Here is a 121,198-nt window from a genome sequence, read left to right on the forward strand (position 1 = left end):
ACTCAGAAACAAAAAATAATGAGAAAACATGGCTCCAGAAAGGTAAGTGGACCCTGAAGTCAACATTTATCCTGGGGTTCCTACTGTTCCCTTAAAGGACAAGAGCAGAGAGGTCAGCACACCATCCCTGGAGACCAAATCCAGCTCCCTGTGTTTTGTTGGACCTTGAGCTATGGATGGTTGCTGTTGTTTAAAGGACTGAACTGTTTTTACATTTTAAAAGTTGTTTTGATAAAAAAAAAAAAAAAAGGAAGAATTTGTGACAAGGACCATAGATGGCCCACACAGACTAAAGACTACTATCTGGCCCTTTACAAAAAGTTTGCCAACCCTGTGCTAAACCAAAACCACACATTTTGACAGCAGTTTAAATAAGATAGCAATTTATTGTCCCTCCCCTAAAGTCCCAAAAGGCAATACAATGCTGATATTGTGCTTCCCAATGTCATGAACAGAAGGTCTCTCTTCTAGTTGTTTTACCTGCATGGTGTCATCTCATGACCTAAAATGATGGCACTTAGGCATTCCAAATAGGAGGACAGAGGAAGGACAAAGAAGAGGAAAGGATACCTAGTAGCTGTTCCAAAAGGGGTTTATTGGGAGCTGCCACACAACACTACAGCTTCCAACCCATCAACTGAAACTTAGGCCCGTGGCCACCCCTAGCTACAGGAAATGAGTGGGAAATGTAGTCTTCACCTGGGCAACCATCAGAAATTTTGCAGTCCATGGGGTTGCAAAGACATGATTTAGTGACAAACAACAACAGGAAAGAATGGAAGAATGAATATTGAGGGAAAGCCTCAATACACTGCCACAAATACATCACAGGAAAGATGTGGGAGTGAAATAAGTAAGGTGCATAAGATCATTCAGCACTGGGCTTGACACAAGGAGATGCATATAAATCTTGGCTCCCTCCCCTTCACCAAATAAAAAGAAACTGCCAGTTTACCTCAATTTCTTGAGATATTGGCACCCATTCAAAGTATAGTTATGGTAGGGATGATCCACTGATCCCACCTCCTGGTATTTACACCATTAAATAATCTCTTCTCCTGAGTGCAAGGTGGACCAAGTGGCTCACTTCTAATGAAGAGAATATAGAATATCACTTTTGAGATAAGGTTATAAAAGATGACGATTTCCGTTCACTGGCATCTTGCTAGTTCATCTCATTTGCTCATTCTGGTGAAGCCAGATGCCGTGTTGTGAGCAGTGCTATGGAAAGGGCCATATGGCAAGAACAGCCTGTGAGGAACTGAATCAGGCAAAGAACCACGCCTGGAGCCAGAAGCAGACTCTTCCCCGGCAGAGCCTTGACAGAACCGTAGCCCAGGCTAACAAGGTTAATGGCAGATTATGAGCGATCCTGAAGCAGAGGACCCAGCTAAAGTGCATCTCGATCCCTACTCCATAGGAGGTAGTAAGTCTTTTCTAAGTTGCCAAGCACCAGGATAATTTGTTGAGAAGCAATAGATAATAATAAAACAGTGAAAAGTTATCAAGTTAGAGTGAATGTAAATATGCTTATTATCTGAGAGTTAGCAAAATCAGAGAACCCAACTCAGTTTTTGAATTTGTGAATCACTTTGCTGTTGTGCATATGCAGGAGCATTTGCCCACTGCTGCATAGGATTAGAGCTAAGGAGGTTGGCTGTACCTGACAGGAGGTGCTCAGAATTGCTGGGTGAATAGAAAGAAGGAAGGAAGGAGGGATGGATAAAGGGAGAGAGTGAAAGATGGAGGAAGGCAGAAAGGGAGAAAGGGTGGAGGTATAGAGAAAGAGACAAAAGGAAAGAGAAAAAAAGGAAAAGAAGGGATGACATTAACTTACTTTGGCTCTCACTGTATTGTCCCCCTTTCTCAGCAGGTCGGTCTGTCTACATTACTTCAGTAAAGGTATCTGGCCAAACATTGGAGATTCCATGCAAGGGATATCTGGCTGTGTTTTTCCAAAAGCTTTATCAATTCAAAGAATTTACAGGAAGTGAAAGAGTAAGAGACAGTGATTCATAGTATAGACAGAGTATCATAGAGAAGAAAGAGGATGGGGATGGGGAGAGAGAGAACAGTGAGATCTGAAAAGTCAAGAATATAGGGAATTTGGCTTCTGCATCCAAGCAGCACCCACCAGACGGTAATAAGGTCTTAGAGAAGAATGATTGCAGACCAAGTTCAGGCAGGCTTGAACAGACACCCATGCCCCCAACCTCGGCAGGGACATCTCAAAGGAAAAAGGCTGTAACAGCAGAGACGTTGGTGTCCGAGACTACCACGTCTATTCAGCAGCATGCTGTAGGTTCTTGCCAGTGCTATAAGAAAAGGAAATTTTAAAAATCTAGATTGAAAAGGAAGAAGTAACACTGTCTTTATTCAGAGACATGATAGTCTATACAGAAAATCTGAAGGGCTCTAAAAAAAAGCTACTAGAATAATTTAGTTAGCAAAGTTGCAGGATATAAGATCAATACAAAAATCAATTATATTTCTATGTACTAGCAACAAAGAATCCAAAGTTGAAATTTAAAAGAAATACAATTTGCAACATCATCAAAAAATGTGAAATACAAAAACTTAAATTTGACAAAAGATATGAAGCCTATACAATGAAAACTATAGAACACTCCTGAGATTAAACAAAGTAAAAAAAGTTAAAGTCTAAATGACTAGATAGATACACCATGTTCATGAGTCAGAAGACTCAATGTTGCTAAAAATGTCAATTCTCCCCAAACAGATCTATAGTTTCAATGCAATCCCAATCAAAATCTAAATCCCAGAAGATATTTTAGATATTGACAAGATGGTTCCAAAATTTATATAGAATGCAAATAGAATATGCTAACACAACTTTGAAAACAATGAAGCTTGAGGTCTTACACTACCTGACTTCTAGATTTATTATAAAGCTAAAATAACCCAGATTTTGTGGTATTGACATCAGAATAGTGAAAGAGATCAACAGAGTGAAACAGTTTAAATATACACACAAACACAACTGATTTTTGACAGAAGTTCAAAGTCAAGTCAGTGAAAAAAGGCTACTCTTTTCAATAAATAGTGATGGAACAATTGGATATTTATATGTAAAACAGCAAATTTTGACCCCTACCTCACACTGTACATAACTACTAACTCAAATTGAATGATAAAATAAAATTTAAAACCTAAAATAAAACTTATAGAATAAAAACATAAGAGAAAAAATTTTGTGACCCTCAGACAAAGATTATTTAGATATAATATCAAAAGCATCGACTATACAATGACAAACTGATAAATTGAACTTCATCAAAGTTTAGAACTTCTGGTATTCAATAGAGAATGAAACAAGACACAGACAATGAGAAAATCTTTGCAAAGCATGTATCTTATAAAGGACATGTACTCAGACTCTAAGTTCAGTTGCTCAGTCGTGTCCAACTTTTTGCGACCCCATGGACTGCAGCATGCCAGGCCTCCCTGTCCATCACCAACTCCTGGAGTTTACTCAAACTCATGTCCATTGAGTCAGTGATGCCATCCAACCATCTCATCCTCTGTCTTCCCCTTCTCCTCCTGCCTTTAATCTTTCCCAGCATCAGGGACTTTTCAAATGAGTCAGTTCTTCGCATCAGGTGACCAAAGTATTAGAGTTTCAGCTTCAGCATCAGTCCTTCCAATGGATATTCAGGACTGATTTCCTTTAGGATGGACTGGTTGGATCTCCTTGCAGTCCAAGAGACTCTCAAGAGTCTTCTCCAACACCACAGTCTATGTAAAGAACTCTCAAAACTTAACACTAAGAAAACAAACAGCCTAATAAAAAATGGGCAAAGGATGTGGCTGGACACTTGAGTGAAGTGGCAAATAAATACATAAAAAGATGTTCAACATTATCAGTCCTAAGGGAAATGCAAATTAACACCATAAGAACTGTCCCTATACATTTACTAGAGTAACCAAAGCTTAAAGAGATAGACCTACCAAACATTGGCAAGAATGTGGAAGAACAAGAACTCTTACACACTACTGTTTGGAAGGTAAAATGATACAGTCACTCTGGAAAACTCCACCTTAGAAAGTTAAATGTACACGCATTATACGATCCAGCCCAAGACAAATCTAAGAATTTTGTTGTTCGGTCACTAAGTCGTGTCTGACTCTGTGACCCCATGGACTGCAGTACACCAGGCTTCTCTGTCTTTCACAGTCTCTCAGAGTTTGCTCAAATTCATATCAAATGAGTCAGTGATGCTCTGTAACCATCTCATCCTGTGTGGTCCCCTTCTCCTTTTGCCTTCAATCTTTCCCAGCATCAGGGTCTTTTCCAATGAGTTGTGACCAAAGTATTAGCTTATACATGACTGTTCCTACCAGCTTTATCTATAATAAACAAAAATACACCCACATAATGGAATACTACTCTTTAAGAAAAGGGAATGAAGCATGATACTCTGCAGCATAGATGAATTCTAAAATAACTATGCTGGGTGAAAGAAAATAAACATCAAATAACTCATACTGTATGACTACATTTTCTAAAATTCTAGAAAACACAAGCTAATCTATACTGAGAAAAAAACGGTGCTTGCCTGAGCTTGAGGCTGAGAAGGGCAGAGTGATAGTTAAGGATCCTAAGGAAATATTTCTGATGAGTATGTTTACTATTATGAATATGGTAATGTTTTCACAGGTGTATAAATGTGTCAAAACATCAAATTGTATAATTTAAATATGTACTGTGTGTTATAGATCAAATATAACTCAATTAAGCTTCGTCTAAAAAAGTTAAATACATACCTATTCTATTATCTAGCCATTCTTTTACTAAGTCTGCTGCTGCTGCCAAGTTGCTTCAGTCGTGTCCGACTCTGTGCGACCCCATAGACGGCAGCCCACCAGGCTCCCCCGTCCCTGAGATTCTCCAGGCAAGAACACTGGAGTGGGTTGCCATTTCCTTCTCCAATGCATGAAAGTGAAAAGTGAAAGTGAAGTCGCTCAGTCGTGTCTGACCCTTAGCGACCCCATGGACTGCAGCCTACCAGGCTCCTCCGCCCATGGGATTTTCCAGGCAAGAGGACTGGAGTGGGGTGCCATTTCCTTTACTAAGTCTAGATCTAATCAAAAGTATCAGTTCAGTTCAGTCGCTCAGTCAAAAGTATAGATGCATGAAAAGACCAGGGCTTCCCAGATGGCGCTAGTGGCAAAGGAACCTGCCTGCCAACACAGGAGACTTAAGAGATGTGGGTTCAATCCCTGGATCAGGAAGATTCCCTGGAGGAGGGCATGGTAGCCCACTCCAGTATTCTTGCCTAGAGAATCCCATGGACAGAAGAGCCTGGCAGGCTATAGTCAATAGGGTTTCACAGAGTCAGACATAATTGAAGCAACTGAGCATGCACATACAAAGACCTGTACATGAACATTCATAGAAGCTTTATTTGCAACAACAACTGGAAAAAGTTTAAAAGTCCATCAGCAGATGAACGTTGCTCAGCAATAAATAGAAGGAACAACTGATACACACCACAACATGACTGAAGCTCAAAGTAAGTATGCTAAGTGAAAGAACTCAGACAAAAGAAATTCATTGATATAAAATTCTAGAGTAAGCACACTCTTCTATAGTGAGAGAAAGCATGTCAGTGTTTGCCTGGGGTGGGGGGTGGGGAGAGAAGGAAGGATGGATTACCGGGCAGCAGTCAGAAACTTTGGAGTGTGATTATGTTCATCATACAGACAGCAATGACAACTTAGTGAGTGTGTATATATATATATATATATATATGTCATGCGTGCGTCCTCAGTCACTCAGTCATGTCTGACTCTTTGTGACCCTATGAACTGTAGCCCACCACTATTCTCTGTCGATGGGATTCTTCAGGTGATAATACTGGAATAAGTTGCCAAGTTGTATAGTTTTATTCTATATAGCTTATTATATGTCAATAAGACCTCAATATTTAAAAATGAGTCTGGAATAATAAAAGCATCAGGGTAATTCGAGAAATCAAGGGATGAGAATGAGAACAAGAAAGTATTGACCAAAGGAAAAAGAAAGAAAAAAAGTACTGGCTCAGCTAAATTGCTGTGGAAGCCAGGGACTCTGTCTCCTCTGGACCCCTGTTTCTGGTTGTGCGATGTGAAAATGGTTAGACTTCATTCTCTTTAACACTTATTCCACTTTTAACAGACTATGCTACAATTTCTGATCACTGACAGAAGAGTTCTTCAAATTAGACTTTAAAGAGACTGTCAGCGAGCTTCCTTTTAAAAACTTCAAAATCCTTATCAACTAAAGAGATAGGCTTGCTTCACTCTCCACACCCCTGGCTGCCAGGGAAGGGACCACAGCCTTCCCAAATTGTGCAGAATATCCCAACAAGTGCCCTAAGCCAGCGGTTCCCAACCTTTTTGGCACCAGGGACTGGTTTCGTGGAAGACAATTTTTCCATGGACCAGGGGATGGCAGGAAGATGGTGTCAGGATGATTCAAGCATATTCCATTTATTGTGCACTTTATTTCTGTTATTATTACATCAGCTCCACCTCAGATCATCAGGCACTAGATCTCAGAGGCTGGGGATCCCTGACCTAAGCAGTAAAATGTTCTCAATGGGAGCCTGATTTACTCTTATCTTGGTAACTCCTATAGGCCTAAAATTCTGCTGACCCTGTCCCAGAAAGAACCTTCTGCTATCCTAAAGAGAACACAACCAGGGAAACCTAAATTTGAGAGATAATTACCCTCTCTGATCTGGTTTTTCCAAAGGTGGTGGGCAGAGTGTGATCAATATTAGTGTATATCGTCTGTCTGGTAGTTATGAAAATTTAAACTCCTGTGTAGTTGTGTACGGTTACATTATAACTTATTAATACTCAGAGTGAACTCTGTTGGCATGTTTTTTTCTGATAAGAGTCAGGATAAATCATGACCCTTGGCTTGTCTTACTGATTTCCTGTTAGAGGTTGTGGACTTTATTGTTAGCCTAATGTCTCTCTGCTAAGTGCTTTGGGAAACATGTTCCAATGTCCAAACACAGTCCTAACCCCCCAACTAAGTTCATAAGATAAAACATTCATGAGATAAAACTGCCCGTCTAGTGTTGTGGTGAAAGTCAAAATATTCTGAAGCTTGTGGTTGAACAGAACTTAGGAGAGAGCTTCAGATAATGAGCCCTTTCAGCTGCTTTTGTATAATGGAAATTTCCTAAAGGTGCATAATCTTGATGGAATCTAGGGTACCTGGCTAAACATCAGGGACCAACCAGGGAAGCAAATGGCCTGATTTACCACCAATTCAACCTATGTCCTCAGTCAAACCATGTCTGGGTGGTCAGTCTCCTCCTCTGTACAATGAGATCAGGTGCTCTACACCCCATTGCCTTGAGGAACCAGGTGGGTAATCCACATGAACAAAAGGCCCAAATAGGGCTCTACAGATTAGAAGAGGACACCCTCTGCCTGAGTGCATTTATGTTCCATTAAAACTTAACAAAATAAAACACATGCAAAGCAAATTTTAGTTTTCAAACTCCAACTCAAACTCTGATCCAAAGATCACTAAGGTCCACTTGAGCTCTAAAAGCCCAAGACTGTCCAGAGCCAGAGTGCACTGGACAAGGTAGGTGCAATAGCTTAGATCAAGTGTGACATCCAGTGGCCTCTTTGGCTAATGACACTTAGAGCCTTTCAATAGCTTGGGGAATTCTGATCTTTCAGGCACTCAATTTTGCTGAAAAGATTCCAGTGGAAGAAAGGGAACTGGAACTAACAAGTATTCTCCCCTGGGTTGTAGGCACTGTGAGAACTTTCCCCATTTAGCCTACCCACACTCCACAGTGAAAACAGTATTCTCATCCACCAAAATGGAAAAGGAAACAGAAGGAGGCATAGAGATGAGCTAACTTGTCCAAGTAACTTGTCAAGCTTGCATGGAAGAAATCGTAAATACAGGGCTGGGATGGGACATGGGGTGGGAGGGAAGCTCAAGAGAGAGGGGACACATGTATACTTATGGCTGATTCACATTGTTGATGGCAGAAACCAACATGACATTGTAAAGCAATTACCCACTAATTTAAATAAATACGCAGGGGGGAAAAGGAAAAAAGAAATTGCAAATACTGTCTGACTGCTGAATCCATGCTGCATCCATCATTCGGGGACTGTAGAGTACATGTCGTCAAATTTCTATTTTTAATGTAGAAATTAGTCTGAGAAAGGTTAAGTGATGCCAAACAGTTAATAGCAACTAGGGAAAAGGCTGAGGCTGAAACTCAAGTCTTACAGAAGACCCACCAATTAATATTTCCATTATAAACTAAACAGAAACATCTTTTACCTCCACCAGGGCCCCTGAAATACAAAGACCCTTTGCTTTATATCAGAGAAAAGCTCCCACTCTGACCACTGGAAGGTTAGAAATGAACTTTTGCTTCATACCAAGCATTGGCAGTAGAAAGGAGAGAAAGGAACTAATAATAATTTAAAAAAAAAACTTGAATATGATGGTAGCACCATGACTACAGGGGCAAGAAGTCTGACACACTCTTAAGTTCCAAAGGTCTCACTCTGTACAACCTGGCATAATAATTAATGTCCATAATGATGACCCCTGAGTCATTAAAGCAATTAAATTATTCTTAGAGTTCTATGTTTAATCAAGTAAGGAAATATGTAATCCAACTGAGAAAGATTTAACATCCAAAATAATGAGAGTGAACATTTTCTCCACAGTTAAATAGCTTATCTCAAAGACTGGCTTTAGTTTGCCACATTCTAAACCCTTGAGAGCAGTCTGCAGGAGTAGTCAGATGACATCCATCGTCTGGCCAGAAATTCTTCTGCCATTAGTCTTTGGTTTAGGCTACAAATATGGGGGCACCATTCCCATATAAGGAACTATTTTTTAATGCCCCTTGCCTATTTTTCCCAGATAAAATCTAGTCTCTTTCAATTCAGTCTCAGAGTCACATTCAAGAAGCAATTTATAAGGAATTTTACTCTTTATATTTCCCAAGTGACTTTGAAGGGCATGCAAGCACAAAGTCTGCAGCAAACTTGGTAAAAGTGATCACCTGTCCTCTCTATTTTTTTCACATTGTGTCTTCTCTGGAACCTGGCCCTTCAAAATCCCCAGGAAAAGCTTTCTCTGATTCTTTACCAGCTTTACATGTCTTGTCTTATGCCTGGAATTTCTTCCCCCATAACCATCTCCCTTCTAGTCTTCTTTATCGGTTTAGTCACTTGTAATGAGTTAACTCCTACTTTAGGGTTTGACTCAAATACAGTAAAATTTCCCCTTTGCAGAACTCCCTGCACCTCTCCGTGAGAGGGAATTCCTTATTCTACTGCATCACAGCTTCAATTTCAGTTCATGCTTGTTCATCCTTTCAATTAGGCCTGAAGTTTCAGTTGTTCCTATGCTCTATCTTCCTGTTAGAATCTGAGTTCCTTGAGAAAAGATTCTATATCTTGCTGCTTTGCATATAGTAACCAAAAAATAAATACTAATGAATTTTTGAATACTTATAAGTTGCTGATTAAACAGAACATTTCAGAGAAACTCAGAGAAATCTCAAGTATTTTACTTGCAACATTTTTCACTGAAGACCTTGGTAAAATAAGTGTGTTTCTTTTTCTGACTTATAGCATCACTGAACTCCTAATAAAGAATGTCCTTTCTTAGAAAACAAACTTATGGTTGCTGGGGGGGGAAGGGATAGTTAGCGAGTTTGGGATGGTCATGTACATTCTGATGTATTCAAAATGGATAACCAACAAGGACCTATTGCATAACACATGGAACTCTGCTCAATGTGATATGGCAGCCTGGATTGGAGAGGGGCTTGAGGAGATTAGATACATATATATGTATGGCTGAGTCTCTTCACAAGTTCACATGAAACTATCACAACATTATTAATCAGCTATACAACAGTACAAAGTAAAAAGTTAAAAAAAAAAAAACAAGAAAGAAGCTCTTTAAGGATTTCTGGGTTCTTATTCATTCAACAGATATTTACTGAGTGCCTACAATGTGCCAGGTAGTTCTAAATGCTAAAGATTCCATGGTAAACAAAAATTCTCTTTCTTTTCCTCTCTTCCTTTCTTTCTCTTTCTCCCTCTCTCCCTTTCTCTTTCTTTTGGTAATTATACAAGTTTAGAATGTATGAAGTTGGGTTTGAAGTTTATAAACTTAATATTTATACCATATACCAGCTTTTATTCTGTGAAATGCAGATGAAAGGATATGTTTAATGAAGTTTTCTGGAAAGCTAGCTTCCAGTTGGCCAAGACTTTGCCATGTGTGTTATCAAATGGAACAGAGCTAGCACTTCTGAAGCATCTCTTTTACTTAGATCATTTACTAAATGAGTTTACTTAAACTATTTCATTTACATATTACAACACTCTGTGTTGTTGTTAAGTAGCTAAGTCATGTCCTACTCTCTATGACCCCATGGACTGTAGCACGCCAGGCTTCCCTGTCCTTCACCATCCCTCAGAGTTTGCACACACTCACACCCATTGAGTTGGGGATGTCATCCAACCATCTCATCCTCTGTTGTCCCCTTCTCCTCCTGCCCTTCAATTTTTCCCAGCATCAGGGTCTTTTCCAATGAGTTGGTTCTTCACATCAGGTAGCCAGAGAGTTAGAGCTTCAGCATCAGTCCTTCCAGTGAATACTCAGGGTTGATTTCCTTTAGGATTGACTGGTTTGATCTCCTTGCTGTCCAAGGGACTCTCAAGAGTCTTCTCCAGCTCTATGAGGTACTTGCTATTTCCATTTTGTAGATAATTAAACTGATCTTAGTGGAACTTAAGAAAACTGTTCAGACACACCTGATAGGTTCCACAGGCAATCCAGACCATGATCAGTATAAAACTATTTCTTTCCTGAAAACTGCTGCCTCTCAAATTCAAAATTTCCAATAGGAAAATCTTTGGAAGTAAAATTTATTTCTGTTAAACAAGGAGGCCACTGGACTGAGGTGGCTCTAATGCTATGATGGCCTACATAAGGAAACCTAACTCTAAGCCTGTAAATGTCTAGATATGAAATAGAAATCGATAGATAACTGATCATAGCCAAGTTGTAGTCGATCAAATAATTTGCTTTGGCACTTTCTATGTATGTCTTTCTCTTGGTTCCTGTGGACAGAGAGCCTACTTCCAATCTGGTGCTACCCAATTCCAATTGATTTTTGCTCAAATAAACTCTGAAAATTCTTAATATGCTTCAATCTCTCTTTTAACATCTCTAATTTAAGTCAAGAAAAATCTGGTCATCTAGGAGAATGAAAATAATCCCACATGAATTCAGTAATTTTGCTCAGAGTCCTGTCCTCATGTGTTCCTTTCTCCAGAGAAATGTATATCTAGGGACTCCCCTAGTGGACCAGTGGTTAGGGCTTGTGGGTTCAACCCCTGGTTTCCTGCAAGCCCTACAGCATGGCCAAAAAGGAAAAAATAATGTCTATCTAAGATTTCCTCTGATGGGAAGAAATGCCCCACCGAGGCCGCTTTACTTTATAGTTTAATTGGAGGATTGCACTGTGTTGAGACAGCTATGAAAAGAGTATTCCTAGCATAAAACTTGGTTCTTTCCAGGGATTTTATTATTCATCTATTAGAGTAACAATTTCACAAGTGCTGCTCCATGTTGGCTTTGGATGTAAGACTGCTCTTATTCATTTTCGGTTAAATTTAACTAGGGAGTCTTGCTCCACCTCTCCAAAAGTGATAGCAGGTTGCTGTTGTAGTTAGTCACTAAGTCGTATCTGACTCTTTTGCGACCCCATGGACTACAGCCGTTCAAGCTCCTCTGTCCATGGGATTTCCCAGCAAGAATACTGGAATGGGTTGCCATTTCCTTCTCCAGGGGATCTTCCTGACCCGGGGATTGAACACAAGTCTCCTGCATTAGCAGGCAGATTCTTTACTGCTGAGCCACTAGGAAGCCCAAGAGCAGGTTGACTAGCTAATACTGTAGAGCCAAAATGGTGCTCAAGGAATCACTGTAGGTATCACCAACAAACACAGAAAGCACGTATTGCTTGTATTGCTAAATCACATTACATACATATATACACAGGGTCCTAAACTCTTATCAGAGTCAATTTGCATACTCATTGTAAGCCACAGTATCCCCAGCACTGTTTCCAAGTTACTATTTGCAAAAGGGCTTTGGAAGAAACATAAGAAGAAGAATGTGATATTGCTATAAAGTCTTCTGAGATGCTTCAACTGCAGTCAGACAAAATCTCCTGACATTCTCTACATATGATTCTGGATTTGTCCCTGCTGCCATGTTTTCCCTGAAGTCTCCTGAGAATCACTTCACTATATCTTTTTGTCTTTTTCATGGCTTTTCCTCTAATTGGGCTTTTCACATTAAATTCAGAGTAGTGTCCTTATCTAACTTCACCTGGAGACTACAGTTTCTGAGTATTTCAGTCATCTTACTAATATTTCATCTTCATGCCTGACCACTGACTATACTCAATAAACATTTGAGGAATGGGATTTCCCTGGTGGCCCACTGCCTAAGACTCTGAACTTCCAATGCATGGGGCCTGGGTTCAATCCCTGGTCAGGGAACTAGATCTTGCATGCTGCAACGAAGAGTTCACATGCTGCAACTAAAGACTGAAGACCTGGAACAGCCAAGTAAAGAAGGAATGAAATAAAATGTATGTGAACTACTTTGGTGTTGCACAGTCTGAGGATACAGGAACAGCTTTAAACTTCAAATTCCTAGGAAAACTACTTGAGATGTTGATGTGCACAAATGAGATTTTTCTCTACCATATAAACACAACAGGAGGAAAGAGTCTAGCTAAGAACCCGAAAAGGACCCTGTGTGGTAGCCACACAGTTCAGGTTTATGAGGATTTCAGAGGACTCAGCCCTGAGCTGCACAAACCCTAAAATAGTACTACAAGAGTCAGAAACATTCTATACTGTGCCTAGGATACTTTTAGTATTTGTAAAATAATTAAAGAAGAATAGAGTGGACACCCTACAATATTCATAAGAGCAATAAGTAGACTCAAAGAGAATAGATTCCAGAGTCACCAATCCTATTTTGTCTACTATCATTGATTATTGCATGTGAAAAATCTGTCTTCTATGCATTTCACATGTATTAACCCTTTAAGCCTCACAGCTTGCCTGTGAGGTTTACTATATAAACCTCATAATTTTAGATGTGATCACTAGGGCTTAGAGAAATGAATAACCAAGGAGCAAATAAATGGCACAAACTTCAAACCCTGAGCACTGTCATGGCCATGGAAGGCCACAACTCAGACCTTCTTTAAGAAAACAGGAAGCGTGGTTGGATCTACCAGGTCATTCATGACAAGGTTACACATACCCCAGGCTGCTCCCAGACAAAGAGCAGAGCAGAGATATTAGAACTGGGCCATCATCGCCCAGCTCAGGACTCCTCTATCAATCAGACTTTGCTCAGAGATTCCCTATCAGCCTAACCAAGACTTTCCCAGGACTGCATTGTGGTCTGGGGAGTTTCCTATGCCATCATTCCTTCCCCCCTCTCTCCTCTTACAAACGCCAGGTCTGAACCACAGCCTGCAGGTTCTCTAACCTGCTTCTGTGCCCTTCCCTAAATGGATATATTCCCCAATAAATCTCTTGGATGTCTAATCTCATCTTGGTATCTGCTTCCTGGATGACCCAGGTGATACCAGAAGTGGTCCAAGAAAATAGGCAGTGTTACACAGTGTCGGGACTGGCTCAGTCACTACCCGAATGTCAGGGATGACTCCATGCTGAAGGGATTGCAGAACACAGACAGTCCCTGGCACAGGGCGCAGTCCAGCTGCTGAAGATTTCACCGGCTGATCCGGAAAACGCTCTGTGGGAAGGAAGTGCTCTTGGCCGTCCAATGACTCAGGTATTTGAAAGTTATCGGGGAACAATTCCTACAAAGACAAGAGAATTAGTCTCTGGAGTTGGTTGCCAAGTTGTTCTAGTGCGCCACAGAGGAGTAATGTGAAACAGGTGTGGTGGTTGCTGGCTGGCTGAGAGAAGCAGAGGGCCTCTTCGGTAGCTTATTTCTTGCAGGGGAAAAGCAAACACAGCTGAAGAGCGTGTTTAGAAGTTAATAGTGTTGCAGAACTCCAAAGATATTTCAGTAAGAAACAAAACATCATTGGTGGTTCTAGCACCTGTTCTCATCTTTTATACGAGTCCACATAGTACTCTCAGAAGTATTGGAGGGTGTCCACTCTATTCCTCTTTATTTCATTAATACTGATTGTCTACCGTATATAACTTGTATATGCACAGTATATAACTTGTCTGACTCTTACAGTGCTGCCCTTGGATTTATAGTTACTCACATTTCAAGACTCAGCCAAAATATGTCAGTTAAGGTAAAGCCAGGGCTCTGATTGGGAAAACACAGGACCCTAGAAATGTGGGATGGAGACATCTGGGTGGATTCCCTCAAGGATTTCATGCCATAGACCCCCCAAGAGTTTCCAGAGGTCCCATCCACAATAAGAACTAGTACTTCTCCTGTGTGAGAAGATACTACCAAAGTTTCTCCTTCCTACTCCATTAGGTAACTCCCAAAATGATGATCCCATCTCCTCTCCTAACTGCCAGGATGATAGATAGTGTTAAATCCAGCATAATTCAGCTTGGACCATGCTGGGCTCAATAAGAGAGAAAAGAAATTATATCCCCAGAAAGGATAGTAAGAATCACATAGTAGGTACAAGCAGGTCCTCCAGAGACCCTGGGGTTAGATTGTGAGCATGCTTGACCCAGGGGCAAAACTGTGAGGCTGGATAGGAAGGAATTAACTGAGGACTTCCTGACGGTCCAGTGGCTAACACTTCATGTTCCCAAGGCAGGGGGCCCCAGGGTTCATCCCTGGTCAAGGAACTAGATCCCACATGCTACAAAGAGTTTGCAAGCCACAACTAAGACCCAGCACAGCGAAATACATATTTTTTAAAAAAGAAAAAACTGATTCAAAAGCATTTTTGAAACATAAGATGTAACATTTTGGAAAAAATCCCTAGAGAAGGGCCAAACTCAGGATATCAGTTTGGTCTCCTAGCGCTTCTATAATTTAATAGCTTAAAACAAACTCAAATTTAGTATCTTACCAGTATAATCAGATGTTCAAAATGGATCTCACCAGCTAAAATCAAGGTGTTGGCAAGACTGTATTCCTTCCGGAAACCAAGGGGAAACGTGTTTCCTTATCTTCTCCAGCTTCTAGAAGCTGCCAGCATTCTTTGGCTCAAGGCCTTTCCTCCATCTTAAAAATCAGTGGTAAAGCATCTTCAAATCTCTCTCTCTCTGACCATCCTGCCTCCATCTTTCACTAATAAGAACTGCAAATGAAGAATCAGCTCTGGGCTTATTACTGGGCTCTTGTAAAAGCAAAATACCTGGCAGCTGCTTCTCATATACTCCAAACTAACACAACCCCTCTGTTAGATTAAATCTTGTGTTACAGCTCCCCTCCTCCAAGGACAAAGAGTTGTTCTGCAGGGAGCTAGGCCAGAAGCCAAGCTGAGGACCCCCACACCCTGAGACATTCCTTAACCCCTCCCTTGCAGCTGCTCTCATCTCTCCAGGAAGAAGATGAACAGCAACCCCCCTAACAGACTGAACTCCTTCCCATCAAGTGCAGGTTGTAATGTTTAAATGATTTCCCCAGAACCAAGAGTAGTTTTGCAGATGAGCTGAGCCGCGAGGGTCAATTTTCTCTCACTTCAGGCACCTGGATTTCTCAGGCAACTAGACCTGGCAGGTTTGACCTTGAATCTCTGGAGTTTTAAACACATTGCCCTTTTGTTGCTTGTTTTCTGGTTGTTTTTATAGTTCCTGGTTGTTCCTTTCTTCTTCTCTTACTCCTTTCCCTTATGATTTGATGACTATCTTTAGTGTTATGTTTGGCTTCCTTTCTCTTTTTCATTTGTGTATCTATTATGGGTTTTTGGTTTGTGGTTACCATGAGGTCCATATGTAGCAACCTACATATAACTATTTTAAACTGATCTAATTCATCATATGCACTCTAGCTACCCTGCATTTTAACTCCTCCCTCCACCACATTTTCTATTACATATTTTACATACTTTTGTTTGGTATATCCCTTACCTACTTATTATAGATACAGATGATTTTGCTACTTGTGTCTTTCTAACTTCCTCCTATCTTCATAAGTGGCTGATCCACTATCTTCAGTGTATGTTTGCTTTACCAGTGAGATTTTTCCTTTCGTAATTTTCATATTTCTAGCTGTGGCCTTTTCTTTTCCACTTAGAGAAGTCATGTTAGCATTTCTGGTAAAGCTTGTTTAGTGGTTCTGAACCCTTTTAGCTTTTGCTTGTCTGAACTCTTTATCTTGTCTCTGAATGATAGTCTTGCTAAGTATTCTTGATTATAGGTTTTTCTCATTTCATCACTTTGAATATATTATGCCACTCCCTTTTGGCCTGCAATATTTCTGCTGAAAAGTCAGCCAGAGTCTGGCGGACTTAAGTCCATGGGGTCGCAAAGAGTCACACATGACTTATGGGACTGCCCTTGTGTATAAGTAGTTGCTTTCCTCTTGCTGCTTTTAAGATTCTCTGTTTATCTCTAACTTTTGCCATTTTATACAGAGTGAAGTAAGTCAGAAAGAGAGAGACAAATACTGAATATTATCACATATATATAGAATTTAGAAAGATGGTACTGACAATCTTACATGTAAGGCAGCAAAGGAGACACAGATGTAAAGAACAGACTTTTGGACTCAGTGGGAGAAAGTGAGGGTGGGATGATTTGAAAGAATAGCATTGAAACATGTACATTACCATATATATATATAATAGATGACCAGTGCAAATTCGATGCATAAAGCAGGGCATCCAAAGCTGGTGCTCTGGGACAACCTAGAGAGACAGTGTGAGGAGGGAGGTTGGAGGTTTCAGGGTGTGGGGGGACACAAGTACACCATGGCCGATTTATGTTGATGTATGGCAAAAACCATCACAATACTATAAAGTAATTATGCTCCAATTAAAATAAATTAATGAATTTTTAAAATTATAATGTGTCTTGATGTGGACTTCTTTGGCTTCATCTTGTTTGGGACTGTCTGTATTTCCTGGAACTGGATGTCTATTTCTTTCCCCAGATTAGGGAAATTTTCTGCTATTATTTCTTCAAATAAGAATACCACTTACTCTCTTCTCTTTCTGGGATTCCTAAAACGCCGATGTCAGTACACTTGATGTTGTCCAAGAGGTCTCAGACTATACTAATTTTTAAAAATTCTTTTTTCTTTTCAGCTTGAATGATTTCCCCAACTCTGTCTTCCAGTTCACTGATTCATGCCTCTTTTTCATCTAATCTATTGTTGATTCCTTCTACTGTGTTTTTTATTTCAGTCATTATATTCTTCTGCTCTGTTTAGTGTTAGTCACCCGATCATGTGTGACTCTTTGCGACCCCATGGACTTGAGCCCGCCAGACTCTTCTGTGCTTGGAATTCTCCAGGCAAGAACACTGGAGTGGGTACCCCTTCCCTTCTCCAGGGGATCAGCCCAACTCAGAGGCTGAAACTGGGTCTCCCACATTGCAGGTAGATTCTTTACCATCTGAGGCACCAGGGGACCCTCTACTTTGCTTGGTTCTTTATAACATCTCCTTGTTGACATTCTCAATGTTCATCCATTTTTCTACTGCGTCAGTGAGCATCTTTGTGATCGTAACCTTTAACTCTTTATTGGATAGAATATCTCTACTTTTTAATTCTTTGAGATTATATCTCATTCCTTTATCAGAAATATATTTCTCTATGCCCTCATTTTGCCCAATTCTGTGTCTCTGTGCTTGGTAGTAGGTTGGTTATATCTCCCAATTTTGGACAAGTGGCCTCATATAGATGTCCTATGTGACTCAATGGCTTTGTCCCCTACGGTCACCAGAGCTGTGTGCTGTAGGTGTGCCCTCTATGTGGGCTGCATGTGTCTTTCTGTTGTAGTGGGCTGACTATTCTGGGTGTGCTAGGTGAGGATGGCCTCCAGTCTGGTTGGTTGTAAGGCTGAGGCTTCTGTAGCGGCTGCAGGACTGCTGGAGATAAAGGTGGCTTTCCTGCATGGTTGGCTGTATGACCCGGGCATGGGGGGGACATGGAGCTGATGTCAGTCTTCTGGAAGGTAGGACTGGACTTCTAGGGTTAATAGTCTAAAGAGAGAATTCTAAAATACTGCTTGCCAGAATCAGTGTTATTATGGTAGAATGAGCTCTCAAATAGGCCTGCCACTAGCATCTCCATCCCCAGGGGCAGTCTCTGTTGCCTCCTGGATCAGCAAGTGGGTCTGATCCAGGTTTCTTTCCATCTACTACCTCTCTATCTGAACTTCAAGAGTGTGAGATTTTGCTTTTACCCTCTAAGAATAGAGTCTATTTCCCATAACTCTCTGGCTCTCCCAAACATAAGCCCTGATAGCTTTCAAATCCGGACATTCTGGGAACTTGTCTTCCCAATGCAGGACTCCCAAGGTGTGGAGTCTGGTGGGACTTGGACCCCTCATTCCTCGAGGAGGACTTCTACAATTGTCATACTCCTCCTGTTTGTGGAGCAACAACCCTGGGGAGTGTGTCCTGACTATACTGTGTCTCCATCCCTCCTACCTGTCTCATTGTGATTCCATTCTCTGTGTCTAGTTGTGGAAAAATCTTTTCTGCTAGTCTTCAGGTCATTCTCATAGATGGTTGCTTGGCAAGTAGTTATAATTTTGGTGCACCCATGGGAGGAGACGAGTTCAGGGTCTTCCTATTTCACCATCTTGGCTGCCTCTCTCCAGATCAAACTGTTGAAATTCACTTTCCTTTTAATCTACCATTTGAAGAGATGAGAGAATCCAAAACATTTTCTATATCATGGGTCAGACATGCAAGTTTCCTTCACCATATTAATAAACCTTGTCAATTGTTTGCCCACATTGTTGTCTTTGCTGGATTTTATAGACTTATAACAACTTGGAGTGGGAGAATGCAGATTTTCAGGATCTCATTTGGTACTGAATTCAGCCTCGAGTACTAGGTACATTCACTTCCTTTCAAGAACACCTGAGGAAACCGAGACTCTGAGAATCACACAGAAAGCAAGAGATTCAGCCGGTTTTAAACAGCCCATCTTTTCCTGTCCTCTGTCCTAAAGGCCTGCTCTCATCCAACTTTCCTACAGAAAGTCCCCAAAATAGTATCCCTAAAAATAGCTTCTTGACAAGTGACCTTCTGAAGTTACCTGTTCTTTAATAGCTGTTCTTTACTAGTAATGTACAAAAGCTATGATCTCTTCAGGGAAGTGACTTTGAAAACTGAATCTCAGAGCATTAGACTATAAATTCTGCTTTCATGGCTAACAAAACCAGTGCCTGGTACAGACCTGGAAAGAGACTAGAGGCAAAACATCTTATGCAAATTAAGAGTTCCCTAGGGACACTGTTTCTCTCCAGGTATTCTCCAAAACAAGGGCAGCTGTGGAAGTAGACGGTGAAGGCTCTGAGGAGTAACACGCGAAGACCAGCTAGCTCAGCAGGCCATGATTTCTTACCTCCTAGAGAAGAGAATCAGCTGCTTCTACAAAAGCAGACTTTGAAAGTGTCTCTACCCGCAGGGAAAGGCCAACTGAAAGCAGGGCTCTTGTGACTCCCATCCCCTTGTCAAGCAGAAGATTCTGTCCTCAGCTATTCGGCACCTGAAAGGCCTTGTTGAGAGATCCCGTGATACAGTTAGAAACAGCAGCTTCTGAGGAAGCAGGCAGGCCTGGGTTTTAAGTCTAACACTGCCACTTTCTAATCATATGCTCCACAAAAGTTGTTTCAACCATTTCAACAATTCAGAATCAAATGACTATAATGAAGCATAAATCAGTTAACATATGTGAAGCACTCAACACTGTGTCTGGCATACGAAAGACCAATATTTGAAATCGTTGCCATCTAGTTATTAAGGCATGTCAGATTCTTTTGTGACCCTGTGGACTGTAGCCTCCCAGGCTCCTCTGTCCATGAGATTTCCCAGGCAAGAATACTGGAGTGGGTTGCCGTTTTCCTTCTCCAGGGGATCTTCCCAACCTGGGATTGAACCCAAGTCTCCTGCATTGGCAGGAGGATTCTTTACCACTGAGCCACTAGTGAAGCCTCAAATTTGAAATGCTTCAACGAACTTTAGGAAGCACTGAATTAGACAAATTAAATAAATTTTTGGCCTTCAGAGTGTCTGAAAACCTCTATAATTATAATGTACTTTGTGAATCTGTGAGATGGGGACTGAGCATACATTAGTTCCCAAATTTACTGGATCATGAAGCTGTTTTCATGACACTAGTTTAAACAATTCTGCCAATACTAATTTGGAGCAAAACCTAATAGACTCAAAGAGACCTTACTGTGAACTACAAGGACATCAGAAATGTACTTTGGGGTTTTGAGTTTTTAATCTTTGACTCTATGATTTAAAAAACTAATTTAAAAAAGGAAACAGGTGATTCAACATGTGTCAACAACATACTCATGATTGTTTACATGGACTTAAAAATGCTGTGAGTTTTTCAAAAGTGTTCTCATATCAAATTATTATAATGAAATTGCAGCTAAATTATGAGATTAAAATATATGGTCTTAAATGAAAAGCAGATTTCCTTTCTTTGTCATCTGCAATGCTTTTTTGTTGTTCAGTTGCCCAGTCATGTCTGACTCTTTGCAACCCCATGGACTGCAGCAGGCCAGGTCTCCCTGTCCCTCACCATCTCCTTAAGTTTGCCCAACTTCATGTCAATTGCACCGGCGATGCCATCCAGCCATCCCATCCTTTGACTGTAAAATGCTTTTACAGTCTTTGTATTATTTCCTACCTGATTCAGTAGATGGCACTGTAGATTTAACACAGAGAAAAATCCCACAGAGTAAATGTAGATTCACCCTTCCTCTCTCTAGGAGAGGCTATTATCTATCAGCGGTGTATTTTGCTGGAGGGAAATGTTGAAGTTGGATAAGAAATGTTCTTCTTCCCCTTCTGGAAACTACACACACATACACACACACACACACACACACACACACACACACACACACATCTTCTCCCTGAAAAGGTTCATTTATAGAATTCTGTAGATTAGGAAGAGCAAAGACCATTATTTGATCACTAATCTAGACCCTGGGGCTTCCTAGGTGCCACTAGTAGTATTCTTGCCTGGAGAATCCCATGGACACAGGAGTCTGGCGGGCGACAGTCCATGGTGTCACAAAGAGTCACACATGACTGAACACAGGCACACACAATCTAGTCCCCACACACGTTAGACAGTGCAAATCATTGAGATCACAATTTCCCACTGGACCCATACACCACCTCTCAATTCTCCTCCGTACACTTCTCCAAGTAGCTACTATCAGTCTAAAAGAGCACTAAAGATGAAATCTACTTATAATACCAGCCATAGAGTTCAGAGACTTCAAGGACCAAATGCTTGGTGAGACACAAAGAAACCTATCCAAAACTCACCAGCTGGTTTATAACAGGACCAGGACAGGGATCCAGGCCTTTTGACTCTCACTGAAGAGTTTTCATCCCACCCAGTCTTCATCTCCTCCTGCTAAGAGCCAGGCTATTTAAGTACAGTCCTGAGAACCAAGTCCAGATAATTTAAGTGCTAGGGGTGTTTCTGTTCTCACATGAACCAATTACCCACATGGAGAGAACGAGGCGGACAAAAATAGGCAGAAGTTAAGCCCAAAAACTGTCTGTGGGGGCCTAGTATTATTTGTGCAACCAGCCTGGCAGGCCAATTTTATCTTGATCCAACAAAATCCTGTTCTCTGCCCTCTAGTCGCTCCTTCCCCAGAGTTCACCACCTCCATATACCAAGGCTTTTAATCCCTTGGCACTTAAGGTGATCAGGTATTAATTTTGAGCCAAATGGCAGGTCCCTTCATTAATACTGCTTTTCAGGAACTTCCTACAGTTTTCAACTTCTAATTGTGTTGCTCTGAAAGTACATCAGGAAAAGCTGAGTGTGAAGCCCTTAAACGACATCCTGATACTTTTCTTCTCAAAATATGGTATCAGAATGAACATTTCCAGGAGGTCTGGGGGCATTTCTAGATGAAACGCAGCCTGAATTTTAAGTATTATACATCCAAAAGAGGTGCTGTCGTCCTCTGTTTCATTCCTGATTTCCATTTAGCAACGGCAACTTAGAGGAGTGCTATTCTGCAGCCACGCAGATTGGAAATCTCAATCATTTTCAACTCCCACTTTTTTTCACCCCATTCTTTTTTTTTTAAGATTTATCTATTTATTTTTGGCTGTGCTGGATTTTTGTTGCTGCCACACGAGCTTTCTCTAGTTACAGAAACCAGGGGCTACTCTCTAGTTGCGGTGTGCAGGCTTCTCACTGCGGTGGCTTCCCTTGCTACTGAGCACAGACAGGCTCCAGGCATGCGCGCTTCAGTAGTTGAGGCTTGAGAGCTCTAGAGCACTGGCTCAGTAGTTGTGGCACGTGGGCTTAGCTGATCCGTGGCATGTGGTATCTTCCAGGAGCAGGGACTGAACCTGTGTCCTCTGTCTAGGCAGGCGAATTCTTAGCCACTGGACCACCAGGGAAGCCCCCTCGCCCCATTCTCATCAATTATGTTCATTCCTGTCTGTTCTGCATCTGTGGTGTTTTCAAAATTATCAATGCAGTATTTTAAGCATATAGAAAAAAATAAAAAGAATAACATAATGGACACCCATGTATCCACCTTTAAGCTCTATCAAATACTTGTGTTTTGCTATTATTCCTTAATGTTTTTTAAGAAAGAAAAGTACCATTTAGTGTTCAAGACCTTGTAAATTCATTCCTGACTTCATTTCCCTCCCTTTTACCAGCTGTTCTAGTCAACAAAAATTTTTCAAGCACTACTAAATGCCAGGCACTGGTCTAGGAGTCAAAGTACATCAGTAAATGAAACAACACCCTCCGCTTTCATGGAACTTACACAAAGAAGTATCATTCCAATTTTTTTCTCATATCTTTTCTCATTTATCATGTTGTATATATCCAAAAATAGTATATACTGTTCTTTTGTACATTTTAGAACTATCTAAATGGTATTCTACTAACATGTAGTACATACGATCTGCAGCTTACCATGTTTTTCCTCATATTTTGATAAATTACCTTGAGACAGGCCACCCTAGTTCACACATGTTAACTTTTTTATAGCATCTCCTTGTATGGAATACCATAGTTTAGTAATCCATTTATTCTATTGAAAGATGGGTTATTTTGCAATTTTTCAAAATTAAAAACTATACTGTAATCAATAGCCTTTCTCCACAGTATCATATTCACGTGGCTTTTTTCCTAATCTCCACACTTGGTACAATGCCTTGTTCCTAGGAGCTCAGCCAATATGTGCTCTCTTGAATTCTCCAGAGTTTTCTAGGGTCTATCAGAAATTCATTAGTGGACTCCTCTAGCTTCTAGGTGGAGTTCCAGATCTCCTAGATAGCTTCAGAAAAGAACTGACATACTCCAAGGATAAAATTAAAATTGTGCCCCATTACTAAAAGATGGGATTGTACTGAAAGAAGTGTAAATAAGGTGAATTGCAAGATAATACTTGTTACCATTGACACAGACTCTCTTGAGTCCATCACTCCTTTATTCTTCTTACAATGTAGTAATAACACCTTTAACAGTGCATCTCAATCCTGGCTGCCCATTCAAAGCACCTGGGAGATTTTAAGATTTATTTATTTAATTTGTTTATTTGGTTGCACTGGGTCTTCATACAGGATCTTTAGTTGTGACATGTGGGATCTAGTTCTCTGACCAGAGATCAAACCCAGGCCCCCCTCCATTGGGAGCACAGAGTCTTAGCCAATGGACCACCAGGAAAAAGTCCCCTATTCAGGATATTTTAAAGCCCACTGACTTTGGGACTCTTGTCCCAGCAATAAAAGGGAAATGTCAGCAGTAGGTTCAAGGCATCAGTATATTTTGAAAGTATTCCTTGGGTATTTCTGATGTACAGAAAAGGTGGAGAACCTCAAAGCAAGGGTGAGAACCGCAGGGCTGAGAACCACTGAGGGCAGTGGTGAGCCTCAAACTGTGGGCCAAGGTGCACTGCTGTGCTGAACTCTCTGCCAATGTGTTCAGAGTGCACAGCTGTTTGGGCTCCAGCTAAAGATACATATTGTTCTTACACTCTAACTGATCATCCTGAGCAGTCTGCTATTATCTACGTAGAAATATTTACCGCCCTGACTGTGTGCTTCAGTTCAGTTCAGTTCAGTCCCTCAGTCGCATCCAACTCTGCGACCCCATGGACTGCAGCATGCCAGGCTTCCCTGTCCATCACCAACTCCCAGAGCTTCCTCAAACTCATGTCCATCGAGTCAGTGATGCCATCCAACCATCTCATCCTCTGCCATCCCCTTCTCCTCCTGCCTTCAATCTTTCCCAGCATCAGGGTCATTTCCAAGAATTCGGTTCTTTGCATCAGATGGCCAAAGTATTGGAGCTTCAGCATCAGTCCTTCCAATGAATATTCAGGACTGATTGCTTTAGGATTGACTGGTTTGATCTCCTCCCAGTCCAAGGGACTCTCAAGAGTCTTCTCCAACACCACAGTTCAAAATCATCAATCCTTCGGTGCTCAGCTTTCTTTATAGCCCAACTCTCACATCCATACATGACTACTGGAGAAACCATAGTCTTGACTAGATGGACCTTTTTTGACAAAGTAATGTCTGTGATTTTTAATATGCTATCTAGGTTGGTCATAACTTTTCTTCCAAGGAGTAAGCGTCTTTTTATTTCATGGCTGCAGTCACCATCTGCAGTGAATACCCTTGTATTTGGAAAGAACTTTAATTTCAAAGTTACATCAAGGCCTAACCAAAAGACTGACCATCCTCTTCTATAGCAGATTAAGGAGATATATAATTTCTGCCTGGGGAGAAAGGCACCAAAAATAGGACAGAAATTGTAGTACTCTTCTCTTCTAAAACTTGTGTCTATCTCTTGGCACATAAAAGATGCATTCACTCTTTCATTTTCTCATTCATTTCAGAAAAGTTATTAATCAGGCCATGTTCTAGGTACTGAGACCACAACAGTAAACAAGACAAACAATTCCATAGGTCAATTTCATAAGGTGACAATTGCTGGGAAGGAAATAATACAGACATGAGAGGGGGAGGGAGCTATGTTAGATAGGGTGATCAAGGAGGGTGCCTCTGATAAGGGGAAATTCAATTACATGATAAGAGTGGACGAAAGTGAAAGTCGCTCAGTTGTGTAGAACTCTTTGCGACTCCATGGACTATACAGTCCCTGGAATTCTCTAGGCAAGAATACTGGAGTGGGTAGCTGTTCCCTTCTCCAGGGGATCTTCCCAACCCAGGGAATGAATCCTGGTCTCCCACATTGCAGGTGGATTCTTTACCAGCTGAGCTACCAGGGAAGCCAAGATAAGAGAGAGAAGTACAAATATGAGAAAGAGCACATGAAAAACACATTGGAAAACCAAAGGGAAATTTTTAAATATCATGAGAGACTGTTTTTTACAATGCTATCAAATAAATATAACTTAGATAAAATTGATAATTGCCTAGGAAATTAGTTGAAAGTTTAAATTGACCAATCTCTACAGAAGTAATAATGTCAAAGAGCTTCCCATAAATTTTTAAAAATAAAATAAAGCCACCAGGCCTATGTCTCCACAAGAGCATTATATAAAACATTAAACTATTATGTAATCCTTGAAACATTTTAAATGGTCTAAAGTACAAAAAGGGAAAAACAGCTTCAGATTTTCAAAATCTTTATATAAATTCAGTATAACATTGTTACTAAAAACCAGGAAAATACTGAAAACATACACACAAAAGAGATCAATTTCATCTATAAATATTGTTGCAGAAATCGTAAATATTTTGAGGATATAATTCTATAATATATTAAAAAGTACATCATTACAAAATTATTTTTATTTCAGGAATGCAAAAGTGCTCAATATTAGAAGCTCTATGAATATGGAATATATTAATAGAGTTAAACAGAAAAATCATATAATCACTCCATAGATGCAAGAAAGATACTTGACCAAAAAAATTAAAAAAGAATGCCAAGGCTAAGGCCAGATTGGTTCATTAAAACCCCTAAAGACCAGGGTTTCAGTGAGCTCTGCAAGGTCTTATCTAAGGGACACAAATTGTGAGTGCCCTGGAAGATGAGGGGCATTGTTCTACCATAAGGACCACTGAGAAAGTCATATCAGGAATTTACATCTACTTATGACTCTGAGGATAATTATCTAGAGCATGCACAGAATGGGCTAGTGTCAGTTGATGGCCCCTGCAAGAAACGTGACCATACAAAATGGATGCCAAGGAAGCAATATACTGAAATTTAAACTTTTGACAAATATCTAGAGGTCCAAGTCCTTATATCCAAGTGCATTAAAGATTTAGTAGTTAATAAAAACAGAATCTCAAATCAGTGAAGAATAGATAGACGAGTTAGTATTAGGACAGTTGGATAGTCATTTGAAAAGACAGAATGGTGTATGATCTATATACCAAGGTAAATTCAAATGGATTAGACTTCTAAATGTAAATAATGAAGCCAGGTAAGCACTAGAAGATCACATGGTAAATTCCTTTAAGGCTTAGAAGCAGAGAAAATTTTCTTTACTCAAAATCCAGGTACAAAAAAATAATAAGTAATATACAGCTAGTAAAACTTTAAGTTAACATGGAAAAAAACTACTATAAACAAAGTCAAAGACAAGGAACAAACTGGGGGGAAAAAAAACTAATCAAATTGCTGGATAAGGGCCAATATACCAAATATGTAAAGACTGTCTAAAACTTAAGAAAAATATTCCTGATTCCAAACTATACAAAGTTACAGTAATCAAACAGTATAGTATTGGCATAAAAACAGACACATAGATCAATGGAACAGAACACAGAGCCTAAAAATAAAACAATGCATACATTTACAACAAAGGAGCCAAAAATATCTAAGGGGGAAAGGACAGTCTCTTCAATAAATGGCCGTGGGAAAACTGGACATGCAAAAGAATGAAACTGGCCCAGTATTGTACACTATAAAATAAAACTAGATTTAAAACGGATTAAGTACTTGAGCACCAGACCTGAAACTTTAAAAGCCTAGAAGAAAACATATGCAGTAAAGTCCACACGTGTGGTAAGGACATAAAGGGAACCCATATGTACTTTTGGTGGGAATGTTGAGATGGGGCCACTATGGAAAACAGTACAGAGTATCTTTGAAAATTAAAAATAAAACTACCCTGCAATCCAGCAAAATTTACTTCTGTGTATTTATCCAAAGAAAATGAAAACTTTAACTTGGAAATATATCTGTACCCTCATGTTTATTGAAGCATTATTTACAACAGCCAAGATATGGAAGCAACCTAAGTGTCCATCAGTGGATAAATAAAATGTGATATACATATACATGGGAATTCCCAGGTTGCTGAGCAGTAAAGAATCCACTTGCCAATGCAGGAGATGTGGGTTCGATCTCTGGTTCAATCAAATCCCCTGGAGGAGGAAATGGCAACCCACTCTAGTATTTTTGCCTGGACAATCCATGGAGGAGCCCAGCAGACTATAGTCCATGGGGTCACAAATAGCTAGAATTGACTGAGTATGCATGCACGCACGCATGCAAACATATGTATATACACATACCATTGGATATTCAAGACTTGCTAGAACAGGTCTTAAAAGTTTTAATTATAAGAAAAAAGTTGTATAACTATGTATGAAAACAGATGTTAACTAGACTTACTGTGGGGATCATTTTACAGTATTTCATAATAATACAAGTATCAAATCAACACACTGTACACCTGAAATTAATACAACTTATATATAATATTTATGTCAATAAAACAGTTAAAATTTTAATTAATAAAACAAAACCTAAGAAAAATAGACACACAACTAACTACAATGAAAAAATAGATGAATAATAAATGGGAAAATGTAAAGAAAATGTGATCTCAGTCTTAATAAGAGAAATCCAAAATAATAACATTGAAATACCACCATTTACCCAATTGGTTAGCAAGAATTAGAAAACATGAGAGTAGATACCATTAGCATGGCTCTAGGAAGACAGACATTCTCACTCAAATTGAAGAAAATGTGAAATGATAAAAACCCTGTGAAGAAAAATTTAGCAATTAATAATTGCATATATATTCACTTTTTATCTAGCAATCTCATAGCAAGGAATCTATCTCAAAGATATACTGGCAAAAATATACTTGATTTGTAATAACATAAGACTGGAAACAATCCAAATGTTTAAAACAGAGGACTGATTAATACATTATAACATATGCACAAACTATGGTATTGGAAAGCTATAAAAATAATAATATTGATATAGTGAAATGGAATGATCTCTTGGTATATTTTAAGTGAAATAAGGAAGATGCAAAGGAGAATGTATAACATGCTGCCTTACAAATAGGAAAGGAACACTCTCAAGCTCTATTATAAGGCCACTGTTACTTTGATTCCAAAGCAAAAAGGACACTACAAGAAAATTACAGGCCAATAACTCTGATGAATATAGATTTAAATACTCTCAACAAAATATTAGCAAACTGAGTTCAAAAGCACATTAAAAGGGTCATACCACATGATCAAGTGGGATTAACTCCTGGGGTACAAGTATGCTTTAACATCTGCAACATAACGGGATAAACTTCAGGGGGACACATTTTCTTAAGTGAAATAAGCCAGACTGAGAAAAAATACTGAACAGTCTCACTTATATTCCCTTCATGGGTATTGTCATGTATGGATGAGAGAGTTGGACCATAAAGAAGGATGAGGGCCAAAGAATTGATGATTTTGAACTGTGGTGCTGGAGAAGACTCTTGAGAGTCCCTCGGACTGCAAGGAGATCCAACCAGTCAATTCTAAAGGAAATCAACCCTGAGCATTCACTGGAAAGACTAATGCTGAAGCTCAAATACTCTGGCCACCTGATGCAAAGAGTTGACTCACTGGAAAAGACCCTGATGCTAGTAAAGACTGAGGGCAGGAGGAGAAGTGGGTGACAGAGGATGAGATGGCTGGATGCCATCACTGACTCAATGGACATGAGTTTGAGCAAACTCTGTGAAGACAGTGAAGGACAGGGAAGCCTGGCATGTTTCAGTCCATAGGGGTGCAAAGAGTTAGATACGACTTAGCAACTGAGCGACAAAAACATATCACTTATATGTGGAATCTGAAAAAAGAAATTGAGCACCTAGGAACAGAGAGTAGAATGGTGAATTCTGATAAGATGAATAAAGTCTGAGGATCTAATACGTAACATGGTAACTGTCAATAGCATTGTATTGCAGAGCTGAAATTTGCTGAGAGCATAGTGGGCTTCCCAGGTGGCACAGTAGTAAAGAATCTGCCTGCCAATGCAGGAAATGCAAGTTCAATCCCTAGGTCAGGAAGATCCCTTGGAGAAGGAAATGGCAACCTACTCCAGGATTCTTGCCTGGTAAATCCCATGAACAGAGGAGCCTAGTGGGCTACAGTCCATGGGGTCTGGAAGAGTCAGACACAACTTAGCAACTAAACAACAATAAACAGAGTAAAAGTTACATGTTCTCAGCAAAAAAGAAAAAGACAAATAAAAGGTAACTATTTGAGGTGATGGGTGTGTTAATTAACTCAGTGGTGAGAATTCTTTCACAATACATGCATATATAAAAGTACCTTATACACTTTTAATATATAAAATTTTGTTGGTTATACCCCAGTAAAGGTAAAAAATAAAATTACTACTTTGTAATTCCTAAAGAAATAATGGATCTAATTAACATATCTATGGCTGTGAAAATCAAAGACCAAAGGTTGACAGGGACCTTTATGATGGATGGATCAGGTTGACAACTGAATGTCATGTCAATCCTAAAATAAGTGGGACAATCAGATATTATGTATATCCTGCTGCTGCTAAGTCACATAAATTGTGTCCGACTCTGTGCAACTCCATAGATGGCAGCCCACCAGGCTCCCGTATCTGGGATTCTCCAGGCAAGAACACTGGAGTGGGTTGCCATTTCCTTCTTCAGCGCATGAAAGTAAAAAGTGAAAATGAAGTCGCTCAGTCATGTCCGACTCTTAGCGACCCCATGGACTGCAGCCCACCAGGCTCCTCCGTCCATGGGATTTCCCAGGCAAGAGTACTGGAGTGGGTTGCCATTGTCTTCTCCAATGTATATCCTATTTTATGAAATAAAAACTAAACAGTCCTAACAACAAAGCATTCTTGCCAAAAGAAAACAAAAATATTAACTTGAATCTAACCAACATTAAAGATTTATTTGTAAGAAACAGCAAGGATAGATAACATTTTTTAAAAGTTAAAACACACCATGAAAAAGCAAAAGGTCAGAATGTGGGAAATTATATTAGATAAACACCATGGTTTCTTTATTAAGTAAATAGCATGCAGAGGGGGTACCATGAGGAGAAATGTTACATATTAAGAGCAACGTAAGAGATAAATAAACCAAATGCTATATACTGAACTTATTTGGACCTTTTAATAAAGAAACTTCTGTAAAAGGGCATTTTTTAAACAATTAGGGAAATTTGACCATGGACTAAATAGTAGGTGAAATTAGGGGATTACTTTGTTAGATATAAGAGTGACCTTGCAGTTAAGTAATAGAATAACACTTTTATCTGTTAAAAAATATATATAATAAAGTATTTAAAAGGGAAACACTGCAGCTTCCCCCCACTCCCACCCCACAAAATGTGAAGGGAGAGATGAAATGAGATAGGCCAAATGTTTATAATTTCTGAAGCTGGATGATGGAATGTAGGACGTATTATTATACTATTCTCTCTACATGTTTACATGTTTCAAATTCTCCATAAGAAATTTTTTTTAAGATCAAGAAGTTCAATGACCATCTAACCTTGGAATCATGGTGGAGGCATAGGAAAGATGATCTCTCTGGAAAGAGATTTTTGGACTTCACTGTGTGGCTTCATGCCCCCACCAGAAGCAAACATCACATTTCCCACAGGACCCCAATAAATTTATTCTAAAAATGGGCACTGAGATGCTATTTGGTTAATCCAGAGAAAATAAAAGGCCCTCCAAAAATAGAAAGATTTCTATTCAATAGTCTTGAAAGCATTCTTATTCATAAAAACATTTCTTGAAATAGAAACTATTCAATTATTTAAACATGCACTGAATCACCCATTGAGAGGGGGAAAAGAAACTCACTACTTTTTGCAATCACTTTCTACAACATGAATACAAACATATTCTGCCTTAATTTAAAATTGGCATGAATTCTTGAAGTATATCATGACTCTCTTTTAGCTTTGCCTCCATGTAAATACAAATATGGACCCTACAGTGACCTGTCCCCTATTTGCTGTATAATAAATTGGGAAGGAAAAAAACCAACTCAGTTCAGTAAGAACCGAGAATAAACATGCATTATTGTGTGTGTCCTCATTCTGTCATCTCCTAAATAAATATAGTAGATATTCATAGTCTTACTCACAACCCATAAAAGATCAATTTCCAAATTACAGAATGTTTCTTCTCCATAAAATTTTAGTTAAAGCTGCATCATAGCTGACTCACTTGGCTTTTTATTATATGTAAATTAGTTTCAAAAAACTAATAGTCTGTGATAGTGATGGATGATGCTCACTGGCAGTCAGTGATATAATAGATGAGACCTGTTGCCAAAAAGTGACCATATTATCCAGGAGAGTAAAGGACATGTTTCCCAGTTCCTCCAAACTGGGAGCCTCACAAAAGTCTCTTTCGGCAAGGTACCTTAGGGGTGGGAACTAATCCACTGGCCAGTGAATTTGTTTTCTAGAATCGTTGTAACTAAATACCACCACTGGTAGGTTTGAACAACAGATATTTATTGCCTCGTGGTTCTGGGGGCTGCAAGTCACCAGGGTTGGTTTGTTCCAAAGACTGTGAGAGAAGATGTGTCTGTGCTTATTTCCTTGATTCTGATGGTTTACTGGCAATCTTTGGCATTCCTTGGCTTACAGACCCAGCACTATGGTCTCCACCTTCTTGTTCACATGGCCGTCTCCTGTGTACATCTCTTTATATGGCACTCTTTGTATAAAGGTACCAGTCATTTTGGATTAGGGACATACTCTACTCCAGTATGACCTTGCCTTACCTAATTACCATCCGCAATGATCCTTTTTCCAAATTCTGAGGTACTGGGGTTGAGGACTCAGCATACCTTTTCGGGGAACACAATTCAATCCATAACAGGCAAAGAGTCCAAAAACAGAAGGAGGTCACCATACTGTTTTCTTTAGGTCAGCTAGTAAAGATCTGCTTTCTGATTTTATACAAATATATTGGTATTTTTTCTATCTACAGCAGGAGAAAGGGTCTAAATTACAGTCCTCATGGGGATTATAAATGGTATAGCAGTTAGAATACTGCTCTCAACTATTCTAACAACAAAATGTAACAGTTGAAAATAAGGTGGAAATTTATTTTCTCTTCACTAAACCATCTGAGAATAAGCAGTCAAGGAATGATTTGATTATCACATACTATCATGGACTCAGGCAAATAGTGGGGTGGTAAGTTGTCTATTCTCTGAATAGTGTTGAGCCAATACCCCAAGCTTCTAGTTTGCTTATTATCTTAAAATACAGCCAGAAATTTGAAAAAAGAAAAACAGAGACTGGGAATTATGCATGCCAATGTACTTTGAAATTCATGTGGGTGGATCAGTTTTTTCAGCACTTGTAAGTACTAATAAGATATAGGATACAGCTCTGGAACTCCAGCCAAAGGGAGAGAGTGGTCTTTACTGGCTACACTTAACAACTCAGCAGGTATGAAAAAGCAAAAGGAACTCAAGATTTGAAAACATGAGATGTACAGAAGCAAAGGAGTCTCTAAAATTCAATTCCAAGAACAGTCCACGAAGACAGATGGATGGTATCTAATACCAATGCAGACAGAACCAAAATCAGTTTCCTTGGGTATAAAATATGTCTTCTACCAGTATAGCAAAGGGGAAATACATTCAGGCATATTTATAAGTGACAAGTTTCATGGAGAAAAAATGCTAATACAAATTTAAGACCAAATTGCTTTTATGAGGGCAAAGTTCAATGCTGCATTTCTGACCACTCCTCCCTTGCAATCTAACTACAGCCTTGATAAACTACATGATATTCCCTCTACCTGGAATAGTCTACTCTTACACACATGCAATTATGTGCATCACACACGCACACACCCCTTTACCTTCCTCCTAGCTAATACTCTTTAGGTCTTAGCTTAGATGTCACTTCTTTCATGAAACCTACTGCAATATCACTTTCCAACCTGATTTACATATAATCTACCACCATTTGTTCCATCTCTTAAAAAGAAAAAATGGCTCAAGTGTCTACACCTCTCATTAGAAAATAATGTCCCAAGTGCAATTATTAATTTATTAAACATTCTGTTGAATACTGACAATTTACATAATACTGATTGAAAATATAGATGGATCATTCAGTACTTTTTAAAGAAGTCATAGCATCCTTAACACACCAGAGTAGACAGAGTACAACAAATAAAACACAGACACTTTGACATCAGAAACAAAATCTTCAAAAGAATTCTCCCACACATTCAATCATCCTTTATACATTCTCCACCAATTTTCATTTTCTCCATGTGCTTTGGCTCCAATGAGCCACTCCCAGCAACAGCCCCAGACACCGACTGGATCTGATCAGCATCAATGTGCTGTTTTTCACGTTCAAGTGAATAACTATAATATCTATGATGTAGGGATCTTGTTTTGTTTTTACTTACAAACTGCAGAAATGGAACTTCAGTTGGAAGAGATGGCAGCTAGTGAGAAAACAGGTTTCTGGCGGTTACATGTGGCCAAGAGCACTGGTGTCAGAGGATGGGGTGCAGAAGGATCAGTAGGCTGCTGATGGAATAGAATAGAATGGCTGCTTTGGTGCAGCTGCAAGTAAACAGCAAGAAATTCCAGGCCGGTTGAGGAAAGTTTCAATGGGAGGCATGGAGGTGGTGGGAAATAATTAAAAAGCTCTTCTGAGTCATAAGAAATACTTTTAAAAACATTATCATCAGCTGTAACATAATTTGTCTTTCTGAGGTCAGCTACTTTCAGAAGCATCTGCTCTTTTAGGTCTCTGAATTTTTATCCTAAATAGTGTGGTGTCATTAGGAAAAACGATCACTACCCATTGAAATCATAATTAGTTAATTCTCCACAATTAACTTGCACATTAACAGCCCCTAGAACAGCAGTCCCCAACCTTTTTGGCACCAGGGACTGGTTTTGTGGAAGATAATTTTTCCATTGACCAGGAAGAGGGGATGCTTTCGGGATGACTCAAGTGCATTGCATCTCTTGTGCACTTTATCTCTATTATTATTATATCAGCTCTACCTCAGATCATCAGGCATTAGATTCTGGAGGCTGCAGACCCCTGCTCTAGAGCACTGATTCATCGAAAAATATTCCAGGTTCACTCTAATACAAAAATAGCATGTTTAAGTCTTACATATATAGATGTAAATATTACTATTGATATCATTATTATTTTCAAACTTGAAAGTTATTTTTTAAAGAAAAGTTGATTTTTCCAAAAAATGCTAAAGCATTTATACCCATACTAAAGCATGACTCAGCTTTGAGAAATTTATTTTGCAACCTGGGAGCTCCTAGCTAACTTGGATACTTTTAAATGCAATTACTACTTTCAGGCAACCAATGTCAGATTGTCATAGCTTATTCTCTGGGACATTAGACTGGATATTTCACAATATCCAAAAATAGCTTTCAAAACCGGTTTCTCCAAATTGCCTGGAGCCTCAGTTTACCCCCTAATTAGAATACTCAGCAAAGGTGATACACAAGATGTGACTTGAAGATTATTGATTTTTCAATGCCTCCCCAGAATTTACACATTGAATTGAATATTTTCTCCTTTGAAATAGTGACCTTTTGACACTTATACATTCATTCTGAATATGATCTAATTGTCAGAGCCACACTAGAACAGTGCTGGGTATGAGAATATGCCTTCATAAATATTCTAAGATTGGACAGGTCCATGAGTGAGTAAGTGAGTGAGTGAGTGAATATTGACAGATAAATGAATTCAGAGCCTCTTCTTTAAGGACTTCTTTTCAAGCCCATATCACTTTCATTTTAGTATCTACACTAACAGCACAACTTTGTGGGTTTGCAGTGAATTTGATTAGTGAAAACAATCCAGAATCACTGAGAACAAGTCATGGGAATATGAGACTCAGTTCAATGGGATAAGGGCACTTAGGGAAACAGAGGCAAGACAAAAATATTACAAGTCTGACTTTCCCACAATTGGGCTCTAAAGGCAATTCCAGAAATGATTTGAACATCCAAAACAACTCTGGATCGGCCATATCAAGGCCAGGGTGACTGCTTGGAAAGGCTACCCCTCAGTATAGGAAAAACTGGCATGCTAACTTTCTCTAACTGGGCTTATACATTTATGGTCAATGTGTATATAATACTTTTTAAATGACTGAAGGGAAGGCCCGAGCTTTATGCTAATCTTAAATCCATAAAACTTCATTTTCCCATCTATAAAATGAAGGATCCAACTAGATAACCTCTTTCAGCTTTTTAAGTGCTAACATTTCATAATTTCTATAAATAAGTACTTTAAACATTGTTCACACATCTTCAACCACTCTAACATCTCAGAGGTTTCATATTGCGGGGAACTGTCTCTTAAAATAGCCACAGGGCCCCAAGGGAAATTATGCTTTAGACAGCAACCATAAGGTAAAAGTAAGCTACAATAGCAAGGTAAACAGGATACACATCTCTCTCTCTCTCTCTCTCTCTCTCTCTCTCACACACACACACACACACACACACACACACACACCTGTCCCATTAGCTGTAAACTATCTGTCCCCAAAGGACAATTATTGAAGACATCATAATAGATTACATTCACATGAAATCAGTCATATAAATCATACAGAGTACAACTTCTCTTTAAATGTTTTATCAACTTTTCACCAAGTAGTTATGACTTCAAAAACAGAAGGAGAGCTTTCAAATGAAAGTAGGACAGCGGGCTTGAGTGAGTCCTGCTTCCGACTGTGTCCAAAGTATTTTATTCTGTAGGTTCCAGGCTGGGCAGTATCTGGAATGTGCCACTGTATCGTTGCATTGCTAAGACCCAGTAATCCTTTGTGCCAATAGAAACTGTTGGTAGGAAACAAATAACCCAATTTTACTCTTAAAAATGTGCGATTAAAAAGTGATCAATTAGTCAATAAATGAATATTAAAAGAGTACTGACAATAAGCAAGGGCACTCTACTAGATATTGAGAATATAGCAATGAACAAAACAGGGATAAATACTTCCTAGTAGCAGATCTTCAAGAAACAGTCATTTGCAGAAATATCTTTACTTGTTCTACCTACCTACCTAAATTCTATCCATCCTCGGATAGCCTTACCTGATATTCAGAACAAAGGATGTCCCCTGCTTTAGAACTGCTATAGCATCCCTTCAGCCATTGCCATCCTCTACTTCAACTTGACACTTTTTGCATCTAGACTCGTTTGTTCAAAATATGCATTTCATGAGCTTATATGCCAGACTCTGTGCTAGAGGTACTGAGAACACTGTAGCGAATGGGACAGACATGATCCAAAGTTTCACAGAGCTTATGGTCAAACTAGGACAAGCATGGTAAAAAAAAAAAAGCAATAGAAAAAGTAAATCAACAAATAATTTTAAAAGGGAAAAGTGAGGGGCTTCCCTTGTGGTCAAGTGGTTAAGAATCCACCTGCGAAGGCAAGAGATATAATTTCCATCCCTGGTCAGGGAAGATCCCACATGCCACAGAGCAACGAAGCCCGAGCACCACAACTTCTGAGCCCAGATGCCCTAGAGCCTGTGCTGTCCACAACAAGAGAAGCCACAGCAAGGAGAAGCCCATGCACCGCAATGAAGAGTAGATCTTGCTTGCTGCAACTAGAGAAAGCCTGAGGGCAGCAATTGAAGACCCAATGCAGCCAAAAAGAATAAATAATTTAAAAGCAAAATTAAAAAGATAAGTGAAATGAAGAAAGAGAGGTATCTCTAAGGAGATGTCCTTTACACTGAACGCACATATGTCTAGTAGAAGAACATTCTAGAAAGAAGGAACAGAGAATGCAAAGTGTTTGAAGCAGAAGCAACTTGGTGCAGCCAAGAGACAGAATGCATGTGAGCAGGATCAGGGCAGAATGGTTGAGATGATAGAATCAGATGGAATCAGATCATGTTGCTCCTTGTAGATCATGGCAGGGAGGTAAGCTATTAAATACAGAGAGGCACAATGGGCAAACTGACTGATACCCTTGGTTATGTAGAGGATAAACCCTTTGGGCAGAAAAGGTGTGCTCAGCATCCTATGGTTCCTCAGTGACAGGTCCCGAGTTCTCTATAAATAGCTGATGATACTGCTGCTTGCAAACAAGGCTGAATACTACATTTCCTTGGTGTTAACTACTATTCTGACTTCAGGCTTTTGAAACTAAATTATCCTTTTTTGTTACCTGTATAACCATATTTTAACAATAAATATGCATGTATTACTTGTTTAAATACTACCTAGAGTCTTAAAGATCAGAGAAAACATTATGCCCATAATTTTGAGAGGCTATCAAATAGGCCACAATAAGGTCAAATCTCTATTTTCAGTTAACCATGGAAACCAAACTAACATTCAAATAATCACTTAGTTCGAGGTCATTTGAATTAGACCAAATGACCAAAAATTTTGCTCATATCCATACTACTGTTCCAAGGTGTGAAATTTATATACATAGGAATGGAAACATTTCCAAACATACTTTCAAATCTTCATATTATCTATCCACCTCAGGTATTTGATAACAAAAAGCACAGAGAAAAGTTCCTCTGAGGAAACTCTATAAGCATATTCCTTTCCTACTTGGGTCAGCAAGAGTTAAACACTCAAGCTTATTGTATTTTAGTAATTCAAATGAAGAACCATTGACTACATACAAACATGCAACACGTGGTAAGTATAGAGTCATTATTATCTCAGGAGAAATATCAAGCTCCACAGAGCAATTTCATACATCTTCACCCGCAGGCCTTGCAACCACTTTGCAGGAAGACTAATTAGCTTTTAAGGGTTATGTCTATGACCATGGAAAAAACCAAAACCAACAGATATTTGTAAGCATAGAGTCATAACCTTATTAGCACCTAATCTTACAGATGCACACAGCACATTGTTTCGTAGAAAAATAGGATCAAGATGAAATCTAATAAATCAACTAAATAAAGCCAGAAGGCTTTTTGGGAGTTTGATATTATTAATATCATGCACTGAGCCAGTCTTCCCATTTGTCTTCTCTGCATTACTAACCAACTCTTTTCAGGGCTTGAAAGACAAAATATTCAACAGACATGCTCACCGGGTCTCCCAGGAGGCATCATTATGCATTATCTGCCATGTTGCTGATGTGGCCTCATATTTCTCCACAGTGAGGAAGGTCTGATGGGTCTGAAATGCAATTAATATAACTGATCAGGCACTGCACAGTCACAGAAGAAATCTAACTGTAGAAACCCCATAATCCCCTGTTGACCACTGCTAACCTCCCAAGACCTGATGAGTATGTGTATTAGAATTTCATACAAATCCTCAGGTGTTCCTCTTAACAATCTATGCAATGTCTTCAGAATGTTAACTCATCCAGTCTATTAAAAACCATGACTTCTCTTTAGAAAATTGAATGAAGAACAATTTTAGAGCTGACAGTAAATTTTGGAAATTAGAGCAAAGAAGAGACTAAATAAAACAAGATTTAGAAAAGGCAGCAAACCATTTCTGACACGTTCATTGATCTGCATTCTAAGACTTTCTCTAGTCACCCCCAGATTTAGGAGGGAAAAGTGGGAAAATTTCCTCATTTTTACATCTCCAGATAAATGAGTTATTAGCATATACCTGTTTGAGTGAAAGAATTGAAAAGCATATGTAAATCTTCTTACTCCTGGGGAGCTAAAAGCAATCCTTACATTTTGTCATAATGGATGTCTAGACACCACATCATAAGCAGATTATGTTTTCCCAATGGAAAATAAAATTTTCCACATTGGTCATAGTAATTTGTTTTAGACCACGAATTCAGCTTCAAATAAAGCACATATGTAAATAATATAATAATAAAACATACAAAGGCCATGAATCTCCAATTTTCCTAAAAATCTTTAGATCATGGCCTTTAAGGTCAGGTTGTTGTTATTGTTTAGTTGATAAGTCGTGGCTGGCTCTTTTGTGACTCCATGTAGCCCGCCAGGTTCCTCTGTCCATGGGATTTCCCAGGCAAGAATCCTGGAGTGAGTTTCCATTTCCTTCTCCAGGGGATTTTCCCAACCCAGGGATCAAAGTTATATCTCCTGCTTGACAGATGGATTGTTTACCACTGAGCCACCTGGGAAGCCAGGACTTGTGTCTAATTCACCTTTATCCATTACAACCTTGTCATTTACAGGTGTTCAAATAAACCTTGGCTGAATCAATCACTTATTTATAGCTGGACCATGGGATTCTTTAAAATTCTTCTTTAATTACTCAACTTTAATTACTCGCTCAGTTGTGTCTAACTCTTTGCAACCCCACCGACTAGCCCGCCAGATTCTTCTATCCATGGGATTCTCTAGGCAAGAATTCTGGAATGGGTTGCCGTTTTCTTCTCCAGGAATTGAATCTGGGTCTTTGCATTGAAGGCAGATTCTTTACCATCTGAGCTACTAAGGAAGCACTGATTACTCAACTATGGATAATATTCAATTTAAAAAAAAGTTTCCATAACCACAGTGACTTGAAAAGAGAATTGTTCATGGCCATTTAGGGCAGAGTGACACTGGGAATGCCTTCAATGGAGAAGGAAACAGGAAGGGCCCCAGTGTATAGGTCTCGAGTGCAGATCAAAGAACAAAGCTAGGATTCCAAATGTGCAAACTCTGTGACCATCCTCTCCTCGCCTCCCAACCTTAATCTCTTCTAGATCCACAATTAGTTCATGCAAGTTACTTAATTTCTCTCAGTCTCACTTTATCCATCTGTAAAACAAAGATAATAAAATGTATCTCATTGAGTAGTAGGGAGGATTAAATAGATTCATGTGATGATGTATGTAAAGCCTTTAGCCTAGTACCTGCACATGGTAAGCATTCAACACATAGTGGTAAGGATGTGATGATCACTAATACTAAAGGGTACCAGAAATTGTTTTATGCCAAGTCCCAAAACAGCCTTAGGAATTAATTCTGTTCTCACAGTTCTTTAAGTAGTTTAGTCCCCTGCTTCACCAGGCAATGATGAGGATAGTATTTCTCCACCCTAAGGATATCAGGTGATAGCTAATCCTGCAGTCTTGCTACAACACTTTAATATCTTTAGAAAATAATGTTATAAAAAAAAAGAAAAGAATGTTGTAAACATGTAAATATTCTGGCATGACTTGACTACCTAGAGAAATTATTTCAAACAGGTGCATGTTGATTATCCAAGCAATAGAAAAATCTTTCCAAATACTATATCTGACAATGTCACATTGTCACAACTTTTATCAAAGGAATCATCATATTTTAATAAACAGAAATGGGAAGGCTCACTTGAAAGAAAGGCATTTTGGATTATAGGCAGCAATGGGCTCTGGGAGGAATGACTCTTTCATAGAGTGAATGCATTCTCTGCCACAGGAAAAAATCTCACCTTGAAATCACTTTCATGGACTCATTTTCTTTTTCCTCTATATATTTCTTTATTGTTTGAAACCTTACAGATAGATCATATCTAATTATTGCTTGTATAGTTATAAGAACATTCCAAGGGGGTTTCAGAGGAGTAAAATTACTTCATTTTATCCATATATATTATATACTTTATCATATACATAAATACAGATATATGACAAAAAATATGAAATAATAGGTAAGAAATTGGTAACAGTGATTGCCTCTAAAAATGTTCATGAAAAGAGAGATGCTTTCATAGTTTATTTTAAGAACTTCTGTACTATCTGTTTTTACCGAGAATCTGTATTTGTCATTTTTCAAGATTAATAAATAAACACTCTATTAGTGCCAGTAGCAAAGAGTAGGGAAATGGCCAGTGCAAGGAAAAGGAAAGCATGTGGGCCGGGGCTCCAGTGATTAGAATGTCCGCTCAGGGATCCATGATCATTCCACAGAATTGGAAGCAGGACCAGAGTCAGGAGTGCAGAAGAGGAGAGGAGCCAAAGAGGGTCAACAGGAACCAAAGATGCACTTCACACTGGCCCTTGGATTATTTTACCAAATTCAGTAGAGTTTTAAAATTGGAATTCGTAAATGGGAATTGTATTCAAATCTACATCATCTCAAGAGACAGCGTAGTTCTCTATGCATTGTGCTATCTGTGGTCCTAAGTAGAGTCAATTAAATATTTCCTGGGGGCTATTTTTTTAGACCCAACTCTACATTAACTGTTCCCCCTGAAAATTTTCACACCTATAAAATATGATGAAAAGCAAGCTAGAACATTCTATCTTTATTTTTTAATCTTCAGAGGGATACGCAAGTGAAAGGCTAAAGAAGTGGACTTAAATTCGTAAAAAGAATCATTAATGCTTACCCGGTTTTCTGCTGAATTCTTCGGGTTAGCACCTACAAAGGTAACTTCAACAACTTCTCCCTGAAAATAAAAACTCATTTCATGAGTTCTAATAATAGTATTTTTCCATGCTCATATTTGGGCCATTATTTATGAAACATTCCTAGGAGTCTGGGTACCTGTAGAGTTTATATTGTATTTAATTGAATCTTCTAAGAATATTAGAGAAAATACCCTTGTAACAATGGGAACAGAAATTTGGACCCAGTAAATTACTTCAGAATTTTAGATCAATGAATTTGCTTTTGATAGATTCAGATATAGATGAAGATATAGAGCTATACATCTACAAATTCAAATAACTTAGATGAAATGAAATGGAAAAATCCCTCAAGATATAGAAATTACTAAAGATTACTCAAGAAGTAGATGCCCTTAATAGTAAAAACTTACCAAACTATACTCTTTAAAGATGTAGTTTACTGTATCTCATTTATAAATCAAAAAAATATTTTTAAATAACAAACTAACAAATAAGTCTTCACATGACTTACCATGGTATACAAGACCTTTTACAGGTAAGTTCCCACCTGCTGCTCCACCTTAAGCCCTCTATAGTCCATATACCTACAGGTGGTATGTCTTGGGGCTTCCTTTCTGGCTCAGCCGGTAAAGAACCTACCTGCAATGCAGGAGATCCAGGTCTCTTGATGGGCACTATAAAGTCCTACCTATCCTCCAAGACCTAGCCCATATAAAAACATGTTTTAAGAAAAATATTCCATGGGTTCATAATCAATGATGACCATCTAAGCAGAGATGTGCAGTTCACTCATTTACTGTTAACACCCCTGAATAACTACCATCAATTTATTTTTTCTAATTTTCTTCATTTTCACCAGTGAGATTATCAAATTAGCCAGCCTCACCAATGGCTAGCAAAATGTTTCAACAGCAGTTAGAATTTTCTGCAAAAGTCACTCTATTCTTTTTATAGAGCAATCATCCCTGCAAACCATACCATGGTTCACTTAAAAAATAAAATTTGCACATGATTAGCCAAATTTTACTAATCTTTACATGTTCTTGTCCTTGATTTTTTTCCTACCATCACAATTCCTGTTCACTCACACTCATCTTAACAATGAGAGACAACCCCACTACAGATATAACGTACCAATCCAAATGGTAGTGGTATAGAACAGACATTTCTCACATGACAGCATAAGGAAGTCAGTATGTCCTTTCCCTAAAAAGCAACTATGTATATTGACAAAACTATCAAAAATAACCACTTTTAAATTTTATTTATTTATTTTTTAAATATAGTCAGTTTACAATGTTATGTTTGTTTCTGGTGTACAGTGATTCAATTATATATTTTTTTCATATTCCTTTCATTTTAGGATATTATAGGTTATTAAAAGATATTGAATATAGTTCCCTGTGCTATACAGTGGAACTTTATTGTTTATTTTCTACATAGTAGTTAGTATCTGCTAATCACAAGTTCCTAATTTATTCCCCCATCCCTTTCCCTTTTGGTAACCAAAAGTTTATTTTCTATGGCTATGAGTCTGTTTCTGTTTTGTAAGTAAGTTTGCTTGTATCATATTTTAGATTCCATGTATAAGTGATACCATATTTGTCTTTCTTTGTCTGACACATTTCACTCAGTATGATAATCTCTAGGTACATCCATGCTGCTACAAATGGCATTATTTCACTCTTTTTCATGGCTGAGTAGTTTTTATTGTATATTATATACACCACATCTTCTTTATCCATTCATTTGTTGAAGGACATTTAGGTTGCTTCCATGCCTTAGCCACTGTAAATAGTGCTGCTATGAACATTGGGGTGCATATATCTTTTAAAATCAGAGTTTCCTCTGGATATACTCCCAAAGTGGGACTGCTGGATCACATGTAACTCTAAAAACAACCATTTTGGCACTTCAAATAACTGCAAACTGAGAAATGTTTGTTCATTAAAACAACTAAACTTAGGGTAAGCACAGTACAAATTTTTGGTTTTCTTACCAGGGTTGTGCTTATCCTCTGTGGCACTATAGTTCAACCAGAGTGGAGAAGGCTGTAAAATCTCTACTAAAGTGTCTTTCTGGATGAAAATAAGATGACTGGTGGCTGGGGGCTTCTGCATAACCTCAGAATGGGAGTCAGTTGTCAGGGGAACAAACCATGTGATTAGAGAGTTAGAACTTTCAATTCCAACTCCCTGATCTCCAGGGAGGGAAAAGAGCTAGTGGGCGAGTTAACCACACATGGCCAATTTAGTCAATCATGCCCAGGTAAGGGAGCCTCCACAAAAGTCCCTGAAGCATGGGATTCAGACAGTTTCCAGGTTGGTGAACCCGCGGAGGTTCTGGAAGGTGGAATGCCTGGAGAAGCTCTGCATTCCTTGCCCCATACCGTGCTCTACGCGTCTCTTCCATGGGTTGTTCCTGAGTTGTAACCTTTTATAATCAGCTGGTGATCTAGTAAGTAGACTATTTTCCAAAGTTCTGTGAGCTGTTCTAGCAAGTTATTAAACCTGAGGAGGAGAATCTCCAATTTATAGCCAGAGAATCTTCAATTTATAACCAGGCTGTTAGTAGCACAGGTGACAACTTGGATTTACCATTGGTGTCTGAAATATGTGTGTATGGGGGGAAGTGGAAAGGCAGGGTGCTATCTTGTGGGACTGAGCCTTTGTGAAACAAAAAAAAACAGTGAAAGTGTTAGTAGCTCAGACGGGTCCAACTCTTTGCAGCCCCTCTGTCCATGGGATTCTCCAGGCAAGAATACTGGAGTGGGGTAGCCATTCCCTTCTCCAGGGGCTCTTCCCAACCCAGGGATTGAACCTGGGTCTCCTGCAGTGCAGGCAGATTCTTTACTATCTGAGCCACGAGGCAAGCCCACTGAGCCCTTAACTCCAAGTAAATAACATCAGAATTGGTTTGTAAGGCATCAAATTGGTGTCCACAGGGAATAGGAGAACCTTCACACAATTACTATGGGGGGAACCTCCACACAATTGCTGTCAGAAGTATCGAGAGTGGAAGGTTAAGACCAGAAACAGGTTCTTTTCCAAGTCCCTAATATCAGGAAAATAGCTAAAAATATACATAGTAAAAAAAAACCAACAGAGGAATTTATAAAAGGACACTACACATAAAAATAACCTAAGCATCCACTTTAAGAAATGAGAAGTGCAAAATAAAATCAAAGCAGGCAGAAGGAAGGAAATTAAACACTAGAGCAAAAATCAATGAAATAGAAAAACAACAGATAAAATCAATGAAGTTAAAAGATGGCTCTTTGAAAACACAAGTCAGCAAAACCAGGAAGAAAGAGGGGACATCATTATTGACCTTACAAGAATTTAAAAAATTATAAGGGAATGTTATGAATGAGTTTATCCCAACACATTAACAAGTATATGATATGGGAAAATTCTTAATGACAAATTAAACTGCTAGAAAGATATACAACTGACTTAAGAAAAAATATAACATCTAAATATGCCTAAATCAAGTAAAGAAATTGAATTACTGATTTAAAATTTTGCCATAAAGAGAAACCCAAATTTAAATGACTTTGCTGGTAAATCTGATCCAATATTTAAAGAAGAAATAATATTAATCTTTTGCATACATTTTCAGATAATATGAGAGGAAACACTTCCTACTCCTTCTTTGATACCAGTATTACCCTGATAGCAAGAGCAAAGACAACACATGAAAGGAAGACTACAAACGCCCCTCATAGACATGAGTACAAAATTCTTTAGAAAGATATTAGCAAACCAAATTTGTGAAGAGTTAGTCATGAAGTGTTAGTCATTCAGTTGTTCCCAACTCTTCGTGATCCCATGGACCGTAACCCACCAGGCCCCTCTGTCCATGGGATTTTCCAGGCAAAGATAACTGGAGTGGGTTGCCATTTCCTTCTCCAGGGGATCTTCCCAACCCAGGGATCAAACCTGGGTCTCCTGCATTGCAGGCAAATTCTTTACCAACTGACCTACAAGGGAAGCCCACATGTTGTTAAACCAAATTTAACAACATGTAAAAAGTATTGTATACCATGACTAAAGGGTATTTATTGAATATCTGAAAATCAATTAATAAAATATACCCTATTAATAGATAAAAAAAACAAAAGCCACATGATCATCTCAGTAGACACAGAAAAGCATTTGGAAGAAAGTCAACACCATTTCTTCATAAAAACTCTCAACAAACTAGACATAGAAGGGAATTTTTTAACCTAATAAAGGGTATCTACAGAAATTCTAATGAAAGCATTATAGTTAATAACTGAATACTTTTCCTCCTAAAATTAGGAACAAGATAAAGATGTCCATTCTTACAACTTCCTTTCAACATTGCTTTGGAGACTCTAGCCAATGCAATAAGGGAAAAAAATAGAAGGTATCCAGAAAAGAAATTCAAAAAGAAGTAAACCTGCTTTTATTCACAGATGACATACTATACATAGGCATTTCTAAGGAATCCACACCAAAAAAAACATCTATTGAAACTAATAAATGGTTTAGCAAAGTTACAAGACACAAGATCTATATAAAGTACTAGTGGTAGAAAATCTGCTTCATTTCTATGTGTTTTCCTACCCTTGACTTAAGAAACCACTTTTCTATGCTGCAATGAACGATTCCATGCCTATCTCTTTAAAAGAAAAAAAGAATAATTTGAATTTTAGAAATTCAATTTTTCCAAAATTGCCATCCAAAAAATAAATACTTCCCCATTCTCATTCTTATCTGAAGAGATAAGAACAATTTTCAAAATCATTGCTAACAACTGGTCCGTGGCATGACTCAAGGCAGGCGGTGACTTTTAAACAACATCTTCCCCCCACCCCCCGCCCCATCTTCAAATATAGGCTTCAGAAGGATCCCAAGATCCCTTTGCAAGCCTTACCACTCTGTATGTAGCGTTCGCTGGCAGCAGGATATCCCCAAAATTTGTGCCTGAAGGCACTCTATCCACAATATTTGGAATTAACGGAGACATCAGTTCTTCAAAAAATGGAGGCTCTGGACCACTGCTCAGATTGGCTACAGTACCCTAGAACAGAGAGCATTTGCTTAAGGGGTGTACAATATAGAGGGGGACCTTTTCCCCTGACCACACCCCCCTCAAAATGTCTTCATTGGAACACACACACACACACACATTCATTTTCACTCTTTCTCTCTCTTCCCAAGAGCTAACAACTGTAACAAAATATGAGGGGAACTTTGCTGAAATAGGAGCCTAGATGTCCATAATTTTAACTTTTGTGACAGAAGAACATTTCGGTCACAGGAAACACTTCCACTCCACTCGTCAGTATAATCTGAGTATAAGCTAGGAATCATGCTACATGAGTTTACACTCTGGGACAACCATTCTTTACATGTATGACTCTGAATATGAACACGTGGTCAGCCTCTGTGACATGACATTGTAATCATTCTTTAAAATGTTTAAAAAGTGTTAAGTCTCTCTTATCCAAAGTCACTACCAAGTATTTTCCTAAATCCTTCTCTGTGCTAATTAATGAATATAACAAATATAGTTTTAATTTAAAAGTTAAGACCAGCCTATAATATACCCAGTTTAGTCTATGTTTTCCATAAAATGTGTCACCTTTAATAGTGTCATCAAAATTATAATCTCAAATTTTAAATAGGCCTTCATATGTATTTAATATACTTTAATCCTTGCTCTATATACTTAATCTTTACACCAGCCATATAATCTACTCATTATCATTCCCACTTTGCAAATGGGAAAATAGGTTTGCATATACTCGGTGGTATTTTTGCCCAAGATCACATAGATATTCTTAGACACATAACCATAAAATTCTGAAACAAATTTCTGTGAAGTGAATCACACTTCCTAAATATCACTATAAAATGTGATGCCTCTATTTCTATGGGAAGCACTATAAACCTGTAATTGCATGAAAGTTAAACAGTGGTTATCTCTAGAGATGGCTTGTAGGTTTATACATATCTTTATAATCTGAATATTCTACAAATAGGTACAGGTTTTATGATAAAAACTAAAAATAATTGAAAATAAAGTATCAGATCTAAAATTGAAAGGCATATTGTGATGCAATAATAATCAGTTAATTAAGATAATGGGTTGGCTAACAAGTTTATTCAGGTTTTTCCACAAGACGTTACAAAAAACCTGAATGAACTTTTTGGCCAACCCCATATATCTTAAAGTAGATTCCTTCTACTGAGATTTCAAATACACAGTCAATAGCTAATTAGGTGGAGGCATATGAAATTTCCAATATTTCACTGTTTTGACCTACAGAAATAGCAGTTTTGTTTCAATTTGATATATCCAAGCTCTTTCTTTGAAAGGGCTTTATTGTCTTGGCTATGCCATCCCTGCCTCATAGCCTTTTGGGTCTTATGTGGTATTATACAAGGATCATTTATTATTTTAAAGTCGTCATCCTGCATATTGACTAATGTTCTGCCACCAGAATGCACCTTTGTATATAAACTATATACCAAGGTAAGATTTACACGAGTGTTGTTTCTTTAAATAAACTCATTTAGGTGTACATATTTTAGGTATACATATTTTAGGCAGATACAATGTATATGTACATTTGAAGACAACTCTTATACTTTATCAAATTTAACACTCTATTGATTATAATAACTATTATTATTTTTGAACCACCAAGAAAGTAAAAACATGCTCATGTATAATTGTAAGATTCCTTTGATTGGAAGATACATCCCAATTTCAGAGATGTTCTAATACAGAAAATGGACATGTCAGAATGAATAAACCACTCAATTCATGAAGCAAATGGAGAGAAACTGACCAGGATAGGGAGCACTGGTTCAACTTCCAGTTATAGTAAGCTTGATCACTTCTCATCTCTGAACCTATTTGCTCATCTGAAAAATGGGGGAAAATGATACCTCTGTACTTCACATGATGACTGCATGAATAATATGAGATAATATATATGAAAAAAGTGGTCACTACCAAAAGATGACTAACTGACTCAATTAATTTTATCAGTTTCAATTTTTAGAGATACCTCACAACTATAATATTTTTAAATATAAAGATTTTTAAAGGAACTGAATACTCAAAGTGAAGGTATTTTTTGCTTCCTTCTTCATCTCCCCACTCCTGAGACATACAAACATACAATTTTTGATTACCGTAGCAATGGCCTTAGCAAGGACTCTGAAAAGCTGGATGTAGGCAGACAGAGTATGTGGTCCATAAATTGTGGATGCTGCCTCATACCGCTGAGCCTGCAGGAGAGGTAGGGCAGAGCTGTTCACCATTCTGCAGAGTTCGATCCATTTGCAGGTGTTGCATTTTAGTGACAGGTGATGACTGGACATCTTGCATAATCCAAACTGACATTATTCAAAACTAATTATGATAAAGGAGGGTGAGCATTTCCATTTACCAGCTGAAGTAAATGGTTCCCATCAACTATTTGTTAAAGGCAATGAATTCTCTTGGCTCATGCCATTTGGACAGTCAATCCATTTTATTTGAAAGAGGGATTTATTTGAAAGAAATCATCCTGAATAAATTGGATGGTTATAGGACTATCTGGAAAAGGACATTTAACCCATCCTTCTTGTTGTTGTTTAGTTGCTAAGTCATGTCTGACTCTTCCGCGGCCCCATGGATTGTATGTAGCCTGCCAGGCTCCTCTGTCCCTGGGATTTCCCAGGCAAGAATACAGGAGTGGGTTTCCATTTCCTTCTCAAGGGGATCTTCCTGACCCAGGGACTGAACCCACATCTCCTGCATCAGCAGACAGATTGTTTACCACTGAGCCACCTGGGAAGCCCATTTAACCATCACAGAAATACAAAATAAAACCAAATACATCTCCTTTCACCTGCGGTCCAAAGATTTGGTTATTCACAGAAACCTTCAATTCATCAAATCTAACATGGAACTTATCCCTCCAAATATATCCGCTTTCCTTGCAACATTCTTCATCTCAGTGAAGCCTATGCCAGGATCGTCTGGCAGTCATCCTGTAAGTCTCCAAGTCATCATTCCTTAAAATCCTCTTGAATTCTTTCATTTTCCTCTTTCTTTACTGCTTTTACCTTGGTCAAACCCTTACTTCTCACCCAGATCATAACTATAGCTTCTTCTTCAGTTCGTTATCTGCCTCCACACTTGCCCTTCCAATTCATTTTCTACACTGCCATCCTAGTGAGCTTTCTAAATCAGAGCATTCCTTCCTTTGAATTTGGCTACAGTGCCCTAAAATCCTCCTTATTGAGTCAGAGCTCTGTGACACCACCACCATTGACTAACCCCTGCCTCCCACTTTAGCCCATCTCATTACCCTCCTCATGTTTATCCCAGTGTATTCAGCTAAGTGCAGCCCCTTAAATATACTAAGCCTGCCCCTCTGGACCTTTGCATATGTAATCCCTCAATATGGAACACCTTCCATTAGCTTTCATTATATTTGCTTAATCAGTCCTTACTCATTCTCAAGAACTTGGACAAACACTGTATCTTCATGAAAATTTGCCCATCCCCAATGTCAAACATCCAGTTTAAATTGATGCTCTTTCTCTTCGTTTTCATAACACCCTGTGCATCTCTTTCACAGAAATGGAGTCATCTGCTTTCCTCTATGTCTTTTATGTCTTTTACTGACCCATAAATTCTAGTGGGCTTGGAGGCAGGAGCAGATTCATAACCACTGTCATGCCCAGATAGTGGCTAATACAATATCTGTCACAAAACACATCTGCTGAATGAATGAGTGAATAAATCAATTAATTAATTAATACTAATTTTTGCATGTCCCTAATCAGGAGACAAGCTAGTAGGGGTTTCCAACTATTTGTTCCATGGTCTGCTTTGGCAGCCTGTTGAGGCCTATAGACCCCTCTAAGAGTAATGTTTCTAAACACATAAAATAAAATACATGGGTAGACAAAGAAAACCTATTAAATGAAATCAAATAATAAACTAGCTTTGTGACAGAGCAATGTTTGTGTTTCTGTGTGATGCCCTTGAATAACAAGATCTTGTAGGAGATCTAATAACTACTGTGATTTTAAAATAGCAATGAGAATAAAAGACTTTCCTGGTAGCTCAGCTGGTAAAGAATCTACTGCAATGCAGGAGACCTGGGTTTGATCCTTGGGTTGGGAAGATCCCCTGGAGAAGGGAATGACTACCCACTCCAGTATTCTCCAGTCCATGGAGAATTCCATGGACTGTATAGTCCATGGTGTTGCAGAGTCAGACACAACTGAGTGACTTTCACTTTCAATGAGAATAAAAGATATTTCCATATATGCAGTTACTATGTGTGATATAAAAATATTCATGGTTCCTATTGGTGACAAAAGTCATAGTACTGATATTACTGTCACTTGTTGCCTACATTCACAATTGAAAGAAGTGCTAAATAACATATGAGCGTGCTCAGTCGTATCTGACTCTTTGCAACACCATGGACTATATAACCCATCAGGCTCCTTGGTCCATGGAATTTTCCAGGCAAGAATACTGGAGTGGGTTGCCATTTCCTACTCCAATGCTAAATTACGGTACAGATAAAGGCAAAAATGGAATTATTCTCATCTAACTTATTATTCTTCATCTAAGTTTATCGCAATTAAGAACCTTTATTCAACAGGAATTCCTCAAAGGCATGGACCTTCAGTAAAGTCAAAAGAGGCCAGCAGGGCAGACTCCACTGCTGGAATTACTGAGCATTTGTCAAGAGGCAGCCTGTGTGCCACGCTATGAATTGCCAAGTTATACCTCAGATGTATTAGAAACGAGTAAGTATGGACTTCTATCCTGTTTTCATGTTTTTAGCTACTGGTGTTTAAAAGTACTTAGGCTACTTTTTGTACTATTTGTAACAAACAAAATAAAAACATCACCAGTCAGCAGCCTCCCTAATTTTTTGAGGCTCTGTTTCTTAATTTGGATCATGCTATAACAATACCCTACTTCAGTCAGGGTTAATTGAGAGGATTACATAAAATCACATTTGCAAGGTGCTTAGCCAGTGCTTTCACTAGATAGTAGTTGCCAATGGGCATTTTCTCAGGTTCTACAGAAGCTTAAGGCACCAAAAGCATTATGGATCGAGGTAGAAATGTTGTATGCCATAACCTAGGCTCATTACCAGTGCCCTTGACCAGGTAATTTGTTTCAGGGAAAGTGGAAGTCAATGAGACTAGAATTCTCAATTGAACTTAGAAGTGGTCAACCTAGAACTCCCAAATATGACCTCTGGCTTGTCCTTTTCTTACCTGCTCTAAAACAAAATCATCTCTCAAAAAACATGATTAAGGAAGTCCAGAAAGAAAATCTGCATTTGATGCAATCGTCTTGACCAGGATATAATTCATTTAAATGATGAGAACTTTTACTTTACCTGGTATTCTTCATATGTGGTAATGTAGTGTGTGTATACATTACATAGACCTGAAATAACAACAGTCATGTTCAGCATCCCATAAGCTTCAAATTCCTAGGGCAAAAGGGAGAGTGCAATAAAATTACTCTTCATCTTAAAGTGTATTATAATTTTTGTTATATTTAACATACAATTATCAATATGAATTTTTATTATAACATATCTATCTTAATATCTTTCCCAATGATCAAAATTGCCCAGGAATACAGGAGAATCAGAGAGTCCTCGGTGAAAAGTTAAAAGGCTTAATACTGCACTCCAGTCGGGCAAGTCAATGGACCTATGAACATCCTAATAATTGTATTTGCTGATGCAGAACCTTATTACTAAAAATATAGATTTTTTTTATCAATTTCCTAAAAAGTCTAAAGGGAGCATTATTAGCTAGCCATAGTAGCTATTTCCAGCTCCAAATAATTATGGATTATGTTAATTAATTAATGCTGATTATGTCATTTTAGAACCATTGACAATACTTTCTGAAATAAAGAAAATCACAAATATAGATTAAACACATAATTTTCAACATGTGTTAGATTTTTTATATAGGACTTTAAGATATTAATGTACTTGGGGTCATTTACTACTGAATCCATAAAACTCATCAATTTTAAATTAGTAGTACATAAATACTAATAAAATATTTTAATCCTACTATATTTCCTTTATATTTTTAAGTTTATTCTTATGCCATCAATATTTCATATTCACCTCCAGCCTTTACTTTCAAGAAGTGTAAAACTCTTATCATCTTAGCAAAGATTAATTTAAAAGGTATCAGATCATAAGGATAGGGAATTCTTCTCTTTTCCAAATAAAAATGCATAGGTATATTATTTCATTTGTACTTACTTCTTGAACTGCCTGCCGAAGTCTTCGTCCAGACATGGTCCTGAATCAAGAAAACAGAATTATCTAAGTGGCTTCCTATTCAGAATGTATGCAAGGTACACAGACTTGGAATGAAAGCCAAAAAGTTAGCCTGGCTACACAGCAGTAAAGTGTATAGAAACAACACACACAATAGTAAAGTGTGTAGAAACAACACAAGTTCTAGTTGAGCTTTTTTCCACACTGCCCTATCTTCAAAATAAATCCTAAACCAAAACCAGACAAGCTGAAGGAGGAAAACAGAAGTGAATATCACTGGCAGAAGATCACAATTGTCTTCCATTCACTGAGTCAACAGTTGGTTACATTCTATGTTAATAAGAGCTGAGGCAAGTAGAGAGTACTATTCCTGCCTACAGAGAACTTATGTTTCATTCATTTATTTAGCTCAGATGGTCAAGAAACCACCTGCAATGCAGGAGACCTGGGTTCAATCCCTGCATCAGGAAAATCCCCTGGAGATGGGAATGGATACCCACTCCATTATTCTTACCTAGAGAATTCCATGGCCAGAAGAGCCTGGGGGATTACAGTACATGGGGACACAACTGAGCTACTAACTTTATACCAGATCCACTTCAAATTGCTGAGGCCTCAACAATATGGAGCTTACATTCTTGGAAGAGAAGATGGTCAATAGAAAATAAAAAAGTGAGATGACAATAAGTGCAATGGAGAATATAAGGTAGGATAAGGATGAAAGAGGATGGTGGCAGTCATTGTGGTGATGGTGGTAGTGATATAATGGTGCTGGTAGCAGTGGTGGGTGAAAACAATGTTATGTACTGTAAGCAGGACTGGCATCTCTGCTAGAGTTTTCAGCAGAGCAATGAAGGAATGAAAGAGTTGGCCATGGAGATATATGGAAGGTAAGTGTTGCAGGTAGAAGGAGCTGTTTAAGTTCAAAAGCTCTAAAACAGGAGCATGCTTGGTAGTCTGAGAATCACAGTGGAACCAAGGTGGCTGCAGCAGGTGTGATTGAGGCAAATCAATTTTGTATGGAGTGGTACAAAATCAGATCAGACAGTTTGCTGAAGAGAGCATCGCAGAGGGCCTTGCTCGATATTATAAGGGTGTGAGGGTTTATCTGGAGAGTTGGGAAGCTATTGAAAGGTTATGATAAGTGACATGATTTAACTTATGCTTTATAGGGATAACTCTGGCTATAACATTGAGAAAAGACTATAGAGGAGTAGGGAGAGGCAAGAAAGTGAGAAGGTTATTGCAGTAATCCAGGGGAGAGCAATGGTGACTTAGACAAGTGGGGAGGAGGTGGGGGGCGCAGAATGATGGGAAGTGTTGAAGAGAACATGCAGAATTTGCTGAGGGATTTAAAGCAGGGAAAATTGAAAAAGAATTCAGGGATGACTGAGATTTAGGCCCCGAGCAATGGAAAGATACAAAATTGCTACTTACTAAGATAGGAAATATGGCATAAAGAGCAAATTTAAAACATGTTTCCAGGCTTCTAATACCTAAACTGATTGTTTCATGTTCCTGTATTTTAATATTATTTAAAGTCTTTCTGCTGACATAATAAGTCACTGCATAATTTTAATCTGGAATGATAACTTCTTAAATTTTTATGTTTACTTCAAGATACCCACTAGTGAGAGGCATAAAGAGGTTTATTCTTCAGAGGCCCCACCAAAAGAGGGTTAGGAATATTTGTCACTGTTGCCATACATAGCACAGTAGGATAGAAAAGAGTCAGTACAGGGTTATCTGTATGATAAGAAGTGATTCCAACAGAAACACATCTACAACTACCATAAAAATCTCACAAAATAAAAAAGAGGAACTTACGTGAACTCCCCAGGGATGGCAGTGATAGCCAAGAACCCAAGAGTAACAATCTGAACATCAACAATATCTGGGTGCCAGGGATGAGGTTTTAACAGCTGAGAACAAAAAGCATGAAAACTGTGTTAAGAATATTAGTCTCTTTGCTCAAGAGACCAATGCTGCTCACAGAATTTCCTTTGTTATTGGATATTAAATGTTTCCAGTTGTTTGGGGTGTCTTAATCCTACACAGTCACAGATTTTTTTCCAAGTCATGCAGTATTAAATATTCTGTCTAGTATTAATATGTGAATTTCAAATACCAGTGCCCCATTAACTAGGAATTATTTTCTCATCAATGAAGTTTTTGGTGGCTTTATCTTTATGGTATCACAATGTGTAATAGATAACCAAGGTTCTCCTATATTACCATGGTGACTATCCCTATACAAGACAAATAAGGAATTACCATCATTTAGAATAACTTAATTATTTCTTTTTTTGCTCTAACTAGCACTTTAAATCTTCAGTTACCAAGTCTTGCCTTACTTTTCTTCTCCAAGAGAGTGTATCCGTTACCATGTTCAGATTAGCATAGAATCTTTCCTTCTATTCCTTCATTTCCTCTCCTTCTTGAAGAATTTCTAAGTAAATGTTAGCAAAAAACTGTATTTAAAAATTGTTCCTACATCAAAAATTCATGGTATTACAAACACTGGCATGAATATGAAAATCCATGTTCCAAAGGGTACTTAAAGAATATTGCTTTAGTTAATAATGTTGCCTGAGTTGTGAAAAATAACCTGAGATGTCTTTCTCTGTGAGGAATTCTGTGCTCATAAATCTTAATCTTATTCTTCCTTTTCCTCTGTTCTAATTGTTTCAGTTATTTACTATGGATGTAAACACCTAAGTCAGTATATTTAAATAATCATACCCCTTACCTCTTTAGAGTTAAACTTATGGCATCCATATTTTTAATATTAAAAATTTGATTTGGGAACATTTGTATAATACACAGATCTACTATTCAACATGGACCTATTCATATCTGACAATTCATAAATTTAAAAATAACAATATACTAATTTCACCATGATAATCCAAATGCATTACCTCTCCAGTATGAAGAAGGACTGGCTTTGGTTTATGGCATTCTTTGATTTCTTCAGATGGCTTGCCCAGAACCTGGTCCCGAAGAGTGTCCCAAAATGAATCCCCTTCCATCATCCCTATTAAGAATGTTATGATTAGTATGATTGCAACGCTCTGAAAAATGCCATCATTTTGACAAATGTTGTACAGCAATGCTTTTAGAACTTTGAGAGGTTTTATTAAGATTGCTGTTCAATGATTTCAAACAGTTTGCATAGTAGAAGAGGTAAAATTTCCTGTACATATTAAAATAGGAGCCATTATTTAATTAGACCCTCAGTGTGGTTGATAGAGTAAAAGAATGTCTATGTTCTACATCTTTCAGGTTTTCTTTTTACTGCTCTTCCTCAACCATGTTGCCAATTTCAAAAATATGATATAATTAAATGCAGGTCAATGAGTTGAATTATCTTTCTCCTATTTTGAAAGCTATAAAAGATATCTCCAGTTTGAAGTACCAGTTGTTTAACTTGTGGTCTCTAAAGACCCTCTCTTTATCTCCACTTAATTATGTGTATACACACACACGAGCCATTAAAAACCACCAAGCCTAACACCCATAATCTAGGAAAAAGCTATGTTAACTACAAAACCTAAGAACATAGAATATATAATCAGGAAAATATAATTACTATGAACATATTTGGACCTACTTACAGAGCACACATGGGACTCTCAAAGAACTCTTCTAGCTCAATAACAAAAAGACAAATAGACCAATTTAAAAATAAGAAAAATATATAAAGATATTTCTTCAACGAAGACACAATAATGGCCAAAAAACAAAAGATGCTCAATATCCCAGGAAAATGCAAATCAAAACCATAATGAGATACCACTCCACACCCCAGGAGTAGCTAGAATCAAAAAAAGGAAGATAAAAACAAGTGTTGGTGAGGATGTGAAAAAATTAGAATCTTCAGAGAGAAACTGATGAGAACATAAAATTGTACAATGATTTGAAAATACTCTGGTAGTTCCTCAAATGATTAAACATAGAATTTTACCATGTGATCCAGCAATTCCACTTTCAGGCATGTACCAAAGAAATGAACTCATATGCTCACACAAAAGCCTGGACATGAATATTTATAACAGCATTATTCCTAACAGCCCAAAACAGAACTACTCAAATGTCCATCAGCTGAGAAATGCATAAATAAAATCTGACAAAACCATACAGTGAAATATTATTCAGTCACAATATGACATAAACGAACTTATCTACAAAATAGACTCACAGATATAGAGAACAGACGTGACTGCCAAGGGAGAGGGCTGGATTGGGAGCTTGGGATTAGCAGATGCAACTATTATATAGAGAATGGATAAAAAACAAGATTCTACTGTATAACATAGGAAACTATATTGAATATCCTATAATAAATCACAAGGGAAAAGAAAATGGAAAAGAATGTGTATATATATATACACACACACATTATATATATACAGATTTGTGTATAACAATCACTTTGCTGTCCAGCAGAAATTAACACTACACTGAAATCAACTCTACCTCAATAAAACAATTTTTAAAAAGAAAAAAAGCCATGAAATTATTTTAGAATCCATGTTACAACATGGATGAACCTTGAAAACATGATGCTAAGTGAAAGAAGCCAACACAAAAAGCCACATATTTTTATGATTCCATTTATACGAAACATCCAGAAGAGGTAAATATAGAGAGAGAGTTTAGTGGTTTCTTAGGTCTGGAAGAGATGGGGACTGGGCTGTGATAGCTAAAATGTACAGGGTTTCTCTTTGAGGTGATGACAATGTTCTAAAATTGATAGCAGTGATGGTTGCATGTATCTATGAATACATTAAAAACCATTGAATTTTATGTTCTGTGAATTTTGTCTCAATAAAGCTATCAAAAATTATTTTAGAACATTAGACCAAGCTAGATGAAATACTGCCAGGAAAGATGATGCCAACTGTATCATGTTACAACTGTATTTATTTTTCAACTAATGGTTCCAAAATATACATGAAATAAGCCAAAATATTGCCTGTTGTTGCTACTCTTCAATTTGTTTAACTTTGTGTATTTTCCAATGCATGTTATCACAGTGATAATCAGGATAAAGTATAAAATCTATAATAATCAGTTATAAATTCATGGAAATACACACAGGAAGAAGACCCAGGATCACAATCTGTATGCTCCTAAAATCTTCTGTTCTGAGGAATTTGGGCTCCAATAAAGAATTCCAGGAAAGAGACACTAATAACCAGATGGAAAGGCCAATTCATATTGTGGGTGTTAAAATGACACTCCTACTCTGTACCACTCCAAATCCATTCCTGCCCAATTTAAAACTATTCCTCCACAGGTTGAAATGCAGAGAGAATCTCTTCTATCTGAATCAGTGGAAAGCTAAATTATGAAAGATACCGACAGCTGAGAAATCATGTACAAATCTGGAAAGTGTACCTATCCCTAAATTTTAAAAATTAAAATAGTAAATGCATTGGCTACGTGAAACCCTGTTAAGGAACAGAATCCTGAAGTTCAGAATCTAGAACCATAAACCTGATCAGACTGCACCTCACCCTGAGTAAAATTGAGGGTTCCAAATCCGTCAATTGTGCCAGCTGCAAAGCTGTAGCCCAAGGCTGGTTTACATGTTTTTGCCTAAAGGAAAAAAAATGAAAACAAACAAAAGAAACAGAAGTTGAACTTCAACGATAAGATCAGCCCAGAGATTTGTCCTTGTGGCACATAATCAGTGTGACTCCGTGACACTTACTGTGTGTGTTGAATTGAGCCAGACGGTGACATCCGTCATATTCACCCACTGATGAGCTGAAGCCAGTGGCCCAGTAACCTCCTGGGAGGCGGACTCATACAGTTCCTAGAAAACCCACACAGCCTTACCATGAAAAGCAAATGAGCTAAAATGAAAACTATACTTTTACCCAACAAATGCCAATTTGGAAAAGCATCTTTTGGTCAAGTTTTGTGGTGCTGGCTGATCAGCCAGAGCATTTTCAACTCTCCACCAAACCCACAGTGACTTCCCAGAAACCTGAAGGCCCTGAGACTGTGGACCTAGGTTTATTGCCTACAAATACAGAATTCCAGCAATGCAGGCTATGGCACAAGATGCTCCAACCTCACTGGAAAGATGGGAAATTTTAAGGTTAGGAGTGAAAGCTTTAGTTGCTCAGTCGTGTCCAACTTTGCAACCCCATGGACTGTAATATAGCCCGCCAGGCTCCTCTGTCCATGGGATTCTCCAGGCAAGAATACTGGAAAGTGAAGTCTTAAGCACTGAAACACCAAGGAGGTCCCTGGCAATGTTTGTTTTTATTCATCTCTATCCTACAGTAGAGGAGGCAGACCCTGCTTCAGCACCAGTGTCCTTACCTAACATCTAACTCATTTTCATTCTATTGCCATCCCAGTTTCCACTGCCATGTGGGAACTCAAGAGATAAGTCAGAAACACCAGCTGCAGCCCACCTCCCCTGATTTCCTTGTGGTTGCTGTTGTTGAGTCTCTTAAGTCCTGTAGGACTGCCTCCCTGATTAAGAGGAAAGTTGTGCCTTGCTGAGAATGTGGGACCGATCTCTCTGTCTCTAGGCTCAGAATGGTAACAAAATTTCTGATGCCAAATTGTGTCACAGGTGTACACCCTAAATAGAATCTGTTAATTTAGAACAATCCGCTGATGATACCACAGTAATTAAAAAGAAACTGCAGCAATTAGGCTGGCTGGTGTCTTCTGTTTTTAAAGGTGCTTTTGTTCTTTCTTAATTGCTCCTGAAACAGTTTAGAACCCTTGAGACACAATATTTACATAACACACACACACACACACACACACACACACACTCTGATGGGCATGCTCATTAAAGGTATGGGTAAGCTATAAAAAGAAAGAGATTTAACTATCTTTGTTAGAGATGGTTGCGCTCAAAGCTATCCTTTTGTCTTTTCCACTGGAAACATCTTCATCGGAGCTGATACAAAATCTGTGAGCAAACTAGAAGGTAAAATTTAGGAGAGGAAGGAGGGTAGAGTAACTGGCAGTAAGCTCTCTGGAAACCAGATTCTCTCTTCATCAAAAGATCTTTTAAAAAAGAAAGAAAACATAAGATGGATGATCTTTGCCATATCAAAAAAGACCAGGGACTAATCTGAATGCAAACTGCAAGAACTGGGAATTGTGCCACTCAGCTTTACCTTGTCCCCAAAGAAAAATAGGAAATGGTCAGGGGACTTGGCAGGCAAAGGCCCCAGAGACTTCTGAGAATTTGGGTCATATCTGATACTACGTTATTTGAAAACTACAATCTATCATCTAACTGCCTGAAGCAAGCACTCTGGCTGAAAGAATGTTTTCCTGATTACTTGCTTTTAAATGTACTTACTCCCTGTAGGAAGTCAGTCACAAGCAGTCAGAGAGAGGCTCCTGTGCGGTATATGAAACAACCTTCCTGATTGATAAACAGCATTCATACCTTTAGACTCGGGGCAGCTTGAGCTCTTGCTGTCTTCCTTACAAAGACCAACTTCCTAATGAAAAATGTCAGTGGATTTTAAAGTATAGTTTTGAAAGAAGATAAAAGCAGCAGGGCCCGCAGCTTACCTTTGCTTTATCATATATTATCCGTCCTATGATTTGTGTACTTTCAAACATATCCTGCCCAGGGCCCACAGCAACACACATGCTAGGCTGGAACAAAATGACGCAAGGTATGTTCTTAGTGAAATTAGTGATTCTTTCAAAGGAAGGAAAATGATAAGCAAATCTGAGCAAACAGACTTTCTTTTTGGCTGTGTGGCCTGTTGGACCTTTGTTCCCCAACCAGTCAGGGACTGAACCCAAGTTCCCTGCATAGGAAACAGAGTTTTAACCACTGGACCACTAGGGAAGTCCCAGCAAAGAGAATTTTTTTAAGGCCACATTCCAGCCTCTCTTTCCAGATGTTCTCCCAATTTACAGATTATGAAAAACAAAATCATTCTGGAATTGGAGCCATGAACATTGCTAGAATTTATCTATTTTAACATAAGACATAAAATTGATGCATAATATTCTATTGCAAATACATATCATAATTTATTTAACCATTTCATGTATGAATTTTGGAATTTACCAAATAATCATCTACTCTAATGTGAATTAATAATGTGTAAAAATTTTGCAAATGAAGGGTAACAAAGACTTTTTTTCATTGTATTATAATTGATTAAAAATGTTGTATTAGTTTCTGGTGTAGGAAGACTTTCTTTTTTCTTTTTAAAAAATTGGAGTATCATTGCTTTATAATAGGAAGACTTTCTATATAAAAATATAAAAATGTAAAGTATAAGAGAAAAGTATAATTGTTAAAAATATATTTCTCATTGGGTGGATGGACTTGACTGGGATAAAATAAATAGCCTAAACACGGTGTTTAATAAAAGCAATATCACAGGTGAAATATTCTATAAACACAAAGAATAAGAACCAGAAGCTAGCACCTGCTGCTCATGTCAAAGGTGAAAAATCTAAATGCAGATGAGGGGAAGCAGTTAAATAAACAATGGCACAGCCTCACTTGTTGAGTGTAAAGCTTACTACACAGAACTATCTAGAGGGATAAAGAGATTTTTTTATAGACAAATTAGGTAGAAAACCCAAATCCTGGACACAAAAAAACAAAACCTCAACAAATAAGTTATAAATTGTTGTTCATGGATGCACACATGTAGGAAGAGGTGTGATAGTGGTAATTTTGGGGAAAAGGAGCAGGTGGAGGGGAGGAAGGTAAGCAGGGACTTTCACTTTTTACTGCTCTTTAAGATTTCCATGTGGTTTGAATTTTTGTGGTGGTATTGGTGTAGTTGCTAAGTCATGTCTGACTCTTGCAACTCATGGACTGTAGCCTGCCAGGCTCCTCTGTTCATGGGATTCTCTAGGCAAGAATACTGGAGTGGGTTGCCATTTCCTTCTCCAGGAGATCTTCCTGACCCAGAAATTGAAACTGGGTCTCCTGCACTGCAGGCAGATTCTTTACCAACTGAGCTACAAGGGAAGCCTCAAGTTTTTACAGCAACACTTTTTTTGTTGTTTTGTAATTTATAAGAAAAAGAATTTTGATGTTACATTTTTAGAAAAACCCTAAAGATGTGATAATCAGAGAGAAATGTCTCAGGCAGGCAGTTTTTGTACTAAATTGTGACTTCAGAAATGCCAAGGCAAAATGTATCAAGCTGTCCAAGTTTAGGAAAGGATATTTTCTGTGACATTTACTAAATTGTCTTACCATTCAAAAAATATAAGCATCAAATGGAAAACTATAATTTTACCCAATCAAAATTTAGTGGGTGCTCTTGAGAAGAGCAAATGCTAGCAGTAAGTAGGCCAGAGTATACTTGAGGAGAACATAATTGTAAATTAACAGTGAGTACTTAAACATAAAACGTCCATGAGATGCAAAAAACAAAGATTTAATGTCATCATTACCTACCCCACCAATGGGACAAGAGCTATTGGCGTTTTCACAAGACTCTCCCGTGTTGGTGCAATGTGGGCCAAGAACATTGGGGGAAACATCTCCGAGATTTGATGAAGCAAAAGCTGCTACATACGGTCCCTGCCAAAAGAAACATCCAATTGCCTTGTATGCGTTCTTATTTACTACAACGAGTTCCATTAAAAAGGCAGACATTCAACCCACTCTGGTGAACTATTCAAAATCATTTGCATAGGATAAAAGGAGGATATTTCTCAGGTACAATATTCTGAGAAAGATTTTTGTTTCTGTAAAGACTCACATTCCAGTCAACATATAAATTATTACTCATAATATTCCAATTATCAATGAAACTATTTTAAGTAAGAGTTACCAATTTGTGTCTCAAACAGCAACATTTTGACAAGAAATACAATGTGCAACAAGTTATAAAATGCTGACCCATAATCTCATGTTTGGTGTTGTACCTGGAACTCAGAGAGCCATTTTTCCTTTAAAAATAAATAGCCTATTGGCTTAAAAAGTAAACAGTCAATCTGGATATTTCTGTTGTACAACTGAACCTAAATATAGCATCCACCATCCAGACTTGCCCTCCACATATCTTTTCTCTATCTCTTCAACCAGAAATAACTATGCAAAATCTTTTTTCAGTAGGGCAAGACCTTAATCTCAACCTAACTGGTCTACCATTTTACCTTAAGTGTCTTAAATTTACCTAAGGAAAGAGATAATCAAGCATAGGAGACTATGTGTCATTTCTTAGACTAAAAAAAATAATGGGAAATTCCTTCCTTGTTCCTAAAACACAGGCTAAAATGAAAAAACAAATAGAAGATTGTCAATTAAGGAGCTAAAAAGTCAAGCCAAATGTTCACAGGGCTAATACTGTTGTTAACAGAACACTTAGTCTAGTCTAGGACCTGGGGTTCTCATCTCGTCATATATCCTGCTGCATTTCAGGTTTGGATGCTGTGGTCAAGCAGAGCAGGGTCCTTCCTCACCACTTACCTATCAGCAGTCCATAATCTACACAGAGCTGATGAGCTTCCTAAAGTACACGGACTAGATTCCGGGACCCCCCAGCTCTGATCCCATCACTCACTGCATTTCAAATACCAGTCTAATGGATTAGGGTTGTCTCTGACTTAGGCCATGTTGCAGGAAAGTAGAACAAAGTCTTTCAAAGGAAATTAAGAGGGAAGGCTGGACCAGAGAAAAGAACTCATTCCCGGTCCTCATTTGGATTCCTACAACATTAACAAGGTGCTTAAAAAAAATAATAATAATAATTTTATATCTCTGGAAACAAAAGTAAACATCAACAGTTTCTCATATCTCCAAGTTGATCAAAAACTATTATATGTTGCAAAAATCTTTAATTTGTTTTTCCTAATCCAACTAACTGAAACTTTATGAAGTCATCAATATAAGTATTTGACACAAAGTCAATAATCATTTAAATTTTTTCTTTCCTGATAATAGAGGGTGGAGAATTCTTCCTATCCAAGCACATCAGTATGTGATATCCATGATGACATTTTCCTCTGAAGATCTGAATCAGCTATTCTGAACACTGCATGAATGATGATACTCAGTGATTAAGATGAAGCTTTCAGTGACATAAATTCTCACCTCTCCAGGTAGATAACCTTTGTTCTTCTCTTGTTCAAAAAGGTAAGATGCATAGCCTACGTTGTCACTATTTACAAGATGATTGGTGTTTTTCATGCTGACTGGGTGGATGGCAAACCAGCTATAAAAGAACAAGAAGACCTAAGTTAGTGATGAGAACCAAATAAATGGAGTCACAAATGATATCTGGGAGCTTAAGTTTCCACTAGCAGGGAAAAAAAATTGCTTTTGACAATAGGCATTCTTTCATTGCTAACGAACTTAAATTACAAATAATATACTCAAGAAGTCTGATCACTTAAATTAACAATACCAAATTATTGTTACAAATATTCCATTACTGTCATCTTCATTGTAAGCTTTTAACTAGAGCCAATACTGGTTAGTTAACAGACAATATACCTACAGAATTGTATCAACATAGACTTTGTCCTTCAAGCAGGTAATACATAATAATTATTTGAATCAATCCAATCCAATTCAATGGACATTTACCGAGAGCCTGCAGTGTACCAAGCACTGAATCAATCACAGTTTACTTTAGAATCTTGCAGAGGACAAAGATGTAAACAAATGGCCTTGATACAGTGTGACAAATGCTATAAATAAGGAGTCATAAAGTGTTTGGGGACCACAGATGACTAGCAATTAATTCTTAAAGGCATTCCAGGGAGAAAGAACAGCAGAATAAATGCACAGGGGTATGCAAGAGGATGCTATGCCTAATTCAATATACCCTTATGCATGGTAATACCTTGTTTAATTGTAAAGCTATAGAGTTTACAAGTTAATTTCACATCTGTTACCTCATTTTAACTTCACAGCAACCGTGAGAGTTAGGCTTTTATTACCTGCATGGTACAAGGTATCTCAAAGAAGCAATCGGGTGCCCCACTTGTCACAGAGGACCAAGGCTAAAGTTTGGGTCTTGTGACACCTTGTCCAGTGGCTTTCAGAGGATCAAACCTCCACACAGGTGAAAAAGGTGTTTACAGGATAGAAGGCTATAAAGCAGACTATCAGGAATACCCAAGAAAAGAGAGATTCCAATTCATAAATTTTCAAGCTAATTTAGGATTTTTAAAAAATCTTTTTTCTTCACAAAAAGCTTTTTTATTTTTTTTTCCCCCTTGGGCTCCAAAATCACTGCAGATGGTGACTGCAGCCCTGGAATTATTATTTTTTTCCATTTATTTTTATTAGTTGGAGGCTAATTACTTTATAATATTGTTAGTGGGTTTTGCCATACATTGACATGATTCATGACAAAAAGCTTTTTTAATATTTTTACCCAAGTAATATGGTGCACAAAACTGAGCATTCAATAGCTCATTCAATATACATGTAGTTAACTCTGGCTCCGTGCCAGACACTGGGGACATAGAGATGAATGAAGCATCACCTCACCCTTGAAAAATGCTTCACCCTTGAAAAATGTGACATCTGAGCTGGGTCTTAAAAGATGAGTAGGAACTTGGCAGGGGAATGACTAGAGAAAAGTCATCTGCAGCAAAGGTATGGAGATAGGAAGGAAATGATGCAGTGTGTTCAGAGACTGGATAGTCAGGTGACCAGGGTAGAAAGGATGAGGGGAAGGAGAGAGGCCAGTTGCTCTTTTCATTCAATCAAGATGAATGCATTAGTAGTGTGTGGTTGGCATTATGTTAAACCTCAACACTAGAGTCAAGTATGTTCTCTGCCATCAAGGAACCATAATAATATCTGGGGAGAAAGCAAAAGCAAAAATTTTTGGTCTACTAATTACACTGTAAACTTGAATTATTTATTTTCATTTACTTTAGGCCTTAGAAAATGGATTGAACTTTTCTCTACCAAACTGAAAAAAATTGTAATCAGAAAAGTTATTTGCATTTCAGAATAGGAAGATGCTGTATCTTTCCTCCTCTGCCCTTTAAAATATATGCTATAAAAATATCAGGCTTGTTAAAGCAAACAAAGTACTTTGGTAAGAGATGAATATTTAAAAAGATATGCAGAAAAGTGGTCATTTTAATTTTAAAAAACACTGTTTATTTTATCTGGTCAAAAAATATTCATCTACATAAAGTTCAAAAGAGAGGAAGAAAGGTTTAGGTAGTTTCAAAAGAAGTGGGAATACAGCCATAAAAAAGATGTCGATGTCCTTGATAATAAACATTTCAAAACAATGACTTTAAAATAATGTCACAGCTAGAGCAAGACTCTACTTGATTCATCATGATGCAATCCCGGTACTGAGGAAAGTCGGAAGATTTGAGATCTAATCATTGTTAGTAGCAAAGTTAGTTTCAGATTTCTAAAAAACTTCTGAAAAATAAATTTCAATCATGCTCAATGGGAAAGAATCTGCCTGCCATTGCAGGAGACTGAGGAGACAGGGGTTTGATCCTTGTGTCAGGAAGATCTCCTGGAGAAGGAACTGGCAACCCACTCCAGTATTCTTGCCTGGAAAATCCCATGCAGCCTGGCAGGCTACAGTCCATAGTGTCGCAAAGAATCATACACAACTGAACACACTCACATATACACAGTGAATCAACAAACTGCAGGTTAAAACAGAATAATTATTCTCTCCTCCTGTGTAACTGAGGTATTTCTAGTGTCTCTTTCAATTCAGACATTGTGTATTTCCTGTTGTGAAACAGAAAAGCCAAATGCAGAATTGAGCTATTTAAACATTCTGAAAAAGTAATAACCCATCCCAGGTTCTGTTCTCTCAGATCTGAGCTGCCCATGGAAGCCAAGGCTTCACATGGAAGCCAAGGTCTGAACAAAGGTGACTGGCAAAGGGGTAAGTAAAGGCTGAAATCCGGCTCCCACTCAGCTCCCCAAGGGAAGCACACCTCCATCAGCCCAGAGAAGGCAGCATCTTTATGTGCTTTGCAGCAAGTCCTACATGCCAGGAATGGCCATCTCCAACCTAAATGTCCACCAAAGAGGAGAACGAGAATATTGTACCTCCATTCAAAGGCAGTGTTCATGAAAATGTGTAACAACATGGGAGATCTTTGGACAAATACAATATAGGACACTGTTCAGATCAGTCGCTCAGTCGTGTCTGACTCTTTGCCACCCCATAAACTGCAGCACGCCAGGCCTCCCTGTCCATCACCAACTGTCGGAGTCTACCCAAACCCATGTCCATTGAGTCAGTGATGCCATCCAACCATCTCATCCTCTGTCATCCCCTTCTCCTCCCGCTCTCAATGTTTCCCAGCATTAGGGTCTTTTCCAATGAATCAATCCTTTGCATCAGGAGGCCAAAGTATTGGAGTTTCAGCTTCAGCATCAGTCCTTCCAATGAACACCCAGGACTGATCTCCTTTAGGATGGACTGGTTGGATCTCCTTGAAGTCCAAGGGACTCTCAAGAGTCTTCTCCAACACCACAGTTTAAAAGCATCAATTATTTGGTGCTCAGCTTTCTTTATAGTCCAACTCTTACATCCATACATGACTACTGAAAAAACCATAGCCTTGATTAGATGGACCTTTGTTGGCAAAGTAATGTCTCTGCTTTTTAATATGCTGTCTAGGTTGGTCATAACTTTCCTTCCAAGGAGTAAGCATCTTTTAATTTCATGGCTGCAATCACCATCTACAGTGATCTTGGAGCCCCAAAAAATAAAGTCAGCCACTGTTTCCACTGTTTCCTCATCTATTTGCCATGAAGTGATGGGACCGGATGCCATGATCTTAGTTTTCTGAATGTTGAGCTTTAAGCCAACTTTTTCACTCTCCTCTTTCGCTTTCATCAAGAGGCTCTTTAGTTCTTCTTCACTTTATGCCATAATGGTGGTATCATCTGGACTCAAAAGTGTTGCCCCAAAAATTCAAGCCCAGCAGACCTCAGAATGGGATCTTATTTGGAAACAGAATTTTTAGAGATATAAACAAGGTAAAATCATACCATCTTTGGTTGGGTCTTAAGTCCAATGACTGGTGCCCTCATAACAAGACAGAGAGATACCCAGATATGGGGATGTAGGAAATGTGAAGATGGAGGCACAAACTGGAGTGATATATCTACAAGCCAAGGATAGGATTGCTAGCAGTCACCAGAAGCTAAGAGAAAGGCATGGAACTGATTCTTCCTCAGAGCCTCCAGAAATAACCAACCTTACTGTTAGATAGGAAGTCAGGCATGAGCAACCAGGAGTGTCCCAGACAAAAAGGATGCAGGTTGATCTCTAAACCCCATCCCAGACGCATCCAGGAGGGCTCATAGATATACTACAAAAATGACCACAGAGACTTTTCCAACTCCTGCACAGGTGCCCTCTGCACACGTGGATACAGACTAACCTCAAGGACTTCCTCAAGTAACCTTAGACATCTGGGAGTCTATTAAGGATTCATAAATATTCTACATATGTCTATGTCTGATTATAACAGACTGAATCACGGGAAGACATGTGCAACAAAGCCTGGTGTTATATAAGTTGCAACTGTCAATCAGCCTTGAGTATATGCTCATTTGCATTTCCTTTCCTTATTGGTGGTAGATACAAGCCCTATTTTGCATAGGGCACCACCAAAAGGAGGAAGAGATGGGAAGTATAAAAAGGGGAAGTCAAGAGGGATTGTTACAATTCCTATGTCTTGGGAGTGTCTGTTTAATAAAAGATCTGTCTGCCTGAGCTGTAATTTGTCTGTTGTTTTAAACTCTTTAGTCCGCTGTTCCAAATCTTTGTAGCAATGAGATAAGAACTGAGGGAGAGAAATAAACTAACCTGACACTGCCAAGACCCTGACTTCAGACTTCTGGCACTTCTTGATCTGTGACAGAACAAATTTCTGCTGTTTTAAACCTGCAGGTCTCTAGTGATTTGTTATGAAAACCCTAAGAAACTAACACAGAAACCATACATTTTAGTGGCTTAGAGCTCTGGCGTTGGACTTAAGTTATTATACCTAACCTATTTGAACTCAATGTCTATATCTGTAACATGATAGGTAGTATCTACCACATGGCATTTGACAATTAAGAGAACAAATATATCTGAAGTGTTTAGCACATAGACTGGTCTATGCTAAGAATGGAATAAATCACCACTGTGATGATGCTATGCTGATTTTGATACTGCTGCTGCTTCAGTAATGATGATGATTGAAAGGAAAAAACTATACAAAGCTATGTTTACATATATGTATAGTTAATAAGATAAAACAATATTAAAATATATGATGCATGTGCATGTATGTATTCAACACATGTATATCACCCCATATAATATAAGCTTTAAATAATTAAATGAAGAAACCCTTCCCTCTTATGCAAGGACTTGAGGGCTTACAAAATACCAGTGTGCCCTCTATTTCCCGATTCCACTGGCAGGGTGGAGCATGTGAATCTGGATAGTAACATATGTGCAGAAGGACCACTCAAATTTGATGACGTTTTGCATGAATGGCAAATATGTACATTAAAATCTGTCATGTGTTAAGCCACTGTAATTTCAAAGTCTATTGCATCACCTGGCATTAGTTAATGCATCTCTAAACACACACCTACTCAACACACGTCTTTTTCATCTGTCTTATGTTCCTCTTTGCCCCACCCCATTACAGACAGTTGGGAAAAGGAAAGGAAAGAATGTTTCATTGTGCTATATTGGAAGGGCTATTAGGCCCAGAATTTTATGCAAAGGACAGCTTGAATCTGAAACAAGCAGATGCAATGGCTACAGACCAGATTGCTCAAATTAAAGAAAGACAATGAGCCATAGCCAGAGAACAGCTTCTGAAGTTATAGGTACACTCGGCGGCCAGTATCTTGGAGAACTGACCATCTCTACTCCAGAGAAGAGATGTCCATTCTCACCTACTCATTTTGTTTTCTTTAAAAGTCCTGGATGGGGAAAAATAAACTCTCAATAATGTTAATGGAGAGATATTTGGTTTGGGTGGATTCCATTAAGTTCATTAAGTTACTGCAATCAAAATTCTTGCAACCTAAATAGCATGATTAAACAAGCAACAGTAGTAAAGTAAGAAGTGGCCGATAAGAGTCTTTATTTTAATTCAGCCGAACTACCCAGGAATTGAAGAAATTGAAAGGAAGACAAAAATGATTCAGCTTTTTTGGGTCTATCACTTAACATGTGTAAAGCCTGAAAATACTAAGATTAGCAAGAGCACTGGAAACAACACTCCGTGCATGCTTGGGTAGAAGCACTGTAAACCAACAAAAGCATCATGTGGAAATTCATGAGACAATCCTTAATAATAAATGTTCCCTTTTGACTCAGCAACCCCACTGTTAGGAAATCACTGGCAAATATATACAAGATTGTTGTTTTGTTTTAGTCACTAAGTTATGACTGACTCTTTGCAACCCCATGGACTGCAGCCTGCCAGGCCCCTCTGTCCATGGGATTTCCCAGGCAAGAATACTGAGTGGTCTCTTCACAAATGCTTGTAAAAGTGTATGACAGAAAAACTATAAACTAAAATGTCAAATGATTGGTGACTCACTGGATATATTACCATACATATGGTAGAACACCATGGACAATAGCCTGCCAGGCTCCTCTGTCCATGGGCTTTCCAAGTCAAGAATACTAGAGTGAGTTGCCATTTCCTTCTCCAGGGAATCTTCCCGACCTAGGGATCGAACCCATGTCTCCTGTATTATAATGAAATACTATACAACAATTTAAAAATGGTGATTTAAAAAATACAAAGTAGCACTGAAATAAATTCATAAAGAATTTCTAAATGAAAGTTATCAAATTCTATATACAATAATCTCTTTAAAAGTAAAATCTCTTTTTTTTTTGAAGGGTTTTATTTTTTTTTTTATAGGCTAATTACTTTACATCATTACAGTAGTTTTTGTCATACATTGAAATGAATCAGCCATGGATTTACATGTATTCCCCATCCCAGTCCCCCCTCCCACCTCCCTCTCCACCCGATCCCTCTGGGTCTTCCCAGTGCACAAAGCAGAGGGGCATAGGATACGAATCTATTCAGATAAATAAATCCTGGTATACTAAAAAAAAAAAAAAAAAGTAAAATCTCTCTTTAAAAATAAAAAGATATAAACATGATTAGGAAAAAAACAGGAAAGAATATATAACAAAACATTAGAAATTATTGAGTCCTAGAACTTCCCTCATAGCTCAGGTGGTGAAGAATCCACCTGCAGTGCAGGAGACCCAGGTTCGATCCCTGGGTTGGGAAGATCCCCTGGAGAAGGAAATGGTGACCCACTCCAGTATTCTTGCCTGGAAATCCCACGGACAGAGGAGCCGGGTGGGCTACAACCCATGGGGTCACAAGGGTTGGACGTGACAGTGACTAAATCACCACCAATGAGTCCTAGGATTACCAGAGGATTTTAAATTTTGTTTTATTTTGATTCATTATTGAAACTTTTAGGAAATATATGAAGAAAAGGAAGATTTTAAAATACAGCACCAAGCTTGATTGCTAATGTAAATTATGACTCTGGGTGACAACAATGTGTAGGTATAGGTTCACTGATGGTAACAAATGTACCAGTCTGGTGATGGGAGTTGGTAATGAGGGAGGCTGTGCATGTGTTTCCAGGCAGGTATACATGGGAAATCTCTGTACTTTCTGTTCAGTTTTGCTGTGAACCTAAAAGTGCTCTAAAAAATAGTCTACAGGAAAAAAAAAAAAAAAAAACTATCACAGCCCTGGCACAGTGTCACTTCTCTCATCTTTTATTGACCAAAGTGGTCCCGGGGCTGGCCAAGTTTCAAGGGCTGGAAAAACTTCCATTTTTGATGGGAACTGGCAAGGTCACTTTGTATAGAATATGTAAGACAAGAGCTGTTGTTCCACTGCCTTTGGAAACTATAATATTCTGCTTAAATATGTTTTTTTTAATCTCTATCAATCCTAAAAAGAGAATAAAAAGCATTGAAAAGTAAGATAAATAGCACAAACTGAAGAGCACAATAATCACAACTCACAAAAAATAAACACACTCATTAAAAGATGAAGATTGTTAAAAAACATATAAAGCTGTATGATATTCATAACAGACACCTTTAAATGTACAAACCAAAAAAAATGAAAGAAAATGACAGAGAAATATACATGGCAAATTCTAACCTACAGAGAGCTGAGTTAGTTATAGGAACATGAAAATACACAGATTTTGAGACAAAGAATTGATTGCTGATCATGATTGATGCAAAGAAATAGAGGAAAACAATAGAAAGAGAAAGTCTAGAGATCTCTTCAAGAAAACTGGAGATACCAAGGGAACATTTCATGCAAAGATGGGCACAATAAAGGACAGAAATGGTAAGGAGCTAACAGAAGCAGAAGATATTAAGAAGAGGTGGCAAGAATACACAGAAGAACTACACAAAAAAGATCTTTACGACCCAGATAATCATGATGGTGTAATCACAACCTAGGGCCAGACATCCTGAAATGTGAAGTCAAGTGGGCCTTAGGAAGCATCACTATGAACAAAGCTAGTGGAGGTGATGGAATTCCAGATGAGGTATTTCAAATGCTAAAAGATGATGCTGCGAAAGTGCTACACTGAATATGTCAGCAAATTTGGAAAACTCAGCAGTGGCCACAGGACTGGAAAAGGTCAGTTTTCTTCCCAATCCCAAAGAAAGGCAATGCAAAAGAATGCTCAAACTACCTCACAATTGCCCTCATCCCAAATGCTAGCAAAGTAATGTTCAAAATTCTCCAAGCCAGACTTCAACAGTACATGAACCGTGAACTTCCTGACATTCAAGCTGCATTTAGAAAAGGCAGAGGAAATTGCTAACATCTGTTGGATCATCGAAAAAGCAAGAGAGTTCCAGAAAATCTTCTACTTCTGCTTTATTGACTACACCAAAGCCTTTGACTGTGTGGATCACAACAAACTGTGGGAAATTCTTCAAGATATGGGTATACCAGAACACCTGACCTGCCTCCTGAGAAATCTGTAGGCAGGTCAAGCAGCACCAGTTAGAACTGGACATGGAACAACAGACTGGTTCAAAATTGGGAAAGGAGTCCGCCAAGGCTGTGTATTGTCACCCTGCTTACTTAACTTATATGCAGAGTGAAGTGAAATGAAGTGAAAGTCACTCAGTTGTGTTTGACTCTTTGCAATCCCGTGGACTATAGAGTTCACAGAATTCTCCAGACCAGAATACTAGAGTGGGTAGCCTTTCCCTTCTCCACAGAACTCTCCCAACTCAGGAATCGGACCCAGGTCTCCCGCACTGCAGAGAGCCACAAGGGAAACCCTATGTGCAGAGTTTATCATGTGAAATGCTGGGCTGGGTGAAGAACAAGCTGAGATCAAGATTGCCAGGAGAAATATCAATAACTTCAGATATGCAGATGACACCACCCTTATGGCAAAAAGTGAAGAGGAACTAAAGAGCCTCTTGATGAAAGTGAAAGAGGAGAGTGAAAAGTTGGTTTAAAACTCAACATTCAGAAAACTAAGATCACAGCATCTGGTCACATCACTTCAATCACTTCATGGAAAATAGATGGGGAAACAGTGACAGACTTTATTTTTTGGGGCTCCAAAATCACTGCAGATGGTGACTGTAGCCATGAAATTAAAAGATGCTTACTCCTTGGGAGAAAAGCTATGACCAACCTAGACTGCATATTAAAAAGCAGAGACATCACTTTGCCAACAAAGATCCGGCTAGTCAAAGCTATGGTTTTTCCAGTAGTAGCGTATGGATGTAAGAGTTGGACTATAAAGAAAGCTGAGTGCCAAAGAATCGATGCTTTTGAACTGTGCTGTTGGAGAAGACTCTTGAAAGTCCCTTGGACTGCAAGGAGATCCAACCAGTCCATCCTAAAGGAGATCAGTCCTGAATATTCATTGGAAGGACTGATGCTGAAGCTGAAACTCCAATACTTTGGCCACCTGATGTGAAGAACTGTCTCATTGGAAAAGACCCTGATGCTGGGAAAGACTGAAGGCAGGAGGCGAAGGGGACGACAGAGGATGAGATGGTTGGATGGCATCACCAACTCAATGGACATGAGTTTGAGTAAACTCCAGCAGTTGGTAATGGATAGGGAGGCCTGGCATGCTGCGATCCATGGGGTCACAAAGAGTCGGACACGACTGAGCGACTGAACTTAGACAAAAATTATTAGATATAAAGAGCATCACTACAAAAAACAAAAGATGCTGAGATACATGTAAATAACATCGTTAACATTTTTCACAGTATTTTAAAGTTTCTAATACCCATAGGATATGAGACTAAGAAGGCATTATGTTCACAGTATGACCTTTTAATGGTGCATATTTCTTATAATACATTCTACATAAGGAAATAGGCAGAAGAAAAGGTACCTGAATATTAACCATGGTTGACTTTGGGAAGTAAGTCCAATGTCTTCTGCCAGTTATGACAACTGGCTTTTATAGCTCCGGTTTCTAAACTTGGGACCTTTACATTAACAAGCATGATTAATCTGTTATCAGTCAACTATCATCACCTTTGTCATCAGAAAGCTCTTAGTAAGCACCTTCACTTTACATGGGGATGGACTAGACACAGAAGACTCACTACACAACCAAGGCCTATACTTACTTCACTGGAAAGAAACAGTACAAATAAGCTGATAGGAAAGTTGGAGCAGGGAAGAGTATCAGGCTTCACAACAACATAGAAGAGGAAAGAGAAATTCAGGATGCAGAAACAGAGAGAGTGAGGCTTCATGAACCAGGGTGAAAGCTAATGCAGAATGTATTTATAAAGACATGATGCAATGAGATGGAGAAAAGATAAGAGGTCAAGAAAGGCTGATGAAGGGCAGTCACTGAGATACTGAGATTTCCACATTTGGTCTTGGTGTGAGGTTAAGCACAGTGAAAAGAGAATGCAGCGGGGAGGATGGCAAATCATAGAGAATAAATAATTCTCAAGTAATACAGAAAGTCATAGGCAGAGATCATAGAGAAGATTTACACACACACACACACACACACACACACACACACCCCTCCCAAAATGAGCTCTATAAGTATCATTCAAATGAATCAATTTCATAAATTGGGTTTTTCTAAGTGTGTGCAAAAACTCTTCAAATAGGTTGAGCAAATTACTGTCCCTTGCTATCTTTTTAAAATGTTCCTTGAAAGGCTAACCCCCTTCTGTAATAATAAAAGGATTTGCAATGCATAAAACAGAAGGCAATAGAGAAATCATTCAAAACCCTGCTCAGACCTTTCTTATAGCTCATGTCATACTGACTCCTAGAGGGCTAACAAGATGAGAAAAAAAGGAGGGTCCATGCCACTCCTGCATACTTGAGGAAGGAAACTTGGCAAATGCAATGAGCTAGGAGAAGGGAAAAGCAGTGAGCCAGAGGCTGTCCTGCTGCCCTACCCTCAAGGAAAAGAGTCAGTGCTCCCAACCACCACCCCCAGAGCCACCTGCCCTTTCTCAACTGTATAGGAAGGGACTGTCCACCACCCAGAGCAGCCATTCAGGTGAAGTGCCCGACCCTATGACTTTCTGTTTGGTGCAGACATTTGAAACATGTTTTCTTTAGCTTTTTATTTTACATTGGAGTACAGCTGATGAACAACACTGTCATAGTTTAGGTGGACAGCAAAGGGACTCGGCCATGTATGTAACATGTGTCATGCATCCATTCTCCCCCACACTCCCCTCCCATCCAGGCTACCACGTAATTCTGAGCAGAGTTCCACGTGCTGTCCTTGTTGGTATTCCATGTCCTTATTGGTCATCCACAGTGTGTACATGTCCATCCCAAACTCCCTAACTATCCCTTCTCCCTATCCTTCCCCACTGGTAACCATAAGTTTGTTCTCTAAGTCTGTAAGTCTGTTGAAACCTGTCTTGTTTTCTCCCTTCATCATTCAGGGTCTCCCAGGATTCATCATCATCTCTACTGGTTGACTCCTTTGAGATGCCTTCGAGAACCTCCCAAAGTGAATTTCTGACTTCCACGCAGCTTATATTTTAATTCAAAACATCATTTACTGTGTCTGCATGCAGTAGTAGTAGTGCTAAATCACTCAGTCATGTCAGACTTAGAGACCCGATGGACTGTAGCCCACCAGCCTCCTCTGTCCATGGAATTCTCCAGACAAGAATCCTGGAGTGGGTTGCCATTCCCTTCACTAGGGGATCCCTACCCAGGAATCGAACCTGGGTCTCTTGCATTGCAGGCAGATTCTTCACCACTGCAGCACCAAACAGTAGTACTAGGCAAAAAGAAATATTTTCCTTATAGATTGATCCACCGAGGCAAGGGTTGGCCTTACAATTGCAGGGGACTTAATGCTTTATGAAATAATGTCATGCACATGATTCTTTCATGCTTCAAGTCACTACCCTTCCTAACCCTTCAAGAGCCCCCAATTCCCAACCCCAGCTTTAAACACTGCAGTGATTTTCTATTTTTTTGTATAAAGACCCAAATCTTTATCATGGTGTCTAACCTCTACCTCTAACTTTTAATTCGCAGCACCCTACCTCACTGTCCTCTGTACTTCAGCTACACAGAGCTTCTATCAACTCCTCAAACAGGTTACATGATTTTTGCACATATTTTTCTGTGTTAAAAGCTCTTTTCCACCCCCACATTTTGCCAGTTAATTATCACCCTGCCTTGGTTTTCAGTTCCACTGTCTTATCCTTGGGGACAACTGACATCTGCATGTATCTGTCATGTCTGACTCTTTGCAACCCTTTGGACTATAACCTGCCAGGCTCCTCTGTCCATTGGGGTTTTTCAGGCAAGAACACTGGAGTGGGTTGCCATTTCCTCTTCCAGGGGATCTTCCTGACTCAGGGATAGAACCCATGTCTCCTGTATCTCCTGCATTGCAGCTGGATTCTTCACCAACTGAATTATCAGGGAAGCCTTTCCCAACTTCCCTGATCAGGTCAATTCCCTTTACAACTCTGCATACCTTCCTTTTTTAGCACTTAATGCAGTTATACATTGGCTTGTATGACTGTTTGGTTACCTTTGTCTCCACCAACAGACTATAAGTTCTTTAAGGAGCAATACCTAGGACATCGATTTTTTTCTCATCAGTGTATTCTATGGTACTAGTTCAGTTCATGACACATGTATTCTACAATATTTAGTAAAAAAATGAATTCATAACAATCTGTATGTGGAGGGATGTAATCATATTGTACATCTACACTTGAGAAATGTGAAAGTGGAGGCTCAGATTTTAAAGGATTTGCTCAAGAAGCACAGACACAAGTATTTGACTTCTTACATTAGGACCTTTAACTAGAAAGGAATCATTTCAAGGACTGGAAAACACTGCCTGGCATATAGTAGGTGACTGGTTCAGACTTGTTAAGTGAAGAAATGAAAATAAAAATGAAAGTAGCAAAGAATAAATGATGAACTTCAACATGGTTTTCATTAAAGAGAATAGTCTTGGCCATGACACTGGACAGGTGGCATCACTTTTGTAAGCTGAAATTTAAACTTGGTGACTTTATACTCTGTAAATCTGAGATGCTGTGCTTCCAAACTCCTCATACCTTGGGATTCTATCTCACAGCAGGTACCTACATATGGTGGCTGAGTTACTTAGCGGCCCAGATTTGACTTTATGTTTTGGACCATTTTTAATGTATTCAGAGAGCAATTATCCCTATGCAACAAGAGGCAATTGCAGGGGCAATTACATCAAGGATAACATATGGCAGCAACAGAAACAATAGAAAGTTATTGCAGGCTGTTAAGCACAGCAGATGGAAAAGCATCATTATAACCTTGACAGTTGACCCTGGGACTTCCAGATATATTATATAGTTATATGCAAGGAAGCAAGAAACATCTGGCCCCCAAAATATCATTGAGAATTCTCTTGGCATTGTTCAATGACTCAGAAACTAGTAAAAGGGAATCATGAATGGTCTCAGTCATTCAGCCAAGAATTAGGTAGAAACTATAAGGGAAAAGGCATCTTCTTTTTCTAACAGATTTGGAGATTTTTCATCTAACTAGCCATACATACATGTTCTCCCTGACTGTCTCCTAACCAAATTCCCCACGAAGGTACTCAAAAATCAAGAGGTAGCTTACCCTTCCAGATTCATCTCTCACCCACTTCCTGACCTAAGCTCATACTCTGGCCTCATAATGCAGTTTTCTCCTGGCCCCCTGAGAAATCTCATGGCTCCTTCAAATACAGTTCAAATGTCATTTCCTCCTTGAAGCCTTCCACTAAGCTCCCAGGTAGAGCTCAGTCCCAGGTGATAGCACTGACAACCATCTGATTTACATTATGATTACTTGTCTGTCTGTTTCTGTCTCATTCTCCAGCCCTAACCATCCCACTAGCCTGTAAGACTCTTGAAGATAGGGTCTATGTTTGATTCATAAAAATATACCTCAAGAACATAATTGCATGTCTGACATTTACAAAGACTACTGTGTTAAATGCTGGGTGGCAACTAATCAATAGATGAATTAACTGTACTCAAAGAATGAATTCTATTACATCAGCCCATAATAATAATGTTTATCAGGGAATTTTTAGTAACCTCACTTTAACTACAAAGAACTAACTCCAATGCTAAGAAGTTCAAGCATACCAATATGCCAATAATGGAACTTTCAGAAGAGGTACTGTATTATTTACTTCTTACTTTTCAGCTAAAATTATTAAATTCTTTCTATGCCGGGCACAGAACTAGAGTTTTGCATGCACTATCTGATTTAATCTTCAAATAATCCTAAGAGGTATTACTATTCTCATTTTCAAACAGGATAGTTGACATATAAGCAGATAAGTTACTTTCCCCAGGACACAGGGTTAGTAAGAGTCAGGGTTTGGGCTTGAATTCAAATCTGAAAACCTGTACCTAAGACTGAAATGTGAACTCCTTGCCATCATGCGTTCTCCATGCAGTTAGAACCAACTCTAGTATCTGAACTGACTAATCATAATCTTTCACGTTTTTCTTCACCTCTTATTATTTTTAAGTTACTTAATTTTACTCACACAGAAACTTTCACAGATATTTCACTTTCATAGCTATTTTATAATCCTCTCTGATAGATCTCTACTTCCTTTATGAAATTATTATCAGTATTTAAGGACTCATTTTATCCCTCAATTTTAGAGTAAGAAAACAGACACAGAGAAGTTAAGAAACTTGACCAAAGTCACACAGCTACTAAGAATGAGAGTCCAGAGTGAACCCAAGCCATTTGACTCTCACACCCATGTGCTATCATCCACTTCCTTAGGGCATTCGTGCATCAATCTGGAAGTCCACTGGACAAAGTGTCTGGGACTGTTACCCACCCAGGCAACACCTTAGTCAGTTTCGTTACAGCAATCAAAATCACATAGGAATACAAATGTCTTACTTTCAAATAAAACAAAATCCATGTGTTTTCTTACATATAAAATGGGGCCTAAAATATCTGCCAAGCAGTAATTTTACCTCATCTGCTTCCATTAGATGGTCTCTGTTCTGCTTTCATCACTAACTGGCATTGTACTGCATTAGACTTAACTTATTCCTTTTAGATAAACATAGGTCAATAATCTCAAACTCATAGTCACCTGCCTGGTTGGTCAGACTGTTTTCTCATTTCCAAGAGATCATTGTCCTCTATCTAATACATGATATCTTGACAAAGTGATAATCACCTCCACATGAGATCTTGATACAGTAATAACCACCAGCATTTACTGAGTCCATCCTATGTCAGACACTGTGTTAAACTCCTTCACTCAGATCCCTCATTCACATAATCCTTTTATTAGACCCGGGATGCTGAGAACCATACCCAAGGGCCCATGGCTGGATCCCAGCTCCAACTCAAACACTCAGCTTATTCTTAGCCTCTCCTGCCACTATTCTGATCTCTTTTTTCCCTCTCTGTAATATAAAGAAATGTATCCAAACAGAATTTAAAAAAAGAAAAAAATAAACAGAGTACCTGATAAGACCCAGCTCTTCTCCATTCAAATCCACCATTTTCAAGAGCACCATTTCCTTGTCTGTATTTGAAGAATACCTAGTCAGCAAAATAAACAAACTTAGTGAGTTCTAGGCTAGAGCCTGGCCCTTGTGTATGACAAAGCAGAAGTTGACACAAAAAACAAAATGACTCTCAGTAAGCAAGGTTCCCTGATACTTGTAATCCTACAAACTGCATCCAGGGTCTTATTTCTTAGCTTAAAGAAATGTTTGCAACTGTGACCAAAGTTAGGGGCACAGGTCAGATAACGAGATGAAATGTATGTTTTTATATAATATCTGCAATATTATATAACATATATTATTTCTTATGGAAAGGATTAGTCTTTGAAATTTCTACTTGTATCAAGTCTTAATGAAATCTCTTAAAAATAGCAGGTAATGTGCAAACTCAAAAGCATGCCTGACCTACAACTTAAAGGGTTCTTTTATGTCCTTTGGAGGGAAATCAGAGTATATTTTCTAAAACTCAACTCCTTTGAAATCTATCAGAAAAAAAGTAAACAAATAAAAATGTCAGGTTGAAGTGAGATATTATTTTATTTTGCCATAGTAGCCAAGTACTTCTCTTCTGTCATAAACCCAGTTTATCACATTAAAAAAAATTTTAAATAATGACCTTTCTTAAGTTGTCCCATTCAATTATGTCAGTTTTATGGCTTGCTCTTCATGCCAATTTCTTTATTCTTTTACCTTATCTATCTTGCTACATTCCCCTGGACTAAAATGATTTCTTCTGAATAATGTAATAAAAAGAGCTATTCATTAATTGAACAAACATATGTTATGCATATTTTTGCATTTTACAGATGAGAAGCTGAGAGCCAATAAATTAAGATTTAAGTAAATCAATAAAGGTCACACAACTACAAAGAGATAAAGCTAAGACAAGACCACAGTTGCACCTGATTTGAAAGCCTAGAATCCTTCAAACATTCACATCCAATTCCCACAGCCAGCAAAGTAGGAAGATGTGTACACAGGTTTTTCTGTGCTTCTACAGTCTCATTTTATTTCTGATTGTTTTAGATTATAGACAGCTTTTAAATTATTTCAGCCTTAACACTCCTTCAGGCTCTCGCCATATCCATCAACTAACAACCCTGTCCTTAGATTTTGTTGATAGTTCCTAAGGGAAAGCACATGCATTTCATTCCGATAACTGGCCCCCTCACCTTGCTCTCTCTGACTGTGGATTCCGAAGGTAAGAAGTAGGACTTCGGTTGATCTGTGCACCATCCACAGTCCCTTTATTGATAAAGATTTTGCCTGGTTTCATATTTGTGTGTGCTATCTCAATGCTCTATGGGTTAAAAAAAAAAGGTTGTAAAGTTAGAAATCCTAGTGGGCATAAGAACTTAGTTGATATAAATAGAAGAGCACTGTGGACAATTTCTTTTGTCTCCAACTTAGCCCTTCTATGGGATGAAAGCTGGAGAGCCACAGAGCTGGTGTCATTCTGAGCTGGTATCCGAGATCCTATAGGGACTCTTTGTATCATAAGAGACCTCTCCTAAGGTGCTGTAAGCAATGCTAAACAACAGTTGCCTTGAAATTCCCTTGCCTACCTTCACAATGCCAGTGACCATGTACTCAAAAGTTCGATTGCTAAATCCTTCACTGGCAACTACAAATGTTGTGTACTGGAAATATCCTGCTGGACCCGAGTGTGTGTGCGTGCCACTCAGAATGACGTTGTCTCTTCTGTACAGGGAGCCGTATTTATTCTGCAGCCTGCTCAGGACCTTGAAGAAAAAAAGAACAAGCAGAACTAAGAAGAGGAATAACACAGGTGCTTAGCCTGAGAAAAAGCTCTGATGAGGCTAATCCCTATGCTGGACATCCCTGTTAAGTGACCTTTCACTCTATGCTTGAGTTTATCATCTCAGTAACAATGACATCAACCATAATTGCAATTGCTAACATTTTATAAATTCTTCCCACGTGCAAGCACAATGCTAGGTATTACATCATGCCATTTAAAAATCTTTATAACACCACCAAGAGGTAGGTATTTTTAATCTTATCTTTTAGCTAAGAACATTGATGTGTCCAGAAGTAAAATAAGTTTCCCAGTGATATAACAAACAGCAGAGTCAGAGTCTAGATCCAAGTCTACCTATAGACCTAGTACTCTCACCAGTTCATTGTCCAGACACTGTTCTAAGCACTAGGGATATACGAGGTCCCTACCCTGAAAAAGTTGTTATTCTAGTTAGAGAAAGAAAAATATGTAATATTACATTACAGAGTGATAGATGCTAAGAAAAAATATTGTTAGGTAAGGGAAAAGAACATGATAGGCATTAGTGAGGAACGATCTTTCCACAGATGTTGCCTTTCATCAGAGGCTTAACCAAAGAGAGCAAGATGGTCATGCAATACCGGAGTTGAGTGGGGCCAGCACCCTGGGAGCAGTGAACAGGCAGGGGAAAAACCTTTTCACTGTCTCATTTCCCAAAATGAAGAACTCAGTATTCCCAGACACAGACACTTACACTTCTTGGTCTGGGGAAGACCGCCCGCTATGACCTGAGAACACCCCAGCATCCCTGTGGGTAGGCTCATGGGGAAAGGAATCATCTTGTCATCACTAACTTGCTGGCCATTGGTGAGCAACCGTGGAAGGTGATCCCTCATCCTCAGACCAGCTTCAAACACTTGCAGTCACAGCCAATATCTTGAGTTAACCTCATGATACAAAAGTAATGATATGTGGCTGTGGTTCTAACACAAGTCAGACTCACCCAACACAGCCACTCACCAAATCCTGAGCAATAACACATAATTATTGTTACTTTAAGCCACTGAGTTTTCTGATGACTTGCTGCATGCAGTAGATACCTAATTCAAAGAGTCAGTAAATGTTCATTGAATTAGTCAATGAACATCCGAAGAAATAATAAATAATTAATGTCTTTGGAGGATATACACACATCAAGAAAACAACAGAAAATTAGTGATGTTGCCGAGTACCTATTTCTCTCTCTCTCTCTCTCTCTTTTTTTTTTTTTTTTTTGGCTAAAGTGTCTCTTTTTATTGAAGTATAATTGACTTTGAAATACTGCATTAGTGCTGAATACCTATTTCTAGTTTTGCTCTAATCATCTGCAATATAAAGTTTGACATCACTGTGGCTTGTGAAACATGTTTTGGCCTTTTTGTTAAAAATTATTAAAATGTTCCAGCAAAAGTGTCAATCCCAAAGCAACCTTCCTCAGTGTAAGATACTATAACCTAATACCAGGGACAATAGTGAAAACTCATTTATGTCAGAGCAGGCAAATACTGCTTATCTCATGCATTTAGTCCTGTTTGTGGGTGGCTGCTATCAGAAGTAGTGTGCTGAGAAGGATTCTGAATCCAAATCTGGGCTTAGCAAAAAGGAGTACTTTGGGGTGGGGGTGGCATGTCATAGGGCATGTAGGATCTTAGTTCACTGACCAGGGATCAAACCCAAGCCCCCTGCAATGGAAGCACAGAATCTTAACCACTGGATCACCAGGGAAGACCCAAAAGAGTGCCTTTTTTGATTAGCAGTGCTGTCCATTTTGAGTATGGCATAGGCAGTAGTATGCTGATAAACAGTTTCTCTGAAAGAAAAAAGAAAACCCTTATTTGTATCATCTGCCAATTTCCATGATGTAAATACTCTCACCATAGTGAATTTCAAACTACCAAAAGTTTAACCTCCAGTTCACAAAGTTTCTAAATATTTGACAATCAATCAATCCTCACTAGGTGGTACAAGCGAGTTCCAGCACACCACGGGTGCATAAAGAAGCAGCAGCAACTGGTGTGTTACCTACTGCACCTACATAAACACATCCATTTAACTTCTTCTATTTTAGGTAAAGAGCTCCACCACCCTCATTCTAGTCATGTGGTCATTGAATCAGGAAGAGATATCACAAACCATCTGGCCTCCTTAACTTCTCCATGTCCCAAATACTGATTGCTAGATTTACCACATCCATGTAAGCAATACCAGGAAAATGTGGAAAGGAAATAGAAAGGAATTAGACCAACACTGGGCTTCCCTGGTGGCTCAGTGGTAAAGAATCTGCACTGTGTGCCAATGCAGGAGACACAGCTTTAAGCCCTGATCTGGAGATTCCCTGGAGAAGGAAATGGCAAACCACTCCAGTATGCTTGCCAGGAGAACCCCATGGACAGTCCATGGGGTGGCAAAGAGTAGGACACAACTTAGTGACTTAACAGCAACAATAAAGACCAACATTACAAGCCCACATTCTTCATCCCAGTAAGGTTCCACATTCTTTCTGTTTGATGCTAATTTCAGCCCAACTCTTCCTCACTCTTACATATTGTTTTACACAGTAACTATTACTGCTTCATGAAGAAGAAACGTCTGTAGGGAGAAGGGGAAACCGTCAATGAATGGGCAACATAAAAGCTTAAGCAAAGTAAAAAGCTGATGTTCTACACTGCTATGCTGAAAATGGATAACCAACAAAGACCTACTACAAAGCAAAGAGGGCTCTGTTCCATGTCGCGTGGCAGCCTGGATGGGAGGAGAGTTTAGTAGAAAATGTATAAGTATATATGTAAGGCTGAGTCGCTCTGCCGTGCACCTGAAGCTATCACAACATTGTTAACTGGCTATACCACAATATAAAATAAAAATTTTATTAAAAATAGAAGCTGATATTTTTACAATTATGTAACTAAGGCAAGAAGGTTGTGGAAAAGAAAGAACTGTCAGTCAACTTTCAAACTCTAATGTCCCACCCATTTTTACTTCTAATGAACTGTAACAGGATTTTTAGAATTAAGTACATTAAGTACATTTTATGCAAGAATCAAGCTCTTAAAAACATAGAAATCATGAATCTTGAATTTCAAAACGAAAAGACTACAAACAGCTCACAGAAATCTTATCCTAAGCTTTAGTCTCTGAGATGAAGTCAGACATGTGAGACTTCTGGGAAAAAGAAAAAAATTAAAGACTCCGTCATCTATTAACAACACCTGCCAATAACCATTATAAGTAGCATGTTTCCTACTTCATGAAAGGAGGAATATTTTTATATAGACCTATAAAGTTATATTAATGTCTATAGCTCAATTGTCTGACTTCAGTTTCCATTCCACTTCCTATTGCTGACACTCTTGGAAACGTGACGTGGAAAGAGCTAGAAAAGTCACTCTGTTCTCCTGTCCGGCGTCACTGCTTGGAGATCTTTTCTTTAACCTTTTCTCCATGCTGCAAATGTTATCACTCTTAGAGGTGAGGCTGAGAACCTGACTAAAACCGGTGTTATCATAAACTTAATGGCACTAGTCTAATTAGATTTATTTTTCACATTTTCCCCTTGAATTAACAGGATAAGGAAGTGGGTTCATTTCAAAGTCTTTCCTCTGGGTCTCAGATTGCAGGGGAAGTAAAAATTGGAAGAGATGGTTAAATGGTGCCCACTATTGACTGGATGCTGCTGCTGCTAAGTCACTTCAGTTGTGTCCAACTCTGTGCAACCCCAAAGACGGCAACCCACCAGGCTCCCTTGTCCCTGGGATTCTCCAGGCAAGAACACTGGAGTGGGTTGCCATTTCCTTCTCCAGTGCATGAAAGTGAAAAGTGAAAGTGAAGTCGCTCAGTCATGTCCGACTCTTAGCGACCCCATGGACTGCAGCCTACCAGGCTCCTCCCTCCATGGGATTTTCCAGGCAAGAACACTGGAGTGGGTTGCCATTTCCTTCTCCAGTGCATGAAAGTGAAAAGTGAAAGTGAGGTCGCTCAGCCGTGTCCGACTCTTAGCGACCCCATGGACTGCAGCCTACCAGGCTCCTCCCTCCATGGGATTTTCCAGGCAAGAGTACTGGAGTGGGTTGCCATTGCCTTCTCCAATTGACTGGATAGTGGTCTCTAACCCAACACATTAAATCCCTATCCCCCCCATACTCTACCCCCAAAGGTAGAGTGTGGAAAGCACAGAAGTTTGAAGTCTTATTTTGACTTAATGAAGCCACAATTTCCCAATCAGAACCATTTTTGATTCCTCAGAAAAACAGTATAGTGCTGTGGTTATGACCATACTCTCCAGCAGGAAGACGTCAGTGTTTGAATCCCAGTTCTGAGGGTTCCTAGCTGAGTACCCTTAGACAAGTTACTTGGTACTCTGAAAATCAGTTTCCCAATCTGTCAGAGGACATAATAACACCTTGTAAAATCTCCCCATACCTTATCCCCCATTTGAAATGCCTGGTGCGATTACTGTTTTCCCAACTGAAGTCTCATCAATAGAGCCTGGATGTTAATTTAAGGTGTGTGTCTTCACCTCTCTCGCTGATCTATTTCAACCTACCTCAAACATCACCGTCTGATTAATCATCCTAAAGCAGAACTGTGTTTGCACCGCTCCCTTGCAAAAGTTTTCTAAGAATCTCCATCACCCAGAATTATAAACAACCAAGCATTCCAGAGGCCTACAAATTATGACCAACATATCTTCCAGGCATATTTCCATTTACATTTCTCCCTGTGTTTCTGTGTATATGATTTGTACATGTACAAATCAAGCTGTCCCCTTGATTTGATAGCTTTCTCCCCCAAGTCAACCAATTCTACTCTTTCAGGGACTTCCCAGGTGGTCTAGGGCCTAAGACTCCTTGCTCCCAATGCAGGGGTCTGGGTTTGATTCCTGGTCAGGAAACTAGATCTCACATGCTACAACTAAGACCTGGTGCAGCCAAATAAATAAATAACAACAAATATTAAATAAATAAAACTCTACCCATTCAAGTGCCATTTCCACTGCTCTTTTGAGTTACTCACTATAAGGGAGACCAGTTGCTCTGTCATGAGGATATGGACAGTGAGGAAACTGTCAGTAGCCACAAGAGTGAATCATCCTGAAAGTGGATCTTTTAGCCTACCTGAACCTTCAGATGACTGCAGCCTTTGCCAACACCTTGACTGCCAACTACCCTAATTCAGAACCACCTAGCTAAGCCAGCTCTGAATTCCTCATCAACAGAATGATGAGATAAAACAACAGATGTCCATTAAGTCCCTATTTGGGGGGAGCTATTTATTACTCATGAATAGATATCTATAGTATACCATTGTCATTCATTCCAATAAATTAAAGTTATTTGTATATTTCTGGTACAGTCCTTCCTCTAATCCCCCGACTAGGTAGTGAGTTCATCAACAAGGCTTATGATTCATTTAGCTGTGTGTCCCCTGAAGTGACCAACAAAGTGCCTTGCAAAAAGTCAATGCTCTCCAAGATAAGAGAATGACCTCACTTTTAAGAATGTAGGCTCTGGTACCAGGCATATATATGTGTTCAGAATTCAGCTCTACTGTTTGCTAACTGTGTGAACTTCGGAAAGTTACTCAACCTTCTCTAAGACTCAGTCTCTTTATCTATAAATCGGGGACGACAACAGACCCACCTCATAGCTGTGTTAAGTGCAGGGCTTGGAAAAGCACTGCATCCTCTGCTCCTCATGTTTCCACAGATGTGAGAGGCTCCCATCCTATTCCCCATAAGTGGGTGACACTGAAGACATGCTTTTAAGCTCTCTCATCATCCCTCTTCCTGGCTCCTTCACACAGCCCTTTCACACAAGAGGAGCAAGTATTTGGTGAGGCTGATAGAACATGACACTGAATAGTGGACATTTGATGGTCATCATTCTGGATGTTCTAGACTCTCCTCTTTCTCACATTTGTGAATATGTGAGCAGACATGGAGTGTATACTTTCTTTCTGTGTCCTGATCCCTGGAGAAAATATAATTGGATCAGGGTCTAGAAATTGGCTGAGAGACATACTTGGAAGTCTCCCTGTCTATCACTATTTCTCTCTCCCTCCTCTACCCCTTGCATCTTTTAAGCTGCCTGCCCAGGACTCCCAGGTACCTTGCTGCTGAGCTCATCTTTCCCACAGTGGGGTAACATGATCTAAATTGGGGAAAAAATCACAGGCCCTGCGATATTCTGCAACACAGTTTATAGATTAAGAGGGCTAATGTAATCTTCTAAATTTTATTAAGGACATTTTCAAATATGTATACATCAGAATAGTACAGTGTGCTTTCACCTAGCTTCAGCAATTTATGGCCAATTTTATCTCAGAGTTGCATTTGAATTCTCTTTCATTCCTTGCAACTATTTTCAATTGTCTAAAAACTTGAGGGAAGGGTTAGTAATTAACTGGCATTCTCAGACTTCTAACAAAGAAGATTAAATGACAGAGTATACAGGAAAGTAACCTGCGACATAATAAGCTTGTGAAATATATTGGCATTAATAATGATGACAAGCCATCAGCAGTATGGAAAGCAAGGTCTGACCAAGCTGACTTAGAATGGAATAATGAGGCTCATCCTCCTCACTTGATTATCAGCTGGATTGTCAAGAGCTTATAACCCTGAGGGTAGTGGAAATTCACCAGGTGAGAAACCCAGGAGAGCTTAGTTCCTTATTTACATTCACCTGCAGGCTTTGCCTTTAAACCACGGCAACTCTTTGTCACCCCAATCACTTACCTCCAGCCTGAGTCGCTGGGAAACCATGCCTATGTCGATGCTGACGAACACTACACGATTGGACCCATCCGGCTCCACCATGATGAACGCACGACTGTACAACCTGGTGAGGATGCCCCGTGCATACTGGCCAGTTTTGCTGTAGCCCATCTGAAGAGGAAGAGGGCATCAGACCACTCCTCACTTCTCATTCTGTTGCTACCAGAAGCCAGACACAACCATACAAGAGACTACTTAGGAAAGGCCAAGAAAAGCAATCCATGTGACACTGTGGCTCTGAGTGAGACAGGACATGTGTTTTCAAGAGTAAAGCCAACATCACACACACACAAAAAGTCTTTACTGCTCTGTGCAGAAAGAGGCAAAGTAATGGCTGGGTTGGAAGAAGCTATTTGCTGGCCTGTGGGCAAGGCAGGAGCTGGCGTGACTTGGGAATTGTGTTATAATGCTGGGGACCTTTCAGGGTTTTTCTGTTGAAACAGGATCTTTTCTCCAGCCTATGTAAGGTACTACAGAAGAAAACACTTCCTTGACTATCATCCTACATTTCTAGGAATACCCTGAAGACTGAAGTCCTCCTCACTTTGGTTGTCTGGTGTGTGGTTTTTTGGTTTTTGGTTTTTTTCCTAAAGAAAATGGTTTCTTTAGGACACAGTTATCTTTACTGAGGGTATCTCACCCTGGCTTTTACAATGTTGTCCCTCCCAATGTTGTAGCCCACCAAATACATCAATCTTAAACCCCTTCTCTCACCATGTCACAAAGTGTACCCATAAAAGCTGCACCTAGGTCTTCAGCAGGGTCCCTCTACAGCTTGCCTTATCCCTCATGCGAGTGCTCATTTAAAGTTTACTTTCCAGAGTCACTTTTCAGAATGGACAACAAGGAATAATTTCTAGAATCTAAAGATTATTTGGTTGGAGGGGAAAAAAAATCCTATCAGGAAATCTCATGCTCTGATTCCCTAGGAAGGGGTAGCTAGAAGTGTGTGTCTAACATCACCATCAGGAGGTTGCATGCCAGCAGCCCACAGGCCACCCCGGCCCCAAAAAGGGTTTTACTTGGCTAACACAGTGTTGGCCCACACCAGATTTCCGGTGTTAAGTAGAGTAGCTTACATTTTCCAACTGCTGCTGCTACTACTAAGTCACTTCAGTCGTGTCCGACTCTGTGTGACCCCAGAGACGGCAGCCCACCAGGCTCCCCGCCCCTGGGATTCTCCAGGCAAGAACACTGGAGTGGGTTGCCACTTCCTTCTCCAGTGCATGAAAGTAAAAAGTGAAAGTGAAGTCGTTCAGTCGTGTCTGACTCTTAGCAACCCCATGGACTGCAGCCTACCAGGCTCCTCTGTCCATGGGATTTTCCAGGCAAGAGTACTGGAGTGGGAGGCCATTGCCTTCTCCAACAGAGAGATTTAAATCCTCAGATTTTCAATCCAGAAACTCTTTCACTCTCTCTCTCTCTCTCAGTCTTTCAGTCATGTCCAACTCTTTGTGACCCCATGGACTGCAGAAGCCTACCAGGCTTCTCTGTCCATGGAATTCTCTTGGCAAGAACACTAAAGTTGGTAGCCATTCCCTTCTCCAGGGTATCTTCCTGACCCAGGGATCGAACACCAGTCTCCCACATTACAGGCAGATTGTTAATCGGTCTGAGCCTCTAGGGAAGCCCTGGCTTCTCTTTAAAGAACTATAAGGTGAGGCAGCCCTAGTTTCACACTCTTACATGGCAATGATCAGTTAAAACCACTCAAACTTTCTAGTTATACCACAGTCCCCACCACTTTCTGTTGCCCCCCACGCTTAGGACTTACTAGACATTCATCTTGTATTGGCCTGCTTCAGTCATTCGGGGTACCTGCCCATCCCCTGTAGTATCAGAGTTTGCCCACTCTGCCACTTTCATTCATAAAAAAAGGGCCAGTTGAGTTTACAAGGGAGTTGTGGTTAACTAAAAGTTCCCTCTTCCTTATAGTACAATATTTAAAATGTTAGACAGCAGTGAAGTCAATACAAATGGAGGAGATTAAGACATAACAATTAGGAGTAAATGCAGGGTACTATATAATAAAATTACTTGTTTTACAGTCTCTTCAAGGATCCCATGATTTACCTACCAAATTGATATCTGATACTTGTCCTGTGCAGTCAGCTCGCCCAACACCAATATGGTAACCACTGAAGTTCTGAAAGAGGGTAGGCTCTGGGGTGCTGGGTGTTGGAGATGCCTGGGTAGTTGTGGGGCCCCAGGGGGGTGTTGAGTTTTGAGGGGCTGCAGGGCCCTGGGTAGCTGGAGGGCCCTGGGTGGATGGAGAACCTGAATCAAAAACCAAAATAAGATATTTAAGAAACAACATTTTAACCCATGCACTTGGCCTCAGTTAGGACACACAGATTCAGGTTCCTAAGTAATAATCTCTGTATATTCTCTTACGTTCAAGATACACTGTGAGAAACATCTCAGGAACTTGGTTTGTATCATTATCCCAAGGAGGATCTTTTTCATGGATCAGAAATGTTTCAGCCTAACAATAAAGGTCTCTGACAAATGTCCTTTAACTTCTCCCTCGGCTGTTCCTGTTAAACTGGAGCTCTTCATTCATTCACCTGGCACTTCTACTCCAGCCAAACAAATCAGGCACAAGGTTCCTGGCCCACAGTCTACTAAACCCAGCCTCTGGGTTTGAATATTCTCTCCATCCAGAGACCTTACTCCTCTCCATTTTACCAGTCAATCTCCACTACATTTTAGAGTGGTTCATTTCCATCCTACCCAAATCCAGCTCAACTCCTTACCTCCAGAATGTAACCCCAACTCTCTCTACCCTGCTCTAGATGTTTTATTCTTAATGCAACCTAGATCTTTTATTCTTAATGCAACTTAGATTATTGTATACTTGTTAACACAGTCCCACCTTATGTTAACTGTTCTCATATCACCATACAGGTATGCACTCTAATATATATACCCTGTATTAACATCACACACACACACCCTAATATAAGGGAGGCAAAATGGGATAGAGACTAAAAGGGCAGATATCAGAAACAACTGGGGTTTGAAAATTAACTCTACCTTTACTAGCTGAATAAATGACTTAATCTATTTTACCCCAACTTTTTTCATCTATGAATAAAAGTAACATAACTTTCTCATAACATGAATCATCTCCTACTTACTAGGGTTTATTGACAATTAATATCTTAATACATAGTCAAAATTTATAACAATGGCTGACATATAGCTTCAGTTTTATTTACACATTTAGACATTTTATATATTTCATTTTGTCTGTTTCTACCCCAGACAACAGCCAGGGTTGGCCAAAGCAACACATGTCAGTGTTACATGCATCAGTGGTCAGAAAGTACTTAGGCAAGAGATTAACAGCAGACTTCTGGGTTCCAGAATTCTGGAACTCAAGAAAGCTTAGAGATCACATCATCCAATCACCTCCATTTTACTTATAAGGAAACTGAAACCCGGAGATATGATTTAACCAAGTTTCCATAGAAAGCATATGATGAATCAGGTACCCAATCAGATTCTCCAACTCAGAATCAACTGCTCTTTCATGCACATTCTAAGCACAGTTAGAATCCATGCCTTCCCACCCGTAAGCCCAAGTATTCTACAAAACATCAAGTATTGCAAGGAAGGAAATAGGCACCTTCGCTACTGCCTCACTGATAATCAACATAGAAATGTGCTACAGGCCAACGCCAAATCTAATCACATAACCAAGGAGCTTATTTTCCATCTCGGAGTTTCAGATGTCTAAAATGGTACTAAGGCTAGCACCTACCTTTATGGCAGTTTTGTAGGAATTAAGTGATAAATTTACATAGAATGCTTACTATTTTCATCATAGAAGTTATTGTTTATGGAAGGGTTGCTTCCCACCAACCACTATGATAAGCATTCTATGTAAATTTCTCATTTTATCTGCCTGCAGTGCAGATTTGGGTTTGATCCCTGGGTTGGGAGATCCCTTGGAGAAGGAAATGACAACTCACTCCAGTATTCTTGCTTAGAGAATCCCATGGACATAGGAGCCTGGTGGGCTAAAGTCCATGGGGTTGCAAAGAGTCAGACACGACAGAGCAACTAAACACACCTGTACACAAAATGAAAATAGTGGCCAGTATTTTCACTATTTTCACTATAACCTCTTTGAGCCTCAGACTCTGAGGCTCTAATTTTAAAACAGAAAACTAGGTTAAGTCCTATGGATTCTTTTATTTCTAGCAATAAAATTCATTCTGTCCACTGCCAGAAAAGAGGATCTCTGTTTCTTTCGGTTTTCAGGGAATCCAAAATATGAAGACAGGTAGAGAACACGCTGGAAAAGAGAAGAGGCCGCAAAAGAGAAAAGTGAGCTCAACAGCACTGCTTCTTTCTCCACTGGCTAAGGACAGCCCTCTCTCCGCCCACTCCCCATTTTTTTGGAATGCATTTGCTTTATAACGTTGTGTTCGTTTCTACTATACAGCAAAGTGAATCAGCTGTATGTATACATATAGCCCCTCTTTTTTGGATTTCCTGCCTATTTAGGTCACCACAGAGCGCTGAGTAGAGTTTCCTGTGCTATACAGTAGGTTCTCATTAGTTATCCACTTTATACACAGTAGTGTTTATATGTCAATTCCGATCTCTGGAATCTAGGAAGATGATAGAGATGAATTTCTTGGTAATAAAGCCCACCCTTTACTTTGGTCAAAGCATTCAATCCCCACCTGTCTTTTGTACTGTTTATTAGTTATTGTTGTTCAGTCACCAAGTCACGTCTGACTCTTTGCAACCCATGGACTGCAGGATAAGAGGCCTCCCTGTCCCCCACCATCTCCCAAAGTTTGCCCAAGTTCATGTCCATTGCATCAGTGATGCCATCCAGCCATCTCATCCTCTGATGCCCTCTTCCCAGCATCAGGAACTTTTCCAACAAGTTGTCTGTGTGCATCAAATCACCAAAATACTGGAGCTTCAGCATCAGTTCTTTCAATGAGTATTTAGGGTTGATTTCCCTTAAGATTGACTGGTTTGATCTCCTTGCTGCCCAAGGAACCCTCAGGAGTCTTCTCCAGCACCACAGTTCAAAGTCATCAATTCTTGGGCACTCTGCCTTCTTTACAGTCCAGCTTTCACAACCATACATGACCACTGGGAAGACCAGAGCCTTGACTATAGGACCTTTGTTGGCAGAGTAATGTCTCTGCTTTTCAACACACTGTCTGTTTGTCATGGCTTTCCTGCTGAGAAGCGCTGTCTCGGCAGGAAAATCTCGGCAGGTTTATTAGGTATATAACCTATCAAAGAAGAGGCACCATCAAAGACCTATGGACCTGGTATTGCCTGTAAATGGAGCCTAGATAGTTTTCCAATCTAGTTTCCAACATTAAAAAAAAAACTGGAAGGTGTCTAAACTGCCTCCCCCAATTTCTAGCTTTCATTGAGAACTCAGGAGAGTTGAGTCCATGTGACAACATGACAATAAACAGTTGGCATTCAGGAGGCCCTGTGGACCCTCTTCACCGGAAATACCTGCCACCTGCCCCCACCGTGGGCCACCTCCCCTCATTTATGGGACTTGATTGACCTTCATGGGATTTGAGTTCAAGATCCCTTCTCTAAAGTTTCACAGACTAATTGACATTCAGCAGGTCTTTCCTTCTCCTTTGGCCCCCCAGGAGAAGATGTTGCCAGAGCGAAGGCAAAGAGAAAATTAAGAGGTCAGGAGTCCCTGGGCCTTGAAGAATCCTAAGCTGTACTTAGATCAATGGAAAAGTGAGACAAATAAGTGCATGTCAGAACAGCACACTGGCTATTTGGGGGCAAAGGTAAACTTGATAAAAATTGCTATCAATGCATAAAGAGCAACTAATGGAAAGGTTAGATGACCATCCCTTGGTGCTTAAGTACACAGTGAAGTGCCCTATTATCAGCAGTATCAGCAGACACTGTTTCTTGCCTTGGTATTCCCCATAACGAAGAAATTTCCTACAGGCTAGGAATAGCATCCGAGAGTACTCACGATACTTGCCTGTGTGATTTTCAATGGTCCCACTGGTGATAAACAACAGACTGAGAAGAGCCACCGTGATCCCTGTCATCAACACGAGGAGGAAAATCAGGAATATTTCAAAGCTGGAAAAGGTGCGTTTGGCCATTTTTTCTGAGGAAAAACAGAGTCAGAAGGAGAACTGTGAAAGAGACAGGAAAAGAATAACAAAATACACAGGTTTCAAGCTGCAAAGCCTGAGATATCTTAGCTCTTTCATAGAACAGATTGTACCAGGAATGCCACTAGGTCCATGTCCCATGGCCCATGGCCCCATTGGTCCATGACCAATCAATTACAGCACTCTTTGATGAATCCTCATGGGGTTTCCAAATGCTTTTCAGCACAGTGCTCATCCTAGAAGCTGCCACCCTTCATCTGGCATTGACAACAAAGCTAAAACCTATATGTACTCCCAGGATACATCATACTGCTTTCATTCACAGCAGTGGTGCTTTCTGTATATTGGTCTAGGCTGAAGCATTTCTGCCAACAAGGATAACTGATGTACCCACACGGCTTGTACTTGTGAGAAAGCTGGCTGTGGTTAGGGCCGTACTCTGTGGCCATGGTTAAATAACTTGTCCACAAGGAGGTGAAACATATAACTCTGGCCTTTAAATCTCCTGTCCTAACTTTTGATTTCTACCCGAATAGAAAACAACATCGAAAAGGAGATTGGCGTCTCTGATCTAAAGCCAGGCATTTGTAAAATTTCTCTCTTCAGTGATTGGAAGGATCCCACACATTTTGCAAACCCCAAGTCAAAGGATGAGGATAAAGATAATGCCATTGTGTGCGACAAAAGCAGAAAATGTCCTTACTGATTCATGAAGACATTTTAGGCCTGGAATTCATCACAACTCAGAGGGACTAGAGAAGCTACAGATTCACACAGTGCAGCAGGAGAAAGTATAATATGGTTACAAATTGGGTTGTGAGATCTGGTGTCACAGTTCAAATCTCACATCTGCCACTTACTAGATGACCCCGGGAAATTGTGCCTGACACTGAGCCTCAGTTTCCCTATCTGTAAATAGGGATGTGATGATGATAATTTTAGTACCTATCGTATAGTTTTTATAAAAATGAGATGACAGTAATGAGATGACAGTAATACTTTGTTACATGGAATGTAGTAAGTGTTCAGAATGTTAGCATTTATCAATGAGGTTCTAAAATAGCAAAGGCTCTGTGCTCCTCACTGGCCTAAGAGAGTTTATATGAGACTAGTATTCAAGAATCACAAATCCAAGGTGGGAACTTCAGAGTCTATTTTCTTAACCTTAAGGAAGCTTGTGTAGTAAGGTGGGACTGGAGTCCCAAGCCTTGGGTAAGATGGTGCTACCCCCAAAAGCTGTAAATTGGCAACAATCAGCTGTATTTATTATGGCCCAATTTTTCATTTCAATTTGACTTAGTCAACAAGATGAAAGATAGAGGTGACAATTTATCTGTAAAAATAGAATCTACATTTACAACTATAGGCTTCCTGCAAATATAGGAAACTTTCAGGCTTCCTTTCAAAATATTCCATAATATATGGCAACACTGAGCCAGCATTCCTGTGTGCCAAGAATTTTGTAAAACTTAGTAGCCACTGTTCCTTTTCGATGGGGCAGCCCTTCTGCAACCTGCCACTGTACCCAGTGAGCCTTATCTATATGGTCTTTGTCATCATTTTATTTTGCAACCCATGGACTAAAGGTTAATAATCAGTCTGACAGCAAACACTTCAGAGGTAGTACTGAACTGGGAGTGGACGAAGAGCTTGAAACATCTTCCTGTACTTCCTGGTTGGTTGTTAGTAGGCATTCCTCAACCATTTATCACCACTGCGGTCAGTCTTACTTCATGACCGGTAGAGACATCTTCAAATTTAGGGCAAAACAACTTTCACTGTCAGCCCTGAGTCAGAAAGCACATCTAACATGTGCATCTAAAATTTTGATAACTCAAAGAAGTTTGCTAGTCAGTTGCTGTTGTTTTCAGTAGCAGACTTCAGACCTTGTAAACCTAGTTCTTGCTTGAAGCTTTGGTTGCTATGAGCCTTCCTGCTAGCTGAGATAGCACAAAGAAGGCCATTAAAAATGGTCCAGACTGGCAGCTAGACCCCTCAACCTTAAAGCATGTATATGCAGATCACATGTGTAAATGTGGCTACATGGTAAAAGCCTGTATAATAGACATAATATGAAATATGTATATGAATGTGTGTATACAGATATTTTTTTTTGCTACTTTTGCTCTAATGAACTAATTGTCACCACTGACCTTTTACACAAATCAACAATGGCACTTGGCATTAGAGTTTACTTCTTACGTGGATTACAGTGATATACCTCATATATTTCACCACTTTATTTAGTTGCCAAAATTACCACCAACATATTGGGTTGGCCAAAAAGTTCATATAGAAAAACCTGAATGAACTTTTTGGCCAACCCAATATTACCATTTTTTTTCAACACACTATCCTTTAAAAATGATTAAAATCTGAATTTAAACATGAAAGCAAAGGCCTCATACTCTCTTCAAAAGGTAAACGTCCTTGGAAAGTTGAACCAGTGATTATATTTTAAAGGACTCCTATACTTCCATGGTGGCCCTGTGGTAAAAAATCTGCCTGCCAATGCCAGGGGACATGAGTTTGATCCCTGGTCCAGGAAGATCACACACGCTGTGGAGCCACTAAGCGCATGTGCCACATGTGCTCTAGAGTCCATGAGCCGCAAGTACTGAGCCCAAATGCCCTGAGAGCCCGTGCTCTGCAAGAAAAGAAGCTACTGCAATGAGAAGCCCATGCAATGCAACTAGAGAGTAGTCCCCGCTCACTGCAACTTGAGAAAGCCCACTCACCACAAAAGTAAATAAATATATAAATTTTTAAAAATAAAGAACTGTACACTTTCACATACTTCCCACTTACTCTAGCACAATCCTGCAAGGTTAATGGTAAGGCAGTAATGATACAGTAGCATGTCACTTGCCATATCCTGAGGTCCGCTATTTTTCAGGACTGCAACAGTAAAAAGTAGTGTTTTGGCAAAATGGGTTTCCAAAGCTAAGAAAACCAGGTGTAATGAAGATCCCTGAGATAAGATGATTCAAGATCCCTCCCTCCAAGAAAATGCAGGCATTCTTACCGACTCAACCACTCAGATGAACTTGCGTGTCCTGGTAAAGCAGATGGTGGCCCAGAATCTTGTCCCCCGTCCCCTGGAACGCTGCTCAGTTGAGACTTCTCAGCACTTTCTGAAACCTACTGAGGAAAGATCTTCACAGTCATGTGCAAGCAAGTTAAGAGTTCTCATTAGCACAGTTTTGTGGGTTTGGTACTTGGAAGAGATTAGTGTATTGATAACAAATGGCTTATTAGCGAATTCTGCCCTGGCACAGCCTGATACTGAGGATCTGAGCTGCAGAAGGCCTACCAGGGTGAAGGTCATTTCAGATTTCAACACAACTCTTCCAGCCCATCAAGGTCTGTGCAAGAGCTCTAACCTGGATCTCACACACACAGAAAGTACCTGCTTTATTTATTTATCCCTGGTCACTCAACCAGTTTATTAAGAGGGAATGATAATGTATGCCGGACCTTAGTGTGGGCTATGGGCCCCACTAGGCAACATTTACAACAATTTCAAGACATTTAATTTTTTTCATGTCATTAAATTTTCAAAACATTATGATATCATTTTTGTAAAATATACAATATTTACAATATTTTGCAAAATATACAATATATATATAATATATAATACTTACATGTGATCATAAAGACTGTTAAAAAGTACAGCAAAAAAATATTAAGAAGCAATTATCGGGTGAGAAGATCACGGGTGAGTTTTGTTTTCATCTTTCTGGTTCTTGGCATTTTCTATAATAAGCCATGTAGCTTTTTTTTTAACTAAACTGTCTTACCTCATCTCAGAGAATGTATCCTATATAACAGCATGAAGTTAATCAATGGCCCACAAAAGACAGAGACAAGAAATAGACCAAATTTCTCCTTCTTTCCTGGTAAATCCATGTTGTTCAGGAAGCAATTTGAAGACCACATAGGCAGCTAAGTTTTACACAGAGTTTTAAGAGAGACGAACTCCAAAGTTCTGATGGAAACATTAGATTTAAGTGCTTTCAGATAGGGCATTTAGAAATGTGTCTTAGCTACCTCTTTGCTACAACAGAGGGGAAAAGGCCAAACTATGGTATTAGATAAGATTTTGTTTTCCCTTTTCATGCATATTTATGTTTGTTGCTTGACATCAAGAATTCTGAGACCAAATCTAGCTAACTTAAAGATAGCTGGGGAAAGAGAAAGAAAACAATTTACCAGAAGGCATCAAAAGAAGTTGAAAATGAAGGCTCAGGAAGGCTGGAGGGAAGCTGTAAGGATCTATGTGGCAGGAACTATTGAATCATCTCTTCAGGGCATCACCATCAGATGGATGCATGCCAACTATGTTAGGTCTTTCGATTGCTCCACTCTGGATTCAGTACCTAAAAGATAGCATCTGCCTGACTTAGCTCAGATCATATACCTGTCCATATACCTGTATATATATCTCCCCATCCCCATATTCCATTGACGGGATATTTAACAAGGCCATACCCAAAGAGGGAAGGTTAGTTCTCCAAAATACAATCAAGATACAACAGAAACAACATATCCACTAGTGACTTGGCCTTAAACTTCCTTGTCCCATCCTTCTCTCCTATGGGGGAGGCCTTCTACACTGGCCCTTTGATCTAAAATGTGGTCTCTTCGGGACCGCTCCAGCCATCTTTCTCTCTATAACATGGAGCCACGCCATGGTCATTCCCACTGAGTCTAGCAAGATGATCCACAATGGAGTCAGATAAGATCACTTTAACCAGACTTTCAGAAGATAATTATGGAATAATATAGCATTTATCCCAGACAACAGTTGAACGCCCATACCAGAACACTAAGGATGTGAGAATCAAGGAGATTCCAAGCACTGTGACAGAGTCAGTGAAGGAGAAATGTTGGGCCAAGGGGATTTGTGGGGTCCAGCAAGAGACTGGGCTCCAATAGTCAGCAATAAGACTATCTCCAGGTGAGGGGAAAATGTAATCACTGTGAATATTTTGTACATGTGTTTTATTTCTGTCTGAATGGCCACACAGCCATGATCATATAGTAGTTAGTACTCTGTCTTGTGACTGGCCAGACAAATCCTGTTTGCTAGGATACGGATGGCTATCCTTTTCAATTCATTACCCCAAGACACTCACGTATGTTCTACCCATTCTACAGATGAGGAAACATACAAAGGTTAAAGGGCTTCCAGAACAGGAAAGGATGGTTAAAAGTGAACATGATTAAATAATAATTATCCTAGGATGTGAATCCAGGGCTCTAGATTCCCAGACAAGACATCTTGCCTTTCATCAAACTCTTGTTGTCTATCGCACTCCCACCCTGGACTTGGCATTGCAGCCTCTGGGGATAGATAAGTCATGTGTTCACTCCTCATTAGCAGATGATGAAGCTGACCATGCCTTCGGTCTCTTAACATCCTGACACTGAGGGAGACTTTCCCAAGCGCCCAATTCCTAAACCATTAACCGATAGTCATTGACACTATGAATTCTCTTAATATTTTACTTATGCCTGCAGGGTAGGGGCCTTAAAAGGTTTCATGCTAATTTCATATGCTCCATGCTAATGGTTACATCCTTTTTCATTCTTTAATTCTTGGAATAATTGAAGAATAACTTACTTTTAAAAAGGAAAGTTATGACCAACCTAGAAAGTGAAAGTGAAGTTGCTCAGCTGTGTCCGATTCTTTGTGACCCCATGGGCTGTAGCCTACCACGCTTCTCCATCCATGGGATTTTCCAGGCAAGATCACTGGAGTGGGGTGCCATTTCCTTCTCCAGGGGTTCTTCTCCAACCAGGGATCGAACCTGGGTCTCCCACATTGTCGGCAGACGCTTTACCATCTGAGCTACCTACCTAGACAGCATATTAAAAAGCAGAGACATTACTTTGCCAACAAAAGTCCATCTAGTCAAGGCTCTGGTTTTTCTAGTAGTCATGTATGGATATGAGAGTTGGACTATAAAGAAAGTTGAGCGCTGAAGAATTGATGCGTTTGAACTGTGGTGTTGGAGAAAACTCTTGAAAGTCCCTTGGACTGCAAGGAGATCCAATCAGTCCATCCTAAATGAGATCAGTCCTGGGTGTTCATTGTAAGTACTGATACTGAAGCTGAAACTCCAATACTTTGGCCACCTGATGCGAAGAGCTGACTCATTTGAAAAGACCCGGATGCTGGGAAAGACTGAGGGCAGGAGGAGAAGGGGACGACAGAGGATGAGATGGTTGGATGGCATCACTGACTCAATGGACATGAGTTTGGGTAAACTCCGGGAGTTGGTGATGGACAGGGAGGCCTGGCCTGCTGCGATTCATGGGGTTGCAAAGAGTTGGACACAACTGAGTGACTGAACTGAACTGAACTATTTCATATAACACCCAGATTGTGCTCTCTGTGGAACCTGATTCAAACTGTTTTTCAAAATTGAGACAGTTGGGAAAAAACCAACTAGCTATTTGGTGATATTAAGGGATTATTATTTAGAATGTTAGTGAGATAATGCTGCTGTGATTATATATTTTTTGAAATCTTTATCTTTTAAATACATTCAGTATCTGGTTGTTTTCTTTTTCTTTTTTTGCAAAAGGAAACAATACCAAAAGTGCAAAACTCGGATGAACGGATGGGTAATAGACACAGAGGACAGATGGGAGGACCCGTGGAGGGAAGTCAGCTGTGCTCTTTAATATCCCGGAGGACAGCAGAGAGGCAGCTTAAAGCCCTGCAGCAGATACTGTGGCAAACTTCACTCCACACCCTTTCTAGGCCCACCTGTGTGCAGAGGCTAGATCCTCATTTGCCTGAATGCCAGATGTAGTTTAGGTTTTGCCTTTCAGAGGCACTCATGCGAGACCTTGATTCAGAACTGAGCTACTTGGGCAGAGAGGGCAGGGGACATCTGTCTTACTAGTTTATGTCATGGCAGCATGACTCTGAGTTGCTTCCTTATTCCATAACTATGACCAAGACAGCCCACCCCTAACCAGATCAGTTCTGCAGTTTAAGTTGGTGGTGGCGGGAGCAGGAGGGTGGGGAGGCAAGATGTTCCTAGAAGCTCAGTCTCAATTCTCTGTTGTTAACCTTCACAAAGGTCACTGCAAGTGACCTCTCTCCCTTCATAAAGCCCTTTCTTCTTTAGCTAACAGGAGGGGACTCTGTTATCTCCAGTAAAGAACTCATCCAAGTGAAATCTCACAAGAATGAGTATTGGACCTCTATGGAGAATATGTGCATTGGACACTGTACGCCAAGCCACCTCTGGGAACACTTTTAAAGTTAAAATTGATGAGCAGTTTGGCACAATGAACTTATCATTATGCTGGCAAAGAAAATAATTTTAAGTACACAGGGCTGACATACTGATACCTTATCATGTTATAGGTTTTACAAAGGGCTGAAAAATCTCTTTGAACCCAAAAGCAGTCCCATCATCAGTTGACTGATGTTTTCACTTGTCACAGCTAAATCTCAACCTCAAACTACAAGGAATAGAAGAGAGAACAGAGTTCTTTCTGTTCCAAACTGGAGAGAATGTTTATTGATTTCCTTAGGTACCTGTCATATGTTAAACCTGAAAATACAACTGAGGAATGTTATTCCCTTCAGTTGGGAGCCCATGTTCCTGCTATAAAGGAGGTCCCAGCTCTGACCTTAGTGGGAGGAAGACTGCGTGTGATAGAGGACTCACCATGGCTCTCCTTGCCCTAGGAATTTCCAAAACCCATATTCCCAGGCATGTTCCCAGGCTTCCCAGGTGGCACCAGTGGTAAAGAACCTGGCTGCCAGTGCAGGAGACATAAGACATGTGGGTTCGATCCCTGGGTTGAGAAGATTCCCCAGAGAAGGAAATGACAACCCACTTAGGTATTCTTGCCTGGAAAATCCCATGCTCAGAGGAGCCTGGCAGGCTACAGTCCATGGGGTCATAAAAGAGTCAGATATGACTTAGCTTAGTCAGAAGCAACTTAGCAGTCATACACATTCCCAGAAATACTGACAGTCCTGCTTTTCTCAGACCAAAGGGTAGACAAACTATTCCAAGTCTACAGAGCTCCTCTTCAAATTTACACCAGTCCTACTTTCAACACCAAGGGCAAAAGATAAACGGAAACATTGGGGGTATGGAAAAGATTGTAATTCGGAATCTGAAGATTGAGGCTTTTTTCTCAGTGATCTTTATCCTTCTAAGTTTCATTTTCCTTGTGTCAAAAAAAAAAACTAACGCAAAAATCACCTGATTAATATAGGTATTTTTGTTTTATTTTGTCAAATGTTTTATTGAGTGTAGACATCTATAAAACATGCATTATCTGTAGATTCAAAGAGGAGCAAACCACACTGTCCTCACTGTCAAATGTGTCAGGCTTGGCATACATGATGGAGATTAATGAAGTATCATGACGGTAATATGGTTCCTGAAAAGCTTCTACAATATGGAGTAGGGTCTTAATCACGTGAAAAGCAAAGCTGTTCACATTTAGTGAACTTGCATCTCATTGGAGGTACACAGTATTTTAATTTTAAAACAAATAAAAATAATTGTTTGTGGAAGATTCCCATCACCCCAACTTTACCTCCCCTTTCAGTTTTCAGAAATTTTAATTAAAAAAAAAAAAGTATATGCCTCTTGGAAGTTGTACATTTTATCTGAGCAATAATTAAAATTTATTTCTTCGGTTGCTGAGGTGTATTAAATTTGAAGAAGATGATATCTCCATCTTCAACAATATAATTTCTGCCTTGTTGTCTGAACTTTCCAGCAGCCTTGACTGCATTTTCAGAAACTTTCTCTTTAAAATCTTCATATTTCATTACTTCAGCCTTAATGAATCCTTTTTCAAAACCTGTGTGAATCTTTCCTGCAGCTTGAGGAGCCTTCATCCCTTTCCTGATGGCCCATGCACACACTTCATCTGGGCCTACAGTGAAAAAGTATTCTAGTTGGAGTGCTGCAAACCCAGCCTTAATGATCTTTGGCAAAGCACTTTGTGTCATGTTCACTTCCAGATACTTCTGTCTCTCCTCAGCACTCAATTCTTGCAACCTGAGTTCCAAGGCCCCAGTAAAAGGAATGACCAAGGCACCTGGGTCATACTTGTGCACCCACTCTTTAGTTTTTATCAACCATTTGTTTTTCTTTCTAATGTAGTCTTTTTCGGAAAGATTAACCAAGTAGACCAGTGGTTTTGAAGTCAGAAATAAGTGTTTATTCAATACTTCAATCTCTTTGTCATTCCAATCATGATAGAATCGAACAGGTTTCTCTTGATCTATAACCCAGGATTTGACTTTTCACATTATGTCATATTCAGGTTTTAATTTTTTATCTCCTCCTCTCACAGCCACTTTCTCTAATTTATCTATAATGGGCCCAATCATTTCCTCATCTTTAAGCTGAAGCTCTTCATGTATTATTTCTATATCTCAAACAGGATCTACACTTCCTTCAACATGTGTGATATCATCATCTTCAAAAGCACGTGTTAAATGAAAGATTCCATCACAGGCACTAATATGAGATAAAAAGGCATTTCCCAGGCCTTGCCCATTGTGAGCTCCTTTCACAAGGCCAGCAATATCCACTACATTTAGAAAAGCAGGAATTTTCCTTGCTGGTTTGTGGTACTGGCAAAGAAAGTCAAATCTTTCATCAGGCACAGGTACTCTGCTCTCATTTGGATCAATAGTGCAGAATGGGAAGTTTTCTGCTGAAGCTTGACTATTGGTTAGTACATTGAAGAAGGTAGATTTCCCAACATTTGGTAATCCAACAATACCAATTTTCAAGGAGGTTCCAAATCTTCCAATGATTGGGGGTGGTTTAATTCCATCACCTCCCTTTTTGGGGGGCATCGTGCTTGCAGCGCGCGACGACACAGAGTCCCAGTGGCAGTGGGAGGCGGGGAGGAAAGAGGAGAGCAGGTATTTTTTTTTTAAAGTTCTTTGCTAACTCTACCGCATGATGCAAATGAGTTATTAAGTTGAATGTGGATGCCCAAGTGTGGCAGGTTCTGTACCTTTAAAACCTTATAGCACAGTCGTTTTCTTGGTGTATTCCTCAAGCTTGGTTCTATAGATCTCCCTATTAGAGTTTGACATACTCAACCTTGGGGAAGAGGTTTTTTGCTATTTGCAAAACTTCCAGAGGATTTAAAAATTGAGATAAAATTGGAATTGCCAAACTTCCCTATTTCTCTACTGTTAGAGAAACAGTGTGGAGCTATATAACTTGGCAGAGCATTTGGAAATTTTTCTGATGATTTGTTTCTTTCCAAAACCACACATAAGAATCTACTGCATTTGGCAGTGACAAATTTGACCTGTTTGCCATACAAGATTATGAAGGCTGATTGGAGGAAAGTGGGCTACAGCTGCATTTATCATGATGATTTCAGGGACGAAGGACAATATCTTTGATGTAATTTTTCCTTCCACATAAATCTCAGATGCATAGCATCTCCCACCTGAACAGTGCATTTGTGGGGAAAAGTACCTCACTGTCCTTTTCATTGCTCTTGAGGTTTTGGCTGCACCTCACTCATCTGGGAACTTAGTTTCCCAATTAGGGATCAAATTTGTGTCCCCTGCATTGGGAGTGCAGAGTCTTAACCACTGGACCACCAGGAAAAATCCCAACACAATCCTTTGATAGAACTTGGGGAAAAAATGGACCAAGAGAAACAGAAAGCAACTTGCTTATCAAAGTCCAATGGGACTCGATGTTCTCTAGGGCCAATGGGAGCTTGACACTAAAGCACATTGTCAGAACCTTCCTGGTGTCCAGTGGTTAAGAATCCCCTGCCAATGCACAGAACATAGGTTCGATCCCTGGTCAAAACTAAAAGTGCCACAACTACTGAGCCTGTGCACTCTAGAACCCGTGCTCTACAACTAGAGAGCAGCCCTCCACTCCTTTAGAGAAAACCTGCCACTAGAGAAAACCTAAACAGCAACAAAGAATCCATGAGCCAACATGAAGACCCAGCATAATCAAAACGAAATAAAATTTTTTTAAAAGAGAGATAATCAAAAAAATTTTTTTAAGTACACTTGTATTGAGCAGAACCAGCCTGAGGAGGAAGCTTGCCTGGTGAGAACTACTGTCTCCCCCTGCCTGGAGCAAATGTACCTGAACCATTCACAGAGGATTCCATTCCTCCTCCCATCCCCCAGCCCCACCCTGCCTTGGATCAGCCAAAAAGCAAAGGGGAAGGAAAGGAGGCCATCCTCATGCTATAGAGCAAATGCATACCAATTCTCATGTTCTTTCTTGCTGCAGTTTGTCTGACTTTTTCCCAAGGATAACCCACTTAAGATCCAGGGGAAAGAAGAAAAAGTTCTTACTCAAGCGTTCTACCTGGAGTCAAAAAATGTCTGCAGGAGAACTTAACATTGTGGGTTTGTCATCGATTTGGGATGGTTATAAGCTTAGGTGGCCTCTGAGATAGCCAGACTCAAATGGTAGAGCCAATGAATTGAGAGGGGTATCTGTCTGATACTCCCTCCACTGTGTGAGGCCAAGACCAAGCCTCAGTGTGAACCAGAAGCTAAGGAAGGGTTTTGATTCTGAGAGGCTGAGATTAGGGTAGGGAGGTCCCACTGGAGGTAAGTGGATTCCCCAAGAATCAAGGAGGTCAGCCTATGAAGTCAGAACCAGGCAGGAATCTCAAGCTTGCAAGAGTCAAAAGCAGGATCCATCGGATATGGAGTCAAGACGGGACAAGGCAGGGATGAAATCTAAGCTAAAGCAGATGAGACACAAATCCCAAAGGGTTCATGGTCTTGTGTAAAGACCCAGATCCACCTATAGGCAGTGTTTGTGACTCCAACTTGCACATCAATAGATTAAGGAGATTTGCATGGGTTGGGCTGGCTAATCACACCAACACAAAGGTTGACAACCTACTGAGCTGCTGCCATGTAGAAATTTATTAAAACAGGACAAGGAGGACTTCTTATCTTTTTAAAATAATAATAAAAAATAACATGAAACTAACTTATTGAACTCTTTGTTCCTGACCTCCTCTAAAAACATTACACAACCTGTCTCATTTAATACTCATACTTTAAGGATGTTATTATTCCTATCCCTATTTTCCATTTGAATGAAAAGAAAAACAATCATAGAGAAGTTAAACAAATAGCCAAGAGCCCTACTGCCAGTAGGAGATGAAGCTGGATTCAAAACCAGATCATGTCTTCAGAGCCCTCCAGCTTGACTATCAGCTACACCATGCAATAAAAGTCTTTTACTATTAATAGCATTAACATATCTGACCTCCTTAGTGAAAGTGAAAATGTTAGTCACTCAGTCGTGCCCGACTTCATCCCAGCAGGCTCCTCTGTCCATGGGATTTTCTAGGAAAGGATATTGGTGTAGTTTGCCATTTCCTTCTCCAGGGGATTTTACCAAGACAGGGATCAAACTCAGGTCTCCCGCACTGCAGGCAGATTCTTTACCCATTGAGTGACCAGGGAAGACCAACCTCCTTAGGGTAACAATCAAATAATTCCTACAAAGTAGTCAAAAGCACAGAGCTGGGTCTTCCCTGGTGGTCCAGTGGTTGAGAATCTGCTTTGCAATTTAGGGGACATGGGTTCGATCCCTGGTTGGGGAGCTAGGATCCCACATGCCACAGAGCAACTAAGCCCATGCACCACAGCTAGAGAATCCATGGGTCAAACAAAAGGTCCCAAGTGCCGCAATTAACACCCTGACACAGTCAAATAAATATGTAAAGAAACATTTTTTAAAAAACCAAGGCTAATAGGAGGTCAAATATTTAGACTCAGGAATTGTGAGAAGAGGTAAGGATTCTAAAATCATCTAGTCCAACCCCCATGTCATATAGATAAGTTACTTGTCCAAAGTCACTGTCATTGAGACTTCATACTCATCCATATCTGATTCTCCATTCCTCTGCAAACACACAGGAAGTTCACACTTTCCAGCCCTCTCGCAGCCATTTCATTGGTCAATGGACTGGAGATGGCATTGATGGGTGTCATCTCTGGACTGAAGCATTAATGTGGAGGCATTTGAGAGCAAGTGTGAGTTCTCCGTGATCTCTCTGCTGTGGTGACCCCAGTAACTGCATATCCCCCAGGTTACAAGATCTCCGAGGCACCATTTGGAAGAAATCTACCTCAGAGTCCTCAGACAAGAGTGTGCTTTGCATAAAGAAGTAAATGCCTATGTGTTAAGCAAATAAAGATTTTACCATGGCAAAGACCCCCCTCCATCTTGATTAACACAGCCACCTGATTAGTATCAGCTATGACACTGACTCCTTACCCAAATTATAAATCTCCTTTTAAAATTTCCTTCAGTCCAATAAATGCCATGAATCAAATAGTTTTACTTCCACATATAGAAAATTGAAATTGAAATCCTATCTCACAATACTCACACAAATTAACTCAAAATGGATTATAGGTTTACACATAACACCTGAAACTATAAAACTCCTAGAAGAAATATAGGGAAGATCACTGATCTTGGCAATAATTTTTTTGAATATAACAACAACAAAAAAAAGCACAAGCAACAAAAACAAAAGTCAATATGTGGGACTATAGTAAATAGAAAAGCTTCTAAACAGCAGATGAGACAATCAACAAAATGAGAAGACAGCCTACAGAACAGGAGAAAATATTTGCAAACCATATGTTAGATAAGAAGTTAATATCCAAAATATAAAGAACTCATACAACTCAACAACAAAAACCAAACAGTTCAATTTAAAAATAAGCAGAGGAAATACATAGATGTTTTTTCCCCAAAAACATCCAAATGATGAAAGGGTATATCAAAGGATGCTCAACATTACATTTTGAAATATATTAAAATTTCTCAAATTTAGAGATCACATTTCATGTACTCTCAACTCTAAGACATGGCTAAAATGGGGAAGAAATATAAAAGGCTCCCAGGTCACAGAAACTTATGAAAGGAAATCCATGCATTTATACCATAGGAGAGTCTCTTCAGCTCATGCAGGGCTTGGTGATTTTTAATTTACATAAAGTTCTAATCAACCATTCTTTGTCTTCCAATCACAGATTGTTTCTAGAAGCAAGCACACAGGTAGCAAAAGTGATAGCTGAAAGAGGGCTCAAATGAAAAATGACTCAGTCTATGACAATAGTCAGTGATCAGAGAAACAGCTTGAGTCCTTTTTGTTTAACAGTCTGTAAGTCAGCAGAAGAATGTGTACCATATTTGAAAACATTTTCCTCCAAGATTTTTTTTTTAAGTTTGGGGTTTAAAAGAAAGAACTCCATGTTTTAAAGTTATTAAAAAAATAAAAATGGAGACAAAAACCAACAAATCTGTTTCCAAATGCTACAAGGATTTATTAGGTTGGGATTTGGAGAATTTTTATTTTCTGCATTTTACTTAAACATTTAATTTTTGTGCAATGATCATGTATTATTTTTGTGATACAAAGTTAATTTTTTTAAAGGATGAATGCAGGGTGTGAAAAAGTCACACTGAGTAACTAATTCAACTAGATTAAAAAAATGGTGTCAACCCTGCTAATCTACTCTTGGACAAGGACATGCTTGCATGCTTAGTTGTGTCCAACTCTTTGCAGCCCCATGGACTGTAGCCTGTCAGGCTCCTCTGTCCATGGTATTCTCCAGGCAAGAATACTGGTATGGGTTGCATCTCCTCCTCCAAGGGATTTTCCTGAGCCAGGGATCAAACCAGCATCTCCTGTGTCTCCTGTATTGCAGGTGGATTTGTTTTCCACTGAGCCAATCTTCAGTTCAGTTCAGTCACTCAATCATGTCCGACTCTTTGCGACCCCATGAATCGCAGCACACCAGGCCTCCCTGTCCATCACCAACTCCTGGAGTTTACTCAAACTCATGCCCATCGAGTCGGTGATGCCATTCAGCCATCTCATCCTCTGTCGTCCCCTTCTCCTCCTGCTCCCAAACCCTCCCAGCATCAGGGTCTTTTCCAATGTGTCAACTCTTCGCATGAGGTGGCCAAAGTATTGGAGTTTCAGCTTCAGCATCAGTCCTTCCAATGAACACCCAGGACTGATCTCCTTCAGGATGGACTGGTTGGATCTCCTTGCAGTGCAAGGAACTCTCAAGAGTCTTCTCCAACACCATGCTGACTGTGGCTCAGATCATGAACTCCTTATTGCCAAATTCAGACTTAAACTGAAGAAAGTAGGGAAAACCACTAGACCATTCAGGTATGACCTAAATCAAATCCCTTATGACTATACAGTGGAAGTGAGAAATACACTTAAGGGACTAGATCTGATAGAGGGCCTGATGAACTATGGACAGAGGTTCGTGACATTGTACAGGAGACAGGGATCAAGACCATCCCCATGGAAAAGAAATGAAAAAAGGCAGAATGGTTGTCTGAGAAGGCCTTACAAATAGCTGTGAAGAGAAGCAAAAAGCAAAGGAGAAAAGGAAAGATATTCCCATTTGAATGCAGAGTTCCAAAGAATAGCAAGGAGAGATAAGAAAGCCTTCCTCAGTGATCAGTGCAAAGAAATAGAGGAGAACAACAGAATGGGAAAGACTAGAGATCTCGTCAAGAAAATTAGAGATACCAAGGGAACATTTCATGCAAAGATGGGTTCAATAAAGGACAAAAATGGTATGGACCTAACAGAAGCAGAAGATATTAAGAAGAGGTGGCAAGAATACACAGAAGAACTGTACAAAAAAGATCTTAACGACCCAGATAATCACAATGGTGTGATCACTCACCTAGAGCCAATCTTAGGCATCATCAAATGAAAAACACCACTGAAAATAGTTTGTTTTTTTTTTTCTTGGCAACATGAGGCAGAGAGTGCTCACCTGACTCCATCTTGGTTAAGCTCCTAACCAACCAACCCATCAATAATCAGATCATATGGTACTTTTAGAAAAACTGAGGCATCAACTAGTGTAGTCAGGTCTAATGGAACAGAGCAGGTTCTACCTGCTTATTAATTTCTCTAATCAGTAAACAGACTGAGCTGCCTCTTCATGCCCAGGTGCGCTAAACCTTGGATGCATCATAAGAGATCAAAGTTATCCTGAATTTGATAAGGATATTGGTGTTTTCCTAAAAGGACAGATACCACAATGTGACATAGGGTTGTGACCAAGTTGTGCAACCTATTGTCTAAAAAATGAGTCCACAGATAAAGACAGGATGGAAAATTCATATTTTTTCCATTCCAGCGTGTCAATTCCCAGGTTGGTATATTCAAAAGATTTAATTACTGAGGTTCAGCCTGATCACTGACAAATTTAAAGAGATGCCAGGGTAAACAACTGGTCTGTTTACATCAATGCATTCTTGCTGAACATCAATCAGCCTTAGTGAATTTCTTTTTAAAACCTGGAATTATGCATTGGCTGAGGAACTATTTCTTTCAAAAACCAAACCACTGAGCTATAAGTCTTTTAAATAGAATGAGTAGTCAACAAAAAAAAAAAAAAAAAAAAGAAAAAGGGCTTCCAATCTCACCTCACACTGCTGAAAAACTACCTCAGAATATCTTGAAAGAGGCCACCAATAGCAGGTTTTATGTAGGCCCTTAACAGCACCATTAAAGGGAGAAAAAAAGTCAGAAAACTGGCATGATGTTGCTGACAGGCCTGCCAGCACTGCTGGGAGAGGACATCTCTAGCCAAACCACAATTCCTGCCATAATCAAACTGAATTATGAAACAAAAGAAAACATCTTGCTCTAGTTTAAGCAGGTCATAAGCCAAATTATCCTTGAAAAGTCTTTGCAGGGAGAAAAAATAAACTCAATTTGTAGAGGAGAAAATGAGATGCTGAGCAATGCTTAAAATCTTGCCCAGGAAGGAGACTGCCTACATCATACGCACATTGAAGGTGTAAGTAAATAAGTGGGCATGTTTATTAGCAACTCTCCCAGGGATTGAGGTGTGCTTTAGCTGACTGAAACTCAAAGACATCTGCCAGATAGGTGCATCATAGCCACACTGGGTGTAGAGGCGAAAACGGGATCAGTGAGGACTGTCCCAGTCAGAAAGTGTGTGCCCATTGAAGGGGACAAAAGCCTGGTGTTGACAGATTTTCTCATTTTTTAATGAAAAGTCAGTAGGTAAAGTAAAACTGATCTATAACATTGTGTTACTTTCAGACGTATGGCAAAGTGATTCCATGATACATATACACAAGCAAATACATACATATACATATTTCTCAGATTCTTTTTAATCATAGCTTATTACAAGATATTGTATATAGCTTATTACAAGATATTGTATATAGCTTATTACAAGATATTGTATATAGCAACCTATGCTGTAACAGGTCCTTGTTTATCTATTTTATATATAGACGTGAGTATGTTAATCCCTAACTTCTAATTTATCTCTCCCTTCTCTTCCCCTCAGGTAATCATAAGTTTGTCTTCTATGTCTGTGAGTTTGTTTCTGTTTTGTTAATAAGTTCATTTGTATCATTTTTTTAGATTCCACATATGAGATATCATGTGATTTTGTCTTTCACTGACTTCACTTAGTATGATAACCTTTATGTCCAAAAAACCAGCGATATCAGTGTTTATCTTAATTTCTTGATTTCAAATACAGGCAAACAATTCTGAATAAATATTTTATCATTATTTAGGTCAGCACTATGTCTGACAAACTTAACACATGTCAACCACAAGTTGTAACCGCCGATTTAATCCATTGCTTCCTTGATTCAAAATTATTTTCTGAAATACACTCACAGACATAGAAAATAATAAAAATTAAAATGAAAAACAAAAAAACTAGTCAGAGAAGGAAGGGATGTAAAGAGGGGTTGGGGTTTAAGAGATGCAAGCTTTTATGTATAGAATGGATGAACAAGGTCCTACTGTATAGCACAGAGAACTATATTCAATATTCTATGATAAGCTATAATGGAAAAAATATTTTAAAAAAGAATGTATATATATCTAAATCACTTTGCTGTATAGTAGACATTAAAACAACATTATAAATGAATTATACTTCAATTTTTAAAAGTTGGTAATAAGAAGAAAAAAGATGCTGAAAAATATTTTGGAAGCTAAAAAAACATTTTGTAACCTGGGGTTAGAGATGGACAACCATTTAAAAAGAAAGGTGAAATCCCATTTGGGAGGGAAGCAGAACCAAGGTGGTACATGGAGGTGGCAGTGGGAATGGAAAGAGAAATATGTTTGAGAAGAATTGGTGAAGCTTGTCACCAGGATTTGACAATTTTTCAGTGTGGGAGGTGAAGGACAGGGGGAAACCAGACATCACTTTAATTTTTTTAAGATTGAGAGAATTTGATGCCACTAACCCAAGGAGATGTGGGAAAACAAATTGTTAAAACGAATTCAATTTGAGTACCGGCTATTCAGGCAGGTCTAAAAGTGTTAGAGCGAAACCTGAAGTTAATGTCTGTGACTATAACACAAAACAAAAATCTCATGGATATAGCAGTTCTTCCAAGATTCTTGCAAATTGAAAAAAAAAAAATGCATATGGGAGAGAAACAGGCTTAATTTCACCTAAAAGTATTACAACCTTGTTCAAGATTTCTGGCAGAATCCAGAAAAGGAAGAAAGGTGAAAACATGGTTGCCCAAGAGTGTTGTTTTACTTTTGCATAAGAAACACTGGGAGGAATGACTTCTGTTTTGCCTAATGGACCACAGCTGAGCAAGCTGAAACCTGATGTTCCACGTTCCATCTTCCAACCTCCGCTCTGGACCTGAAACCTGATGTTTCACATTGCATCTTCCAACCTCGGCTCTGTGTCTGAAGTTTGCACTTAATAAGATACATGAGAGACTCCATTAAATTATGAAATCTACTGTTCTGCTGCTGGTTGAGATAGGTTTTCATGCAATAAAAGTGAGGTCTCACGTACAGAGGAAAGGGGCTGGAGTTTTAGTCCTTTCCTTGGGGTCACAAGGAGTTGGACATGACTGAACATGTACGCACATCAAATTTGCATGGAGAGGATAAATAACTGTGGTTTAGAATACGGGTTTGGCTCATGATTTCTTAAGTTCAAATCCCACTACTGCCCTAACGAGAGGAAGTCACTTACTTCTCTATGCTTCCAGTCCCTCATCTGTAAAACAGAAATAGTCATAACTTCTAAAGGTTGTTGTGAGGATTGATTGAGAACCACATGGTAAGTGCACTTAAAAGTTATTAAATAGGATTGCTTCACAATTACCCTTTTTTTGGTATAGAAACTTTTACCAAGAACTAATGAACAATTCCTCTCATACTTTAGTCTAACCCATGAGGAGATCTCCTATTTTCTACAACAAAAATTTCCCTAGACTTGGCATGAGTAGAGGAGGAACTTTAAGACCTGTGAGTGAATTAATGCCTTCTATAAAGGGAATTCGCAGAGGCCTCCCCACTCTGAGAAGACATAAGGAAACACTAGTCAGAGAGTTAACCTCCTGTGAGGTGTCTTTCCTACAAAGGAAGTCAGGCAAACAATTATTCATCCATAAAACAGAATGAAATAATGCCATTTGTAGCAACAGGATGGACCTAAATATTACCATGCTAAGTGAAGTAAGCCAGACATGAGAAAGATAAATATCACATGATGTTGCTTATATGTGAAATCTAAAAAACAAACTTATTTTCAAAACAGAAAGAGATTCAGACACAGAAAACAAATTTTTGGTTACCAGAGCAGAAAGGGCAGGGGATAAACTGGGAGTTTGGGATTAATATATACACTCTACAATATAATATAATATAGGTAACCAATAAGGATTTACTGTATAACACAGGAAACTAATAACCTACGAGGAAAAAGAGTCTGAAGAATGTGTATGTATGTGTGTGTGTGTGTGTGTGTGTGTGTGTGTGTGTATAACTGAATCACTGTGCTATACACCTGAAACTAACACATTGTAAATCAACTATACTTCAATTTTTTAAAAAAGCACACAACACAAAAACTACTCCTACCATGGCTGATTTCAAGCAACCAAAGGAATGTTAAGTTGGAAGATCTATGCACAATTTGCTCCAGTCAGCCAAAATAAACTTTTTCTTCAATACATTGCTGTCACTACACAAACCACCTCTTAAGCCACCAATGAGGCATTTCTCATGTATAGTCTCAGATAACACTGCTGTCCTGGGGGACACCTTTTGGAAAAGTTTGGGGAAAATTCCCTCATTTGAATGGGAAATTAGCTGAGAGCCACAGCCAGAAGCACCCTGTACCGCAGGGAGCCTGGGTGTCACAGATCCATCTCTTTAGGGTGACCTCACACATTCACATCCAGTGACACGGGGTAGTTGTCCTCCTGATTTGGAGTCTTGATCCTGGGAATGGAAAACTGGCCATATCAAAATTCCTATGACCATTTTTTCAGGGATACTCCTTCTCCCCTGAGGCCTGCCCTGAGAGGTGGTCCATGTAAGCTTAGTTCTTCCCATTCGTCTCAACAGGGTATTTGCACTCGATATTTGACATGTTCTCCATTTTTCTCACCCATTGTTGATTTGGCCTTGGCTCTTAGCAGAGAACCAGGCGCCTCCTTCTCTGATGGGGAAATGAAGAGACTAGCAAAGAACTCACTGCAGAAGGGCTTTGGAAAGGTGCCTATTTGAAAGGGGCGGTGTCTGCAATGGCGCAGGAGCGGCAGAGAGGAGCTAGCCCATGTCCAAGGTCAGGGCGGTGGCCGAGAGGAGCTACCCCACTTCCAAGGTAAGGAGCAGTGACTGTGCTTTGCTGGAGCAGCCGTGAAGGGATACCCCACATCCAAGGTAAGAGAAACTCAAGTAAGATAATAGGCGCTGAGAGGGGGCATCAGAGGGCAGACAGACTGAAACCACAATCACAGACAAATAGCCAATCTGATCACATGGATCACAACTTTGTCTAACTCAATGAAACTAAGCCATGACACGTGGGGCCACCCAAGACGGACGGGTCATGGTGGAAACGTATGACAGAATGTCGTCCACTGGAGAAGGGAATGGCAAACCACTTCAGTATCCTTGCCTTGAGAACCCCATGAACAGTATGAAAAGGCAAAAAGAGGACACTGAAAGATGAACTCCCCAGGTTGGTAGGTGCCCAATATGCTACTGGAGATCAGTGGAGAAATAACTCCAGAAAGAATGAAGGAATGGAGCCAAAGCAAAAACAACACCCAGCTGTGGATGGGACTGGTGATTGAAGGAAGGTTTGATGCTGTAAAGAGCAATATTGTATAGGAATCTGGAATGTTAGGTCCATGAATCAAGGCAAATTGGAAGTGGTCAAACAGGAGATGGCCAGAGTGAACATCAACATTCTAGGAACCAACAAACTAAGATGGACTGGAATGGGTGAATTTAATTCAGATGACCATTATATCTACTACTGTGGGCAAGAATCCCTCGGAAGAAATGGAGTAGTCATCATAGTCAACAAAACAGTCCAAAATGCAGTACTTGGATGCAATCTCAAAAACAACAGAATGATCTCTGTTCATTTCCAAGGCAAGCCATTCAATATCACGGTAATCCAGGTCTATGCCCTGAACAGTAATGCTGAAGAAGCTGAAGTTGAATGGATCTATGAAGACCTACAAGACCTTCTAGAACTAACACCCCAAAAAGATGTCCTTTTCATTATAGGTGACTGGAATGCAAAAGTAGGAAGTCAAGAAACACCTGGAGTAACAGGCAAATTTGGCCTTGAAGTACAGAATGAAGCAGGGCCAAGGCTAATAGAGTTCTGCCAAGATAACACACTGGTCATAGCAAACATCCTCTTCCAAAAACACAAGAGAAGACTCTACACATGGACATCACCAGATGGTCAACACTGAAATCAGATTGATTCTATTCTTTGCAGCCAAAGATGGAGAAGCTCTATACAGTCATAAAAAACAAGACTGGGAACTGACTGTGGCTCAGATCATGAACTCCTTATTGCCAAATGACTTAAATTGAAGAAAGTGGGGGAAACCACTAGACCATTCAGGTATGACCTAAATCAAATCCCTTATGACTATATAGTGGAAGTGAAAGTAGATTTAAGGGACTAGATCTGATAGACAGAATGCCTGATGAACTATGGACAGAGGTTCATGACACTGTACAGGAGATAGGGATCAAGACCATCCCCATGGGAAAGAAATGCAAAAAAGCAAAATGACCATCTGAGGAGGGCTTACAAATAGCTGTGAAATGAAGAGAAGTGAAAAGCAAAGGAGAAAAGGAAAGATATTCCCATTTGAATGCAGTGTTCCAAAGAATAGCCAGGAGAGATAAGAAAGCCTTCCTCAGTGATCAGTGCAAAGAAATAGAGGAGAACAACAGAATGGGAAAGACTAGAGATCTCGTCAAGAAAATTAGAGATACCAAGGGAACATTTCATGCAAAGATGGGCTCAATAAAGAACAGAAATGGTATGGACCTGACAGAAGCAGAAGATATTAAGAAGAGGTGGCAAGAATACACAGAAGAACTATACAAAAAAATCTTAATGACCCAGATAATCACGATGCTGTGATCACTCACACTCACCTAGAGCCAGACATCCTGGAATGTGAAGTCAAGTGGGCCTTAGGTAGCATCACTACGAACAAAACTAGTGGAGGTGATGGAATTCCAGTTGAACTATTTCAAATCCTGAAAGATGATGCTGTGAAAGTTGCTGCACTCAATATGCCAGCAAATTTGTAAAATGCAGCAGTGGCCACAGGACTGGAAAAGGTCAGTTTTCTTTCCAATCCCAAAGAAAGGTAACCCCAAAGAATGCTCAAACTACCGCACAATCGCACTCATCTCACACATTAGTAAAGTAATGCTCAAAATTCTCCAAGCCAGGCTTCAGCAATATGTGAACCATGAAATTCCAGATGTTCAAGCTGGTTTTAGAAAAGGTAGAGGAACCAGAGATCAAATTGCCAACATCCACTGGATCATCGAAAAAGCAAGAGAGCTCCAGAAAAACATATTTCTGCTTTATTGACTATGCCAAAGCCTTTGACTGTGTGGATCACAATAAACTGTGGAAAATTCTGAAAGATATGGGAATACCAAACCACTTGACCTGCCTCTTGACAAACCTGTATGCAGGTCAGGAAGCAATGGTTAAAACTGGACATGGAACAACAGACTGGTACCAAATAGGAAAAGGAGTACATCAAGGCTGTATCTTGTCACCCTGCTTATTTAACTTATATGCAGAGGACATCATGAGAAGCACTGGACTGGAGAAAGCACAAGCTGGAAACAAGATTGCCGGGAGAAATATCAATAACCTCAGACATGCAGATGACACCACCCTTATGGCAGAAAGTGAAGAAGAACTAAAGAGCCTCTTGATGAAAGTGAAAGAGGAGAGTGAAAAAGTTGGCTTAAAGCTCAGCATTCAGAAAACTAAGATCATGGCATCTGGTCCCATCACGTCACGGCAAATAGATGGGGAAACAGTGGAAACAGTGGCTGACTTTATTTTTGGGGCTCCAAAATTACTGCAGATGGTGATTGCAGCAATGAAATTAAAAGATGCTTACTCCTTGGAAGGAAAGTTATGACCAACTAGACAGCATATTAAAAAGCAGAGACATCACTTTGCCAACAAAGGTCCAGCTAGTCAAGCCTAGGTTTTTCCAGTGGTCATGTATGGATATGAGAGTTGGACTATAAAGAAAGCTGAGTGCAGAAGAATTGATGCTTTTAAACTGTGGTGTTGGAGAAGACTCTTGAGAGTCCCTTGGACTGCAGGGAGATCCAACCAGTCCATCCTAAAGGAGATCAGTCCTGAGTTGTTCATTGGAAGGACTGATGTTGAAGCTGAAACTCCAATACTTTGGCCACCTGATGCGAAGAGGTGACTCATTTGTAAAGGCCCTGATGCTGGGAAAGACTGAGGGCCGGAGGAGAAGGGGACAACAGAGGATGAGATGGTTGGATGGAATCACTGACTCAATGGACATGGGTTTGGGTAAACTCTGGGAGTTGGTGATGTACAGGGAGGCCTGGCGTGCTGCAGTCCATGGGGTCACAAAGAGTCGGACACGACTGAGCGACTGAACTGAACTTGGAGCTGGCTCTTGACATCTCTGCTTTAACCAATGAGGCTCAGTCTCCTGGTATCCCTTCATAGTACAACTGTTTACTTTTGGCAAAGATAACTGGGTGGGGGGCATGCCTTTCCTCATCTTCCTGCCGAGAACCTACTTCCCAGGATGTGGAAGCCACACACGGAGGAAATGTATGATACTGCTGTGAAAACTGCACAGTGCTGAAAAGCCACTAATTATCCCAACAGTGATCCCGCATATGAGTCAAGGGCTTAATTTATTTCTTCCTCTTAAACTTTATACACTCTTCCATTCTGGAACTTACTATTTAATGAACATATGTCAATTTGGTGTTCGAGTCCCATTCTGTTCCTCCCTATATCACTTGTAACATCCTAGAGTTTCACACACAGAACCTAAGTTCACAAATGATGAAACTGAGGTTCAGGGACGTTCAAAGAGCTAGTCAGCTGCAGATACAGGATGTGAATTCACATCTGTGGATTCCAGTTGCAGCCATCACATCACCCTGACACAGGAGAGGTGATCAATAACATGCCCTATAAACCCTCCTCTTCTTCAACCCTTGCCTGATGGAAATTTTGCTCTACCACTCATACTCTATCTTCAAATCACCAGGCAATTACTAAATACAAAATCAATCAATCAGCTAGTTCATAGAGGAAGTGATATGGGGGCTGAGTGATGGAAATGGCAGGATCCTGAAGCTGGAGTCGGGGGTGGAAGTAAAGATGCAGGAAGCACAAAACAAGGAGTAGACTCGGGCTCTCTGAGGGCAGAGGCATTTGCTGTCAGGTAGGCATATCACACCTCAAGGGTAATACAGACCAGTGGTCCTCACAAGCTCTGGCTCCTGAAAGCCCTAAAAGAATTTTCTACTTCCTTGTGTGTTTTTTTTATTCATTTATATTTTAATTGAAGGATAATTGCTTTACAGAATTTTGTTGTTTTCTGTCAAACCTCAACATGACTCAGCCATAGGTATACACATGTCCCTGCCTTCTTTAACCTCCCTCCTTATCCCACCCCTCTAGGTTGATAACACAGTCCTGTTGAGTTCCCTGAGACACACAGCAAATTCCCGTTGGCTATCTATTTTACATATGGCAATGTAAGTTTCCATGTTACTCTCTCCATATATCTCACCCTCTCCTCCCCTCTCCCCATGCCCATAAGTCTGTTCTCTATGTCTGTTTCTCCATTGCTTCCTTGAAAATAAATAAAAACATGGAGTGCTTCACAAATTTAAGTATCATCCTTGTGCAGGGGCCATGTTAATCTCTGTATTATTCCAATTTTAGTATATGTGCTGCTAAAGCAAACACTCTTGTGTGTTTCAAAAGAGGACATCTAAAGCTCTCACATGCTGAAATACTTGGAAAGATCGTATTTTCTAAATTTCTGTATACTGTACACACATTTCAAATTTATTTTGGCCAAAACCTTAAGCAGAAGAATCTATGTTAGATTTACAAAAAAATATCCACAGACCTTAGTCAAACCCATTTTTATCAAATTGGGCTGCCAAACCAGAATTACTATTAGAAACTATCAGACTTCAGTTTCAATTTCAATAGACATATTCATACACACACTTTATCTGTGTGATAACCTTCTCACTCTTTCATTGAAACTCTGAGAGAGACAAGACACAGTACTTGGCACGAGTTTGAAACCTAGAGAAACAAGATGCAGTCTGTTTCTGCTTGCTTTGTGCTTACCAGGCTCCCTCTCTGGAACAATGTGCTCTGAAATCATCTCTGGGGTGATGCCCAGGAGATTTCTATATGTCTTGAAACCAGAGTGAGACTGTATGCCCAGAGTGAGGCTCCAGATGAGTAGAAGTTTGTCTTTACTTTCTGAAGCAGAACTCATATGGATCCTCCAGCAAAAAAGTTCTTGGAAAGCAGTTGAAATGGAAGTTGAGAATCTGGAAGTTAATCCTGTTCAATGCTAATGATGCCCAGCAGCCCCTGAAATCTTCAGGTACCTTCACCTGCACCGCTATGAACGATGCCTTCTAGACCCTGCTCTCACATCCCGAATTTCCCTCTTTCACGACTCAGGATTCTCAAACCGGCCCCCTGGCCATTACTGCAGTACCCGTCTAGATTTCTCTCTCTAACCCTCTGCCTTCAGAACCGAGGCTTCAAATTCCTGATTCTCACCACCTTTCCTTCATTCTGGAAAAATGCCTTTACTTCAGGAAGAGATTTTAAAGGGGCACTAAACTGATTTGTATGATGGTATTAAGGACTGAGACAGCCTA

At 39.4% G+C, this 121,198-nt stretch overlaps 1 protein-coding gene, 1 long non-coding RNA gene, 1 other non-coding gene and 1 pseudogene across 4 annotated transcripts; 1 reads left to right on the top strand and 3 right to left on the bottom strand.

The window, feature by feature from the left end:
• Positions 1-36,128: 36,128 nt before the first annotated feature.
• ASAH2 (N-acylsphingosine amidohydrolase 2) lies at positions 36,129-98,256 on the bottom strand. 2 transcript variants are annotated; one of them, XM_070470573.1, is made up of 22 exons: positions 97,896-98,256; positions 94,732-94,863; positions 94,116-94,130; positions 90,808-91,007; positions 88,692-88,841; positions 81,741-81,917; positions 81,348-81,475; positions 80,132-80,209; positions 64,203-64,323; positions 62,562-62,687; positions 60,695-60,781; positions 58,851-58,955; positions 58,654-58,735; positions 56,053-56,168; positions 54,959-55,053; positions 53,114-53,153; positions 52,220-52,315; positions 48,990-49,085; positions 46,717-46,863; positions 41,793-41,852; positions 38,584-38,672; positions 36,129-36,347 (listed from the first exon to the last, which is right to left on the bottom strand). In XM_070470573.1, the coding sequence occupies exons 2-22, from the start codon at positions 94,856-94,858 to the stop codon at positions 36,155-36,157; spliced, it is 2,328 nt and encodes a 775-aa protein (XP_070326674.1). In that variant the 5' UTR covers positions 94,859-94,863; positions 97,896-98,256; the 3' UTR covers positions 36,129-36,154. The 2 variants fall into 2 exon arrangements, with proteins under 2 accessions (XP_070326674.1, XP_070326673.1); XM_070470572.1 differs by lacking the exons at positions 94,116-94,130; positions 94,732-94,863; positions 97,896-98,256 and having other exon boundaries at positions 90,808-90,891.
• LOC110143868 (uncharacterized) lies at positions 44,200-78,797 on the top strand. Its single transcript, XR_002315717.2, has 4 exons — positions 44,200-44,271; positions 51,467-51,614; positions 64,053-64,210; positions 78,706-78,797. It is a non-coding gene; the product is annotated as an uncharacterized lncRNA (long non-coding RNA).
• Positions 98,257-103,498: 5,242 nt separating the features above from the next.
• LOC110143865 (obg-like ATPase 1 pseudogene) lies at positions 103,499-104,766 on the bottom strand (annotated as a pseudogene).
• Positions 104,767-120,150: 15,384 nt separating this feature from the next.
• On the bottom strand, positions 120,151-120,254 carry LOC139036166 (U6 spliceosomal RNA). The gene has a single exon (XR_011488898.1). It is a non-coding gene; the product is annotated as a U6 spliceosomal RNA (small nuclear RNA).
• Between the last annotated feature and the right edge of the window lie 944 nt (positions 120,255-121,198).

Source organism: Odocoileus virginianus, chromosome 7 (assembly GCF_023699985.2).
Source record: "Odocoileus virginianus isolate 20LAN1187 ecotype Illinois chromosome 7, Ovbor_1.2, whole genome shotgun sequence".
Classification (NCBI taxonomy): domain Eukaryota; kingdom Metazoa; phylum Chordata; class Mammalia; order Artiodactyla; family Cervidae; genus Odocoileus; species Odocoileus virginianus.

Bases quoted from the DNA above. Each gene is read 5' to 3' on its own strand.
- ASAH2 (XM_070470573.1), bottom strand. From the start codon at position 94,858: ATGGCCAAACGCACCTTTTCCAGCTTTGAAATATTCCTGATTTTCCTC. The intron at 88,842-90,807 runs GTAGGTAAATCA...CTTCCTCTTCAG, and splicing joins AAGTATCAGATATCAATTTG to ATGGGCTACAGCAAAACTGG. The intron at 38,673-41,792 runs GTAAGCATTAAT...ATTGCATTTCAG, and splicing joins AGAATTCAGCAGAAAACCGG to ACCCATCAGACCTTCCTCAC.